Source organism: Citrus sinensis, chromosome 6, assembly GCF_022201045.2.
Source record: "Citrus sinensis cultivar Valencia sweet orange chromosome 6, DVS_A1.0, whole genome shotgun sequence".
NCBI classification, from domain to species: domain Eukaryota; kingdom Viridiplantae; phylum Streptophyta; class Magnoliopsida; order Sapindales; family Rutaceae; genus Citrus; species Citrus sinensis.
The window spans coordinates 11,783,887-11,915,048 of record NC_068561.1 but is presented as its reverse complement, the minus strand read 5'-3'; the positions used below and the strand labels follow the sequence as shown (position 1 = coordinate 11,915,048).

General features: G+C 34.4%; 8 protein-coding genes across 19 annotated transcripts; 5 read left to right on the top strand and 3 right to left on the bottom strand.

Moving 5' to 3' along the window:
• Positions 1-1,768: 1,768 nt before the first annotated feature.
• On the top strand, positions 1,769-3,196 carry LOC107177355 (uncharacterized). Its single transcript, XM_015531044.1, has 2 exons — positions 1,769-2,401; positions 2,729-3,196. Exons 1-2 carry the CDS (start codon positions 1,769-1,771, stop codon positions 3,194-3,196), a joined length of 1,101 nt encoding a protein of 366 aa, XP_015386530.1.
• A 16,977-nt stretch (positions 3,197-20,173) lies between these two features.
• LOC102623841 (probable LRR receptor-like serine/threonine-protein kinase At1g67720) lies at positions 20,174-28,300 on the top strand. Of its 3 annotated transcripts, XM_006480530.4 has the most exons (16): positions 20,177-20,707; positions 21,035-21,098; positions 22,030-22,561; positions 22,847-23,352; positions 23,645-23,777; positions 23,897-23,968; positions 24,067-24,135; positions 24,220-24,291; positions 24,523-24,591; positions 25,247-25,401; positions 25,491-25,732; positions 26,091-26,217; positions 26,285-26,353; positions 26,632-26,818; positions 27,234-27,369; positions 27,659-28,300. In XM_006480530.4, the coding sequence occupies exons 3-16, from the start codon at positions 22,164-22,166 to the stop codon at positions 27,986-27,988; spliced, it is 2,565 nt and encodes an 854-aa protein (XP_006480593.1). In that variant the 5' UTR covers positions 20,177-20,707; positions 21,035-21,098; positions 22,030-22,163; the 3' UTR covers positions 27,989-28,300. The 3 variants fall into 3 exon arrangements, with proteins under 3 accessions (XP_006480592.1, XP_006480593.1, XP_024955610.1); XM_006480529.4 differs by lacking the exon at positions 21,035-21,098 and having other exon boundaries at positions 20,174-20,707; XM_025099842.2 differs by lacking the exons at positions 20,177-20,707; positions 21,035-21,098 and having other exon boundaries at positions 22,220-22,234; positions 22,434-22,561.
• Positions 28,301-44,146: 15,846 nt separating this feature from the next.
• LOC102624322 (nuclear transcription factor Y subunit B-8) lies at positions 44,147-50,841 on the top strand. Of its 7 annotated transcripts, none has more exons than XM_052443631.1 (7): positions 44,147-44,356; positions 44,515-44,754; positions 44,854-44,983; positions 45,207-45,229; positions 45,344-45,418; positions 45,552-45,602; positions 48,619-50,483. In XM_052443631.1, the coding sequence occupies exons 2-7, from the start codon at positions 44,537-44,539 to the stop codon at positions 48,641-48,643; spliced, it is 522 nt and encodes a 173-aa protein (XP_052299591.1). In that variant the 5' UTR covers positions 44,147-44,356; positions 44,515-44,536; the 3' UTR covers positions 48,644-50,483. The 7 variants fall into 7 exon arrangements, with proteins under 7 accessions (XP_052299591.1, XP_052299596.1, XP_052299595.1 ...); XM_052443635.1 differs by lacking the exon at positions 48,619-50,483 and adding an exon at positions 50,500-50,841 and having other exon boundaries at positions 44,148-44,356; XM_052443630.1 differs by lacking the exon at positions 48,619-50,483 and adding an exon at positions 46,431-46,706 and having other exon boundaries at positions 44,148-44,356; positions 44,519-44,754.
• A 2,150-nt stretch (positions 50,842-52,991) lies between these two features.
• On the top strand, positions 52,992-64,977 carry LOC102625174 (E3 ubiquitin-protein ligase UPL4). Of its 4 annotated transcripts, XR_370939.4 has the most exons (19): positions 52,992-53,351; positions 53,847-54,538; positions 54,635-54,745; positions 54,861-54,977; positions 55,086-55,244; positions 55,346-55,507; positions 55,977-56,129; positions 56,208-56,329; positions 56,416-57,607; positions 57,929-59,086; positions 59,194-59,424; positions 59,522-59,626; positions 60,352-60,432; positions 60,515-60,583; positions 60,676-60,804; positions 60,908-60,991; positions 61,106-61,188; positions 62,414-62,668; positions 64,609-64,977. XR_370939.4 is itself a non-coding variant. In XM_006480536.4 (18 exons), exons 2-17 carry the CDS (start codon positions 53,906-53,908, stop codon positions 61,169-61,171), a joined length of 4,572 nt encoding a protein of 1,523 aa, XP_006480599.1. In that variant the 5' UTR covers positions 52,992-53,351; positions 53,847-53,905; the 3' UTR covers positions 61,172-61,188; positions 61,261-61,511. The 4 variants fall into 4 exon arrangements, 3 of the variants coding, with proteins under 3 accessions (XP_006480599.1, XP_006480598.1, XP_024956054.1); XM_006480536.4 differs by lacking the exons at positions 62,414-62,668; positions 64,609-64,977 and adding an exon at positions 61,261-61,511; XM_006480535.4 differs by lacking the exons at positions 62,414-62,668; positions 64,609-64,977 and having other exon boundaries at positions 61,106-61,511.
• Positions 64,978-65,382: 405 nt separating this feature from the next.
• Positions 65,383-67,925, top strand: LOC102625820 (pentatricopeptide repeat-containing protein At3g09650, chloroplastic). Its single transcript, XM_025099964.2, has one exon. The coding sequence runs from the start codon at positions 65,413-65,415 to the stop codon at positions 67,633-67,635; it is 2,223 nt and encodes a 740-aa protein (XP_024955732.1). The 5' UTR covers positions 65,383-65,412; the 3' UTR covers positions 67,636-67,925.
• Positions 67,926-84,642: 16,717 nt separating this feature from the next.
• LOC127903098 (uncharacterized) lies at positions 84,643-85,544 on the bottom strand. The gene is made up of 2 exons (XM_052443760.1): positions 84,764-85,544; positions 84,643-84,680 (listed from the first exon to the last, which is right to left on the bottom strand). Exons 1-2 carry the CDS (start codon positions 85,542-85,544, stop codon positions 84,643-84,645), a joined length of 819 nt encoding a protein of 272 aa, XP_052299720.1.
• A 20,724-nt stretch (positions 85,545-106,268) lies between these two features.
• LOC127903097 (uncharacterized) lies at positions 106,269-109,142 on the bottom strand. Its single transcript, XM_052443759.1, has 4 exons — positions 108,518-109,142; positions 107,537-108,243; positions 107,220-107,448; positions 106,269-107,056 (listed from the first exon to the last, which is right to left on the bottom strand). The coding sequence occupies exons 1-4, from the start codon at positions 109,140-109,142 to the stop codon at positions 106,269-106,271; spliced, it is 2,349 nt and encodes a 782-aa protein (XP_052299719.1).
• A 3,585-nt stretch (positions 109,143-112,727) lies between these two features.
• On the bottom strand, positions 112,728-120,236 carry LOC102628058 (probable DNA helicase MCM8). Its single transcript, XM_015531084.3, has 17 exons — positions 119,964-120,236; positions 119,740-119,880; positions 119,264-119,378; positions 118,960-119,182; positions 118,669-118,832; positions 117,829-118,092; positions 117,233-117,328; positions 116,915-117,067; positions 116,319-116,389; positions 116,111-116,229; positions 115,580-115,709; positions 115,177-115,228; positions 114,915-115,071; positions 114,645-114,819; positions 113,792-113,962; positions 113,588-113,701; positions 112,728-113,199 (listed from the first exon to the last, which is right to left on the bottom strand). The coding sequence occupies exons 1-17, from the start codon at positions 120,138-120,140 to the stop codon at positions 113,146-113,148; spliced, it is 2,376 nt and encodes a 791-aa protein (XP_015386570.1). The 5' UTR covers positions 120,141-120,236; the 3' UTR covers positions 112,728-113,145.
• Positions 120,237-131,162: the final 10,926 nt, after the last annotated feature.

Below are 131,162 nucleotides of genomic sequence, written 5' to 3'. Positions count from 1 at the left end.
GGGAGGGCATATGATCCGAGATTTTTATAGTCGTATAAAGGATTACAAGACCCGTATAAGAATCTTGCGAGGCCGTCGTGATAGTGAAGGACTTATGGAGTTCACTGAAGTTCGTAGATGATACAATGAGCTTCTACACAGTCACAAAAGCTTTTGGAAGCAGCGAGCTAAGACCGTTTGGTTGAAAGAAGGGGATCTGAATTCTCACTATTTTCATTCAATGTCATCTACGAGGAAGAAGAAGAATACCATTGTCAAATTACGTAATGCTCAGGGGGTGTGGTGTACTGACTCGGGCGAAATTGATACACTCATTGGAACTTATTTTACAGATCTTTTTTCTTCAAGTGGTAGCAATAGTGAGGCTGTAATTTCCTCTGTGATGGCTTCTATTACGGCTGAGCAAAACCAGATTCTGTTGGCTCCATTCACTGATGCTGATGTCAAAGAAGCTCTGTTCAGTATGCACCCTAACAAATCACCAGGACCTGATGGTATGAACCCTGCTTTCTATAAAAAAAATTGGCATATTGTGGGGAGAGATGTTTCAGCTACTTGTCTTTATTTTCTAGCAAACAAAGAATTCCCTTTGGATTTAAATAAAACGTTCATTGTTTTTATTCCTAAAAAAGCACAGCCTGAGGTTCTATCAGACATGCGGCCAATTGCTTTGTGTAATGTACTCTACAAAATTATTGCCAAAATGCTTGCTAACCGTTTGAAGCTTGTCCTTGATTCTGTTATTTCTAACTCTCAAAGTGATTTTGTTCCCGGAAGAGCCATAACAAACAACATTTTAATCTCAACCGAAATAATGCATTTTTTGAAAAGGAAACGAAAAGGAAAGAAGAGGGTTGCAGCACTGAAAATTGATATGGTTAAGGCCTATGACCGTGTTGAATGGGATTTTCTTAGAGCAATGATGTCGAAGTTGGGTTTTGCTGATGAATGGGTTCAGTTGATCATGCTCTGTGTTATTACAGTAAGTTATAGTCTGCTTAGGGATGGTAATGAAGTGGGCCCTATTATTTCGAGAAGGGGACTTCGTCAAGGAGACCCTTTATCACCATATCTTTTCTTATTATGTGCTGAGGGGCTTAGCTCTTTAATTGCTAAATATGAGAAAACATGATTGATTCATGGAGTTCAAGTTGCTAGGAAGGCTCTTGTAATATCTCATCTCCTTTTTGCAGATGACTATTTCTTATTTTTTTGTGCAAACCAAGTGGAAGTTAACTTAATTAAGCAGGTGTTGTGTGCATATGGAAATGCTTCTGGGCAGTGTGTTAACTATGTCAAATCTTCTATCTCATTTAGTATGAATATGAACGAAGATATTGCCCAACAGATTTGTACTACTCTTGGGGTTATGGCAATAAAAAACCATGGACCATATTTGGGGCTGCCCTAAAAAATTGGTAGGAAACGCAGCGATGTCTTTCTGTTTGTGAAGGAGAAGGTCTGGAAGAAGCTTCAAGGGTGGAATAAGAAGTTTTTATCTAGAGTGGGGAAAGAAATTCTGTTAAAAATGGTTGCTCAGGCTGTGCCAAATTTTGTGATGAATATCTACCTACTCCCTCTAGAGCTGTACAAGGAGTTAGAGATCATGATTAACTCCTTTTGGTGGGGTAATAGCCGTAATCATGGGGGAGGTATTAACTGGATGCGCTGGGATGCTCTTTGTAAACCCAAGTCAGCTGGGGGAATTGGTTTTAAAAAGCTTCATGCTTTTAATCTTGCTATGTTAGGGAAGAAAGGCTAGAGATTGATGACAAAGCCGAATTCTTTAGTTGCACAAATATTCAAAGCGAGGTATTATTCCCGAACTTCTTTTGCTGGAGATACTTTGGGGCATAATCCTAGCTACGCATGGCGATCCATTATGGCAGGCAAGCAGGTTGTTATTGAAGGTAGCCGAGTTCGAATAGGGGATGGTGAGCAAACATTTATCGGCAAGGATCCATGGCTTCCTGACAGTGAGTGTGGATTTGTCAATACTTTGTTGAGTGAGCAAGTCAAGTCGGCTCCAGTTAGCCCGTTAATGGTCCCTAACACTAGAATTTGGAATTATGATATTCTCAACGATATTTTTAATAACAGGGATAAGAATCTAATATGGCAGATCCCTCTGAGCAACAGAAGCAATGCGGATTCATGGTATTGGATGCATGAGGCCAAAGGGGTTTATACTGTTCGAAGTAGCTACAAGATGTTGCTTCCCTACCCAGATATCCCTTCTAGCAGCATTTGGAATCAGTTATGGAGATTAGAGGCGCCAAGTAAAGTGAAGCACTTCATGTGGCGAGCATTGACAAATGTCCTTGCTACAATCGAGAATCTCCTCAAAAAATATGTAAAGGTACCCCCTGCTTGTCCTATTTGCCATGCTAGTTCTGAAAGTGTTTGTCATATATTGCTTCATTGCCCCTTTGCGAGAACTTGCTGGATGACTTCTTTTATCGGATTCTTTGGGGGTGGGTAAAATCTTTTGCATTGGTTAGAAGTTTTGTATAGCCTTGATCAAACTCATCTTGCTGTCATGATCTGTTGGAGTCTTTGGCATAATTGAAATGCTATGGTTTGGTGTGGGAAGAGCTCTGGTGTGTAGCAGCTCCTCAATTCTGCTGGTCATTTTCTTTTTCAATGGCAGTCTGTCAGGAAGAATCAATTTCTGTCTTCTCAGCCTTCTAATGTAGGTCACAGTGCAATTTGTTGGGAACCTCCTTAGGCTGGTAGATTAAAGTGTAATGTGGATGCAGCCATGTTTGCTTCCAGGGGATATATTGGCTTGGGTAGTGTTATTCGAGACTCAAATGGTGCATTTGTGGCAACTAGGTGTTGCAGCATTCTTGGAAGATTTAATGCTCGTAATGATGAAGCCCTTAGTGTTCGAGAGACCCTTAGTTGGATTAAGCAATTACAGTTGTCCAATGTTACTATTGAGATGGATTGCCTAAATGTGTACAATGCTTTAGTTAATAATCTCTCGGGTCCTAGTAGTTCTAGTCTTATTATTGAAGACTGTTGTGCTTTGTCTAATTTTATACGAGATGTTTCTTTCTCTTTCGTTAGACGGTCTGCGAATTCCGCTGCCCACTCTGTAGCTCAGGCGGGGAATTCTTTGTCAGGGCACGGAGAGTGGAGGGTTGTTCCACCTCTGTTCTTAATTATTGATCTGTTTGGCTTTTCTTCTTAATGAATGTCCTGTTTCATAAAAAAAAAAGCCTAGTTAATTTTTATCCTTAACTAAATAAAATTTAATAATTAACATTATTACCAATGTCTATAATTTGTGATAATAGAGTGGTGGACTACCATTATATGTATCCTTTTATTTTCTTTAAATTAGCATTATTTATCTTTATAACTTTTTATGAATATTTTTTCATATAAAAACATCATAAAATATAATGAAATTAATTAACATTTACTAATTTAAAATATAAAGGAGTGTACTCAATCCATTTATGTTATGATAATATGTTATTTTATTTAAGTTATTTGACTTTTGAGATGCCTATTATTTGTTTAACATTTTTAAATTTAAGGGTACAAATGTAAAAATACTAACTTTTAGATTTTTTTAAGTTACAAAATAAATAACTTAATATTTATTTTTAGTAACTCGAATAAAAAAAATAAATATATCATTCAAATTTAGATATTTAGTTTTATATAAAATTTAGACTAATTTAAAACTATTTAAATTTTAGATAAAGAAACAAAATTTAGACTAATTCAAAACTATTTAAATTTCAGACAAAAAAACAAGCGACATCATCAAATGTGTCACTAAAACTTTACTAAATGACTGAAAAGTATGAAAAGTTTCAGTTGCTTTGGGGATTCAACAACATTATCTCAACAGCAGTGTATCCTTCCGTCCATTTACTGTTATGGTTAGAAAATCCATTAAAATTAATAAAATATGGTTATTTAACATGCTTAAATTGGAAGGTACAGTACTCTTAACTCTTAATGGATCTCATAGTTTCTAAAACGGGAGGAGCCATTGGTACCCACCTAAAACTCACATAAGACCTTTCTTTCTTGAATTTATAATTTTAATTCTAATTAAATAAATTTAATAAAACTCTTGAATTACCGCTGGTGTCGACTACCCTTAACTTGCATGGCTACAAAAAAGAGAATGGCTTCCTTTTTTCCACTGGTTTAACTTGCTTTATAATAATATATTGATATCTGTTCCCCTGTAATAAAAAATAAAATAAGGTGGTTTGTGATGTGAAGAAAGAGGAGGAGAGGAAATGAGAGAAATGAAAGGGAAGGGAAAGAAAGGAGAGGAAGGGAATAAGGAAATTAAATTTCAATGTTTAATTTAACATAAAATTCTATGGGAAAAGGAATTACAATTTTTATTTTTGGACAAATTTACCCTTTACTGTAAATACTACACTATTAATATTAGTAATTAGATATAATTTAATGTCAATACTAAACTTTAATCAACTTCTATATTTTTTTAATGTCATAATGTTTTAAAAAAAATTCATGATTTTATTACTATTATAATAATAATAATAATAATAATAATAATAATAATAAATTTTAATACTTCTAAATTTTGACAATAAATAAAATAAATCAAAATAGCTATATGCAGAAAATGAATATATAAAGACAATAATAAGCTAAAATGAGTTATAAATTCCATGAACAATAGTAGGCTTAAAATGAGCGCATCAAAAAAATAATAGATCTAACATAAGTCATCGAAATAGTAATAAGCATAAAAGGAAAAATGGCACTGTTCACATGTGCGGTACTATTCACATATATGGTACTGTCTACGTTACTGTTCACGACACTATTTACATAGACGGATCGATGACGTAGCATTGACTGATGATGTGATATTGATTGATGAGGTGTCACGATCATGTTGAACTAAAATTCTTATGCATTGTTGATTGGTGACGTGGTAGCATGTTAGTGGATCAAAAATTGCGCGTACGGTACATGCATATACACAGGATTATTTTCAACCAAACTGCATTACTGTTCAACCCGGGTCAAACGGTGTCACTGTTCAAACCGCGTACTGTTGACTGATGACGTGGCGCAATCCTGAGCATCCAAATTATTTTTAATCCGATAGCCATGATTTACTCAATGTATCTATAAAAAAGGGGCCTCTCCCCTAATTTGATATCTCTGAATCTATTTTTGGACTTCATTTTCTGTAATTCCTTCTCCATCTTGTATTTTCTACGCATTTTAATAAATTTTCATTTTGCCCCTAGTTCAATTATGAGTAGCTAATTTTCTTTTAAGCTTAGGTTGAAAGTGAAGTCTCAACCTGTGTCATGGTCTTTAATTGGTAAATTTACTTTCTCTTCCCCTCTAATTTTTATGGATGTTTTGACTTCTCGTCGATAAATAATAATAATCTTGTCTAGATACCGCCCTGGCTTCACCGGCTCCCTAGTATAAGATTATTATTATTTGGCACGATAAGCCCTTAGCACCATATTGATTAGAATGTGGTTCGTGAGTTGTGGATTCCCCTCTCATGATTTAATTGACACTAATAAGGAATATTTAGCTCATAGTGCATGTTAATACGGATCTAAATACCCAAGCGCTACAATTATTATAGTTCCACTTTAATTTAATTCTGTCATTTCAATTCAAAATTAGGATATTCCAAATCATCTTTACCATAAATCCAACCACTCATTTAGAAAAATTAATTCTACACACAATTAAAATCCACCTTCTCGTGGGATCGACACTCATCACTATTGATCTATTCTACAATAGATTCATGCACTTGCGAGTTCAATAAAATTTGCACAATAAGTTTTTGGCGCCGTTGCCGGGGAGGTAAGTTATTTTAATTCGTAAAATTAATTTTTGTGAATAATTTCTTTTATTTGTTTTCTTGTATTTTTTATTTTTGTAATGTAATTTTCAAGTTATTTTTCTTTGTAATTTTTGTTTAGCTCATTAATTTATTTTTAGTTAATTTATTTCACGTATTTATTTTAGTGTGTTTTTATATAAAGGTTGTAACAGCATGATAAAATTAGTACCGTAATTTCTCTTTCTTTTTTATTTTTATTTGTTTTGTTCACATTTATTTTGTGTTCTTTGCATGCATGGTCGAAGGTCATTATTACCTAATCTTGAGCCTATAGACCTTGAATTAGAAAAAACATTGCGCACACATAAACACATTAAAAATAAAATGGATTTGCAACAACAAGCACCACCACATGAGAGGCCATTTAAGGACTACTTTAGTCCCTTAGCTAATTTGAGCACATCATGCACAGGATAGCAAAATGTAGCTGCTAGAAGTTTTGAACTAAAACCTAGTGTGCTGAATTGTCTCCCAACATCTATGACCTAGAAAATGAGGACCCATATAATCATTTGAATGATTTTCATGCTGTTTGTCAAACATTTATATATGAGAATTTTTCAGATGATGATATTAAACTTAAATTATTCTCATTTTCTTTAAAAGATAGAGCTCGTTCATGACTTAATACATTACCTACCAATAGCATCATATCATGGGAACAAATGGTAACTAAATTTTTGAATAAATATTTCCCAGTGCATAAAACCAATGCTATTCGCAGGGAAATTTCAGAGTTTACCCAGAGAGAAGACGAGTAGTTTTTCGAAACATGGGAGCGATTCAATGGGCTACTATTGAAGTGTCCATATCATGGGTACGAGAAATGACACCAATGCCAATACTTTTTAGAGGGATTATTGCTGAATGTGCAAGAATGGCTAATGGCAACAAGTGGAGGAGAGCTAATGTCAAAAAGTGCATCAGAGATTTGAGAATACTTCCAGCGACAAGCGGATAATTCTCAACAACAGAGTTGATCACTTATGAACACTAAAAGAATTAAGGGAGTAAATGAGATTCACATTGGCGAGTCAAGTTCAGAAATTAAAGAAGTCAAAGCGATAATTGAAGGTCTTTATCGACAAATAGCATCGTTATCGACTGCTAAATCAACAGAGCCACATGACCATGACTCATACTCAGATCAAGTCAATGCCATAGGTGTAATGAGAAAACTATCGAATCACAACCCATACTCCAACATATATAACCCTGGATGGAGAGACCACCCTAATTTTTTATGGTCTCAAGGATTCCAACAGAATGGACCAGCAGCTCCAGCTCCACCAATGCAACCAATTCCTCAAGCCTCTCAGCCACCACTTAGACCCTACAATCAGAACCATAACTACTATCAACCCAGACCATGGGAGGATGCATTCCAGAATTTCAAGAATGTTTCTCACTATACGATTGAGCAACAGAACCGCATTATTGATGGACTACGAAATGAGATGAGAGCAGGCTTCAACTCACAAGCCCAATCAGTTTCAAGCCTCGAGAAGATGGTAGGACAACTTGCTTCTTCAGTTCAGACCTTGGCAATGACTATTGAGAAAGGCAAGTTTCCAAGTCAACTAGTGCCTAATCCTAGTTGCTTCTTCAGTTTCAAGCCTCGAGAAGATGGTAGGACAACTTGCTTATTCAGTTCAGACCTTGGCAATGACTGTTGAAAAAGGCAAGTTTCCAAGTCAACTAGTGCCTAATCAAGTTTCCAAGATGGTAGGACAACTTGCTTCTTCAGTTCAGACCTTGGCAATGACTGTTGAGAAAGGTAAATTTCTAAGTCAATTACTGCCTAATCCTAAAGGAGTACATGAAGCAAGTACCAGTTCACCACAGCAGCATGGAGAGGTCAAAGTAGTCATGACCTTGCGAAAAGGAAAAGAAGTCGACAACAAAGTGGAGATGCCGGTGACAAAAGAAAATTAAATTGTACCTGTAAATATTGAAGACTTACCATCATAAGAGAAAGAAGAAACCAACCCACGAGAATATGTTCCTAAAGCTCCATTTCCTCATAGGTTAGTTAAAGGAAAGAAGGGAAAATCCACATGTGAGATTCTTGAAATCTTCAAACATGTAAGTGTTAACATCCATTTACTTGATGATATAAAACAAGTTCCATCTTATGCCAAGTTTCTTAAAGACTTTTGTACTAAAAAGAGAAATATTCATGTTCAAAAGAATGCATTTTTAATAGAAAATGTTTGTTTTATACTCCAACACAAAATTCCTCTGAAATGTAAAGACCCAGGCTCCCCCACTATCTCATGTAGTATAGGGAACCACACAATTGAGAATGCTTTGTTGGATTTAGGAGTTAGTGTAAATTTATTGCCTTATTGAGTATTTGTGAAACTTGGACTGAGAGAATTACACCCAACTCCAGTGGTGTTACAACTTACAGACCGGTCCACGAAAATACCTCGTGGTATTATAGAGGACATGCTTATCTAGGTAGATAAGTTTTATTTTTCTGTTGAGTTCATTGTAATTGACACTCAACCAATACAATATTCAAGGAAGCACATCCCCATTAATCTAGGCCGACATTTCTTGGCAACTGCGGATGCTCACATTCAATACAGGACTGGAAATATGCAGTTGTCCTTTGGCAACATGACTATGGAGCTAAACATTTTTAACATTGCCAAACAACCTCACAATGCAGATGATAGAATTGTTGATGTGGATTTAATAGAAATAATAACTGATAATACTTTTCTTTCAAACCTTAGTGATGATCCTTTACAAACATGTTTAACTCACTTTAGTTTGGATTTTGATATTGACAGATCAGTCGATGAGGTCAACGCTCTACTTGACTCAACATCATCCATAGACTCTAATAAATAGAAGTCAAGAGTTGAACAACTAGCACCATCAGAGAAGAAACTCATCTTATCATCAGAATCACCACCGAAACTTGAGCTAAAACCATTACCCAATACTTTGGAATATGCGTTTTTTGGAGAAGAAAGCACTCTACCAGTAATCATCTCATCATCTCTAAATGATGAACAAAAAGGTAAGTTGTTGGGTGTTTTAAAAGAGCACAAAGGAGCATTAGGATTGACCATAGCAGACATAAAATGTATAAACCCAGTAGAGTGCATGCATTACATTCACCTCGATGAAAATGCTAAACCTACTAGGGAAATGCAATGTCGGTTAAATCCTAACATGAAAGAAGTTGTTAAAACTGAAGTCCTTAAGCTATTAGATGCAAGTATCATTTACCCCATTTCTGATAGTTCATGGGTCAGTCCTGTACAAGTTGTCCCCAAAAAGTCAGGAGTCACAGTAGTTACCAATGCCGATAATGAATTGATACCAACTAGAGTAACTAAAGGATGACGTGTATGCATTGATTATAGAAAGTTGAATTCTGTCACACGTAAAGACCATTTTCCTTTACCATTTATCGATCAAATGCTTGATAGATTAGCAGGCCATGAATTTTATTGCTTTCTAGATGGCTACTCAGGATACAATCAGATCCCCATAGCACCAAAAGATCAAGAGAAGATCATTTTCACTTGCCCTTTTGGGACTTTTGCATATATGAGGATGCCATTTGGATTATGTAATGCACTTGCTACATTTCAACAATGCATGTTGAGCATTTTTTTCTGATATAGTTGAACGATTCCTTAAAGTCTTTATGGATGACTTTTTTATCTTTGGTGATTCATTTGATCAATGTTTACATTATCTAACACTAGTTCTGCAGAGATATATCGAGAAAAAACTTAGTCTTAAATTGGGAGAAGTGTCATTTTATAGTAAAACAAGGTATTGTTCTTGATGATATCATTTCGAGCAAAGGTATTGAGGTTGACAAAGTCAAGGTGGATCTCATTTCTAATCTTCCTCCACCCAAAACAATTAAAGAAGTAAGATCTTTCCTTGGGCATGCTGGTTTCTATAAACATTTCATTAAAGATTTTAGCAAAGTTTCTAGACCCTTATGCAATTTACTTGCTAAGGATGTACTTTTTATCTTTGATGATTTATATCTTGTGACATTTGAAAAACTAAAGCAATTGTTGACATCATCACCCATCATTCAGCCCCCAAACTGGAGCTTACCATTTGAACTCATGTGTGATGCATCTGATTATGCAGTAAGAGCTGTGTTAGGACGAAGAGTTGATCGAATTCCCCATGTTGTTTAAAAAAAAAAACCATTTTGGATTTGAAATTTGTTTTCGCTTTATTTACTAGGGACTAGTAATAAACTGGTTGGAGGGTGTGTTGAGTGTTAGAAAATGTATATTTATAAAGGAGAAATTTGTCATTTTACACTTCAAGTCTTACTAACACCCTTATTTTTATGTATTTAAAATTCTTGTGATTTAATTACGTGTATTTTATTTTAATTAAGTATTTTATATATTTTAGGGACATTATGGTCATTTTACAATGAACGAGAGATCAGAAAGCAAAACAGACATCACTTTTGAACTCAGGACGGTCGAAAACCTTAGGAGGAGTATAAAAGAAAAAAATGACATTGTTCACATGTACAGTACTGTCTACGTTACTATTCACGACACTGTTTACATAGACGGATTAATGACGTGGCATTGACTGATGATGTGGTATTGATTGATGAGGTGTCACGATTCTGTTGGACTAAAATTCTTATGCACTGTTAAACTAATATAATAGGTATGCAAGGAAATTTGCAAGGTTAAAAAGGTGTAACAAGCCCTTTTGGATTTTCCAATCAATCGAATTTATAGTAGTTGCTTCAAGTTTAAGCAAATCTCATCTTTGTTTGGAGTAGGAACCAACAATTACCAGTTTTATATTGCTAATTTAGATATATAAAAATTTATATGAAACTAAAGCAAATCTAATTTTTTAGATGCACAGGTTGCAGATTTATTTGATAACAATAATAATACATTCTCCAATATTCATTAGAGTCAGCAAACTCAACCACAAGTTTTTTTTTAACTTGAAGTAAATCCAATTTTTTAGGGGGAAATGCTACATATTTATTTGATAACAATAATAATAAATTCACCAATATTCGTTAGAGTCAGCAGACATAACTATAAAAAAACTTGAAACCAAAGCAAATCCAATGTTTTTAAATAGTCTCAAAAGTTACCCAAATAAAACAAAATCCTCAAATTAAAAAACATGAATAGTACATCTACAATCCATTGATTAAAACAAATTGTTTCAAGGAGTCTTCATGTGGTCTGCCTACTTGCACTCCATTGATTATACAATGTGTCCTCCATGTATTCCACTCTTCTGAGGTTTCTATATTAGTTATTGCGCTACCTCAAAGTGATTCCACATCATTTACAGCATCAAATGCTTCCTCAAAAGGATCACATGGCATCTCACTCCTAATGAAATAATGTAGTAAGCAACAAGTCATGATAAACCTATTCTACGTCTTGATAAGATAGAATAAAGACTTCTTAAAATTGCCCACTGATTTTCAAGAACACCAAAACACCTCTCAATAACATTCCTAGCAGCTGAATGCTTCATGTCAAAAAAACTCTTGTAAATTAGTTGGTTGATAGTTTCCCTTCCAATCATTAAGTTGATACCATTGCCCATGATAAGGAGCAAAAAATCCCAGATAATTAGCATATCCAACATCTACTGAATAATAGTAACTATATCATAAATAAATATTCAGATTTCAATTAATAAAAGTTTATACTTTAGAATTTGTTTATTTCTTGTATACGACTTACCATTTGGGGCATCTAAACCATTTGTTTTACATATTGCGTCACGCAAAACCCTACCATTAGCTGCTGACCCTTCCACCCAGTTAAAACATAAATGAATTGCATGTCTTGGGAGCATACTCCCAAAACATTAGTGTCAATCTCTCCCTTTCGATTTCGATATCTAAGTTTATCAGTTGTAGGCACCCTCACCCCGACGTATGTACAATCTAGTGCTCTTAAATAGTTCTATCATCAATGCAAGAAAAAATAATAGTAATTAGTGACCACCAAATTTTTGATATAATAAAAACATATAATCATAATAAATATGGATAGGAGAAGTACCTTAAATCATTTCCATCTCTCATCAGTGGAGTTTTCAGGAGTTGGATTAAGTTGCTTCAATAACTCTCTATGAAGCCATAGAATCGAATACAAAACATCGTGAAAAGTACTTGCTAACGGACTGTCTCGAACTCATAAATTTAAATATAATCACTGTATTTTTTACATGATGTGCTGTTATGTGTAAAAACATACCTATTTTTTTATCTACTAAAAACTGTCTTGAAGGTTTTAACCCCTCAACTGTTTCAAGCCTTGTGCATAAATATGCAAAAGCACGCTTATCCACTCTAAGTTGGGCTATGCAAGTTGCATCACTCATAAACTAATTGATGAACAATTTTCTTATTTACTAAAAGGTCAAGCACATACATTTCACGTCTTAAGGATTTTTTCTCATTTTTTTCTTCATAAACTTCAAGAAATAAAAATATACTTGCATGGTATATAAACAACAGATAAAAAGCCCAATCAATTTCTTCTTTCTCATATTATCTGTTTCAGCTAAGCCTAAATCGTCCATGACTGCACAAAGAATTATCCATGTCTTCAGGGGCAGACGCTCTATAAGACTAAAGGGTGCCATGGCCCCCCCTGGGTTTTAAAATATTTTAAAATTTTTGAATAAATATGAATAATTTATACACTGATCCCTGTACAATTAAATTTGGCCCCCCCTTAAATTTATAAGTTTAAATTTAACCCCCCTTAAATTTCCTCTTGAGATCCGCCCCTGCATGTCTTAATTTAAAAAAAAGGTCATACATATGTACTCAATAAGATTAATAAGGTTAAAAGTTGCAGGATATGCATAATAATTGCAAAAGTTTACTTGAACAGGGGAAAAACAATTAAAAAAGCACAGGAACTAAGTAAAAAATTAATTTACTATTAAAGGTGCCACAAATGAAATGCCCACTAATTTCTAAAAGTAAATATGAGAAGTCACTAAATTTTTACAATATCTCCAAGTATTTGTGATCCCTTTCAATGATTGTATACGAACTTGAACTTTGTAAGGTACCTGAAAAGAAAAGAAGTTGAAGTAAGTTGATGTCAACCAAATCCCACTACCAGCTTACCAATTCAATGGCAATCCACAGCTTTCAATTCCATTGCACTATAATTCAATTATAATCATTTCCATTTTTAGTTACAAGCCACTTAATATCTAGAAACATAAAAAAGAGAAAACAACCAAAAACATACAGGAAAATAATTCTTAGAAAAACCAATTATGCAGAATTTGGCATTCATTTCTCTCATCATTTCTATGAACCATTCCAACAAAAACAATTGAACTGAGTTAAATATATATTCACTATGCAGGAAGAAAAAAATCGACTACGATGTAGACTTTATTTTGATTTTAAGAATGAAATAAGTAAACTGCTAAATGCAAGTAAAAAAAAAAAAGTAGCAATTTAATAAACTCTCCTAGTCCTATTAGCTTCTTCATGCGAGTTTCTTCTTTCTGGCTCTGCCTGGTGCCATTTCTTAATAATCTCAGCTGTAATTAATTAATCAAAACTAGTTCAATAAACAAACGAAGCAAAAATAACCAAGCCATAATGGCAACAACTGATTTGAATCAATGGCAACGACTGTGAAAATGGATGACTATTTGGTTATTTTTAAGTTAGGGAATTAGAATTCCTACCTTTTAAAGAAGAATCTGAATTCCTTATTACAGCTTATATTAAATTTATGTAGAAATTAATTTCTTATTAGCTTATTCCAACCAAACAAAAGAAATTATTAAAAATTTTAAATTCACCTCCTTTCCCACCTCCTCTCCAGTCAACCAAACATTGCCTTAATATTATGAATTCTATGTATAAGTCTATGTAACTTGCTTTGTACGGTCACTTGAAAGTCAAAAGAAGTTGAAGGAATTCTATATTGAAAATTGATTTCATGACCGAACAAGAGCTTGAGATTAAATTGGTGAAAAAGTTTTATAATAAAATAATTTTGTTTATTTATGGTTTATTGGGAAAAAAATAATACATAGGGTTACTTATGGAATTAAAGTAGGTGGTGTTAGAAGTAGAGTGATTTATATATAATTTTTTTGGGGTTCTTTTAGAAGAGGGGTGTTATGGAGGAGTTTGGAGGGGTGCTAATAGTTTCACTACTTCCAATATTTGTTAGAGGGTCCTTCTATCTTACATGCATGTAAGATACATTTCTCTCACATGAATAGTGTATGGGTCCCACACATATACTATTCATGTGAGAGGAATGTATCTTACATGCACGTAAGATAGGGATTGCCTTTGTTAGAAGGGATCTGGAGAAGGCCTAAATCTGCATGAAAGCTAGCTGTAAAAAGCACCGTCCTTTTCTTGCATCTCAAATTTCTTCGTAGAAAAAAAAAAAAAACAAACAAAGTTTAGTGCCCTCCTAAACTTACACATTAAGAAAAGCCCATTTATATAAATAATTAATTATAGACTTATCAAGCACGGTAGAAACCTATCCGTAGCGTTGGATTCGACTGTGCAAATTCAATCAAAAAAAAAAAAAAAAAAGAAAGAGAAAACAAGTGTCCTTTTTGAAAAGTCGAGACAAAGCTACCACTTTTGATAAAAATAAAATAAAGGTTAGGCCTTAAACACAATCCCATAAAGAATGAAAGATGTTGCTGCAAAGTTTGAAAAAGTGATCAAAACACTAAGAGCTGCGTGGGTTCTTCTTCTATGTGCCAACCGTGACACTAATTTCTTTACAAGGACAATATTGAATCACATAGTTCTTCCAACTTGTATTAGATCTATAAAGTTGAGAATCTTGAGATGGCATTATTAGTCAAAGTGAATTTTTCAGTGCCCACTTATGACTTACTATTGAGCCAAAGTTTGGTCAATTTAGGGAATTGAGTTGTGCGAGTTTTATAACACTTTTTTTTTTCTTCTTACTTTTAGCATCGTTATTTTTGGACTAAAAACCACTTGAAATGGCCTTTTCATAAACCTAACTCCACCATTTTTGGTCTTTCCCGAAGCAAGTGTGTGAACTAAAATGACAAACCACGACATTTTAAAAACAAAAACAGACAAAAAAAGATTTTATGTTTGAAGCTTTTAAGAGTTTTTAAATAATTGACTACATACGATTGTTAATAATAATGAATAGATTATTTATTTTTTAATCAATACTTCAAGTTTGTTCACATTTAATCCGAGGTACATAAAAATTAAAGTTGAAAAATTAAATCCTAATAATAGTATAAAATAATCTCTTCAACCTGTGTTTATATATAATGGAAATTGACATAATTTGTAAAAAATTAATTTTTTTTTCTGATTATTTGATTGACAACTTTTAGGTAGTTTTCCTTTGGCATATTACTTTTCGATATGAGTCAAAGTGTTACACGACAAAAATCAAAACCAAAATATTTTTTTTAACAAAAATTCGTAAATCGAATTCTCCACTAATTTTCATTACTAATTCCATAATGTTATACAATATATGATATTGCATATATAATTATTATAAAAATAATATAGTTTAGACTTATTAGTATTTAAAATTTTATATTATTAATTATATAAAAATAAAATAATTCAAATGCATTAATTCAATAAATAATTATAAATAAATTAAATAACTTTAGTTAACAAAAAAATGGTTTTAAAAAGAATTGAATGCATGTTCCTGCGTAAGTTCGCGGGGTGTGGTGTGGACTGTGGAGGGTGTCATTTATTTTGCTAAATACAAGTCACAAGTTCTCTTTAACCAATGTGGGGCCCACTAATAATGCTGTTTAATGCGTCATGCCAAACACGGTCTTAATACATTCCGCTGATAAGAAAGCTTCAAAGCCTCGTTGAGGCTTGAAAAGTGGGCCCACAATTGGGCAGAATTGACGGGTTTTCAATGCTCAACAGCTTTTGATCTCCAACAGCTCGGTCAATGCAACGCACGTGCGCGCCTTTTATAAAATATATATTTTTTAAATATTTTTTTTCTACAATTTTTTTTTTCTTTTAAATTCTAGTTTGTAATTCCAAACACCGCAGGGATTGTATCATATGAATTATGATGACTAAATTTTAAATTCGTTGGTAACTCCTTTTTAGAGGGAATTTTATGTCAATTTTTTATGAAATCTAAAAACAGTTGGATAATTTAAAGATATTTGAAATTTTGATAAAGGATCCAGAATCCTTAGCATACTATAACCCACAGCTTGACACTATTAGTTGGTTAAAAATTAGAGTAATGATAAACATTTTAATTTTTTTATTCTAAATAACTATCCTAAATAATGTGGTATTCATTAATTGGTTAATAATTTTTTATAAAATTTAAGTGAAGTAATTATATTATCTTATCAACTAATTGATGAATATTGTATTATTTGGGATAATTACTTGGGATAAAAAATTTGGGATGTATAGCGGTACTCTAAAAAATAATTAAAAAATTGATATATAATATGTGAGAAATAATACCTTTAATGTACCATAATCACAATTGTTGATAAAACCAGCTAATATATTTTTCTACATCAATATAACATTATGGGAAAGTGGAAATTATTTCAAAGAACTTCATGGGAAAATTATGAAGATTTTATTTCAATTTCAAAGTGCGTGACAGTCTAAAATGAATGGTTCCTAATAATTAAGTGGAGAAGTAGACAACTCAATTTTGCATGTACTATAACAAAATCTCTTTATAGTAATAATATTGGGACTAAAACTAATTTTAATACTATAAAGAGGTTATTATTTAATAGAGGTGTAACTATAAAGTTATTATTTTAACTTAATTATTCTTAGTGCAAGTGATATAGAGGTATATGCATTACATTAATAATTAATTAATGGAGCATGTTAAATCCAACACATAGATATTGATAAAAGAGACAGACATAGTTTTAAAAAAAAATTAATATATGTGTTTATGCAATGTTAGAAGTATTTCTTAATAATTTTTCTCTTAACATAAGTTCTATAAATACTGTAGATTGTATAGCACAAGCCATGTAATCATCAGCCAATGCAAGTGATACATTTTGATCTTCCTCTAGGAAATAAACTATGCCACCCAAAGTTAATAAACAAACTCAAATGACCAAAAATATTTGAGTCTGAGTTGTGCAAAATGAAAAAAAAAAAAATCAAGTATATTTGTAAAATAATAAAATTATTACTATATAGAAACAAGTTGATAAAATAAGATTTAAAAAATATAATTTATTACAAAATAGTTTTATTGTTATTCATAACTCACCTAAACTATGATAAAAATGTATTATAATTATATGAAAATTATTCCCATTCGGAGAGATTTTACTCTGTATACATGCCACATGAGATTCTCTCCTCATTACATTGAATTCTCATTTCGTCAGTCTATGTCAGATTCTGATTACGTTTGTTTGTTTGTTTGTTTTTTTTTTCCAATGAGAGATTCTATTTACTTAACCTGCCCTTAACGATAGAGAACTTTTGTCCTGCAACCCCTTCAATTTTGAAATATTGTACTAGTCATCATTATATTGTAATTTTTTTATTTTTAGTCAGGACATTAGAAGTGTACCATAATTTAAAATTCATGGATTTTTTTGGTCCGCTGGGTAGCTGTGCTCTCCATCCCCTATATTTGAAGAGAATAAGCATGCTTAGGATTATGATATTATAGCTTCTAAACTACAACTATCAATAGAATTAAATTACTAACAATCAATTATAAGTAGGTTGGTTATTAGTAAAAATTATTAGGGGCTAAACCAAGAAAAATAAGAAAGATATTTACCAAAAATTTTACTTGTTGTGCCATTAAAATTACGTAAAATTATAGACATATTAATCTAGTTTAGCCGCTTTGAATTAGTAGACTAAAAGATTATATTATTGAAATGAGTTAAATAAGTTGTTGGTTTTGTTATGAAATGAAATAGTTGTCTAATTTGGTTAACCAAAATAATTGAAAATATTATATTTCTATAAACAAAATTATCAACATCCAAGTACTATAGATTGGATTTTATTAAGTTTCTGACCATCAGATGGTGTCTAAGTTGTGAGGTACAGTACTCTAAGGGTATCACAATTGGATCGTAAAGTCAATATATGTTTCAAATTGAATATTGTGCGTTATCAATTAAAAAGATGAATACACAATAAAAATTTATTCATAATTATAATACTAAAAATAGCTTGTGAAAATCTGTAGATGAAACAATTTCAAACTTTTCTAGTAATATTATATTTAATGTTCCTTAAAAACCATTTAATCTTTGCTTAATTAAAAAAAATTATAGCATACAACAAAATTATTCCAAATTAAAACATGACTACAGACTTTTACCTAATACAAACAAAAAGAATAAAGGTTTCTCAAGTTTTAATCTTTCATCTTTTTGAGCAGTAAAAAGTAAAGTAATGATGAATTTTCAAATTTTTTATCACAAATTTTATCTTAAATGATGTGTTATTTATTGAGTTATTGATAATTCTTTATAAATTTAAGTGAATCAATTTGATTATCACATCTATTAATTGATGAGTTTTACATTATTTAGTATAATTTTTAAGATAAAAAATTTGATATGTATAAAAAAATTTCATTTCGTCAATTATTCAACAAAACAATAACAGAAATGCTTCTACTTTTATCTTCTCTTTTTTGCTTTTTGTCGGGTTTTGCTTTTATATTCGAGTGGCTGATAAGATATTCCATAGCAGATAATTTGGGATGCTACAATCATTTGAATTGTATCATTCAAGTTCAACAACAAAATAATATGTCAACAAATTGGAGTCTACGTGTAAAAGTGGGCAAATATTTACGACAGGGAGAATATCAGGTCTATAACAGTAAATATGAGAAAATACAAGGGCTTAATAGGGAAAATAATACTGACAACAGTAGAAAGAAGTGCTTCCACCACCTATACAAGCGCGTGTAACAACTTGAAAATGACAAGCTTCGTCTCCGTTTGAAAAGTAACTAATACAAGCATGTCCTTGAGGTTCGTTAAAGAAGACTCGATCAAATACCGAGATAATCGATATTTTACTTTTTTTTTTCAATTTTATTTAAATATTACCCTTTGATTTTAATAACAAATTATTAATAAGGATGTTTCTGTCCTTTTAGTATAAATATGTCAATTTACCAATTAAATGTGGTCAATTATATAAATTAATAAAATGGAGGGTTTGTAATGATTTTTTAATAAATGAAAATATATATAAATTTCGTGTCTTTGTTATCTGATTTTGATATGACTTTGTTCATATTCTTGACTGCGTTATTGGAATTAATATTAAGATCTTGAGGTGTTTGATTCTCAAGAAAATAAGGATTTAAGCTCAATAACTATGATAAAAAGGAGATTAATCTTGATTAAAAAAATAACAATTTAAAATTTAATGTAAATAATTCACCCCTAAATACAAAAAGTAGATTTAGCGAGTAATTTAATAGGATTAAATAGTTTCGGAAAGATATTTTCGTTTATTTAGAGACTTATGCAGCTCCTTTTAAGTACAGATATTCAAACTACATCATAATAAAACTATCTAAAGAAGTTTTAATAAATTTATGATTATAAATATTTAGTAAATATATAAAAGAAAAACCTCAATAACTTATCTCAAATACATCGTTACCATCCAAATTCTGTTAATACAAGAAAAAAAGGTCTATAAATATTAAAATAATATCATCAATTTTATTCAACATTTTATCATCTTTAAGATTTTCTTTCCTAATAAGACAAAGAGCTTACATAAAAAAAAAAAGACCCGTTTTCGTTGAAGTACAATTTAATTTTTAGGACGAATTATAATGTAATCGATATACTGAAAAATTATGTACTAAAAAAATTATAAATCATACAAGTCACACAATACACAGTTTTTTTTAACACTACTTCAGTGAGCGTGTGGCGTACTCGCTCCTCGTCGCGCGTGAACAACAACAGTATTCAGGTGAGAACATGAAGGTAATAATCAATGGGGAATGTGATGTATGTGTGTTATGGTCTGAGATTAATTAAAGATAGAAAGAATCGTCTCAAAAACGACAAACAAACAGCGCACAACGCAACAAAAGCGAATGAGAGAGAGAGAGAGAGAGAGAGATCAGATCAGGGCGTGATGTGAAATCGCAGAAGCTCAAACGCTCAAAAAGCTAAAGTGGTGGGATCCATTCCACACTTCCCACTACCAAAACTTATCCTCTGATTCATCATGGAGCCCCGAATTTCTGACTCCTCTCTGCCCTCTGATCAACTTTTGATCAACTCCGAGGTCCCAGCTTCGCCATCACAACTTTTTGTGGGCCCTCCTCTCCAGTAGTCACAGTCTCACTCCCCAACAAAAAAGTTGGTTTTAATACATAACACACACTCTATTAACTCTTTACTTAACGAAAACTCCATTAATTTATATGAAATGTACTCACTTTCATCTCTGCAAATCATCGACGTTGTAAAAGAATATTACGTATTATTATTAATAACATAGTTTGATCAGTGGCCAGTGGCTGGCTGGCTGGCTGGGTAGCGGCTACTTTATCTCTGTACAAAGAGTTGCTCCGTTTCTTTTTGCTTCTTTTTTTTTGGGGGAGGGGAGGGGGTGGTTTGGTTCTTTTTTTCAGTTTCAATTTTCTTTTTGGTTTCAATATTATCACTTCACAGAAGAAATGGAGAGAAGAAGAAGGCTTCTTCTGCCGTTTTCAGTAGCATCTGTTCTTATTCTTCTTCTCTTGGACTCCTCCTCTGCTCAGATGCCAGGTGGGTGTCTCCATATCTCTCTCTGTATTAAATGCTTACTTGTTCATATTCATGTTCGTGTTCAGTGTTCTCAAGTTTTTCAGTTGCTTTAAAAAAAAAAAAAATTCTTTTATGCTGTTATCATAAAGTCCTTTCCTTTTTTTCTTATTATGTGGGAAATTTGCCTCCTTTTGTTTTGGAAGGGATGACTGATTTTGTTTGTGTTTAATGATGCTGGCACCATGACCAGGACTAATCTTGTTGGTCCATTTTGTTTAATCTTTTTTTGACAAGAAACATGGAGGGTTTTTATAAGTTTTATTTGGTTTTTACTTTATCTTGCTCCAGCCATTCACTGCTATGTGCAATTAACATTGGAAAACGAATGAAAGAAGCCAAAACAAACCCAGAAGTATGATCCTCTTAAATTATTAAAGTTTGCTGCCGCTGCATGACTTGATTTAACCTTCTCTTAGACAAAGCTTATTTAAATTTTATCAGAAGCACGACCCTTTAAATTTTTGCTTAATCGTATTGTTACTCACATATGTTATTTTAGTTCATAATTACATGGTTTTAGGCTTTTTAATGATTCAGTAGAATGGCAAGCATTGCTGATGGAATTTTAATTCCAATCCCATTCCTTTCCAATTGTCTCTTGCTCGTGAAGATGTGATTTCATTAGGCTTAAGATGAAGGCAGGGCAAAATCTTGCAGCCACAAAATGCGTTTTGGAATTCGTATTTTCCTTCAAATTTAACTGATGTTAGGTGATCCTTATGACCCATCTAAGTTCTTTCCATGGAGCTTGATTGATGTTTCTTGGAGAGGCATTAAAACATGAAAGGTCAAGAAAATAATTCATATTTTCGAAAGTGGCTGAAATCTTTTAACTAATTTGTTTCAATCATTGACTAATAATTGAAGATGATCCCTTTCATATATTTACCAGGGTTAATGTATTTTAACTATTATATCCTTTTTTTTTTTGCCTACATTGATCATGGAGATGTAATCCGCTCTTTCTAACGTCAAATTAATAATAAGGAAGGTGTTCCGTAGGTTGTGTTGTTGTAGGAACGAGGTTTCTAAGGATGTAAATGGTCTCATTTGATTCTCACTTCTCGTAAACCATGATTCAATATTACACTGGTGTGGTCTCTTTTAGTTCTCACTTCTCGTAAAGTATTATTCAATTTTACACTGGTGGTGTGTGTAATTCAGGAATGTGGTTGGCAAAGTCTGCTTTTTTAATAGAATTTCATTGTGTTTAAAACTTAAAATTTGAAATGTATCCAGTTATTCTATACTAGTAGTGCTAACACATTGCATATGTGATGCAGGTTTTGTGAGTTTGAACTGTGGGGCTAACGAAAATTTCACTGATGAAATTGGACTTCAGTGGATTGCTGATGATCATCTTATTTATGGAGAAATAAGTAATATATCTGTTGCAAATGAGACTAGGAAGCAATATATGACACTCAGACATTTTCCTGCTGATTCTAGGAAGTACTGTTACAAGCTGGATGTCATAACAAGGACAAGGTATCTCATACGAGCAACATTCTTGTACGGTAATTTTGACAACAATAATGTTTATCCTAAATTTGACATTTCCCTTGGACCTACTCATTGGTCTACTATTGTCATTTCGGATGCTGCTACTATAGAGGTGCGAGAACTAATATTTTTGGCTTCAAGTCCTAAAATTGACGTGTGTTTATCAAATGCTACAACTGGGCAGCCATTCATTTCTACCCTTGAGCTCCGGCAATTCAATGGTTCAGTTTACCTCACACCATTTGAAGATCGCTATTACCTCAGTGTATCTGCAAGAATTAATTTTGGTGCAGATAGTGAAGCTCCAGTTAGGTATGCTAATTGGATCTGGTTAAGAATAATACACTGTCTGAATTCTGATCCTTTGAGCGTGCTTTTATCTGAATGCTTGATTAAATTATGGGCCATTAGATGTAGAAATCAACTAATAGAAAGAAAAAATAATGTTATTTAAGCTGCCCTTTATCCAACAACAACTTTCATGATTTAAAAAGTTTAACTAAGAAGGCTGTCATATTTTGTAAACTCCTGTCATAGCAAGCAAATTTTGTCCATGAAAAGGGAGAACATACAAAGTTATGTTTTGTGTAATTGCAGGTATCCTGATGACCCATTTGATAGAATATGGGAATCTGACTCTTTGAAGAAAGCAAATTATCTTGTTGATGTTGCTGCTGGCACAGAGAAAGTGTCAACCAAATTGCCAATTGACCTTAGAAGTGACGAATTGCCACCTCAAAAGGTGATGCAGACTGCTGTAGTTGGTACAAATGGATCATTAACTTACAGGTTAAATTTGGATGGTTTTCCCGGTTTTGGTTGGGCTGTCACCTATTTTGCAGAAATTGAAGATCTGGATCCAGATGAGTCGAGAAAATTTAGGCTAGTGCTCCCTGGTCAGCCTGATGTAAGCAAAGCTATTGTGAATATCCAAGAAAATGCTCAAGGAAAATATCGAGTCTATGAGCCGGGATATACAAACCTATCCCTACCCTTTGTATTATCGTTTAAATTTGGGAAAACTTATGATTCTTCCAGGGGTCCACTCTTGAATGCTATGGAGATAAACAAGTATCTGGAGCGTAATGATGGCTCCATAGATGGTAAGTGTAGTTTGTCTCCTTCGAGTGACAGTAGGTTGTTGGAATGTTCGCCTTATTCTGAAGTCGCGGTGTTTATAATTGTGTTTTTAGCTACAAGTGTTACTATTTTTTAATTAAAAAAAAAAAAAGAAAAGAAGAAGAAGAAGAAAATGCTATTGGAAGGCAAACACTTTCCCATGAATACTTTTCTTTTCCCCACATTCTTTTAATCTTGCCGTGAACTGTAATTTAATGGCGAACCTTAGAAGCTCCAATCACACTACCTCTCACCATAGGTTTGTTTGAGTTGTAGGAGTAGCTATTGTGAGTGTAATTTCACTTTACTCATCAGCTGATTGGGCTCAAGAAGGTGGCGACCCATGCCTGCCAGTTCCATGGTCGTGGTTGCAGTGTAACTCAGATCCACAACCAAGTATAACTGTGATGTAAATATTTCTTCCTTCTGATGTTTCATGTTATGCGTTTAACAGGCTTATGGTGTTATACTCTACTACCATATCTGAAAGAAATATTAAAATGTCACAATTTCTTTTGCGTTGCTCAGCCACTTATCTAGCAAGAATTTGACTGGGAATATCCCTTCAGACTTGACAAAATTGAGCAGCTTAGTTGAATTGTAAGTTTCAAAATTCAGATAAATTACATATTTGAATATTGTTTTATAAAAATTGGAGCCCCTTATGTTATCATAATTCATTGTCTAATGGTTCACAGGTGGTTTGATGGGAATTCACTGACTGGTCCGATACCTGATTTTAGTGGTTGCCCAGATTTGAGGATAATGTACAATCCTGATGACTTATTCTCTTAATAATGAAACTTATCAAATTATTAGCTAATTATTAACTAAGATCTTCCCTGATACAGTCATCTCGAAGACAATCAGTTGACGGGTCCGCTGCCTTCCTCTTTGATGAACCTACCAAATTTGAGGGAATTGTAAGTTATCAGAACTTGGATATTAGCCATTTACTATTTTAAGGACATTCTGCTGGAAGTTTTAATATCTTTTATTTTTTTATTAGAAGGTGATGGCACAATAATTTTCTTAAAATGATTTTTACCATTTGATCTTTTTCATTCCTTGCTTTTATTTATAAATAAAAGGATGTTTTCCATGTTGCATCCAAGGAAACAATTGCATGTACTTGATGCATTTGCTGGTTGCAGGTATGTGCAAAATAATATGTTATCGGGAACAGTCCCATCCAGTCTTCTCAGCAAAAACGTGGTTTTGAAGTGAGTATGGGTTTCAAATTGAGAAGCTAAAATTGATAAGATGATTGTTAAAATTTAGTATGAAATTGTTGGCATGCTTATTTTCCGCTTGGCAAACAATTATGAACACACCCAAGACGGATTGAACGCCAGTCCATCGTCAGCAACTCAGCATATCTGTAAACCTTAATCAAGGGAAACTACTAAATTGTTTTACTTTAGTTTTACTTTTATGCCTTTCGGTTTTTATGAATACTGTCTCAGCTCCTGTTGGAAACGCAATCGGAAGTTTTTGAATCGTTTAAAAAAGGTTATACATTCATTATCGATATTGCTAATGTTACGTGGTTTCAGCTACTGAAATATATGGATGGCGACAAGCCAACAAAAATAATTATGGAGGCTGTGATGAACTCACTGTTATCTTGAAATAGCTCAGTTTAATAGATATACTTTATTTTTCACATTTCGGCACATTTCAATAATTGGTTGCCATCTGTTTAAGTGCTTAACACCTACTGCGCTTTAGATTTGGTGTGATCCATCGTATTTACAATTATTCACCTTTTGGCCTGTCCAATACTGTCTTTTTTGAACTCTCTCATCATCCCTCAGTTTTTACAATGAAAATTCAGTGCTTCTAAGTCTGTTGCTTTTGCTTTTTGTTCCTCAACAGCTACGCTGGAAACATTAATCTTCATGAAGGGGGAAGAGGAGCTAAGCACCTTAATATTATTATTGGTTCATCAGTTGGAGCTGCTGTTCTGCTATTGGCTACTGTTGTATCTTGCCTATTCATGCACAAAGGGAAGAAAAACAATTATGATAAAGGTATCATTTGGATCAAGTTGGAAGTTCATGTCTGATCCATTGGATATCTCAGCTGGCTTAACATGTTTAATATTTTCTAATTTTCTTAGAACAACATCGGCATTCTCTGCCAGTACAAAGGCCAGTTTCTTCCTTGAATGATGCTCCAGCAGAGGCTGCACATTGCTTCACATTATCTGATATTGAAGATGCTACAAAAATGCTTGAGAAGAAAATTGGCTCTGGGGGATTTGGAGTCGTTTATTATGGGAAACTCAAAGATGGAAAGGAAATTGCAGTCAAAGTTCTGACCAGCAATTCCTATCAGGGAAAGCGAGAATTTACTAATGAGGTAACTTTTCACATTATTAACCCATCCTTTAGTCTGAATTTTGCTATTCATATTGATGCTCAGCTTTTTCTTTCTAATTAACGGCAATGATTATTGTAGTTGATTACCTGCATTTTTCTAATAAACTAAGACTAGAAGTTTGTCATGTTGTTAAAACATGACAAATTTAAATATGCTGCAAATTAATTGAAGGAAATAAATTGCCCTGATATAATTGCTACTGGTGGAAATATTTTTAACAAATTAGAAACATGACAAATTTGAAACTGAAAGAATAGTTGTATTAGATGATTTAATACCAAGCTAGTGATTAGAATCTGAAATCTTGTGAATTGACCAATCGTTCTATTGGATGTAGGTGACTCTTCTTTCAAGGATACATCACAGGAACTTAGTGCAGTTTCTTGGATATTGTCAAGAAGAAGGGAGAAGCGTGCTTGTTTATGAGTTCATGCATAACGGAACACTGAAGGAACATCTCTATGGTGAGTTCATGTATTTGCATTAAGATGATACAAGTTTTAAGAATTAACCGTGAATTAATTTTGGTAGGCACATTGACACATGAGCAAAGAATTAACTGGATCAAACGCCTTGAAATTGCTGAAGATGCTGCGAAAGGTTTGTGAAGGAAAAAAAAAAAGCTTTTATTTCTTTCTTATTTTTTACCCTGTTTAAACGTATGTATATACATCATTCTAACTACTAACAGTCAACTATTAATCACTCTAACCATTATCTACTGATACTCAACTACTAATTACATCTATTTAACGGTTGTTTTTCTACAATTTCCAACAATTTGTTGTGGGCCAAGCAATGAAATTCTTCTCTACTGAGAAATCTCTCACTTGTTACAGAATAATTGTATTGAATATTGTCTTTTTGTGCCGATTCAGGAATTGAGTACCTTCACATGGGCTGTGTTCCAGCCATTATCCATAGAGATTTAAAAAGCAGCAATATTCTTCTTGACAAACACATGAGAGCAAAGGTTTCGGATTTTGGTCTATCAAAATTTGCAGTGGATGGAGCCTCTCATGTGTCAAGCATAGTACGGGGCACTGTAGGATATCTAGATCCTGAGTAAGGCCCTTTTCCACTTACACTCTGCTTGAGATCCTGTTAAATGTCAATAATTATTGAGATTTCCACATATCTACTACTTGTGCTTTGTTATATAGTTAATGTAAGTACATTTCGTTTGGGGGTTATTAGCATTTTGACAAGATTCATACGTATGACCAGAGAAACAAACAAGTATTTGTGGATTGCTAGTGAATGTTTGGTTGGTTCTGAGGCCTCTGATTAAATGGAAACTTAAAAACATTTTAGCCCCAGCAATTTCTGTTTGTGGCCATTATCACACCCTGTCTGATTGATAATGATTCTTGAAAAACAAGGAGAGCCTTGGGTTCTGAATTGGTTGACGGTCATATACTGTACATATAACATGATTGGTCCCTTTATATTAATAATGTTTTCTTCTCATGATATGCAGGTACTACATCTCCCAGCAGTTAACGGACAAGAGTGACGTTTATAGTTTTGGTGTCATTCTTCTTGAGTTGATATCTGGTCAGGAAGCTATATCCAACGAAAAGTTTGGTGCCAATTGCCGTAACATAGTCCAATGGGTAAAGTCTAGTTAGTTGATTTTGAGAAGCCTTATTATAGAAATTTCATGACTACAAAGTTTTATCTCCTTGAAGTTTGAAGCTGAATAATTAGCTCTGGAAAAGCATATGAATGTTATTTTTGCTGATAGTCGTGTGGAAAGAGTATTGGGAAAAAGACCTTTTTGCTAGTCCTCTGATGTTGCTGTTGATAGTTCTCAACTCTTTTGCCTTTTGCTAAAAACTTTGTTGTTTTTCTTGTACAAGCTTTGCTATCGCACGTTAATTGTCTTCAATCATTGTATCGCAGGCAAAGCTACACATCGAGACTGGTGACATTCAAGGAATCATTGATCCATCTCTACTAGATGAATACGACATCCAGTCAATGTGGAAGATAGCGGAAAAAGCTTTGATGTGTGTTCTGCCTCACGGACATATGAGACCATCAATATCAGAAGTTCTCAAGGACATCCAAGATGCTATCGTGATTGAAAGGGAAGCTGCAGCAGCCAGAGATGGTAACTCAGATGATATGTCTAGGAATTCCCTTCATTCTTCTCTCAACATGGGTTCCTTTGGTGGTACTGAGAACTTCCTGTCATTAGACGAGTCCATTGTTCGACCAAGTGCTCGATAGTTCTAGTTCTTGTACAAGCAAAAAATTCCCTTTTCTTTTCCCATTCTCTGGTCTTATTCTTTGTTGTAGCTAGAATTACATAGCTAAAATCTATCTAAGTTGCCTCATGTAAGTTTAGATCCACCATGTCTGCATGTCATGAACTTGTAAATTTATTGGGCTTGCTAATTATTTGGTCATTTTTCGGTATCAATCCTTTGTATGTGTTAGCTTAGGTAGAACTTAATTCTAAAAGCGCGTTAAAATAGTTTGTAGAAAACTGCTTTTGTTCATAAGTGAACTTGCTTCACTGAAGTACTCAATTTCCTGTTATTCGTAACAATTTTTTCATTGTAATTTTTTATCACACGTTGAAAATATATCATCAACAATGAAAATTTTGTGGCGGCTGCACCACCGTATGACTGATGCACGCTAGCAAGATCCCAAAGAACACACCCAAAAACACTTGTTACGTGACCATTAACAACAGCTCTCAAAGCTCATTCGTTCCTGTAGTTTTAGCAAGAGGTTGACGGTGCATTTAGGGGTGACAAAACGAATAAATGAATCGAATTTGAATCGAATCATAAATAAATTGGGTTAAAATTTTGTGAATTCGGATTCGATTCGTTTATTAAACGAATATTCAGTTCGATTCGTTTAATATAATTGACAAACGAATCGAATCGAATCTGGATTCGTTTACAATTTGTTTAGAAAAATATAATTAATAAACAAAATTTAGCAAAATAAAATATAAAAAAAATCACAAGTTTAACATCCCACAACAAAATACAAATAACTCAAACCATATTATGCAGTCATCTAAATACTAAATTACAAATCCCTAATAATACAAATAACAATAATTCAAATTCAAATTATAAAGTAAGGTAATATCTTTAATTCTCTTCATTTGTCTTTTCCACCTTGAAAACAAAAATTCTACACCAAAAAGTAAATAAAATATTATTAACAATTTAACATATTGCAATATTGATAATAATCATTGTAAAATTTTAAAATATCAAATATATAGTAAATTTGTAATATTTTTAAGGAAATAATAATTAAACAAGATAAAACTTTACTTATAACACTCACACAAATCCAAGGATTTGGAGCAGTGGCAAAACGTAGTACTTAATGGATGCAAAAATTAAAAAAAAAAAAAAGATTTGGAGATGGAAATTAAGGGAAAGAGATGGCAAAATGTAGCAGTGGCGGCTGAATTGTTAGGAGATGAGGGAAAAGTGCGTGTAAAGTGTAAAATTAGGGTTGGTCTTTTGGCTTTATGTGTTATGTTTAAAATTACAATATTAATCTTCATATTTTAAAAAGTTTTTAAATAAATTTAAGGATAAAAAAGTAATTTAATTAAACGAATAATAAATAAATTTTAAATGAATTGACACGTATTCGATTCGTTTATTATCTGTTTATTAAACGAATCCTAAATGAATAAATGAATCAAAATCTTCAAATCCGCATTCGATTCGCTTAATTAGCGAATCAAATCGAATTTACTCATTTATTAAACGAATTAATTTTTTTAAACTCAAATTCATTTAATTCGCATCGAATCGAATAAATTAATCCCGACCTATATTGCCACCTCTAGCAATGAAGAGGGTAAGCCATCGTGATTAAATGACCTCGGTTCTTTATTTATTTTTTCCTCTCAATCAACGTCTGCCGTTTGATTTGGGCCTGTCATTGTGGCTCCCACTGACTATGTTTTGTCAAGATGAAAATAGGTCAAGTGTCAGGCATAATCAACATGTGATGGTTGACCAGACTGCAGAGTTGTGTCATTTCAGGACATCAACCATGTGGAGTTTACAAGCGAAGTTGGGCGCTTTACTACCATTTCTTATCGATATGTTTTATGAAGTTCATATGTAGGTGTTTTTTTCCCTTTGTTTTCTTCTTCTTCCTTCCCCCTTCCCCACCGTTATGAATATTATAATTAAAATATTGGGATATTATCATTTTTCCACTAAAGGTATTCTGACACATCATGTCAGTACCACGGTTTGGTAAAACTATCAATTTACCACCAAATATTTAAACTGTTAGTATTTTCCCACAATTCCGTTAAAACTCAGTTAATATGTAACGGAAAATTTCTAAAAGGTCAATTTTACCCCTGAAGCATAAAAGACCATGTAATTAACTTTTTATGAATTTTGTAATTAAATCATCATTTATTGTTCTTCCTTCTTAAAAGACAAAAATTACCCTTTATGAATTTTGTAAAATTGACCTTGTGGTATTAGGTAATTCATAAATTGATTTAATTTATTTAATTTTTAAATGGCAAATTTATTTATTTAATTTTTTGTGTAAAATTATTATCATCATATCAAAGATTAAATTGCTTCTTTTGCACATTCTTTTTTTTTTTTTTTTGCCCTTTCATAAATTGAGTTTTAGTAGTAGAATAAATTGTCTATAGCTCGTCAATTTAATAAATAAATTTGTCCTTTAAAAATTAAATAAATTAAATCAATTTATGAAGTACCTAGCACCACATGGTCAATTTTACAAAATTTATAAATGGTAATTTTTGTCCTTTAAGAAGGAAGAACAACAAATGATGATTTAATTAAAAAATTCATAAAAAGTTAATTACATAGTCTTTTACGCTCCAAGGGTAAAATTGATCTTTTATGAATTTTCTGTTACATATTAACTGAGTTTTAACGGAATGGTGGGAAAATGCTAACAGTTTAAACGTTTGATGGTAAATTGATAGTTTTACCAAACCATGGTACTGACATGATATGTCAGAATACCTTTGGTGGGAAAATGATAATATCCCTAAAATATTTAATAGGCAATCTAAAAATATAACACAAATTACAGCCGTACATATAAAGTAATAAATGATAAAAAAATACGATTATAATTTTTATTGTGTGGTTATGAAAGTGTACTTTCGGTTCCAGTATAACTAAACTCATTTAGTAATATTTATAATGGAAAATGTATTGAAATTATTTTACATCAAGCATTTATTATACTCAGATTATTAAAGTAGATTTTCCTGTCTAATTAAATTAGGAGAAAAAATAATGGGACTCAAAACCATATTTCTCATAAAGTTTTTAGAACATGGACGTTGCCAACACGCCATTTGCCCTATTTGCCCATTGGCATATATAATTGGTCTGCCGTATAACATTTTGAGAATTTAAGTTTTTTCTTTTTGGAAAATATAATTCTTGAAATCGTTTTAGAAAACTACAATTCAGTGTAGACGAAACAAGGAGATGAAACATTTTGTATTTGCAATTGAGAAATTAGAAATTGCACATGGTGATAAGACCTAAGACTCAATTCGACAGACGCCTCTGTGAATCGGAAATAAGTGCTGATTATTTTTTGGTCACATTTTCATAATTTTCTATGTTTATAATAATAATTTTATTTAATAACCACTAATCCTATCTTTTTGGTATATCAACATCAAAGTCAAGTCAAAACTGAATTTAAGTCGAAAATTAAGATCCCCTAACATCTTAGGTTTTGAGATCTAAATTCTAAACCTTAGACAACCAATATAGAGAACCTAAACCAATAGAAAAAAGGAAAAAGAAAAAGATGCTAAGCTTGAAATTAAGATTAGTATCAAATATTAGAATCTGGAGACCTGATGGAGAAGCCACATGACACAAGATTTGGGGGATCAAATATTAAGATAAGTTTATTACCAACAAAAAAAAAACTTTGCGTAATATCTATTGTAGCAAGAATGTGAAAAAAAAAAGTGTGCGGTGACTATAAGGTGAAGTAAGAAAGAATAACCAGAACTATGAATAAATCAAGAAACGATAACCAAAACTATAAACTAAGAACCAAAATCAGAACTAGGAACGAAAAACTAGAACTAAGAATTAAGAACTAGGAACCAGAACTAAAAACTAAGAGCTAGAAACCAAAACTAAAAATTGAGAACTACAAAGAAGAACTACGAACCAGAATCCATGAACCACAAGTCTATGAGACCACGGATAAGATATCAGACTATGGACTGTAAATTAAAAAAAAAGACCAAAAAGAAGAACAATTCATGAAAGAATTGATTATCTAGATTGTTAATTACATAATTTATATAGGTATTAGGAGAAGATTTCTAATATGCTAAAATTCTGTAAGCAACATCTAAATGAGATTTACGGGGATTAAAGACAAATTGACTCAGTTTTTGAACTGAATACACCAAATCTGATTTAGTAATAGTAAGATAAAGGAGGCGACTCATTAGTCTTCTGAATAAACTTGGATCTTCTAAGATAACACCATCATCTAAATCTAGTTTTAAATTTTGCACCGTTGGAAAATCGGTTGGATTAGCAGCAAAGAAGCCTGCATCATTCAAAATCTCTAAGGCATATTTTCGTTGAGATTTAAAAAACTCTTTAACTAGATCTAGCAACTTTAATTCCCAAAAAGTACTTCAAAATTTCAAGGTTTTTAATATGAAAATGTTATACAAGAAATCCTTAAGAGCTTTTGTGGCAAGGTCATTATTACCAGTGATTATAATACCATCAACATACACCAATAACATAGTAATGATGGCCTATTGTAGATGTAAATAATGAATAATCACAATGAAATTATTTAAATCCAACAAGACAAAAGGTGAAAGAAAGTTTTTCAAACCAATTATGAGAAGCTTGTTTGAGACCATATAAGGACTTTTGAAGTGAAAAACTAAATGTTTCCCTTGTTGAAAAAATCCTAGAGGAGATTTCATGTAGACCTCTTTATGAAGATCTCCATGAAGAAAAGTATTATGAACATAAAGTTGATATAAAGGCCAATTTTTTATAGCTGTAACAACATGAACACATCGATAGTTGTTAGCTTAGCTAGAAGGGAAAATGAATAATCATATTGAGATTGTTTGAATCTAGCAAGACAAAGGGTGGAAGAAAGTTTTTCAAACCAATTATGAGAAGCTTGTTTGAGACCATACAAGAAATTTTGAGGTCAACAAACTGAATACTTCCCTAGCTGACAAAATCTTAGAGGAGATTTCATGTAGACCTCTTTATGAAGATCTCTATGAAGAAAATGCCAATTTTATAAACATCAAGTTGATATAAAGGCCAATTTTTTATAGCTGCAACAACAAGAACACATCTATGGTTGTTAGTTTAGCTATAGGGAAAAATGTTTTATGATAGTCCAAACCTTCTTTTAGAGTAAACCCTTTAGCTACAAGGTGAGTCGTGTATCATTCAATAAACACGTCCATTGAAATACAATTTTATACACCTATTTATGGTCAATAGGTACCTTTTTAGGAGGAAGTTGTGTAATGGTCCAAGTCTTGCTTCTATTGTGAGCTTAAATTTCAACAACCATGCTTCTCGCCATTTTGGGTGCCTAATTGCTTGAATATAAGATATTAGCTCAACTTTTACAAAAATAACAACTGTAAAAGCAAAATGTTTAGAAGAAAATATATTGTAAGATATAAATTTATAAAAAGGATAAACGACAACTTTAGACTTAGAAATGGTTAGTAAAAGACAATGATGTAATAGATTAGAGTGAGTGACGGATGAACAATCATAATCTTAAAGGTATGAAGGTGGTCAATAAGTCTAAGGGGAATGATGAAGTGTATCAATGTTTAAGTTAGATGGTGGTGATTGTTTTTCTTGATCAAGGGTGGATAATTGCATATTTTCTTGATCATTTGATGGTGGCTGATTTTGATCATTTAGTGGTGATTGATTATTAGACTCAATTGGTGTCCCATTGATGACTTTATTCATCGGTATGGGCAAAACAATTGAGAGTTGATTCTACTTAAGTTGTTTTTCTTTAAAAGGGAATATTATTTCTTGAAAAGTGACATCACAACTAGTGAATATGATATATATTTTTCAAGATTATATATGCGATTGCGCTGTTGAGCAAAAGGGTACCGAATAAAGATATTTTTAATTGCTCGAGGGGCAAATTTATGTTTCTTGGGATATAAATTTTGACCAAAACATAAGCATCTAAAGACACACAAATGGTCATAAGATGGCTTAGAATTAAGAAGAAGTTGATGAGGAGTTTTACTTGAAATTAAAGGTGTAGGTGTACAATTTATAAGATATGTTGTTGTTAGAACACATTATTGTACAAATTTTATTGTACTCGCAAGCGCACAAATCTATCGTAGTATATACTTATAATGACGAGTGTCGATCCCACAATTAAGTAGATTTAATTATGTATAGGGTTAATTTTTCTAAGTGTGTATGTGAATTGGATGAAGACGATTTTCGAGCAATATTAAGGTTTAAAAAAATGGTGGGAATAAATTAATGATGAAAATAATTCAATAAAAAACTTGAGTCACTGGATTCCCACTCAACATTTCACCATGGGCTTAATATTATTTTTTAGTCCCAAATTAATTTATGAGAGGGCATTTTTACTCCTCATAAGTCTCACTTTAATAAATATGGTATCAAGCGCTTAGTGTGCCAGAGGAGGCCCATCCGTGCCATGGGCCGTGCCCGAAAAAAAAAATTGAGGCCCGGCACGGCCCATGGGCAAGGCATGCATAGGCTGTGGGTCTTGTCGACTTCTCTTGCCTCACAGGCCATGCATAGGCTGGCTCGTGGGCCCAATAATTATTTTTTATTTGTACTTAATTATAATTTTTTTAATGACATTAATTTTTAGTTAAAAATATAAAAGCTCTAACTTGTTAAAAAAATTCCATTTTGATTGTAATTTGCATATTAATTATATTTAAATTTACTAAGTTCGATTACAATTAAGATATAATAATAAGAATAAATACTGATATATGATAAATGATAGAATAATAACATCTTAGAAATTAAAAACACTTAACAACTTAAATTCAAAATATAAATAATACATGATAACAAAATAATTTTAATGAGGTGCGTTAGCATCACCTCTCATCCTTCGACTAAACTCATTAATACCTTCAAATATGGGTTGACAATGATTAATATAACACTTTAAAAGGATCCCATGCTATTACAGACTCTATAGAGAAACATGTTTTGCAATAGTTGCACTGAAGCTTTCGCACCTCGTTCCCGAATCAATTAATGTAAAATTATCACAAACTTTTGGGCGAGGACGAGGACTTCGGAATTCATTGCCTTGAGGATGATGGTGCTCATTGCTTTCAGGCTCAAGATGAGGATACTCATTTTGATTGTTATTATCTTCCATTGAAAATTAAAAGTGAATGAGTGATAGGAGGAGTTTAGAACTTTAGGTGAATGAATGAGTAATAAGAGGAGTTGAGGCAAACATATTTATAGTGAATTTAAAAAAGTGAGTGTTTGTGTATTTAAAACGTGTGGATTGTGGTGTGTGTATTTTAATAATATGGGTTATATTTAGTAATTTAAATATAGTCTATTTTTAATAATTTAAAAACTTATGTTTTGAAAATGTGTGTTATAGTTATAACTTATATGTATAATGTATTAGTATCTTAATTCCAAATGTTAAAAAAAGTGAAAGATGACAAAAAAGTGACTTATTTTAACATGTCATTGTCATTTTATCACATGACTAATAGTAATTGGCCGTGTGACAATGACAATTCAAATTCAACTTTTTTTAAAGTAAGTTTGAATAAAGGCCAGTGCTACGTTACGTTAACCGTAACGTATGTCACACACAGCAACAGTAGTGGGTCCCACCATAGGTACTGTTACTGTGTGTGGATGTACGTTACGATTAACGTAATGTAGCGGGATCCTTGAATAAATGGTCGCTAAGTAAATTTTGCAAAAAAAAAAATATTTTACTAACATTACACAATTATACATGCTCTTTTTCCTTTTTTTAAAAAAAAAATGAAATTATCATATTTTTTTTCTTTCATGTTTCATCAAATCATCATTTCGTCTCCCTCTCTCTCTCTTTTGTGTCTTTTGCAGCTTGTAGCTGTTTCTAGCCGTTGCAACAAATTATAGTCATCGCCAAATTTTAGTATATTAAAATTTGATTGAATCGATTTTCCTACACACATTTTCAACTCATTCTCTTTTATTATTGAATTCATTTTTTGCTATTACAAAACAAATGGCTCATTCTAGAAATTATAAACTTGATCCAAATTTTAATTTTGTTCAAGTATGGCAAAATGTAGAAATGATGGGAGATCAATATAATCAGTGTTTAAATGAATCTCAAGTCAAAAGTTCCCAAAGTGCATGTGCATATATTTCTACGATTGTCGGTACTTCTTCAAAGTCTAACAAAAGAGCAAAAACTTCAAATGTTTTGAAATATTTTACAATTAAGGAAGGAGTAAATTCCAAGGGCAAAAATGAAGAAATGTCGTTTTGTGCATTTTGTCATAGTTCTTTGTCTTGCAAGTCTAATGGTGGCACCGAACATCTCAAGCATCATTCTGATAAGTGTCGTGCAAAAGACCCACGACAAAGCGAGCTTTCACAACATGGATCTAAGGGGGAGATGACACCATTTTTATATAATCACAAGGAGAAACAAATTGGTTTTGACACTATACATGGCGGCTGCTGAACAACCATTGCTATTTTCAGAGGACATGCACTTTGAACATTATATGACAAGGTATGCTCAACTTCAATTAAGAATTCCTAAAAATACAATTAAACGTGATATGAAGAATGTTTATGCAAAAAAGAAAATGAATTTGGTTTCAAATTTTTCTGATTTTAAATGTATTATTTCTGATTGCTGGACCAGTAGTATTAATATGTGTTATATTTGTGTGAAAATTAGAATTAGGAGAAAAAATTGCTTGCATTTCGTGAATTATAATGTTATTGGCAAAAAAATTGAGCATAATACTCGATAATGCTTCTGCAAATGATATTTCTGTGGACTAAGTTTTGCGCAATATAACACCCACACATGGTTCACAATTTTTTTCATATTAGATATGTTTGTCATATTATTAACTTGTTGTTCAAGATGGTTTGGAATTTATAAGTGGTAGTCTCTCTAAAATTAGTGAAGTAATACACTAGTTGAGATCACCTTCTAATATCAAGAATTTTGTAAGAACACATTACCTCTTTGTGGATTGAAAAAGAGAAAATTCAAACTTGATATTAAAACTCGTTGGAACTCCACATATTTGATGTTAGCTTCTGATGCAGATTGCAGTAATGCCCTTATTACTTACATTAATTATAAGTTAGGTGAGGTAGTATTACTGCTTATAATTGGAATATTGCATTTAAATTTTTGAATTTTTTGAAAGTGTTTTATGATGCCACTCTTGCATGTTCAATAGTTTATGAACCATATTTATGTAAAGTGTTGAGTCATTTACATAATATCAATGAATAATATCAATGCATGTGAAAAAATGAAAGAGAAAATTTTGAAATATTAGAAAAATATGCCACATTTGTTTGTTTATGCATCTCTTATGGATCCTGAGTTTAGTCTACATGGAAAGCAAGCTTTAGTTGAAGAGATAGCTGAAAACTTGGACACAACATTTACCATTAATAAAAGATTTTTTTTCATGGTTATGAACTAAAATATGGATCGAGCTCGAATAGATCACAATTAACACCATCTAAAGCAGCTCCTATTCAATTTGAAAATGCAGCAATGCGTTTGATCTAAAAAGGCAAGGCCCCAATTGGTAGTGTGGTACAAGTGATAGCTACACTATTGAAAATGAACTACAAAAATGGTTTAAGTTTCAAGATATATTAAATTCATGATTTGCAAATATAGATGTTTTGGTATTTTAGAAAGAAAATGTCACTATATTTCCTGTGTTATCCATAATGACCTGTGATTTACTAACCCCTTCAGTCTCAATTGTAGTTTCGGAGTCTACTTTTAGTACAAGTGGTAGAGTGTTAGATGAACGTCGGTCAACTTTGGTTGGAAAGACATTAAATCATTTGATGTGTCTTCAAGATTGAGAGGCTGCAAATCATCGTACACAACAACGTTGGTATAATGAATTAGTTAAGGAGATATCATCTTTAAATATGAAACCAGTTACAACTGATTGTGATACAAATGCTGATGATGATGATGATGACAATGCTCGTGTTGAAGTTGATGACAATGAAGATGAAGATTAAAATTTATGAATAATTTTAATGTTTGAAATGGTTGTAAAATGCAAATGATAGATAGTTCAATAAATGCCAACTTAGTTGGGATGTGCTGTAAACTATAGTAATGCCAATTACACCATATTTTATTTTACTTGTAATTTGAAACTTTTATTTCATAAAAATAAATTTTATTTATCTCTCAATAATATTATTTTTTATTTAATTGAGTAATATTTCTATTTGTGCTTTAAAGTTTAAATTATTAATAATGATTAAATCATTCATCATTTAAAATGTAAATTCATTCAATTAAATTTAGATGAACTCATTTAATACATTTATCAATGTGAGAATGAATTAATTTTAAAGAAATAAATGTGAAATTAGAAATTTATATTTTAGAATACAAAATAAAATTTGAAATTTGTATATTATTTTTTATCTTTTGTATAACCAAAATAAATTAATAAGCAAAAAATTGAATTTTGGCGTGTCTAGTGGGCCGGTACGATGGGTCTGTGCTCGTGCCATGCCCACTACCATGCCGTGCCCAAACAAAAGGCATTGCCACGTGCCCGTACGTACGCAGGTCGTGTCGTGCCCAAGGCTCGATGGGCCGGCAAAGCCCATTGGCAACCTCTAGACAAGATACATTATTTGTCGATAATGAGTCAAAATAACCACATAAATCAGATAGGAAAAGAAAAAAATTACCAAATTCAGTTCATGGATCATGTTGAGCCTTCACCTTCAAATCAAGTTAAAAATTAAATTAGCCACTTATATTTTAAACTAGGATTATTAAAATACATAGAAAATACAAGATAAAGAGAGAATTACATAAAATGAAACTCAAATTTGGATTCAAAGCTGTCAAATTAGGGGTGGAGCCTTTTATTTATAGATATAATGAGTAAATCACGATCATCGAACGAAAACAATTTGAATGATTAGAACTACGCCATGTGGCAAAATCTAATTAGTTAGAACACATCATCAGGTCCAATAATAAGCTGCCACATCATCGGTCAATGTCACATTAGTATTTTTTGATCCATTAGGATGTGGCAACATCAGCTGGTCAATGTCCCGTCAGTTGGGCCCAATCAAAATCTTAAAATTACTACTTTACCCTTTATGCTCTTCGTAAGGTTTTTAGTTGTATTGAGCTAAAAAATGCTATCCGTTTTACCATTTGACTTCTTGCTAAATATAAAATGATCAAAATACCCTTGAAATGCATAAAATATTCAAATTATAACAAAACACGCACAATCAAAGTTTAAAGGACTTAAGTACATAAAAGTAGAAATATTAGTGAGGTTTGAAGTGTCAAATGATAATTTCACCCTTTATAAATATGTATTCTCTAGCACTCAGCACATATTCATCCCAAAATTTGAGAGGTAAGTAAGTTTGAAAGTGAAGAGCACGGGCAGCTTCGAAGATGTGACGATGCTTGCGTTCAGCAACACCATTTTGCTATAGTGTAGCTACATAAATATGTTAATGCATCATGCCGTGTTACTAAAAAAATGAGACATAGATATAAATTTAAGTTCATTATAACTACGCACTTTCTCAGTGGAACATTGAAATTGAGTTTTAATCATGGCATAAAAGTTCTTTAAATGAATTGGAGTTTTTGATTTATGTCTCATCAAATAAAGCCAAGTGCAATGTGAATAATTATCAATAATAGTAAAGAAATAATGAGCACTAGATAAAGAAGAAACTGAATAGTCACCTTAAATGTTAACATGAATTAAAATGTTCATTACACTGATATTTTTATTTGAAAAACCTAATTGTGACACCTATGGAATCAAATGTGAATCTTGAACAAGCCAAGCCTGAGTAAGTTAGTAGAAGAGATTAGTACCAACGTCTTGTAGAGAGATTGGTCTATTTTTCATATGCTGTCCCCGATATAGCCTTTGTAATCAACATTGTAAGTCAGTCTTTGCATGCTCCTGGTCCAAAAATTTTTGATGCAACTTATAAGATCCTAAGGTATTTTAAGGGAACTCCAAGAAAATGCCTATTAGTTGAAAGACATGGACATCTTCAAGTTAAAGTTTACATCGATATAGATTGAGCTAGAAGTATCACTAATAGAAGATCAACTTCCGACTATTGTACATTTGTAAGGGCCAATTTGATTACTTGGCGTAGCAAGAAGCAACCAGTGGTGGCTAGAAGCAGTGTTGAGGTTGAATTTCGAGTCCTTGATCATGGGATTTTGAAGTTATTTGGATAAAGAGGTTATTGGAAGAATTATGAATCTCTCATTATTTACTTATAAAAGTATATTGCGATAACAAAGCTGCATCTCCATTGCACACAATATAATTCTACATGATAAAATAAAACATGTGGAGATTCATAATCACTTTATAAAGGAAAAATTGGATAATGGTATGATTTGTTTGCCCTACATTCCATCTACTTATTAGGTTGCAGATATACCCATGAAAGGATTATCATCAAGACAATTTGAGCACTTGATTGGCAAGCTGGCTATGAAAGATATTTTCAAACTAGCTTAAGGGAGAATGTTGGAAAACGCTGAAATTAGAACAAATCAGCCAAGATATTGGCATGATTCTAGGAATATTCTAGCTGTACAAATCTATATATTTTTATAAATTGACTTTATTGTATTAATAATGAATAAGAAACATACAACTTTGTTTCCTTTTAATGTGCTTTAGATTTTGGTCACACATAACTAGTTAAATAAGATTTAGTAGTTGGATTAGATGAGCTTAATAGCTGGGCTACAAAAGTCCAACCGCTTAGCTTAACCTAGCACCTGGGATGGAAGAATCAAATTACAATCTCATCCAAATGGATAACTAAGAAGAGTTAAAATACAAATTCATATTAAAATATAGATTCATATTATCTAAAGGACTATAAATAGAATGCCTTTCTTAGTATAGGAGACGAGCACTGATAACAACAAAAAGTTTAATAGTATTTTAATAGTAAATTTATTAAATCTTTGTCCCATTACTATCATATTGGGCCCGCATACTTAATTTTCTGATTTATCAAACTTTTGTGTCAAGAAAATCTATTTAATTTTTTTAGTATAGAAATTAATTTTTAATGACCGAACAAAAATTATGTTGTTTCAATTAAAAAAATAATTAAGAAAGGGGTTCTATTACAATTCTCAAGAGTATAGAATCTCAAAATTTGGGCAACTCAAGTGATAAAAAAAGTCAACTAAATCTATCTTTATAGAGAGTTTTCCTACTTTCAGATAGATTATTTGTTTGCAAATTGTTACCATGAATTTTATTCATCAAGTTATTTTCTAACTTCATTATGAGAACAATCATTTTTTTTAAAAACTATTGCTCAATTTAAAAATAAAGAAAATATACTATTTTAAATTATATTTGAATTACATTTAGGCCAAATTAGTATCGAGATTAGGCAATTGTAGATTAAAAATTATAGTACTAAAGTGTTTGATAAATATTAGTTGTTGTGGCTTAAAAGTTATTTAATCCCAAACTTTATAATGAAATATATTTGGAGTTAAATTTGGAATGATATTTTTTGACCAACAAATGAATGACGCGTGGAATTACAAAAGGAAAATAGGCAAAATATTTAGAATATATGAAGATGTCATTTGGAAGAATTTACTGTATTGGATGGGTTTGAAAATCAATTGTTAAGGTTGAATACTTCAAGATAAATATAAAAAAGAATAAACTTAATACAAAAAGAATATTCTTGTTCCTTTTCCTTAAATATGATACTTAGAACTAAAATCATTTTCTCTTTTTAACCTTAGGCTGATATCTAACCTAACTTTTATACAATTTCTTTATCATTAGCCTCTACTATATAAATTATTCAACCTATATGAAAAGGGCTCTCCTCTCCTCTCTCTCTCTCTTTCTCTCTCTCCCTCTCTCCCCATATCTTTTAGATCATAATCTATTTCTTCATTTTTAGGGGCTCTCTACTCCTCTATACTCTCTCTCTCTCTCCATCTTTTAGGTCACCCACTTCTCTATTTTTGGGAAATCATTTATATTCTCCCCTTTCATCATCTTCTCGACCATATTATCATTCTCTATATTTTTATTCTCCATCTTCATCTTTATCATCACAAACATTTCTATATACCTATTTAGCTTGTATTTATCATCTTGGATAATATAAAATGTCATGTAACCTCTCATTTATTTAGTGGATTGGCAATAACTTGTTCTCGTGGACATAGACAGAGGCTGAAGGATGTAAACATCATATGTTTTTTATCCTTATGTTCGTTTTACTATATTTTCAATTTAAGATCGAGAGTTTGTTTCACGTATGAGCTTATTTGGAGCTATCTTAGTTACACATGAGCCACCTGAGCTGCCCCTTGAATACACCTAAGCCACTCCTAAAGACATTTTAGCCCTCATATCAACTCTTACGGGCTCTACGAAGTTCTCTATATCATTTCTCGTATGACCACCTCTAATCATTATGTATATTATTTTAACTCACTGCCTAATATACCTCAGCTAAACCACTAACCCTAAACATAAAAAAACACAACCAAATTCAAACTCAACACAAGCTTCCTTCATATATAAATTCATTTGTTTGAATGAGATTTGAACTGCATCCAATCAGAACTATCTAATTAGTTCGAATTGAATTTTGGTGAAACAAAATCTTATAATATTCCTATTATTTTTGTCAAAATTATCATTCAAAAATTATATTTTCTTAATACTATCAACTGCTACTTTATAATTATATATTTTTTTTCATAGTTAGCTACAATATGTCAATACCAAATATGACTTTAAAATGACAATACTATTAATGAAAATAACAATACTATTAATTGTTAAGTCCATTTTTTTTTATAGAATTGGCATTTTATGGCAAGTCTAGTTAAATTGGAAGTTTATTTATTGCATATCTTGTAATAGGGATTAATTTATTAATTTCCTAATTTAGTGAGATTCTAATTTATTAGGAATATTTGTTTCCTAATTTAATTAGATGACTATTTTAGCAAGTCAATTAATGGTGAGATTTTATAATTGGCGCATGAGATCTATTTTAGAGCAAGAAGTTGGTTCAAACATGAAGTTATTAAATGTTCTAGATATTTCTTAGGAGATAAGTAAGGCAAGAAAATCATATTTAATCCTATTCAGATTCATGTGAATTATAAGAGGAAAGAAACTTTTATTTGGAAAGAATTTAAATTTTTTAAGACTTGTTATTTTGGTGAAACTCTAGTGCCTATATAAAGAGAGGTATTTCACAATTGAAGTTTGATCGCAAAACACAAAATATAAAGTAGAGAAGCAAAATTCAATCTCATCTCTAGAGAATCCGGATTTGGCGCATAATATTGTGTTGATTTGTTTTTTTGTTTTTAATTTTCTTTTCATCTCTGTGAAGAGTTTATGTGGATCTTGGATCACTAGACATTGAAAAATTGAAAATTGCTATTGATCACTTTGCGAAGTGCCTTGAGGATCGTGGATCAAGAGGGGTACCAATTATTCAAGAGAAGCAATTCATTCTAAGGTTAAGTAAACTGTATGGTGATAAACTTTAAGTGAGAGTCTTAAGTTTGGTAAATCCATAAGTTATAACATCTCAACTTAGTAAATTATTTTTTATCTGAGCGTGGTCTCGTGGATGTAGGATTGATTAATCCGAACCACATAAAAATGTTCATGTCATTTATTTTCTGTATTTTATTTTGTTTTTGGAAAATTAATATTTTTTATGCGGATAAACAGTAAACGTGAACAGTAATAATGAACAATATTTTCAAAAAAAATTAACTAAGTAATTAATTTTTAATTTTTAATTATCTACATCTATTTTTGATAGATCTAAATTTCTTTCATTAATGATGATGTTATGTCTATAATTATGATATAAATGCACATGATGAAAATAAATTTTATACGAAGTGTTGTCCCAACCGTTTTCAAAATGCAAATTGAAAACGACACCGTGGCAGGCGGAACACGTGGTCAAATCCGATTGCCCTGGCTCCGAATCTAGAAACAAGAAAGGCATAAAACCCGGAAAATTAAGAAAGAATAAAAAACAAAACAAAACAAAAGAGAAAAAAATAAACCAACGGTGTTGATAAACTCCATTGTTACATCTGAGTCGTCTCCTTTCTGGTGTCTTCTCCAGCGTCCGATCCCCCATCTTTCTTCTCCAATCCTCTCCATCTAAAGCCTCTCCCTCTCTCGCGCCCTTTTACAAATCCCCCCTCTTCCTACTCTCAACACCTCATCAGGTCCGTTAACTAACTCTCTCTCTCTTAACTAACTACCTATGCCCCCTCCGTCTCTCCTCTCTTTCTTCACACATCTCTCGCGTTTTCTCTCTTAGGCTTTCGATTATCGGTTTTGGTTTCAGTTATGATAATGATGATTGTTTATTTACTTTGTCAAGCTAGGGTTTTCTTTCATTTGAGATGGCGGCCGAGGCACCGGCGAGTCCAGGAGGCGGCAGCCACGAGAGCGGCGAGCAGAGTCCGAGATCCAACGTCCGCGAACAAGACAGGTACCTTCCGATCGCTAATATTAGCCGGATCATGAAGAAGGCGCTCCCTGCTAACGGAAAAATCGCTAAGGACGCTAAAGAGACTGTCCAGGAGTGCGTTTCTGAGTTCATCAGCTTTATCACCAGCGAGTATGACGTCGTCGTTTTGTTTCTCTTTATTTTCGTTTGTTTTTTTTTTTCCTTCTTTCTTTTGTGGTTGATTTATTTTTGTGGTCGTTCGTTTTGTAGGGCGAGTGATAAGTGTCAGAGAGAGAAGAGAAAGACGATTAACGGTGATGATTTGCTTTGGGCTATGGCAACGTTAGGCTTTGAGGATTATATTGATCCGCTGAAAATTTACCTAACCAGATACAGAGAGGTGATTTGCGTTACTTTTTGATTCTCGTTTGTTTTGTTTTTATTAGTCCGTTTGTTTACTTGCTATGAAAATGGAGAGCATTTAGAAGACTGATGACTATTAAATTTATAAGGTTCTAAATTTTGTATGGATTTTTGTTTTTGATGTTTATTTCTTGATTTATTTTAACTAATGTAGTTTTTTTTCCTCCCCATTTTTTTTTGTCTTTTTTGTTGATACTGAGATTGCAATGTTGTGCAGATGGAGGTAACTTTATTTTTCCTCACTAAATCATCTCTCTTTTTTACTAAAATTTCCTGTTTTAAACTTTTGATTTGTTTTTTATTTATATTAGATTATGCTAATTACGGCAATTTTTAGGGTGACACCAAGGGTAATGCAAAAGGTGGAGATGCATCTGCTAAGAAAGATGGTCAACCAAACCCAAACACTCAGGTAGAATCTGTTTTTCTTTAGTATTTTTAATTTCTGATAAACATGCGTGCATCGATTTTTTTATTCTTTAGAATTAAAATTAACAAGCTTTTTCGGATTTTCTTAATTTCTTTCTTTTGTACAATTTTGACAGCTTGCTCATCAAGGCTCCTTCCCGCAAGGTGTTAACTATGGGAATTCTCAAGTAATCTCTCTCTCTCTCTCTCTCTCTCTCATCCCTATAAAAATTCATGCACTGAATGAACACTTTGAAATGAATAGCCTGTGCATGCAAATTTTTCTGTATCACTTGTTATCAAGATTTGTAGTTAAGTGGAATATTGTGAGTGATGATACTACACCAAAAAATAAACTAGAATATTTACAATAGAGTTGAAGCTGCTGCAAATGCAGTAATGCCAGCTGGGATCCAAAAGTAAAAAGTCACCTAGTGTTTATACATGATCTGGCTAGGCACAATGTAGACTAAGCTGATAATACCTGTTGGGTTGTGTCAATATTTGCCTCTAGGACACTAGTTAAGGAGTCAAATATAGTAATAGTGAATGTGATCTTTATTATTAAGAAAACTTATTATAACTAAATGTGATTGAGAATCCTATAAAAGGTAATAACAAACTTATTGATTGCAATTTCTAACTTGGTGCTTGTTAATGGGGTCTGTCTTTGTTTACCGTATTCCTCTCTTGCTCCAGCCTGTATGTATAATTAACATGTGTACTTACATATGATTTTGACATATCTTCTGGATTGCAATTTGGGAAATTTGTAGTTTAGCCAATATTCGTGTTTATTAGTAAATGGGTTCAATTTATTTTTTATTTGTATTATTCAGATTAGAATGGTTAAATAATATGATGCCTTGTTTCTGAATTGCTTCTAGGGTCAACGTATATTAGGTGATACTTTGAATTTTTGTGACATTTCACACTGTGCTTGCATTACTTATGATTTAGTAAGGTTGAAATATGCTTTGAGATGTTTTTACCCTGCTTTGTTTTCTTAAATCCAGGGAAGCATATACAATTACCAACTAGGGGATTTCAGTAGCATATGATACAGATACTTCTTGACATGTTATGAAGAACTACTGACCAGTCATGATCAATACTGTTCAGTTTGCTGTTACAGAAAAGCATCAGTCCTGTTTGTCTGGGATTTGATGAAAAAAATTGTTTATTTCCGACTTTATGTTAGTTTGTTAATGTTATTTGTTTTTGCATTAAAGTAACATTGTATAGCGGATATTCAGCTATTGCTAGTTATAAAGATGCTCTTCAACTATTAATCTATCCATTCTTTTTATCATCTTTTTTTATTCGAGGTATCATTGAACAGTACTTTCTTCTTTCTTGGTTTTTGGTTCCTGGCCAGAGGAGCAAAGGTCTTCTTAATTTTTTTTTTTTAAATATGAGCTATTTCACTTTGTTTCGTTTTCCACTTGTTTGACTCGGATTTTTGTCCCATGGGCTGTTACAAAATTCGCAATTCTGTAATGAAGTAACTGAAGAACCCCTTAGGAAGAGCTCTTGCATATTTCCTTGAAGCATTCGGCTCAGGGTTTGAACTTTGTGATTCCTTTGAGTAAAATTTGGAAAGAGGATGAAAAAGGAAGGAAAAAAGAGAGAAGTTTTCTGTGGGTGCTGGGGTTGAGGGATGTAAGTTTCTGATTTGTCTTCATCCAGGTTCTTAATTCCTTATTTACGTCATCAGTGACATACTAAAGCTCGATGTTGATCCATTAAACAAGGGTATGTTGGTGGGATTGGGAATCATGGCCCTAGTTAAAGATTTTGAGGACATGCTGTTTGTTGATTATTTGGATTTTAGACTCTTATCAACTTGTAAAGGTCTGGAACTTTAAAAAGAAATAATGAGATATACAAGTTTTAGTTATCCGTTACTTCTACGAGACTTTTAGGCACTTCAGTAATTTGGGGGAGATTTATCATAGGTGTTTGTTTTTTGATAAGAAACTGAAAAATGTATTACTGAAGAAGATTTATAATCGGTTTTTCTTCTGTGTCAAATATTTTCCTTTACAAAATTTTTTATATTTATTTTAATTCCTTTAAGATGTCTGTTGTTATTGCGGCCTTCATATCTTTCTTGATGTGTTCACCCTTCTTTTGGGAAGACATCATATTCTTATAGAGTTTATGCTGGAAGTTCTTATCAACTGGGATCATTTCCCCCTATGTAGTTTGGTAATTTGAGATCCTCTAATACCGTTGAGCCACTCGCAGATGTTATTTTATAATTTTTTGTTTTCATTTCAAAGAATCTTCCTCTTCCTTGATGCTTCTGCTGAGATACAAGAATACTGAAATCTTGAAGTTGCATTGAAACCTTAGCTCTGTGACGTAAGAGGGACATGCTTAGTCTTATTTTTTATTCTATTTTTATTTTTTATTTTTCATTTTAATTATAACGCATGCACCCATTGAAGTTCAAACACAGGATCTGAACCTTAGGATGACCACTCCTGACCACTGGAGCTCAGTCTTAGTTTAATTGTCCTATATTAATAAATAACTAAAGAAGTGAAATGGAATGGAAACTTTAGTCTTTGACCAAGAAATCCTCCTCAGCTTCCAAAATTACCAGTTATTCAACTCTTCCCAATTTTTCTTCCTTCTATTCAATCATATCCAGATTGATGGAGCTTCTCTAACGATGATCGAAAAGTGTAAAACGAAAATATACATATCTGAGCAGCAATGCTTGACAAGGGATAGGTAGATAGGTCAATTTTTAGCATATTTGTATCCGTTGAAACTGATTTGCACCATATGATATCAAACCTAGTCATTTGGTTTCGCAGAATATCTTGTGACTGATTCCAGAATTCAGTAGATTGTAACTGACGTAGTGCAAGATCTGAACAATAAGTCTGTGCTCTGGTTCATTGAATGTTTTTTGAAAAACAAAAATTGGAAAACATAAAACCTTTGGAAGTCATATACAATTTGTTACTTTGAATATTTTTGCATTTCGCTATGTAACAATTTTTTTGTCTGTGAGAATCCAAAGCCTCATGAAAGCTTGTTTATTGCTATAAAGGAAAATCTGTTTGGATTAGTTGTGTTGCTAAATTTAGAGCAGTTAACCATATTTTACAAAATGCACGTAACTTCATGTATATTACATTACTATCTTTTGACTATTTGTGAGTGTTTGTTTTAATGATGTGTCTGCAGTGCATCAATGGATCATCAATATTAACACAATGAACTGCTTCAGCGGCACAATCAATGGAGAACTACATTGCATTCTATACTAAATGGAAACTCTCTTAAGATGACTGGCGCATCTAGAAGTTATTGCTAGCATTTTGACCTTGATTCTATATTTACTTTTTGTTACAGGCACCTTTCTATCACAACTCACAAGTTACATCTTTTGCTTTAGTACATACGATATAATTGTTTGATAAGTTGTTTTATTGTGAAATACATGTTGGATGGTGAATGTATCATTTTGTGGTGTGGAGTTGTTTCATGCATTGTCTCTGTTGGGTGCTTTAGTACTTGGGCCATAGGTCACTTTGCTTCAATGGTGCACAACATAGTTAAATGCTGCATTTATTATGTTATTAGTCCATTAGAGAGCTTTTATCCTATCTTTATTTGGACCGAAAATTCACATCCTTATCTCTGCCAGTTTGAGCTGTGCAGATATTAATTTACAATTTTACTCAGAGCCTTCTTCCATTTTCTAGGAAATGACTCAGGATAGAATATGAATTTCCATATTATATGTAGAGCACCCAGATTTTAGGCCAATATATAGTTCATTGAATAACCATGACCTGAGCATGAAAGAGGACTGTTAGACCATCGTGGCATTGTTAACCTTTGGTTTTGTGATGTAACAACTTCCTTTCTTGCACGAAACCATGCCAATTTAACAGTTGCTTCACACAACCCCCCCACAATTTTGTTATTTCCTGTTGCTGTAGTTGTCACTTTAGGACCAACATTATCTTGTAATTATGAGCTCTCCATGTAGTGGTTGCTGTTTCCATTATCTCACTACCAGCACTATGAACTTTTCCACCATAATCACCGGTGCCATCTTGCCTTCTCCAGCACATTTACTGTGCCTTTAGTACAGTTAAGAACCTATTTGGTATTGTTGTCTAGCAGTTGTGAGGCCAAAGTGTTTGGTAAACACTTGCAATTCGGAAATTAAGGTGATTTTACTCCCCGGTTGTTTGAGGAAAAACAGGACTTTTATTTTTCCTATTATTTTTTCAAGATCATTAATGTTAGAAGTCGTATTTATTAACACCATCAACTTATATTTTACAGCAAGAACTTACATTTCCCGGAAGCTATGGCTTTTAAGGCCTTAAAATTGCCATACCAAGTGAAGCCTAGTTTTACAAGTCCTCGCTATTCTAACCTCATCCATGTGTGATACTTACTGAACATCCCCAATTACCATCGTATTTCCAGTCCAAGACTTGAATGTAGAGTTTCTCCAGTCATGTGTAAGGAAAGACCAAGTGGTTGTCAGTGTTGACATGGTGGAAGAAGAATGCTGGTGGTCCTGGAAGGCAAACATGTTTATTTTTTTCTTGGTTTTGTTGGGAAAGGGGATGGGGTGAGTGTGGATTTGTTTATTGCTTCATCAACAATACCTCAATAATGAAGTATGAGATGAATCTGGACTGGACACCTTTAACGTTACAGTCTTGATACGTCTGTTTACCTTAGCCAAAACTGAGAAGTATTTTAAGAAATTGTCTAATTGGAGTGTCCATGTGAAATGATTTTGAGAAAGCAATCTCAATTTTCTGTACCATAGTTAAAAAATTTTTCGAAAATTTTAGAGTATGTCTGTGTGTGGATGTGGGGTGATTTTTTGTGTTGTCGGTTCATGTTTCGGCTACTCCTGATGAGTGTGACCTTTCATGATTTGGGGTTTATTTTTATTTGTTGTCTGGGTAATTAAGTTCAATTTGTTTTGATAAATTCAGTCGATGCAACATTGCTTGCTATTTCATCTTCAGCTACACGAATCCATGCTTTGTTGGTTCTGATGATCTTTATATTGGTGATTTTAATTGCTTGCAGTCAGAGGCACAACATATGATGGTTCCTATGCAAGGCACAGAGTAAGCTTCTCCTCTGCGAAAATGAATCACAGATATCCCAATGAAATTGAAGATCTTGTTTGGTGCACAAAGCACGAATTGTACCCAACCATTTACCTAATGCGAGCCATTGTCATTACTGCTAGTTCAGTCAATTTGTTGCGTCTTCATTTATTTATCTTGCTAGTGCTGTACATTTTCTTTCTAAATAGAATGATTGTTTGAAGATTTATTATTATTATTATTTTTGGTGTAAATCTTGGGACTATTTATTTCTGTAATAGAGAGGCAGACAATGGAAAGGAATTAATTTTTATTATCAGCTGATTAGGAAGCTTTTTATAATATTAGTCTGATTTTGGGGAGTTCTTTAGTGAAATATTGGTTTTATTTGTCTTATTTTCTCAAGGCTTGGGCAGTGTTTAGAGGCGGGAGGGTCGGTCGGTCAATTCGGATGATGGAGAAATTTGAAAGAATGATTGAACATTTAGGATATACCGTCTTGTTAACGATGGGTAATTTTCTTGAGGAGAACTGGTTGGTGGGTGTTTCACTTTTCAACAAAACATTGGTTATGAATTTGGATTTTTCTCGTGTCAATTTTCCAAGTCAAAAAGTTATTTTTAGCTTTTCTGCTGCATCCGCTGTGAGAGGCTCCCTTCACGTGTAAGTTATGGAAGATTGATTTAAAGCCTTCAGACCGGTTACTACTTTGTTCAATTTCGTTAATCAATAAACAGCCGATGAAAACAAGAATCAGAGATATGATATATAAACATTACCATTTTCATGAATCTCTTGTCGTTTGGGTTACACGACGCCACGTATTTGGTCATCTATCTGTCTGTTTGTCAAATTTGATTCCCTCTTCTACAAAAGCAACCGATCAAGGTTGCAACATTAGAACTCTTAGGCCTTTTTTCATTAGCTCAAGCTACCATTTATTTAATCATTTATACCATTTTTTGTCATTTATTCCAATCTCAATTGCTTTATTGCTAGTCTATTTTTATTATTTATTATTTGTTACAATTAACTTATAGCTTCTTGATTCACACACTGAAGTTATTCTTTGCCTCTTTTCATGTGATATCATTTTGATTTTGATATTATCATGTTAATCTCATTAAAATCAATTTAAATAAATAAAGGGTTTTGGTTTGTAACTATTGGAAAATAGTAACCGGTGACTAAGGGCTAAGTGGTGTGGTGGCTTCATCTAGTCACTGTGGTGGTGTAAGGTGGGTAGGTTTCTGGAATTGTATTCCTTTTTTATTATTTTTCAAGGATAATTGTGAAATAAGTGAGATTAATTAAAAAATAAGGGTTATTGAGAAAAATTGAGGGGTCAATCTCTCAACGTCAGCCAAATTGAATTAGGGTCAATTTGGTAATATATAGTTTTTAAAATAATTATTGTTAATTGTGTTATAAAAATAACCAACTATGAAGAGAATCAATTAAGAGTGATGATACAGCTATAAACTCTTGTACAAATTTATTTTGTACAAACTGACGTAGTATTAATTCATTGGTTGAATGAAAAATATAAAATAATAAAAAAAAATCATGTGGGGCAAGTGATATTTAATTTAACCAATCTTATCATACCACAACAGTTTGTACAAAATAAGTTTGTACAAGAGTTTGTAACTATATCATTACTCATCAATTAAATATCTAATAAAATTTATTTTTAACATCCTATAGATTTTAAAATCAATTGTATATATTTGATTAATTTTATTTTTAAATTTTTGTAAAAATACAAATAACTGAAATGGACATAAAGTTGAATAAAATTTATTTACACATTCATACACATAAATTTTTTTTATTATGTACATATTTATCTAATAATTGGTAACTAAATTTAATATCTTTATTTTATTAATTTAATATTTTTATTTGTTATCTCAAGATAATTAGTAATAATAGAGTTAGTTCCAATAAGACATCTGTAAAATAAATTTATATAAAAATATATAACTCATCATTTTTTTTATTTACTCACGTATTTATTAAAGCTTGGATACATGATTTGAACACTAATAAAACCCAATTAGCTACCACATAAGTTAAACCTTTGCTTCAAGTTCTAAAATATTTACCATCATTACGAAATAAAAAAAAAAAAAAAAGAAAACTTCGTCAATTGGACGGTTCAAAACTCCAAATGACAATCGCACTTGTTCTAAACAAAAACGTTTCCCTTCTCGAGGTCAACTTCATCATCTAAAAGAAAAATAATAATTAAATTTTAGAAAACAGAAAAGTCATTTTCCATTGGGCCCACATCTCGACCGAGATAAACACGGAATCATGACTGATCATCATGACATAGTGGCAAACGCCATATCATCAGATCAGAAGCTGTATCATCATTCCTCAATACACCCGCGAAGCAGAGAAGCCCTACCGCCATTAGTAGAAGCATAAAATAAAATCATCTAAATCCGCTACAGAAACAAACAGCCTCCCATGTATGTATCCCTCCCGTATAAACAGTACCCACCCTGTTCTCATCATCATCATCATTAATCACAATCACAATCACAATCACATACGCCAACTTAAATTTAATCAAATCAAATCAAATCGGTGAGGATCCTCTCACGGAATAGAAAGCACAGAGAAGCGAAAGATAGATGAGATAGATTTGTAGAGAGATCATTGTCAAAAGTAAAAGAAAGTGTAGCAACAACACTTCTATAGGGGAAAAAAAAAGGAAAGAAAAAAATAAAATCAAAACTAAGAGCCCTAGTTTTATCACCATTGAATTTCAGGTTTTCGGTTCTCTCGAAGGCCGATAAACTCAACAGCAACAACTAGGTACATTAAGAAAAGCTTCCTAATATTTCAATGTGATCGTCGGTTCTCGCGATTAATTTATTTGATTTTTAAAATTTTTTTTTTTGGCTTGGATTATCGTTTGCTTCACTTTAGTTTTTTAGTTACAAAATTCACTGTCGTTTATTTGGAGAGTGATTGTGTTGTGTTTGTTTCTTGATTAAATGATATTAAGTGTTTTCTTTTTCAATTAATCTGTTTGTTTATGCTTTTTTTTTTTCTCCTTCCTTTGTTGTTCTCGTAAAAAGGACCCGAACTTGCAACAGATGTAAAGTATTTAAAAAATATTTATATAGAAAAACTTTAAGGTCTTTGGTTTTGATGATTATGTAGGTTTTGGTGTTTTGAGTAACTGAGTTACTCTGTTTTTACCGTATTATGTTGTTTGTGAACTAAGTGCTAGTGGTTCTTGTTGGCTTGAGTCTATAAATTCCTGAAAATGGCTGCTCTTTTACATGGAAGATGTTGACTTTACAGGGGTGAATGTTTCATGGGAATTGGGTGGTGATTAACCAAAGAGATTGATTTGGTGACAAATGGGAAATCGTGGACAAAAGCGCATGGAAATGGCTGTTGATTTGCCGGATGATAAAAGAGCTTGTAGTTCATTGGACTTTCGGCCTAGCACATCTAACTCATCAGTCCAAACTCACTTGAATTCCACAAACTCCACTCCTGAAACCCATCATAATGATATGGATACTTCTTCTTCTGCTTCTGCTTCAAGCCGATCAGAAGAAGAACCTGAAAAAGATGCAGGGTATGGTTCGTGTGATTCTGATGATGCAGAACCAAGACACAGAGGTCTCAGGGAGTTACAGAGGAGAAGATCCTCTAGTGATCATGGGAAATTGAGGAGTATTTTGGCGTGTTTGAGTGAAGATACTGATCCTTCTAGGCAAATAACTTCACTGACTGAGCTTTGTGAAGTGTTGTCATTTGCTATGGAGGATTCACTTTCTAGCATGATGGCAGACTCGTTGTCCCCAGTTCTTGTAAAGCTGGCAAGGCATGAGACTAATCCAGATATAATGTTATTGGCTGTTAGAGCTATAACATATTTATGTGATATATTTCCTCGATCATCGGGTCTGCTTGTTCGACACGATGCAGTTCCTGCTCTTTGTCAAAGATTAAAGGCGATTGAGTACTTGGATGTAGCTGAGCAGGTATTCTTTGTTTCGTAGTTAATTTGTCTGCTTTTGATTCATCTTATTTATTAATATAAGTCAATTTATTGAGGCTGTAACTTTCTTTTTATGTAGTGTTTGCAAGCATTGGAGAAAATTTCCCGGGATCAACCACATGCTTGCTTAGAGGGTGGGGCTATTATGGCTGCTTTAACTTATATTGATTTCTTCTCGACTAGTATACAGGTAAATGAAAATCCAATTATTTGAGAATGAATAGATGTTAATTTTAGCTAGCATTGCCTTATGGTTTCAATTTCTTTGAGATAAGGCTTTTAACTTTTCCTTTAATCTGCAATAGAGAGTTGCACTTTCCACTGTAGCCAACATATGTAAGAAACTTCCTTCAGAATGTCCGTCACATTTAATGGAGGCTGTTCCCATATTGAGCAATCTTCTTCAGTACGAGGATCGACAGGTAGGTATTGATTGGTATTTTGCTCTCTGAGATTATTGCTTCCGTAGATTTATCTATTCCGATATTTATTGACCTACTAACACAAATCTCTGTTTGAATTTTTTTCAGCTGGTTGAGAGTGTAGCCATTTGTTTGATAAAAATAGCAGAGCAATTAAGTCAATCTTCTCAGATGCTGGATGAACTTTGTAGCCATGGGCTGATTAATCAGACCACGCATCTCTTAAACTTGAATAGCCGAACTACTCTATCCCAGCCAATTTACTATGTATGTGAAATTTTCTTAGTTGTTTTGTAAGATAAAACTTTCTTGTTCTCTTTAGATTTCCTGCCCTAGAATTATTGACACTTTACAGTTCTGGTTGGCAGGGTTTGATTGGGTTACTTGTCAAAATTTCTTCTGGTTCAATTGTAGCTTTCAAAATGTTATACGAGCTTAATATTGGCAGGATATTGAAGGATATTTTATCAACTTATGACCTCTCACATGGAATGTCTTCTCCTCATATGGTTGATGGTCATTGCAATCAGGTTACACCTTAGACCTTTCAATATGCTTGCTCTAGTGGCATGTTTATCTGGTTGATTGCTTTTTCCTTTTTTTTTTTTTTTTTTTTTTTTGGGTCTATGTGCTTGATTTGCATTTTAACCAACATGGGTTATTGTAATATGGTCGCTCCTATCACTTGGGATTACCAATTTTTTGAAATTCAGTAGCAAAAGAAGAAACAAATAATTGAGAAAAGGATAGAGTAGGTCTAATGATGTACTAGGCAATTTCAATATTCGCATTCAATTTGCAGTGCATGTGTCTGGAGACTACAATGTGTTAGGGGGGTTTTAAGTTCATCCTTAGTTTAGCATTCATAAAACAGGGTTTGCTACTTAGTAATTTTTTCCATCTAAGTTTCTATGAATTTAGATTGATTATGCTAGTAAATTGAATTATTTTAATACCCTCAAAAACGATCAGAGTTGATGTTGATCTGTTTCTTCCCAGGTACATGAAGTTTTGAAGTTGCTAAATGAGCTTCTTCCTACTTCAGTTGGAGATCAGTGTGCGCAACAAGTGTTGGATAAGCAATCATTTTTAGTTGATCGTCCTGATCTTCTTCAAAACTTTGGAATGGATATACTTCCCATGTTGATCCAGGTTGGTTTTATGGTATTTACAGCTCAGCGCTTGTTGCTTTTCTTTTCCAGTATAATATATCCTTTGCCCCTTTCGCAGGTGGTTAATTCTGGTGCAAATATCTTTGTTTGCTACGGATGCCTCTCTGTAATCAACAAGTTAGTTTATTTGAGCAAATCTGACATGCTTATTGAATTGCTTAAGAGTGCCAACATTCCGAGGTGAACTTGGCTTTCTCATCATTTCTGTAGGAAATTTTGAGCATGTTTCAACTATTGCTAATGAAGTTCTTTGGTTATCTTGGCAGCTTTTTGGCTGGAGTGTTTACTCGAAAGGACCATCATGTGGTCATATTAGCTCTAGAGATTGCTGAAATGATCCTGCAAAAGCTTTCTGATACTTTCTTAAACTCTTTTGTAAAAGAGGGTGTCTTTTTTGCCATTGATGCACTATTAACGCCAGAAAAATGTTCGCAGCTGTTTCCAGCATTTAGTGGCATCCAGCTTTGCCCTAGCTCAAGTCAGAAGTGTGCTGGAAGGGAGGTTCTGAGATGCTTATGTAATGCTTTTGATACTGGTCTGTCTTCTTCAGCTTCAGAAAAACAATCTTGCAAGCTTGATAAAGATTCTGTTCATAATCTTGCAAAGAGCATTATAACCAAATACTTCTCACCAGAATTATTTGGCTCTGATAAAGGACTGACTGATATTCTTCAAGACCTTAGAAGTTTTTCTGCTGCTTTGACCGATTTGATGAATGTGTGCACTAATAATGAAGCTCATGCACGGGATGAAGAGAAATTTTATTGTATTTTACATCAGATTATGGAAAAGCTTAATGGAAGAGAACCGGTTTCCACTTTTGAGTTCATCGAGAGTGGAATTGTCAAATCGTTGGTTACATACCTGACAAATGGATTGTATCTGAGAGACAACGCGGAGCTTCATATTCCACATAATGATTTATTTGTAGTAGAAAAACGATTTGAGGTGCTTGCAAGACTACTTTTGCCTTATTCAGACAATCTCTCTGAGGACTCACTGGTGTCAGCTCTGATACAGAAATTACAAAGTGCATTGTCGTCTTTAGAAAATTTCCCTGTTATTTTGAGTCATTCATTCAAGCTGAGAAGTTCATATGCTACTGTTCCATATGGACGCTGCATATCACATCCATGTCTCAGGGTTCGTTTTGTGAGGGGAGATGGGGAGACATGCTTATCTGATTTCTCAGAAGATCTTTTGACTGTTGATCCTTTTTCTTCTTTGGAAGCTATTGAAGGATATCTGTGGCCTAAAGTTACTATCAAAGAATCCAAAGATGTAGAATCAGATTGCCTGATGGATCAAATGAACGGCCAACCTCTTCATTTGTCATCAAATTCCAAATCTATCCTAGGGGAAAGTTCAGAATCTATGGAACATGAGAGCACTTCTGCTGTATTAACTCCTGTGAAGCATGATAGCATATCCTCTACCTCTGGTGTTCCGAAGATGCAGGTAGTTCATAGTACTTGGTTAACTAACTTAAAGATTTGTTATTTGCTACTTTCTGCATTGTTTTATTTTTTTGGGTGCAACACTTGTTATTTATGAACTATATTTTTACTGGAGTACAAACTTAGCATATAATATTAAGTTGTGTTTCAGTTGCAGCCTTGCTAAGCTGCCATTTGTATGTTTTGTACAAGCTGTTTATCTACATTGTTGTTTTAGATATTCATATTGTTCTCTTCTCCTTCACAAATTGAGTGCTATTCTTTTTTTAATCAGATTGAAATCCTTACATGCCTTACATTGCCATTATGTTTTATTTTTCAGGATTGTAAGATCAAACTTACGTTTGACCTAGACGGGCAAAAGCTGGAGCGGACATTAACATTGTATCAGGCAATTCTTCAAAAGCAAATAAAAACAGATGGTGAAGTTATTGCCGGGGCAAAATTGTGGAGCCAAGTATACACAATAATTTATAGAAGAGCCATGGAATCTAAATGCAATGATCCTAAAAAATGTGTCCATTTGCATCCAATGTCCTCTGTATCAGATGGAGATGAGGCACGTTTGCATTGTGCTTCATTTTTCTCCAGCTTGTTTGCTTGTCAACTGGCCTTTGAGTTGGATAATTCAAGTCCTATTTATGATATATTGTTCCTACTTAAGAGTTTGGAAGGCATGAACAGGTTAACATGTCATTTGATATCTCATGAGAGAATACGTGCATATGCTGAAGGCAGATTTGATAACTTGGATGACCTGAAGGTAGCAGTTCACTCATTGCGACAGAATGATTTTGTGAATAGTAAGTTGACAGAAAAACTAGAACAACAGATGCGCGACAGTGCGGCTGTTTCAACTGGTGGTGTGCCGTCATGGTGTAATCAGTTAATGGCTTCATGCCCATTCTTGTTTAGTTTTGAAGCAAGGTGCAAGTATTTTCAGTTAGCAGCATTTGCTCCACGACAGGTTCAGCCTCATCCATTATATCGCAGTAACTCAGGTGCCCCTACTGACAGGCGATCAGCTGCTGTTGGCTTGCCGCGGAAGAAGTTTTTAGTTTGCCGGAACCGGATTCTGGAGTCTGCCACACAAATGATGGATCAGCATGCTCGTAATAGAACACTTGTCGAAGTGGAATATGATGAAGAAGTTGGTTCTGGTCTTGGTCCTACATTAGAGTTTTATACTCTTGTCAGTCATGAGTTTCAGAAGTCTGGTATGGGCATGTGGAGAGATGATCACAGTTCAGTAACTGTCAGGAAAAGCTTGGAAATTGGGAATTCTGATATTGTAATGTCTCCTTTTGGTCTGTTTCCCCGTCCCTGGTCATCTGCCGTAGATACATCATATGGGATACAGTTCTCAGATGTATTAAAAAAGTTTGTTCTTTTGGGTCAAGTTGTGGCAAAGGCTCTTCAAGATGGAAGGGTCTTGGATCTGCCTTTCTCCAAAGCCTTTTATAAGCTCATTCTTGGAAAGGTACTTTTTCTGTCTCAGATTTAGAGTAATACTTATGTCGACTTGTGGCGAAAGTTTGATTTTTTATGCTAGTTGAATTGCTACTTAAGCAAACTCGTTTGCTACAGGAACTTAGTTTGTATGACATCCAATCATTTGACCCTGAGCTTGGTAGGACTCTGCTGGAGTTTCAGGCCATTGCTAATAGAAAAAAACATTTGGAATCAACTTCTGAAGAAAGGTCAATGTTTGGCCTTGAATCATGTTTTCGGAATACCCGAGTTGAGGATCTCTGTCTCGATTTTACACTACCTGGGTACCCTGATTATGTTCTCACTTTTGGGCCTGATCATAAAATGGTAAGGAATCGTATACTGTAATTACATCTGTTTTTCCTCAGCTCTATTAGTTAATATATTGAAACTCAAATGAATTTATTGATTGTCAACTTTGCAGGTGAATATGAACAACTTGGAGGATTACGCAGAACTTGTTGTGGATGCTACGATACATACTGGAATATTCAGACAAATGGAAGCTTTCAAGTCTGGATTTTGTCAAGTATGTGATATTTCACACTTCATCAACGTTGATTATCCTGGTTACATTCTACTACTTTCTTCAATGTGTTGTTACCCTAAGAGAAAGAGTGGAACATGTTTAGCAATTTCCTGGGAAAATGTTTGGGTTTCACAAGTTAAAAAGAAACCTGATGGTAGTTGATGGTATGTGTGTGTAGATGTTGTATGGTGCTTATAAATTATAATTTGCATATTGTTCTTTTCTTCAACTTTGTGATCATGAAAAGATGGTTAGATAGCTTGTGAGAGTGACATAGACCAAAGAAAAGCCACCTATCTTTTATGACAACTCTCCTGTTCATAAGTTGGTTTGATTTGGATAATGTATTTGTTTTTCAGCCTTCACAAACTGTAGATATCGCTTAACGACTGTTTATTTGGGTGGAATGCTGTTGAAGAAAATATGTGAGAATATCATTGAGTGAGTGAGCTTAGTTGAGGGTTCTGTTCTTTCTGCAAAAGCAGAAGGATATTATTCCTTTCAAGGTTTTCCTTTGATGGATTTATTATCTAGAATAGGATTTGATTTTGATATGTGAATATATTACTTCAAAGATAGTCATAAGTTTTCTTTGATTGAAATGGCATATCCCTATTATCATCGTGTTACTTTTAGTGGAAATTTATATCCATAACAATTTCTCGATGAATGTTCTGTTTTGTGATTGATATTGTATTAATTTTATTTTTAACTTGATTCTTCAGGTTTTCCCTATTGAACATCTTAAGATTTTCACTGAAGAGGAGCTCGAGCGTTTATTCTGTGGAGAACGTGACTTTTTGGCTGTATGTATTTCTATAATTTTGTTGGTCCTTCCATGTGGAAGCATACAGACTTCTGGTACTAAGTTGTATTGTTTTCTAGCAGTTTAATGACCTTTTGGATCATATCAAGTTTGATCATGGATACACAGCTAGCAGTCCTCCCATTTTGAACGTTAGTGATGCTTATTTTCTCCTTTTTGGTGTTTTTGTTTTAACTTTTCATCCCATGATATTTCAGTCTTCTCTTACTCTTCTGAATGTCAGTTATTAGAAATAATACGGGAGTTTGACTACGATCAGAGACGGGCTTTTCTGCAGTTTGTGACGGGTGCACCTAGGCTTCCTCCTGGAGGTTTGGCATCACTAAATCCAAAATTGACAATAGTCCGAAAGGTTTGAGGGCCCGCAAATGCCTCTTTTTCCTCTGCATGTTTTGAACTTACTTTTAGCTACCACTGTTTCTCATTTTTTCTTTTTCTTTTCTTAACTTCTGCAGCATTGTAGCAACTGTGCCCATGCAGATTTACCCAGTGTGATGACATGTGCCAATTATCTTAAGCTGCCACCTTATTCATCGAAAGTAACCTTTCTTTCCTTTGTGCATGGATTTGACTTGTCTAAGGTTTTCCTCTACATGGGATTTCTCCAGTGGGTAAAAACTATGCCAATTCTGATGATTTTTTTTTTCCCCCAGGAGATGATGAAAGAGAAACTCCTGTATGCTATAACTGAGGGACAGGGCTCATTTCACCTCTCATAGCCATTCACATTTCACAGGTACACAAAATGTGAATTTGTAATTAATAGAAATAGGTGCTGGTGTAGATAACAAGGTAATGATAATAGCAGTGGTTTTTATTGATGGTTGCTGAGGGAGCTGATTGTCGCTAAGCAAAAGGAAGCTCTTAACTAATTCATTTGTGTGGGATTCTGTATATAAGTGAAAGTTCAGGAAGTTGTTTTGGTGGTTAAGTCGAGATATGCTTTAGAGGAAGAAACAGTGGGATATCAGATAGATGGGGATGCAGTTCTTTCTTACATTTCTTGTACAAATCTCTGTACAGACATCTTTCACATATAATTTAGTGTTCTCTTTTTTAGTTCCCTGCCCTGCAGCTACTCTTTTGTTTAATGGTTGTTTAAATAGTTAATAGACTTCTCGTTTTCATTATTTCCTTCGTGTGCCCCAGCTCGTTCAAGTCTGAAAGGGCTTTTGGAGAAGTTGGGCCTGTTACCAATTACATGGGTAAGCCCGGCCCAATTTGCCATAAGTAAGGTTGGCGAAAAAGCTCTGGCCAGCTTGGGCCTGGGTATGGGCTCGAAAATTATAAAATCCGCATAGGTTGAGCCTAGATAAAGGCTCAGTGAAAAAGTCCGGATTTAGTTTAGTCTTTTTAATTTATAAATAAAAAATAAAGTTAATTTAAATTTAAAAAAAAACGCCAAAATACAATTCTTGGGCCGGGCTCGGGTAGGGATTAGACTTTTTTATTAATTATAAAATGGTTTTTTAATTTAAGTAAAAACTATTTAATATAAAAATAATTATGTAATATGTAATAGACTAAGAGTTTAATACATAAAATGTTAGAAATACAATATAATAAATAACAAATTTTAGTACTTGGTAATATTGAAAACTACAGTTCAAGTGGGAACTTTATTTATTTAGCTGAATTTTGTAACAGAACAGGCAAGGCAAGAGGACAGTATCCAGTCCACGTAGTGCATTCCCCCACCTCCAACCGAATTGATAAAAGTTATAAACAAAAAAAAAGGGTAATTTTTAGGGACCTCCCCTGAGGTTTGGCGTATTTACACATAGATAGAATGTATTGATGTAATTACAGACACCACCCCTGCCGTTAGTATAAAAATATGTATAATGCAGCATAGAAGGGTAAATACGTAAAATCATATTTAAATTTTAAAATAATTCAAAATTTAAGCTGAAAATTTGTTGATGTCCGGGAAATATTGACTGTTACAATCTCTTGTCCAGTGCTTTGCGATACTTGATGGACAAAAGAAAGCAAAAATCTTCCCTTTATCTTTCACATAAGCAAAATCCAACATCAATTTCTGCTTTCTAAAGCTATCAAGAAGCAGCTCCTTTTGCCCAAAACTTTATCAAATTGAAGGAGAGTTCAGCTTCTGTTATGAACGAGATGAGTTCGAGTGGTGGCCCAAGACTTCCACGAAGTGAGTACTGGCAGTGAATGGCTTCAGCCGCGACTGGAATTGGAGCGAGAAAGAGGTTAGTCCTCATTTGTGACAGTTCAAAGATGCAAATAAGATGCAGTTGATTATTTTGTTGATTATTTTTTTTTAAGAATGGGTTGATTCTGAATTACTTACAAATGAAAATGGGCTTTCGAATTTTGATTTTTTTTTATGCATGTAGATCTCGACAAGTGTGGTCTCTGATTTCTTTTTCTGTTAGTCAATTATAGTAAGTTGTTGTTTTGATTGTTGTTCATCTTTTTTTATTTTTCTTTTATTTTTTTAATTTTAAATATTCACTGTGTTTTTCGTCTTTAGAATTGAAGAGCAGTTATTATGTGTTTATGTGTTTGTATTTTTTTGGCAAAAATCTGTGCTGAATTTATATGTTTAAATCTAGATGGCGATTTTACAGAAGCTGTTTTGGATGAAAGTACTTTCTATGAAAGCATCCATATAAGAGTCATTGCAATAATTTATTGAAAAACTGTTAAATTTTTCCAAAAGAAAACATACAGGGTTGAAATTCTCTCATATGCAAACCTTTTATGTAGCATATTATCTATGATTGGCTTTCTCCTGATATCTGCAAATTAAGTAAGGGTTTTGTTAACTAATTGCTTTGATACTTGGTAATATTCTACTAATGGAATAAAAGAAAGCATATACACAATTACACACACACATGCAGTAGAGGAGATAGATAGATATAACAACAATACCTTATGAGGCATGAGAGCTTTGGGAATCACTCTATGCAACAAACAAAACATTAACAGAGACATCTTGTAATTCTTTCGTGTATTTTATATGTAAAATAAAATATTAATATCAAAAGAAAGAAAAAGAAAAAAGAAACACTCAAGAAACAAATCATTTAATTCTACAGTTCCTTAGCCAAATCAATCTTACGCAGCTTTCCAATTTAAATTTATTTTGTTTTCCATTGATGGAAAAGCTATTTCATAGCCATAACAAGGTTCTTCAAATCTTTATTATGTCGATTTAATGCTTAATCATTTTATTATTATAAGCTGTCATGTTGGTAGCACATAGGTTGCAAATGAGGAACTAATTTATGGAAATGCAAGCAGAAAGTATTATTACAATCTGATGTTCTCATTCAAAAAAAAAAAAGATTATAATCACTGTGATACTTTCATCCTATCTTGATCTATTTGGAGTTGGAAGTATATCAAATTTGCTTTTAGAATATATCTTTTAAAACACAGCTTTAATTTGTTGTTCTATTAATTTTGTCTGGTTAAACAAGTTGGTGTTGGAGAAGAGAAAAACTAGCCAAACGATATCCATTGCTCACCTAGATCTGCATTTCCATCTCTTCCTTTTTATTTTCTTCTTTTAATTCCATTAATTCTTTTTCTTCCATGATGAGACATCTCCATCTCTTTCAAATGTTTTTGTTCATCCGGATAGTAACATAGCTGATGGATCTTAGACCTCATAGAATTAGAATTAGCGATGTTGATTTTTTTTTTCTAATCCTTGAACTTTAAATTGGGTTTGGGAGTTTCAATGGTTGTGCCAGCTTGTAATTTTCAATACTTAGGCAGCATGGTGCCATGGCTTTGAAAAGGCTGGTAATATCAATTCTCTTCCTTTGTGGCATGTATCGTTAAAAATTTTGAGCTCATAAGAGCATGTAATGTTAGGAAGCTTTCGTCACCAATAGTATTTTCATTCTCATATATTAAGACAATTATTTGCTTTTACACATAGAAAGAGTTGTACATATCAATTCCAAATTTGTCAACTACACACAGAGTTTGAAGTGTTTTGGCCTCTAAAACTTAAACTCAAACCAGCTTAGTCCATATCGTAATCTTGTTTGATGTTCTCATCTTGAAATGATTATTATTGATGGTATAATTTTCTTTAAACTTTCATGTAGCATATTTTAATTTATTAATGGTTTTTTGTTACTTACGATATGCTATTGTTTATAACTTGCAGCCATGTTTACATGGAGATCGGGCTGTGGTAGCTGGAGATGAGATTGATGTAGCAACAATAATTCCAGAGTAATACACCAGCTTAAAGAAGATGTGGCAGGATGTCAATGTCAAGAATGTTTGCTTTGACAAGCCTATAAGACATGCTAAGGAAGTGAGAGTTTATGTCATTTTGCCATGGCTCATTTGTTGTATGTTTGATTAACTGGATGTGTTTGAGCTTAGAAAATCCATATGGTTGAGACACTGTTTGATCTTGATTATGTTGCATGCTTCTATTGATGATTTGAATGGATGATATTATTGAAACAAATACAAAGATTTCTTAAGTAGAAGATGAAGAATAAATTGTGTTTTGATGATTTATTTACCTACAAAAGCCTCCATTTATAGCTGTTGTCGCTGTTCAAATTATTAACATTTATTTACAACGATAATAATGGTAGCTTCATTTGATTTTGAAGAGTTTTTTTATAATAAGCAATGTCAACTACTTTACATTGATTGGTATTTTGGTCTTTTTCTGATGTCGTGTGATTTCAGCCAAACTTATTACCCGTCAGTTGTCAAAGCTTTATTTATCAATTTATTATTTTGGTGGGAAGGATATTATAGTAATTTTAAGAGTCTCCTAACGGTCAATCTAACTTATAATTAACGGCAGGGTTGGTGTCTGTAATTACATCCATACATTCTATATATGTGTAAATACACCAAACCTCAGGGGAGGTCCCTGAAAATTACCCTGTTTTTTAGAAAACAATAAGCTTACTCTCACTCTTAGGCCGTCACAAATGGCTCAGCCATGAACACAATTCTTCCATCAAATCTTTTCCCCTCGAGCCTAACCCACCACGCTCTCTCACCACACTGTGTCTCACCACCACCACCAACACCACCTTATCCTCCCACGCGCCCATTTCGCGTGCAAGCCACTACTGACCTTTCTCTCACCACCACTAACCCATCATCAAATTCAAATAACAACACAAATGATGACCAAAAAATATTACTGACACTTCTTCGCCAACGGAAAACCGAAGAAGCTTGGATTAAATACACCCAATCCACTTACCTTCCGAACCCCACTTGCCTTAGCCGCTTAGTTTCTCAACTCTCTTACCAAAACACTACCTTAAGCCTCTCACGCGCCCAGTCCATCGTCACGCGCCTTCGCCATGACCGCCAGCTCCACCGTCTCGACTGCAACTCCCTCGGCCTCCTCGCCGTATCCGCCGCCAAGTCCGGTCACACCCTCTACGCCACTTCCGTTATCAAGTCCATGCTCCGCTCTGGGTACCTCCCCCATGTCAAGGCCTGGAGCACCGTCGTCAGCCGCCTCGCCGCCTCCGGGGATGACGGTCCCGTCGAGTCCGTTAAGCTCTTTGAGGTCGTCGTAAAACGGGTCCGCAAATTCTCGGATCCGGATATTGTTTCTGACTCGAAACCCGACACGGCAGCTTACAATGCTGTGTTAAATGCTTGTGCTAATTTGGGTAAGCCTAAGAAGTTTTTGCAACTATTTGATCAAATGCATGAGTTTGGTGCTAAGCCTGATGTGTTGACTTATAATGTCATGATTAAGCTCTGTGCTAGAGCCCGTAGGAAACATTTGCTTGTGTTTTTATTGGAGAGGATTCTTGAAATGGGAATCCCTTTGTGTATGACTACGTTCCAGTCTCTTGTTGCGGCTTATGTTGGGTTTGGTGATTTAGAAATAGCTGAGAGTATTGTCCAAGCGATGAGGGAAGGGAGGAGAGATTTATGCAAGATTATTCGGGAACTGGATTTGGAAGATTATTCGAGTGAAAATGAGGGAGATGATGATGATGAAGTGTTTGAGAAGTTGCTTCCAAACTCGATTAATCCCAGTAGTGAGCCTCCGTTGTTACCAAAAACTTTTGCTCCTAATTCGAGGATCTACACGACTCTAATGAAGGGTTACATGAATGAAGGTCGTGTGAGTGATACGGTTAGAATGTTGGGGGCGATGAGACGACAGGAGGATGATGCTAGTCACCCCGATCATGTTACATACACAACTGTTGTTTCTGCTCTTGTGAAGGCGGGATCAATGGATAGGGCTCGTCAAGTGCTAGCTGAAATGACTAGAATTGGTGTACCTGCAAATCGTATTACTTACAATATTCTGCTCAAGGGTTATTGCCAGCAGTTGCAGATTGACAAAGCAAAAGAGTTGCTTCGAGAAATGGCTGATGATGCAAAGATTGAGCCTGATGTGGTTTCATATAATATTTTGATTGATGGATTTATACTGATTGATGATAGTGCTGGAGCTCTTACATTCTTCAATGAAATGCGTGCTAGGGGAATTGCTCCCACCAAGATCAGTTATACTACTTTGATGAAAGCTTTTGCATTGTCAAGTCAACCGAAGTTGGCTAATAAGGTGTTTGATGAGATGCTTAGAGATCCGAGAGTGAAAGTTGACATAGTTGCTTGGAATATGTTGGTCGAAGGATATTGTAGAATGGGATTGGTTGAAGAAGCAAAGAGAATAATTGAGAGAATGAAAGAGAATGGCTTTTACCCTAATGTGGCTACATACGGAAGCCTTGCAAACGGGATTTCATTGGCTAGAAAACCAGGAGAAGCACTCTTACTCTGGAAAGAAATAAAGGAAAGGTGTGAGGTGAAAAAGGAAGGTGTTAATGCAGATTCTGATTTGCCTCCACCACTGAAACCAGATGAAGAACTATTGGATGCTCTGGCTGATATATGTGTGAGGGCTGCCTTCTTTAGGAAAGCTTTAGAAATTGTGGCGTGCATGGAAGAGCACGGGATACCGCCAAATAAAACAAAGTATAAAAAGATATATGTGGAAATGCATTCCCGGATGTTTACAAGCAAGCATGCCTCACAAGCCAGGCAAGACAGAAGGAGAGAGAGGAAGAGAGCAGCTGAGGCTTTCAAGTTTTGGTTGGGTCTGCCCAATTCTTACTATGGAAGTGAATGGCGACTGGACCCGATGGATGGAGATGAATACATTACAGGTGATTATCGGTAAAGTGTAAACAAGCATATTTCTGTGAACTGAATTACTTGGATTGGATTTCCTGTTGTGGAAATCAAGTTTATATATGTTGTAAACTCTGAGGTGAATGTGCATAGAACTTGTCACTTTGAAATGGGACTCAGAAGCCAGTATGTTTGTAATCTTGTAGGTATTTGCAGGAGAGCAGAAATGACTGTCTTGGGACAATAGGAGTAACTTTTCATTGACTTGAAAATTATGTACTCATTTTTTTGTCTGAGATCAATAATATAAAATTTACAGGAACATATTTTGGCGCTTGAGTATTTTGCTTCATCCAATCTTGCTATGTGCACACTCCACAGAACACTGCTTACAAATATTTACAGTTGAAAAATGCACGGGCGCACAGAAATAGTCAGCACATCCATGTTTTCTGGAAGAGGATTAGCTTTCTGGGAAATTTCCAAACAAACAATTTCAACGAAATCCTTCAATTTTCTTTTTTTTTCCATTATGTTTAACTCTATGTTTTCTTTTACCTTTGGAGTACATTGAATGTACAGAAATAACTAAAACAAAGTTTCTATTATTGGTATTAACAGCTACTCTAAAGGAACGTTTTTATACAGTGTTAACAATTCAATAACTATCATTTTAGCCGAAGTATTATAGTGAAACTTCAGAAGACATCCAAAGATTTTTTTTTTTTTTTTTAAAAAAGGGTAACCTGCCCTCTGATGCCGCTCAACTTTAGCATCTTGAATTCTTGATCTGGAAGATGGTTGATTACGTTAATAAGATGATAACAGCACCTGCAAGAGAAAGCACGATCTACGTTGAATATAATATAGGATATTTACCCATCCAGTGTGCATTAACAATGAACGAACTTAATAATTAGCAGTTTGAAAGTAATATAGACGATACATCGTTGAGCAATACATACATGAACATTAAGGCTCAACCAATACGGGAAAAAATGATTTCCTCTTAACTTGCAAAGATTTTGCCCCCACCCTTGGAGGATGACGGTTCCACAAAAAAGACCAAATTCCACTCAGAAGGAGACGATGGTGACAACCCACAGCAAATGTCCATCAAAGATAAATTAATGGAGGACCATTTGTTCGTGGAAGAGGATTTCGTTGGTAAGGACGACGATTTGGATTTTGACAGTGGTGATGTTGTCATGGAAATGGATGGAACTTTGCCATCTATCTCATTCTCCCACGAGGTTCTTGCACGGCTTATTAAACCTTGGTAATCTACTGTTGTTGTTAATCTCCTAGGGAGGCAGATTGGTTACAAAGTTTTATGCAACTGCCTAGACTCTCTTTGGGCAAGACTCCTTTACGGTCATAGATCTGGAAAATGATTATTTCTAGTCAAGTTTAGAACAGTTGACGTGATAGGTCCCAGTCAGAACTACACTTATACAATGCGTATGATTCTCTTTGGGCGAGAATAAACCACAAGATAGTATTTAGATAATTTGCTGACTGATTTATTATTGAACTCGAGAGCGCATTTATACATTTAATCACAGCCCACTACTTTGATGTACAGCCGAAAATAGAGGCTTATAGTACGTCCACTAAGCAAATAACATAATACAAAACAAATGCAACTACCTAGCTATTAACCCGTTCAACAAAACAAGTAGTACAAGATAATTTAAATACAGCAACTAAACAAGCTATTAATCCTCCAACGTCTACTTTAAGTCGATAACTATGAATATTGCTCCGGTTGTTACTCCCTTGCATGCATGACTTTCATGTCCTGCATGCCCATATCACACGTCTAGACCTCATCCTTGATACTTGGAATTTGGTTTTGTTACCCTTGTTATCTTACATGGCTCTCCAGCCTCATCAATACCCTCCCCTCGAAGTGGACTCTTGTCCTCAAGGTCTATATTTTAAAATAGATTCATTGGTTTCTCTATGATTCGATAAGGAATGGAATGAATTTTTTGGTTTGGCACGGTCTGTTGGGGTAACATCCGCAACAATTTCAGTTTCTTCATACATAATATCTCTCGCTTCAGTACTTCCTTCAAGCAACAATATTTGAGGGCCAATACATTTGTGACCTACACTAAACTTCTCAGGGCAGTTAAAACAAAGCCCTTGGGCATGACGTCTTTGCATCTCATCCCACGTCAAGTGTTTGACATTAGAGGTTGATGGAGACTGTGCATGGACATGCAATGCTGTTGGTGTTCCACTAACTAGGAGTGGTTGAGAAAACTTGCGTTGGACTTGGTCTTCTTGCATACGTGCCAAACTGATTGCTTCTTTCAAAGTCTTTGGCTTGAACATCCTAATGTCATCAGATATCTCGGGATTAAGACCTCCCATGAAAGTTCCAACTAAAGCTTTTTGTGTCCAACCATGAACTCGATTGCCTAATCTCTCAAACTCCGGTTGATAATCACGTAAGGTGCCTACCTATCTCACCCTGGACAGAGCTTCATCAAAATCTTCACAATTAGTAGGTCCGAAATGTGCCCACAATTCTTCTTCAAAATCTCTCCATGTCACCGTTCTTCCCTCCTCTTTATAGGCTTTGTGCAGCTATTACCACCATTGGTTGGCTTCACCTTCAAGGTGAAAAAGATGCCAATGCAACCTTTTGTGCCTCCTTTGTTCCCTGGTATTCAAAAAATTGGGAAACTTTGTTAAACCACTTCGTAGGATCATCTCCAGTGTACCTTGGAAATTCAAGCTTAGCCATTTTTTATGAGAAAATCATACGGCTTCCACCAGCTTCCTCCTTAGTATTCTCCTTGTAAGAATGGCTAGGGTGATTATTGACGTTATGGCTGGACCTTTCTTTGTTTGAAAAGAAAGCCTCAGACATACGATTGATGGTCTCCTCGAGCTAATGTAGTTTGTCATTAATGCCAATCTCCATTTGTTGCATTTGATCTTGAAGTTCGCTAAGCCTCGCTTCTAAATTTTCAATCCTTTCTTTGTTAGTTGTCATGAGAACAACAAAGTTTTTGAACAAGATAACACAACTCTGATACCAATTGATAGGTCCCAGTCAGAACTACACTTATACAATGCGTATGATTCTCTTTGGATGAGAATAAACCACAAGATAATATTTAGATAATTTGCTGACCGACTTATTATTGAACTCGAGAGCATATTTATACATTTAATCACAACCCACTACTCTGATATACAACCGAAAATAGAGGCTCATAGTACGTCCACTAAGCAAATAACATAATACAAAACAAATGCAACTACCTAGCTATTAACTCGTTCAACAAAACAAGTAGCACAAGATAATTTAAATACAGCAACTAAACAAGCTATGAATCCTCCAACGTCTACTTTAAGTCGATAACTATGAATATTGCTTCAGTTCTTACTCCCTTGCATGCATGACTTTCACATCCTGCATGCCCATGTCACATGTCTAGACCTCATCCTTGATACTTGGAATTTGGTTTTGTCACCCTTGTTATCTTACATGGCTCTCCAGCCTCATCATAACGACGCGCAATTTGCTTTAACTCAAGGGCCCTGGAAGATTTTGTACCGTTCAAGTTTGGTCACCTCAATTCGATAGCTCGAATGGAAAAATCGACTATATTGTTGCTTGTCTTCTGACTTCTGGGAATGCTTCTCCATTACTATCATAAGAGAATTCTCAGATTCCTTGGTCAAGTCATAAGAAATGTGCTCAAAATAAATTATAATACTGAATTAGCTTCAAAAGGGAAGTTTGTGAGAATTGCCTTGGAGATCAACTTAAACAAACTCATTGTATTGGTATTAGAATCTATGGGCCAAAGTGGTCATGAATGTTGATAAGGAGGGAAAGGGTGATGATGGGGATACAACGGTGATGAAAGGTCCAACTGGAGATGACTATAAAAGCTCCACAATTTAGTCCTTGGATGGTGGTGGCTAGGGAAGAAAAGAACCAGAGTAGTAGGGAAAGCACTAAAGTTAAAGGATGGTAACTCCAATGTCGGGAGTCTTGTCGTGTCCCTTTATTAGAAACGATCAGGATGTTGTTTCCTCGCATAACGTGGAGAATATTGATTCTAAATAACTTTGCCCCAAACATGGAAACTGGTGACGCTACTTTTTGGTCAACCGAAGAGTTGAACAAAAGGAAGAAAAATTATCCATCATCCACCATTTTTATTCATTTTTTAAAAATATATAATTTTTTTTTGCAGCACTCCACTTGAAATTAATAATTTTTTTCATTAAAATCCTGATGGCTCAACCTGATCAAGGCCAAACCTCTCATACAGAACCATATGTTGATATTCCCTCCGAAGTTGAAGACGAAATGCCTGAATCTTCTGCCACAAACCAACCTTCTCCAGCCCAGCCCAATCCACCTAGTCAAAAATCGTCAAATGGTCCATGGTTCACATTTGATGATCTTCCATCTCATAAATGGCGTGACCGACTCAATGAAATGTCTGCCTGGATTGACCTGCAGATGCTAAGAACAGGAGCAACCACTCAATCAGTCCTTAGAGAATTTGCTACTCGTTTTACGGGTGCTCTAAGAGATTGGTTTGATTCGTTAGGACAATATCGCCAGTTACAGTTTGTTGACCTTCCAGAAGTTTCAAGTGCTCTTGCTGTACTTCATGATCAATTCCTTGGCGACCCTTCTGCAGTCTTTGAAGCTGCCAGACGAGACTACCTCAACATGAAATGCTGCTCCCTCAATGCTAAGGATCTTGACTTCCATTATAAGCGAATGTCCCTGCTGTTCTATAAGCTTAATGGATTCAATGAGCCGACATTAAAGCATGTCTTTCTGGCTTCCCTCCCCGAAGAACTCCAACCTGACATCCAGAGACAACTTACAGCATCCAATCTTTCCCTAGACAACATCTCCCTTGGCAAAATCTTCCAGCTTGCCAAAACCTGCCTTGACAAACTTTGCGAGCAAAAACAGTTTTTCAAAGAACTGTTGAAAGACAAAGAACCTTTCCGCAGTGCTTGCAAAAAGCCTTATTTACAGATCAAATGCCACAAGAAAAAGGATTGCGATTGCAGTTCAAAGAAAAAACGGCATTTTCGGAAATTCAAAACTCCAGAATTTTCATCCAAACCTCGCAGATCCCGAAAGCCCTACCGGTTCTTCAGAAAGAAATCTTCCTCCTCCAGAGAATTCAAACGAAAGCAATCAAGCAGATGTTTCATCTGCAAGAGAAAAGGCCACTATGCCAAAGATTGTCCCAACAAAAGAGAAAAGGCCATCCGGTTGGTTGAACATCTTCAAGCAACCACAGACTACTCTCCTGCCAAAGATGAATTGGAATTCTATTTCTCTGAACAAGATGAACCCAACGATGAAACAGTGTTCGCACTACAAAATTCCTCTGACTCAGATAGTGACCAGTCTCAAGTGATTTTCCACCAACAGTTACTCTCCCTTGATACTACAGTTCCTATCCCATCCATCAAACTCCAGATCTTGCCCTCAAAATTCCAAAGGCCCATTCCAGCAATTGGTCTTATAGATACTGGTGCCCAACGAAGCATGTTGAACCCCCATATTCTTCCACCAGAATATTGGACCCAGTCTGAAGAACATTTCAAAGCTGTCAATGGCAAACTCTTCACCACCTCTTTGATTACCAAAAAATCCATTGGTATTCAAATCTTCCCAAATTGTGTCATTTGGACCAAGGTTATTGGTTCCACTCTTCCTAATAAGGATATCTTATTAGGATTTGACATCCTTCACCAAATCAAACACCTCCAAATCATTCCCACTGGAATCCGAGTCAAGTCCATGTTCAAACCATTCACAAACATTCTGAAACTCTACAATTTGTCTGAAACTCCCCAGTCTTACCAGGATATTTCAACCAAACTTTTGAGTTTCTGTCCAGAGTCCCATTCTGAGTTCACCCATCCAAATCCATTGTGGAAAAATAAGTCTTTCTTCATTAAGTTACCCTTCAAACTCAATGAAGACATTAACCCAACTAAAGCTACCCATCCAGGAATGAGTCCTTCTGACTTACTCCTAGCCCAACAAGAATGTTCACAATTGTTAGCCCAAGGTTTAATTGAGCCCACAAGTTCCCAATGGGCTTGCCAAGCCTTTTATGTTGAAAAACATTCTGAAATTGTCCGAGGAAAGAAACGCCTAGTCATTGATTATCAGCCCCTAAACATGTTTTTACAAGATGACAAGTTTCCATTACCCCGCAGACAAAGCATGTTTACTTTTCTCAAAAATGCCCAGATCTTTTCCAAATTTGATTTAAAATCTGGTTTTTGGCAACTCGGCATTGAACCCTCCGAACGTTACAAAACCGCTTTTTGTATTCCCAATGCCCATTTCCAATGGACCGTCCTACCCTTTGGTCTCAAAACTGCCCCCTCCATTTTCCAAAAATCCATGGTCCAAATCTTCCAGCCCATTTTGCATCATGCATTGATTTACATTGATGATATCTTACTTTTTTCAGGATCGCATGAAGAACATCGCAACCTATTGTCCCAATTCTATGATATTATCCAAAGTCATGGAATCATGTTATCGGCCAAGAAAAGCACCATTGCTACAGATAATATTGAATTCCTTGGTATGATCATTAAAGATGGACACTACCAGCCAGGAAAGCACATTGCCCAAGAATTGCTTCACTTTCCAGATCAGCAACTTTCCAAAAGGCAAATCCAACAGTTTCTCGGCATTATCAATTACATCCGTGATTTCCTCCCACATGTGGACCATCACACTCATCATCTCTCAGCTTTATTGAAAAAGCAGCCCCCAGAGTGGAATGCTGACCACACACGTGCTGTCACTACTCTCAAGCAGATTGCGCAAAATCCGCCTCCTTTAAAGTTGATTACTGATGGCAAGCGCATATTACAGACAGACGCAAGTGATGAATCATGGGGTGCCATCCTCCTCGAAGAACTCAATGACAAGGAACACTTTATCGCTTACGCTAGTGGACATTTTTCTGAAACACAGAAGCACTACCATAGCGTGTTTAAAGAAATCTTAGCGGTAAAGAATGGCATCAAAAAGTTTGAGTATCATCTGATTGGACACCATTTTCTCATCCGAATGGACAGCTCAGCCTTCCCCAATATCTTTCATTTCAAAGGTAAAACTGTTCCCGAAAAAATGTTACTCAGATTAAAAGATTGGTTTTCCAAATATGACTTTTCAGTCAAGCATATAAAGGGATCCCAGAACCTCATCCCTGATATGCTCTCCAGACTCTCCAAACCACAAGACCCTCTCACCCTGTTTTCCACCACCTACCATTTTCCAATTATCTCCATGGCTACCTCACTACCCTCAGAAGCTCTTACCAAGAAAACTTTTCCCTTCAACAAAACCTTCTCTTCTGTTTTTGATATCCAAGAATTTGCAAGAAAAGCTCTCTTTCGCTTTTTCATGAAAGCCTACCTTGTCACCGACCCTTTTCCTTTTTCCACTTTCCACCCAGAAAATCTGTTCCTTACAGGTTTAACCCTTGATCCGACCAAAGACACCACTGAAGACGTATTATGGTACACCTGGTGCCTAACAGTCCTTTACGCAACCAAGTTAGTCCTCCCCATTTCTCCCACTCTGGACCACCTCCTTAATCCAGATAACGCCACCTCCCTTACCTGGACCCTACTTGAATGGTTCTCCCCCATCCCATGGTGGAGAAAGAAACTGCAACAACTGTCCGAAATTTACAACCTTGACCGTATGCCTGCCCCTGAAGCACAAATGTTCACATCAGTTTTTATTATTCACAGGCCATACTTCCAACATCCAGACACCCATCTCTTTTGGACTCAAGATCAGGTATATGAATGGTTCACTGCACCACATATAGCTGTGATTGAAAATGACATACAAGACGTCCTGCACAATTACCTTTGCCAATTAAACCACCAACCTCCGCCACTTAAAGATATCTCTCACACCTCCTTAGGTCCACAACATGACCTTCTCATGATACCCACTCCATCTGCCATATCTAAACCTAAGTCCACTGGCATCATCATCAAAGAAGAACGACCAGACTACACTGACTTCCTTTATCAAGACTCACAAGATCCATGGGAAGATTTTCTTCCTCTGAGCCAACACCTCCACCAGTTTCCCCAACCAACAATGGATGAACCTGGCCCCTCCGTACCAGGACCCTCAACCCAATCTTCCAAACGACCAGCTCAACCATCCCAAGTTGACAAAGCCACCCAAACTTCCCCTAAGTATACTCCGAAGTGTACTCCCAGAGACTATAATTGCCCTTATCCACCATGCCGTGGTCCCTCCTGTAAGCATCCAAAGCTCTCCAAAACTTTCTTCCAAAAGCATCCTCACTCTGGTGATACGGACCCCGATGAGACCGAAAGCTCATCCGAAGACGAGTACATGAATCTCCGCTCTCCATAAAGTAGTTTGTCTTGTTGTCATAATGATGTTTCGCTTTATGTTTGCATAATTATTAAAGTTTGTTTTTACTTTAATACTTTTGTCCAAGTCATGCTTTAATTATTAAAGCACTTTTGTCTTTTGTAATAATTAAAGTTGTGCAATTATGTAAAAGATAGGGGTCCTGTCCTATCTTCTCAAGAATCCTCCCCTATATAAAGGATTCTCCCCTTGCTTGTAAGATATAGAAGTTTGAAAGAAATAAACTCGTGTTTTTCTCTTACACCATGAATCCCTAAAACTCTTCTCTCTCTCTGCAAATGAAGTCCTAAGAAAGAAAAAGAATAAAGAATTAAATTTGTTCATTTTGAAAACCTAAGGAAGTATGCTCTGCACTTGCCTTTTCTAAGGATCCTGTGCATCAGAAAACTTTTGATCATTTCTTATCTGGTTTGGTACCCTGTTTTAGACTAAAGGAAAGTCTGTTTTGGGTTGTATAACCCGAGAAAAATGTTTTAAAAGTTTTGCGAAAGTATATCGGCTGGAAACCCGAGCTTGCGGACTACTGGTCCTAAGAACAGTCTTAACTGTTGTAGTTCTGGTATAACAACGCCACGTACTTCACCATAACTGGTATCAGAGCCATACCCATCCTTGAAAATTTCATGTTTTCTAAATTCACGATTTCTTGCCCAAAATGGTATAATTTAAGGCTTTTTCTATTTTGATCTCTAGAACTTCAGGCGCAGAGAGAACTTCTCCTTCATGGCATCCACTTCCTCTTCCCCTCCTGTTACTCTTTCTTCCACTCTTTCTTTACCGAAATCTTGCACTTCTCATACTACTAATAAAATTGAAAATCTTGTAGAATACTCCTACATCCCTGAATCCGCCCAAATCAGTGAATCTTCTTACCCTCTCCTCAGCCCTTATCAGTTGTATAAACGACCCAGCTCCTTTACCCGCAGTATCCGCACCCTTATCTCTACCAGACGCCCTCACCCTAAAGAATACATCCAGTCTTCCCGCCTGGATCAGTGTGCTCTTCAAGCCACCTCTGCTGAGCAATATGTCACTCTGGAGATTCCCTCCGAGTTGCTCTCCAACTGGAAACGAGAAGGTTATACTCATCTCCATCTTGGCGGCATCAGATTAATCCTTACCCTTCATGGGAGAAAAGGATTACCGGTTACCGCTCGACTTGCTATGCTTGATACCCGGTTTAAACAGTACCAAGATGCTGTTATCGGTACTGTCCTCACAACCCTTCATGCAGGAAGTGTTTTACTCACTTTCTATCCCAATTTTAATCTTTCTCTCCAAGATCCAAATTTGCCCACAACCTTGAAAGTCCAAGTTCAAATTCAAGGTGCTGAACAAATTTCTTCTGCAAAAATTGCCACTTTACATCACCAACTGGTCTACAGGCTTCAAAATCATGCCTTAGATCTACCCGCTCCAGAACACCACTCTGACACCCTCATGGTGTTAGCAGAATCTGACCAGATCCCGACAATCATCCAGATTCCCCGACAAATTCCCCGTCATGAGCTCATCAAGCTTATGCCTCTTGAATGGATCTCCAACTATGAACAGTTCCATAACAATACAGCTCCAATTCAGACCTCTGAAAGCATGTTTGAAAGACGACAAGATGGAACAGTCAGAATGACTTTTAAACCACCTCCCAGTGCTCCACAAGAGCCTCCTAGGCTCTCCTTTACCTATTCTTCAATGATCACAGCTGTTCAGACAGCGCAAGAAGATCTGCCCATTACAGGGTTTAATTCTCAAGGCTACCCTGTTTATCCAGCCAAACACAATGGCCATTTCCTATGGGATGCCCCTGATTCCGGCATGTGTGACCCAAATTGTCCCTGCTGGGATGATTGGGAAGAAGACGATGATTACGCAACCACAAGGAAAAAGAAACCCAAAAAGAAAAAACCTCCTGTCCCATGTCACCACTATGACCCTAAACCACCATCAGATCCTCCACCTCCACCGGCTCCATTACCCATCTACCGAAAAGAACTCACATGGATTGCAAAGCATTGCAAATCTGAGATTCCATCACCAATCTCAAATCCCACACCACCACTGGCTTGTATGATGTTCTCATCTACTTCATCCGACTATTCTTCCTCTTTTCCTTCTTTAGACACCCACACAGATTCTCAACGAAATGTTGTGTCCAAACCCTTTGTCCCTTCACCAATTACCTCATCTGGCCACCTAGAACCTCCCAAACCTTTTGAATCAGTCCTCAACTGGCAAACCCAAAATGCTAGAGCACAGAATGATACTTTGGTCAATATCAATTCCAAAGTTGAGAAAATCAGTTTACGAACTGAACAGCTTGAGACAAAGGTTGACTCCATCTCTGCACAGATGCAGCAGATCCACCAAAATCTCCAGTCCAGAATTGGCCAACTCGATTCAGAGTTACGAGCCATGCTAGCCCACAGATACAATGGTCCCGAATTTGACCAAAAGGAAAGGGAAATCAGGCGATTAAAAGCTGAACTTGCTCAGATTGAATCTGAAAAACAGAGACCTACCCTTTTCACCAGTTCACCTCCTATTCCTTCTATCGGTCCAACTTACCATCCTTTTGCCTCTATGCTCTCTCCTATTAAACAATATGACCCTTCCAAGTTATTTGGCATGACTCATACTCTTTTCAGAGACCATCCTTTGCCACCGCCACCTAAACCTAAACCCAAACCTAGACCGCAGCCTCGACCTCCCCCTCTTCATCCTTCCTCTCTGACCATCCCTGGCCAACCATCTCCTACTTTTACACCGACCTCACCACCAGCTCCTTTATCAGTCCCTGCCCAATCAAAAGATAAAGAACCCATGAACCAATTTACTGCTCACGCAGTCATCCATTCATCTACTGACGATCCAACTTCTGATTCAAATCTAGCTGTTTCAGATAGCCATACCGAAACCGACTCAGAATCTTCAGCATCCACCAGTGACTCTGAAAAGTCCTATGCTGATATTACCAACCTAGGCTCTTGTGGAGCACTGGGAGGTGGTTTAAAAGTCATTCTGACTGTTCCATCTTGTCGTCTTTCAAACATGCTTTCAGAGGTCTGAATTGGAGCTGTATTGTTGTGGAACTGTTCATAGTTGGAGATCCATTCAAGAGGCATAAGCTTGATGAGCTCATGACGGGGAATTTGTCGGGGAATCTGGATGATTGTCGGGATCTGGTCAGATTCTGCTAACACCATGAGGGTGTCAGAGTGGTGTTCTGGAGCGGGTAGATCTAAGGCATGATTTTGAAGCCTGTAGACCAGTTGGTGATGTAAAGTGGCAATTTTTGCAGAAGAAATTTGTTCAGCACCTTGAATTTGAACTTGGACTTTCAAGGTTGTGGGCAAATTTGGATCTTGGAGAGAAAGATTAAAATTGGGATAGAAAGTGAGTAAAACACTTCCTGCATGAAGGGTTGTGAGGACAGTACCGATAACAGCATCTTGGTACTGTTTAAACCGGGTATCAAGCATAGCAAGTCGAGCGGTAACCGGTAATCCTTTTCTCCCATGAAGGGTAAGGATTAATCTGATGCCGCCAAGATGGAGATGAGTATAACCTTCTCGTTTCCAGTTGGAGAGCAACTCGGAGGGAATCTCCAGAGTGACATATTGCTCAGCAGAGGTGGCTTGAAGAGCACACTGATCCAGGCGGGAAGACTGGATGTATTCTTTAGGGTGAGGGCGTCTGGTAGAGATAAGGGTGCGGATACTGCGGGTAAAGGAGCTGGGTCGTTTATACAACTGATAAGGGCTGAGGAGAGGGTAAGAAGATTCACTGATTTGGGCGGATTCAGGGATGTAGGAGTATTCTACAAGATTTTTAATTTTATTAGTAGTATGAGAAGTGCAAGATTTCGGTAAAGAAAGAGTGGAAGAAAGAGTAACAGGAGGGGAAGAGGAAGTGGATGCCATGAAGGAGAAGTTCTCTCTGCGCCTGAAGTTCTAGAGATCAAAAGAGAAAAAGCCTTAAATTATACCATTTTGGGCAAGAAATCGTGAATTTAGAAAACATGAAATTTTGAAGGATGGGTATGGCTCTGATACCAGTTATGGTGAAGTACGTGGCGTTGTTATACCAGAACTACAACAGTTAAGACTGTTCTTAGGACCAGTAGTCCGCAAGCTCGGGTTTCCAGCCGATATACTTTCGCAAAACTTTTAAAACATTTTTCTCGGGTTATACAACCCAAAACAGACTTTCCTTTAGTCTAAAACAGGGTACCAAACCAGATAAGAAATGATCAAAAGTTTTCTGATGCACAGGATCCTTAGAAAAGGCAAGTGCAGAGCATACTTCCTTAGGTTTTCAAAATGAACAAATTTAATTCTTTATTCTTTTTCTTTCTTAGGACTTCATTTGCAGAGAGAGAGAAGAGTTTTAGGGATTCATGGTGTAAGAGAAAAACACGAGTTTATTTCTTTCAAACTTCTATATCTTACAAGCAAGGGGAGAATCCTTTATATAGGGGAGGATTCTTGAGAAGATAGGACAGGACCCCTATCTTTTACATAATTGCACAACTTTAATTATTACAAAAGACAAAAGTGCTTTAATAATTAAAGCATGACTTGGACAAAAGTATTAAAGTAAAAACAAACTTTAATAATTATGCAAACATAAAGCGAAACATCATTATGACAACAAGACAAACTACTTTATTGAAAGCAACAAGACAAACAACTTTATGGAGAGCGGAGATTCATGTACTCGTCTTCGGATGAGCTTTCGGTCTCATCGGGGTCCGTATCACCAGAGTGAGGATGCTTTTGGAAGAAAGTTTTGGAGAGCTTTGGATGCTTACAGGAGGGACCACGGCATGGTGGATAAGGGCAATTATAGTCTCTGGGAGTACACTTCGGAGTATACTTAGGGGAAGTTTGGGTGGCTTTGTCAACTTGGGATGGTTGAGCTGGTCGTTTGGAAGATTGGGTTGAGGGTCCTGGTACGGAGGGGCCAGGTTCATCCATTGTTGGTTGGGGAAACTGGTGGAGGTGTTGGCTCAGAGGAAGAAAATCTTCCCATGGATCTTGTGAGTCTTGATAAAGGAAGTCAGTGTAGTCTGGTCGTTCTTCTTTGATGATGATGCCAGTGGACTTAGGTTTAGATATGGCAGATGGAGTGGGTATCATGAGAAGGTCATGTTGTGGACCTAAGGAGGTGTGAGAGATATCTTTAAGTGGCGGAGGTTGGTGGTTTAATTGGCAAAGGTAATTGTGCAGGACGTCTTGTATGTCATTTTCAATCACAGCTATATGTGGTGCAGTGAACCATTCATATACCTGATCTTGAGTCCAAAAGAGATGGGTGTCTGGATGTTGGAAGTATGGCCTGTGAATAATAAAAACTGATGTGAACATTTGTGCTTCAGGGGCAGGCATACGGTCAAGGTTGTAAATTTCGGACAGTTGTTGCAGTTTCTTTCTCCACCATGGGATGGGGGAGAACCATTCAAGTAGGGTCCAGGTAAGAGAGGTGGCGTTATCTGGATTAAGGAGGTGGTCCAGAGTGGGAGAAATGGGGAGGATTAACTTGGTGGCATAAAGGACTGTTAGGCACCAGGTGTACCATAATACGTCTTCAGTGGTGTCTTTGGTCGGATCAAGGGTTAAACCTGTAAGGAACAGATTTTCTGGGTGGAAAGTGGAAAAAGGAAAAGGGTCGGTGACAAGGTAGGCTTTCATGAAAAAGCGAAAGAGAGCTTTCTTAGCAAATTCTTGGATGGCGAAAACAGAAGAGAAGGTTTTGTTGAAGGGAAAAGTTTTCTTGGTAAGAGCTTCTGAGGGTAGTGAGGTAGCCATGGAGATAATTGGAAAATGGTAGGTGGTGGAAAACAGGGTGAGAGGGTCTTGTGGTTTGGAGAGTCTGGAGAGCATATCAGGGATGAGGTTCTGGGATCCCTTTATATGCTTGACTGAAAAGTCATATTTGGAAAACCAATCTTTTAATCTGAGTAACATTTTTTCGGGAACAGTTTTACCTTTGAAATGAAAGATATTGGGGAAGGCTGAGCTGTCCATTCGGATGAGAAAATGGTGTCCAATCAGATGATACTCAAACTTTTTGATGCCATTCTTTACCGCTAAGATTTCTTTAAACACGCTATGGTAGTGCTTCTGTGTTTCAGAAAAATGTCCACTAGCGTAAGCGATAAAGTGTTCCTTGTCATTGAGTTCTTCGAGGAGGATGGCACCCCATGATTCATCACTTGCGTCTGTCTGTAATATGCGCTTGCCATCAGTAATCAACTTTAAAGGAGGCGGATTTTGCGCAATCTGCTTGAGAGTAGTGACAGCACGTGTGTGGTCAGCATTCCACTCTGGGGGCTGCTTTTTCAATAAAGCTGAGAGATGATGAGTGTGATGGTCCACATGTGGGAGGAAATCACGGATGTAATTGATAATGCCGAGAAACTGTTGGATTTGCCTTTTGGAAAGTTGCTGATCTGGAAAGTGAAGCAATTCTTGGGCAATGTGCTTTCCTGGCTGGTAGTGTCCATCTTTAATGATCATACCAAGGAATTCAATATTATCTGTAGCAATGGTGCTTTTCTTGGCCGATAACATGATTCCATGACTTTGGATAATATCATAGAATTGGGACAATAGGTTGCGATGTTCTTCATGCGATCCTGAAAAAAGTAAGATATCATCAATGTAAATCAATGCATGATGCAAAATGGGCTGGAAGATTTGGACCATGGATTTTTGGAAAATGGAGGGGGCAGTTTTGAGACCAAAGGGTAGGACGGTCCATTGGAAATGGGCATTGGGAATACAAAAAGCGGTTTTGTAACGTTCGGAGGGTTCAATGCCGAGTTGCCAAAAACCAGATTTTAAATCAAATTTGGAAAAGATCTGGGCATTTTTGAGAAAAGTAAACATGCTTTGTCTGCGGGGTAATGGAAACTTGTCATCTTGTAAAAACATGTTTAGGGGCTGATAATCAATGACTAGGCGTTTCTTTCCTCGGACAATTTCAGAATGTTTTTCAACATAAAAGGCTTGGCAAGCCCATTGGGAACTTGTGGGCTCAATTAAACCTTGGGCTAACAATTGTGAACATTCTTGTTGGGCTAGGAGTAAGTCAGAAGGACTCATTCCTGGATGGGTAGCTTTAGTTGGGTTAATGTCTTCATTGAGTTTGAAGGGTAACTTAATGAAGAAAGACTTATTTTTCCACAATGGATTTGGATGGGTGAACTCAGAATGGGACTCTGGACAGAAACTCAAAAGTTTGGTTGAAATATCCTGGTAAGACTGGGGAGTTTCAGACAAATTGTAGAGTTTCAGAATGTTTGTGAATGGTTTGAACATGGACTTGACTCGGATTCCAGTGGGAATGATTTGGAGGTGTTTGATTTGGTGAAGGATGTCAAATCCTAACAAGATATCCTTATTAGGAAGAGTGGAACCAATAACCTTGGTCCAAATGACACAGTTTGGGAAGATTTGAATACCAATGGATTTTTTGGTAATCAAAGAGGTGGTGAAGAGTTTGCCATTGACAGCTTTGAAATGTTCTTCAGACTGGGTCCAATATTCTGGTGGAAGAATATGGGGGTTCAACATGCTTCGTTGGGCACCAGTATCTATAAGACCAATTGCTGGAATGGGCCTTTGGAATTTTGAGGGCAAGATCTGGAGTTTGATGGATGGGATAGGAACTGTAGTATCAAGGGAGAGTAACTGTTGGTGGAAAATCACTTGAGACTGGTCACTATCGGAGTCAGAGGAATTTTGTAGTGCGAACACTGTTTCATCGTTGGGTTCATCTTGTTCAGAGAAATAGAATTCCAATTCATCTTTGGCAGGAGAGTAGTCTGTGGTTGCTTGAAGATGTTCAACCAACCGGATGGCCTTTTCTCTTTTGTTGGGACAATCTTTGGCATAATGGCCTTTTCTCTTGCAGATGAAACATCTGCTTGATTGCTTTCGTTTGAATTCTCTGGAGGAGGAAGATTTCTTTCTGAAGAACCGGTAGGGCTTTCGGGATCTGCGAGGTTTGGATGAAAAGTCTGGAGTTTTGAATTTCCGAAAATGCCGTTTTTTCTTTGAACTGCAATCGCAATCCTTTTTCTTGTGGCATTTGATCTGTAAATAAGGCTTTTTGCAAGCACTGCGGAAAGGTTCTTTGTCTTTCAACAGTTCTTTGAAAAACTGTTTTTGCTCGCAAAGTTTGTCAAGGCAGGTTTTGGCAAGCTGGAAGATTTTGCCAAGGGAGATGTTGTCTAGGGAAAGATTGGATGCTGTAAGTTGTCTCTGGATGTCAGGTTGGAGTTCTTCGGGGAGGGAAGCCAGAAAGACATGCTTTAATGTCGGCTCATTGAATCCATTAAGCTTATAGAACAGCAGGGACATTCGCTTATAATGGAAGTCAAGATCCTTAGCATTGAGGGAGCAGCATTTCATGTTGAGGTAGTCTCGTCTGGCAGCTTCAAAGACTGCAGAAGGGTCGCCAAGGAATTGATCATGAAGTACAGCAAGAGCACTTGAAACTTCTGGAAGGTCAACAAACTGTAACTGGCGATATTGTCCTAACGAATCAAACCAATCTCTTAGAGCACCCGTAAAACGAGTAGCAAATTCTCTAAGGACTGATTGAGTTGTTGCTCCTGTTCTTAGCATCTGTAGATCAATCCAGGCAGACATTTCATTGAGTCGGTCACGCCATTTATGAGATGGAAGATCATCAAATGTGAACCATGGACCATTTGACGATTTTTGACTAGGTGGATTGGGCTGGGCTGGAGAAGGTTGGTTTGTGGCAGAAGATTCAGGCATTTCGTCTTCAACTTCGGAGGGAATATCAACATATGGTTCTGTATGAGAGGTTTGGCCTTGATCAGGTTGAGCCATCAGGATTTTGGTAATATCAGCATAGGACTTTTCAGAGTCACTGGTGGATGCTGAAGATTCTGAGTCGGTTTCGGTATGGCTATCTGAAACAGCTAGATTTGAATCAGAAGTTGGATCGTCAGTAGATGAATGGATGACTGCGTGAGCAGTAAATTGGTTCATGGGTTCTTTATCTTTTGATTGGGCAGGGACTGATAAAGGAGCTGGTGGTGAGGTCGGTGTAAAAGTAGGAGATGGTTGGCCAGGGATGGTCAGAGAGGAAGGATGAAGAGGGGGAGGTCGAGGCTGCGGTCTAGGTTTGGGTTTAGGTTTAGGTGGCGGTGGCAAAGGATGGTCTCTGAAAAGAGTATGAGTCATGCCAAATAACTTGGAAGGGTCATATTGTTTAATAGGAGAGAGCATAGAGGCAAAAGGATGGTAAGTTGGACCGATAGAAGGAATAGGAGGTGAACTGGTGAAAAGGGTAGGTCTCTGTTTTTCAGATTCAATCTGAGCAAGTTCAGCTTTTAATCGCCTGATTTCCCTTTCCTTTTGGTCAAATTCGGGACCATTGTATCTGTGGGCTAGCATGGCTCGTAACTCTGAATCGAGTTGGCCAATTCTGGACTGGAGATTTTGGTGGATCTGCTGCATCTGTGCAGAGATGGAGTCAACCTTTGTCTCAAGCTGTTCAGTTCGTAAACTGATTTTCTCAACTTTGGAATTGATATTGACCAAAGTATCATTCTGTGCTCTAGCATTTTGGGTTTGCCAGTTGAGGACTGATTCAAAAGGTTTGGGAGGTTCTAGGTGGCCAGATGAGGTAATTGGTGAAGGGACAAAGGGTTTGGACACAACATTTCGTTGAGAATCTGTGTGGGTGTCTAAAGAAGGAAAAGAGGAAGAATAGTCGGATGAAGTAGATGAGAACATCATACAAGCCAGTGGTGGTGTGGGATTTGAGATTGGTGATGGAATCTCAGATTTGCAATGCTTTGCAATCCATGTGAGTTCTTTTCGGTAGATGGGTAATGGAGCCGGTGGAGGTGGAGGATCTGATGGTGGTTTAGGGTCATAGTGGTGACATGGGACAGGAGGTTTTTTCTTTTTGGGTTTCTTTTTCCTTGTGGGTGCATAATCATCGTCTTCTTCCCAATCATCCCAGCAGGGACAATTTGGGTCACACATGCCGGAACCAGGGGCATCCCATAGGAAATGGCCATTGTGTTTGGCTGGATAAACAGGGTAGCCTTGAGAATTAAACCCTGTAATGGGCAGATCTTCCTGCGCTGTCTGAACAGCTGTGATCATTGAAGAATAGGTAAAGGAGAGCCTAGGAGGCTCTTGTGGAGCACTGGGAGGTGGTTTAAAAGTCATTCTGACTGTTCCATCTTGTCGTCTTTCAAACATGCTTTCAGAGGTCTGAATTGGAGCTGTATTGTTATGGAACTGTTCATAGTTGGAGATCCATTCAAGAGGCATAAGCTTGATGAGCTCATGACGGGGAATTTGTCGGGGAATCTGGATGATTGTCGGGATCTGGTCAGATTCTGCTAACACCATGAGGGTGTCAGAGTGGTGTTCTGGAGCGGGTAGATCTAAGGCATGATTTTGAAGCCTGTAGACCAGTTGGTGATGTAAAGTGGCAATTTTTGCAGAAGAAATTTGTTCAGCACCTTGAATTTGAACTTGGACTTTCAAGGTTGTGGGCAAATTTGGATCTTGGAGAGAAAGATTAAAATTGGGATAGAAAGTGAGTAAAACACTTCCTGCATGAAGGGTTGTGAGGACAGTACCGATAACAGCATCTTGGTACTGTTTAAACCGGGTATCAAGCATAGCAAGTCGAGCGGTAACCGGTAATCCTTTTCTCCCATGAAGGGTAAGGATTAATCTGATGCCGCCAAGATGGAGATGAGTATAACCTTCTCGTTTCCAGTTGGAGAGCAACTCGGAGGGAATCTCCAGAGTGACATATTGCTCAGCAGAGGTGGCTTGAAGAGCACACTGATCCAGGCGGGAAGACTGGATGTATTCTTTAGGGTGAGGGCGTCTGGTAGAGATAAGGGTGCGGATACTGCGGGTAAAGGAGCTGGGTCGTTTATACAACTGATAAGGGCTGAGGAGAGGGTAAGAAGATTCACTGATTTGGGCGGATTCAGGGATGTAGGAGTATTCTACAAGATTTTCAATTTTATTAGTAGTATGAGAAGTGCAAGATTTCGGTAAAGAAAGAGTGGAAGAAAGAGTAACAGGAGGGGAAGAGGAAGTGGATGCCATGAAGGAGAAGTTCTCTCTGCGCCTGAAGTTCTAGAGATCAAAATAGAAAAAGCCTTAAATTATACCATTTTGGGCAAGAAATCGTGAATTTAGAAAACATGAAATTTTCAAGGATGGGTATGGCTCTGATAGAAGTTTGAAAGAAATAAACTCGTGTTTTTCTCTTACACCATGAATCCCTAAAACTCTTCTCTCTCTCTGCAAATGAAGTCCTAAGAAAGACAAAGAATAAAGAATTAAATTTGTTCATTTTGAAAACCTAAGGAAGTATGCTCTGCACTTGCCTTTTCTAAGGATCCTGTGCATCAGAAAACTTTTGATCATTTCTTATCTGGTTTGGTACCCTGTTTTAGACTAAAGGAAAGTCTGTTTTGGGTTGTATAACCTGAGAAAAATGTTTTAAAGGTTTTTGATTACAGAGGTATATCGGCTGGAAACCCGAGCTTGCGGACTACTGGTCCAAAGAACAGTTTTAACTACATGTAGGAGTATTCTACCGTTAGAACTTTGTTGACATCATAAGGGTAAAATTATCATTTCACAACGACACAGTAGTGGAAAGGTGCAAAACAATATAACTTCAAGTGAATTTCAACAAAAAAAAAATTAAGAATTGTATATTTTTAAAAAAATACGAAAAAAAAGTGGTCGGTGGATAATTTATCTTTTACATTTGAGGGTAAAAAAGTCATTTACATAATATTCCGTTAGTTTTCTTGGTCTCCAAACAGAAGTGGAAAAGCGAAAAGAAATGTAACTTCAGGTCAATTCCAGCAAAAAAAAATTGTGCATTTTTGAAAAAAATTGAAAAAAAAACAGGTGGACAGTGGATAATTTTCCTAAAGGGAATGATATAAAGAGTAAAAATACAAAAAGATTTACGTGGTTCAGCGTTTGACCTACGTCCACGGGAGTCAAGAGAGCAAATTCACTATAAAATAATGATTACAGCGGAGTTTTTATTTCTTGCTAATTTTTTTTCCTTGCCCATTCATCTTTGGAGCTCTCTATTTATAATACAAATTTTCAATATCCTAAGTCTTTACTATTCGTAATTTTTATCGACTTTCCCTACTTAGTTAGAATTTTATTTTAAATCTATTTTTGTCTCCTTCTCAAAGTAGGTTTCGAGACTTCTAGATTAATTAGAGTTTTGCTTCCTTGTGTGCTGCAGGCCGTTTTTTTTTATTTGTTGGTCTCCTGGTTCACTTTTGACTTTTCTTAGTTCCTGGTTCCTGATTCTTGGTTCTTAGACTTTTGTCTTTTTTTTTTTACTTTTCTTAGTTCCTGGTTCTTGACTTTTGTCTCTTTCTTTGCTCGTGCCCCAACTTCATGGATTTCATGCTTCATTTTCTCTTCAGCATCAGCTGCCCCCTAGCTCTTTTAGGGCTTTATTATTCAAGCTCAAAAGAGCTACTGCCTTGCTTTTTTATACTTGGTTGTCACCTCTCATACCCATCAATTGGTCTTTTCTCTTTCGTTCAAGAACCAACTTTTTTTTAAAGTCTCGTCCACTCTCTTTTGCTGAGTATTTGCCATTGTTTTTCCTTTTCTCTCTCTCTTTTTTTTTTTATCAACAATGTCATCCAATTCACAAGACTTTTCTGAATCTGAATTTTGTGAATATCCTCTAGAGGAAGATGATTATCAGCCTATAATCAGTCAACTATTCACTGTAAACTTTACCCCTGCTTCATTTTTTCCCTCTTCTATCTCTATTGGTCTCTATTCTGCCTTTACAAAGTGGAGCATAAATGAAGATGTTAACCACATGGGTAAAATGTCACTCGAATCTCTTCGTGTCTTTTACGGCATACCTAGCTCCGTTTCCTTAGAAAGGGTTGGGGAAAATGATAAACCTAGCCATCCTCCTCTCGGCATTGTCACCATACACCCTAATTTTGTTACCCATGGTGTGAGACTCCCTTTTCATCCTTTTCTTAGGTACATGGTTACCAACTTCAAGTGTGTCTCTGCTCAATTAAGTCTAATTGTATGACGTACTATGATAGGCATGTACATCCTTTGAAAATAGAAAAACCTCCCTAGCCCTACTTTCCAACAATTTCAATTTTTTTACCAATTGATGGCCATCCCCAATCCTAATCGGGGCCCTCCTATTAAGGGTTGGTATTACATGCGCACCTGATCTAAGCTTCCTCCTTTAATTATCCAAAAGAAATCTTCTGGAGGGTCTTAGAAAGACTCATGGTTTTTGTTGGTGTAGACTGGGAGTTTAGGGAATTTAGTGATATAAACCTTGAATGCTGGGTTCAAACCCATTTTTGTACCCCAGGTAACTGTTTGGGTACTATTTTGATATACTATCGCGGCGTCACTAACCTCTTTTTTTTTTAACTACTTGGAATACACCTTTTCATATTTCTGGTAATAAGAGAGAGTTGCTGCTGACTGTTCTCAATATTCCATCAGAACAAAAATCTTGGACATATCTTTCCCAACCGAGTTTTTTGTCAATTTTTGGTTTTATCTCCCTTGCAAATCTTGTAGATACTCCTAGAGGTGAGGTTTTGCTCTTTTTCCTTATTTTTTATCACACGAAAACATGTAATTTTTTTTTAGCCATATCTTCGGGGAATGACGGAGCTCGTAAAAATAAGAAGCTTGAAAAGTTTCCTCCTTCTAAGATTAGTAGAAAGTTTTGAGACAGGCTTATCTTTCATGTTGAAGGATCATCTTCCTAGGTTGTTATTCCCAATCATCCTCACTAAGAGACCTTGCCTACTGTTAACATGGCTATGTATCCACCATCTGTCAGCTCTTCTACTACTGCCAACATATCTGCTTCTGCTCCTTTCCTATCAGACTCTAGCCAAGGGACCTTGCCTGCAGTGGAGAGTTTACCTAGCTCTACTTGAGAGGACTCTACCCAGACTTATCTTAATTATTTCAACTAACTTTGGCCCTAGTACGTTTCTTCCAGTGACATGAGGCATATTGAAAATTGTCACCCAACTAACATCATGTTAAATAATATCTGTCAGGTACCTTATGCTTCCTTACTCTTGGTTTTTCAACAAAGTGTCCATCTATTAAAATTTTTATTTATTTCACTACAGCTTTCCTGTGCCATCCAAGTATCCAGAAAAAGAATTAAAAATTTGATGTTAGAAAGGATCACACTAATGGAAACTGGGCGAGCTTCTGAGAGGCGAATTGCTGAGCTAGAGGGAAACTTGGCTGAAGAAAAAGTTTGTGTGGCGCAGCTAAAGGCAAATTATAATAGCCTGAAAAATGAGTATGACAACCTGAGGGCTCAGTCCCAATTTGAGATTCAAGATTTGTCCAATTCCATCAATCAACTTAATTTTCAAATGTCTACGGCCAAAGCTTCGGCTGTGGAGGAATACAAGACTTCTGCTGAGTTTGCCAACATTATTGATGAGGAATTTTGGGGTGCTACCAAGGTGAAAGCATTGATGGAAAATCATTATCCTTACCTTGACTATAGCTTCCTAGAAAATGATGAAGACGAGGATTAATCATGGCATGATGCCCCTTTTTTTTTTATCAAGTTGGTGGGATTATATGATGTTTTATTTCCCACTTCTCTTGTAATGGATTTATGAAGTTATTTTTTTGTCACTTTAATTTTCATGCACTCAGCCTCTCCTGAACTAGTAATTTGCTCAACATGCTTAATTTTTGGGAAGTCCCTTAGAATCGTGAAATTCACTTGACTTTTCTGCACTAGACTTTGAAATTTGCTTTAATTTTCCTTATTTTATTTTTTCTTTTTTGACTTTTTTTGCTTTAACGTTTCTTTTACTTGTTTCATGCACCAAGAAATGTGCTTTATATGATGCTTTTATTTCCCACTTCTCTTGTAATGGATTTATGAAGTTATTTTTTTTGTCACTTCAATTTTCGTGCGCTCAGCCTCTCTTGAACTAGTAATTTGCTCAACATGCTTAACTTTTGGGAAGTCCCTTAGAATCGTGAAATTCACTTGACTTTTTTGCACTAGACTTTGAAATTTGCTTTAATTTTCCTCATTTTAGTTTTTCTTTTTTGACTTTTTTTGCTTTAACGTTTCTTTTACTTGTTTCATGCACCAAGAAATGTGCTTTAACAATTACTTTGGGTGTTTTCAGCATGCTTCAACTTTTCCTGCATGCTTTAACTTTTCTTTTTTGACTTTTCTTGGTTTAACTTTTCTTTTGCTTGTTTCCTGTACTAGGAAACGTACTTTAACAATTACTTTAATTCTTTTCGGCATACTTCAATTTTTCCTGCATGCATTAACTTTTCTTTTTTAACCTTTCTTGTTTAATTTTTCTTTTGCTTGTTTCTTGCATCAGGAAATATGCTTTAATAATTACTTTAACTCTTTTTGGCATGCTTTAACTTTTCTTTTTTGACGTTTCCTGGTTTAACTTTTCTTTTGCTTGTTTCATGCACCAGGAAACATGCTTTAATATTATCTTTAACTCTTTTCGGCATGCTTGAGGAAATTACTTTAACTTTGCCAGGATATTTAATTTAAATTTTCGTGCATGCTTTTAACTTTTCCGAGAAATTGCTTGAAATTTTCTCTTAGCTTTTCTTGTTTTTTTTTGTTAGAACAAGAAACTAAAAAGAAAAACAACGTAGACAGTGAAAGAAAAAATGCCTTTATTAATAAATAACTATAAGTTTGACTGTGAACGGTCATTTGGTAACAACTAAATTTTATAATGGCTTAAAGAGGGCTTTACTATTACTACTGAAAAATTATTAAAGTTTTTTCTAATAGTATATTCTTAAATGCTCTGCATTCCAAGGACGTAGGAGCATGACTCCACTCATATCTTTTATCCTATAAGTTTCAAGACGAACGATTTTTGTTATTTTGTAGAGACCTTCCTATTTAGACCCTAACACTCCAACATTATGCTCTCTGGTGTTCTGAAATATTTTTCTAAGAACTAAGTTCCCAACTCGGAAGCTTATTGAATTTACTTTTGAATTAAAATATCAAGATGCCTTTTGCTTATGCGCTGCAGCTCTAAATCAGACATGTTCTCTTTTTTCTTCTAGTAAGTCAAGATTAAATTTTAGTTGTTCCTCATTTTGCTCTGGCTGAAAGTGTTGCACTCTATATGATGACATCCCTATTTCAACTAGAACCACTGCCTCCGTTTAAATGCTAAGGAATATGGTGTTTCTCCAATTGTTATAGTATGTGTTGTCCTATACGACCACAATACAAATGGGAGCTGATCTGCCCAAGCTCCGTTGTGCTTTTCTAACTTGGTCTTTAGGTGGTGCTTGATTATTTTATTAATAGCCTCTACTTGCCCGTTAGCTTGAAAGTAGGCTAGTGAAGAAAAGAAATTCTTGATTCCAAGACTCTGACATAACCTTTAAAGCAAGAATTGTCAAATTGCTTTCCATTATCTGTAACGATAGCTTGAGGGATTCCAAACCTACATATAATAGATTTCCATACAAAAGTTGTTGTCTTTTGTTCTGTAATTTGTGCCAAAGGTTTTGCTTCCGCCCATTTAGTAAAATAGTCCACTACCACCACGACAAATTTGGTTTGCCCTTTGCCTGTTGGCATTGGACCAATGATGTCTATGCCTCACTGTGCAAACAACCAGGGGCTGGTGACTAGAGTGAGTTGTTCTGGAGGCTGGCGAGGGATATTAGAAAATCTTTGACATTTGTCACACTGCTGGACAAACTTGTATGCATATTCTTTCATTGTAGGCCAAAAGTATCTTTAACGAACTGCTTTTAGAGCTAAAGACCTAGCTCCAGAATGGTTATCACATATTTCCTCATGGATTTCTCTCATCACATAACTTGCTTCTTCATGAGCCAGGCATTGAAGGGAGGGCACCGAGTATCCCCTTTTGTATAACACATCCTTTAGAATCACGTATCATGCTGACCTCAGTCTTATCCTTCTTGCTTCTTGTTTATTGTCTGTAACCTTTTATTTTTTAGATAATTGATGATGGGGTCCATCCAACTCCTACTTATGGCAATGAGACTGACTTTACCACTCTCATTTTCATTAATACTTGGACTCGATAAAAATTCCATAGAAATAAGTCTGGTCAGGCTTGTGTCAGTAGCTAAAGCTAACCTGGCAAGAGCATCTGCTTTACTATTTTCTTCCCTTGAAATTTGTGTTATAATGTATTCCACAAAACTTTCGAGCAGATCCTTAACTTTCCCAAGATATTCCATCATTTTATCTTTTTTCACCTAGTATTATGATTTAACTTGGTTCACAATCAATTGTAAATCACTATATATTTCCAGCGTTTCTGCCCTTATTTCTTTTGCCCATCTAAGTCCAGCGAGTAGTGCTTCATATTCAGCTTCATTGTTGAAGGCTTGGAATCCAAATTGGAAGGTAAAACTTAATTTAGTATTTTATGGAGTCACTAAAATTAGTCTTGTCCCACTTCCTTGTTGATTTGATGAACCATCCACATACAACTTCCAGATCGACAAAGCTCCAGAGTTAATTCTTTCATTTTTTAGTCGATTACTGGTAAATTCTGCCACAAAATCTGCAACAACTTGTCCCTTGATTGTTGTTCTAAGCTGATACTGAATATCATGCTCTCTCAATTATATTGCCCATTGGACTAATTTTTCAGATGCTTCTGGTTTTCGCATGACCTGTTTAAGGGGTTGATTTGTCAGCACCACTGTTGTGTAGGCTTGAAAATAGGGCCTTAATTTCCTAGCAGAGGTCACCAATACCAGGGCCATTTTTTCTATCATCAGATATCTCGTCTCAGCATCTAACAGTGCATGGCTCATGTAATAAATAGGTTTTTGCACTCTATCTTCCTCTCTTATTAATATTAAACTCACTACTAAGTCCGACACAGCTAGGTAAATGTACAAGTTTTCCCCTGGCACCGGTTTTGAAAGAATTGGTGGGCTACCTATGTACTTTTTCAATTCCTATAATGTTTTCTCACATTCATTTGTCCATACTAGATTCTTTCCTCCACGGAGAGTTTTAAAGAATGGCAAGCATTTATTTATTGCTCGCGAAATAAAGCAACTCATGGTAGCAACCTTCCATGTTAATCTTTGGAACTCCTTTATCGTCTTTGGTAACTCCATATCCAAGAGAGCTTGAATTGTTTCTAGATTAGCTTCGATTCCTCGTTGACTGACCATAAAACCTAGGAATTTTCTGAAAGAGACTCCAAAAGCACATTTACTTGGATTAAGTTTCATATTAACATGTTTCAAAATTTTGAAAGCTTCCTCTAGGTCTGCAATGTGATTTTCCATTTTCTTACTTTTAACAAGCATGTCATCTACATAAACCTCAATTTCCTTCCAATCTGTCCAACAAATATCTTGTTGACTAACCGTTGATAAGTTGCTCCAACATTTTTCAACCCAAAAGGCATTACATTATAACAATATAAGCTTTTATTTGTGATAAATGTTGTTTTCTCTCTATCTGAATAATGCATTTGAATTTGGTTGTAACCCGAGTACGCATCCATAAACGTGAGTAATTCATGCCCAACAGTTGCATCAACTAGCTGGTCGATCTGGGCTAAGAAAAGCTGTCATTGGGGCACGCTTTGTTCAAGTCAATAAAGTCTATGCAAATTCTCCACTTTCCATTTGGTTTTTTAACCATTACTACATTAGCTAGCCAGGTGGGGTAATGCACTTCTCTAATAAATCCCGGTTTTAGCAGTTTATCAACTTCCTCAGTAATTGCTTCATACCTTTCTAGATTAAAGGACCTTTTTTTTGTCTTACTGGTTTGAAATCAGGATTAACATTCAATCGATGAGTTGTTACTTCAGGATTTATTTCAAACATGTCTTCATGGGACCATGCGAATAGGCTAGAATATGCTCTAAGGAAATTTTTAATTTGTGCACGTAGCTCTGAAGTCAACGACTGGCCAACTCGGGTACACTTACTTTCATCTCCCTGTTGCAGCTGAACTGTGTCTAATTCTTCTACTGGAGAACCCCTTTGCCCACTTTTTTCCTCGCTTGGGTCAAGTATAATCTATAGGTTTTCATGTCTGTCCATCCTGCCTCTCAAAGCTGTAGCGTAGCATCTTTTGGACTCCTCTTGATCAGCTCTTAAGACTCCACCTCCTCCTTCTGTTGGAAATTTTATCATCAAATGGTAAGTTGAAGTTACCGCTTGGAACATGTTTAAAACGAGTCTCCCCAAAATGACATTGTAAACCGACAGATGTTTCACTACTAAGAAATTTATCATTTTAGTAACTTGGTGGGGTGGTTCCCCTATTGTCACTGGTAACTCTATGCTACCCAAAGGGATCAAAGATTCTCCTCCAAAACCAATTAAATGTGTGTGTATTGGTTTTAATTTCTCTTTTCCAATCTCCATTTTATCAAATGCTGCTACATACAGAATATTTGCCGAACTTTCATTGTCTCAAAACTCTATAGACTTTCCTATTCGCTAAGATTATGGAGATGACCAGGGCATCATCATGGGGCTGATGTATTTCTCTTGCTTCTTCATCTGTAATGTGATGGTATTATATCTTATTTTGGCTTCTTTTTTAGGTCTGTTGGCTAAATCTACAAGGAAAACTCCTGGTGTGTTTCTGGCCTCTCTAATGTGAGCTTTTCGAGCCCTATTAGAATCTCATCCACCTGTTGGTCAGCTAAATATAGTCCTTATAGGTGTGCCACCCGCAATGTCTTGGCCTTTTGTTTGCACAGCTGCAGATAATGCTATTTTCTGTGGAACATGAGACAGCTCCTCCATTTTTCCACCATCTTTCCTCACAAATTCTTTAAGATATCCTCTTTGGATCAAGGATTCTATTTCTTCCTTTAGATCAAAACAATCTTCTATGTTGTGGCCATGATCTCGGTGGTATCAGTAATATTTACTTCTATCCCTTCGATTGGGTGTTGTCTTGATATCTTTGGGCTTTCGCAGTAAATCTAAGTTTCTAATTTGCATCATTACTTGCTCTTTGGGTGCGGAATTCTTGGACCTTTGTTTTTTGGCCTACTCACTTTTTCTTTATTCTCAATTTGTTCCTCTTTTCTCCCACTCTTTGTGAATCTAAATTAGTCCCCTTTTTCGTATTAGTTAATTAATCTGCATTTGAATACTTTTGGGCTCTTAATAATAGCTTTGTGAAAGTTCTTGGTGGATTTTTTGCGAGCGAGTAATGAAATTTTCCCGGTTGCAATCCTGCCATAATGGCAGTCAAGGCCACTGCATCACTATATTTTTCTACCCTTATAGTTTCTTTGTTGAATCGAGTAATGTAATCTTTTAGCGACTTATCCTTCCCTTATTTAACCGAACAAAGATGAGTTGGTGGAAGTTGATGGCATCTGGCCCCAACAAATTGGCTAATAAATATTTGACTTAGCTGGGCAAATGAGAAAATTAATCGTAGTCTTAGCTTTCTATACTACCTTCGCGCTGCTTCTGTAAGTGTCAGTGAGAAAGCCCTATATATGGCTGAGATAAAATCAAGAGCAAGCTGAGATCCAAATGATTAGCCATTTAGAAATTTGTTTGGGACCTTTTAGATTTAATAAATGGCTACATTGGAGTTCACCTCCTGATGGAGTTTTCAAATTAGATATCGATGGCTTTAGAAAAAGCTCAAGCATTGCTGAGACATGGGTCTTAATTCAAAACAACAATGGTGAGTGGGTGACAGGTTTCAACATTAATCTTGGTGTGTGCTTAGTGACATTGGCTAAATTACGGGGAATTTATCAAGGGCTTTTTGTCACGGGATGAGTGTTTTTGCACAACGAACCCGTGCGGCACTTAGACAACTCTTGGCAAAAGTTGATAAGTAAGCCTTTGAGCTTCTCGACTAGTTAATTCTAGAGGTTTTCAAAATAGCTAGAGAGAAGAGAGCAATTAAGCCGAAAACAAAAAATTGTATTACTCACAAAGTGTTTACAAGAGTGCTTAAGTTTCTTGTTCTTAGCTTGATACTCAAATGTCAAATGTCATGCCCTATTTATGGGGAAGCTTGCCAAGCTCTAGAATTCTAGAGAATTCTATCAACTTACCTAAATATCTAAGATATTTACAAGTGCTACAAAAGTGTGAAAAATTCTAGATATGTATAAGCTTGAATTGTGCTAGAGTTTGCTAGAAAATTCTAGAATCGGGCCAAGCTAGCACTCTTGCTCAATGTTTGGGCTCTTAGCCTAAATTCCTAGGCACTTGGGCTAGAACTTTGGGCGGTCCGCAACATTTTGCTAGCTTGGGAGGTTGGCATTCATGATATTTATAAATTGATAGTGCTTGCGCAATTCAAATGATGGCCAAGGGATGTAATTCTGTTAATGCTTGTTATCCTTTTATTCGTAGTACAAAGGAACTTATGGATCGAGAATGGCGGGTGGCTTTGAATCATATTTAGAAGGAGTCGAACTTTGCTGCGGATTTTATGCCTTGTCATGCTCTCAAGCTTCCTTTCGGAATCCACAGTTTTGCTTCTCTCCTTATTAGGGTGGCTTTATATGATGGCTTAAGGGTCTTGATCTCTCGCCATGTGATTGCTTAGCTTGTTTAGGCTCTTTAATGTACCAAAAAATATGGGATAATAGGTCAATGGTCAAAGGTGTTTGAAATCGGAACGATAGATTCTCATCTTTAGTTGGCTATAATAATTCCTGGTCATTCTACTGGTTGTAAATTTTATCTATTTTTATTTAATTAATTTTGTACTTGAAAAAGTATTAAAAAAATATGACAGAGAAAAATGTACAAATAATTATCATAAAGATAGTGGAATGCTGCAAAATATTTGAAAAAAATTAAATTCAAAGAAAACATTAAAAAAACTATTTCATAACTAAATTCCAAATAATTTGGTTAATTACCAACATGGAGTAGGGTAATTGTTCCAAGTTCATTTATTATGTTTTTTATTTTGGTTATAATTTTTCATTTATAGCAAATATTTGACTTTTTTTTTCTTTTTTATAATTTCTACTACTATCGTTACAATAATTTGACTTAGATTCCAAGTCACGATCTATAATTTCTGTTATCGTTCAATGAATTTCTAATTTTAGTAAAACTTTCTCTATTACTAGTTATAATGTTTCAACTAATTTTTTAACTAGTTTTTTTGTTACATGTTCCAATTAACAATGTAACATTCCAATGAAATGGGTTAGATTCCAAGTTTATATTATAGACTTTTATATTTGATCAGAATTGTTCCTACATTTCGTTAAATTTTATTATTTTATGGCTCTATTGTTTCACCTAATAGTTCCACTAGCTTTATGTTGAGTATTCTAACTAAATGGGTAATATTACAGTATTATGGTTTGGTCAACAAATATGCTTTTAGATTCTTTTTTCGGTTTTTGTAATTTATTCCTACATTTCATTATCCTTTTTCATCTTGTGGTTCTAATATTTCTACTAGTTTTGTACTAAGTATTCCGACTAACTAGATAACATTTAAATACTCTAAGTTAGCTACCAAATATGGTTTATATATATTTTTACCTTTGATTTATTCCTATAATTCATTAAAAATTCTCAATTTATGGGTCTAATGTTCCACCTAATAATTCCACTAGCTTTATGTTAAATATTCTGACTAATTAGGCAATATTCCAACCACATATTATTTTTAATTTTTTTGGTTAGGTTTGAGTTCTATATTCATTACGCTTTCGTGTTTTGTAGTTCTAATGTTTCATCTAATAGTCTCAATAGTTTTGTGTTGAGTATTCTGACTAATTAGGTAATATTTCAATATTATGAGTTAGATATTACTATAATTCATTGAACTTTCTAAATTAATGATTTTGATGTTTTACCTAATAGTTCCACTAGATTTGTGTCAAGTATTCTGACTATGATATCCAATTTTATAGGCTAAATAACACATATACTCTACAATTTTTTTTTTTGTTTTGGTTTGGTTTGTTCCTACGTTTCATTAACTTTCTCGTTTTATGATTCTAATAGTTTTATGTTAATTATTTCGATTAAGTAGATAACATTTTAATATTATGAGTTAGATACCAAATATGCTTTATAGAAAATATTTTTTTAATTAGATTTTTTGTATAGTTCATTAAAATTTCTCAATTTATGATTTTGTTGTTTCATCTATTAGTTTTGCTAGTTTGTCTTAAAGATTTCTACTAACTAGGTAATATTCCAATATTATAGGTTATATAGCACATGCTTTACAGTTTTTTTTTAATTAAACATTCTCGTTTTATGGTCCTAACACTTCACTTAATAGTTTTATTAGTTTTGTATTGAGTATTCTGATAAAAGTGGCATTTGCTTTTTTGTCTGAAATTTGAATAGATCTAAATTAGTTTGAATTTTGAATAAAACTAAATATTTGAGTTTGAATGATTTTTTTTTTGTCTAAATTGCTACAAATAAATATTAAGTTGTTTTTTTTAACTTAAAATTTGAAAACTAATATTTTCATGTTTAGGCCCTTACAAATTATAAATGTAAAATAAATAATAAGTATTTCAAAGAATATAAATAAGAAAATATATTATTATAACATAAATTATGTTCAATTCAATACATCCTTTATTATTCTAAATTAGTACACGTTAATCAATTTTATTGTAATTTATGATATTTATATATTAAAAATATTCATAAAAAGTTATGAAAATAAATAATGCTCAATCCCACAGATAAACATACTAGTAATTCATTCATTTTTATACTTGAGAGACTCAAGAGCGAAAGTTGATATGACCCTTATTTTGTGTTAAACAAATGTAATTTTACAAAATAAAAATTAATAGAATATATAGTAAATATGACTTTCAAATAATAATTTTAACAAAAATAATAAAGATATCATAGAATTTCATTATAAAAATAATAGATCAAATCAACTTAATTTTTAAAGCACAATAATTAACGTTTATTGAACACTTTAAAAATATAACTTTTAAATTATAATTATCCAATAATAATATCAAATGGCGCCACTTTTGCTCGAAATATATGGTGGAAAGATATCGTAGAAATGGAATTGGTTTAACTTTGAAGAAGCAAATAAAATAATGAAAGAAAATGGCTTTTACCCTAATGTGTCCAATGTCCACATACGGAAGCCTTGCAAACGGGATTCCATTGGCTAGAAAACCAGGAGAAGCACTTTTACTTTGGAAAGAAATCGAGGAAAGGTGTAACGCCACAAATTCCCATACATATTAAATTATGGAAATTGGGCTTTCATTGAGAATTATGGGTGGCCTATAACCCTTATTAAGAAAGGGGTACTAATTAAATAGATGTTATTTATGAGATAATTTTGGAAAAGAGTTATTTTTCCTTATTAAATAGGGTTTTTTAAGATTCCCTATAAATGCATAATTTTTCCCCTTCCATAACCCTAAGTTCACAACGTTTATTCTTCTTCTTTGCTGCTCTTTACGCTCCTACCCAAATCTTAGGATTCAAACCTTTGTTTAGGAGAGAATCAAAGCGACGGGTAAGTTATTCTCCATGTTCTCAACATATTTCTAATCACTCTATCTAGCTAGGGTTTATATTGGCACGATTCTAGAAGGTTATAGATCTTAATGCATGATTTAGAATATATTTAGGCTTTGCTTAAGGTTTTGATTTATTATGAGTTTAGTTAATCAATCCTTGACGTATTAAGCACAGGATAATTCTGGACAGCATGAGTATCTCGAATTTAAAGCTATATTTTCTGAACGAATTTTCTTATAAAATTTATATTTCTTGATTAAATTTTATTTCATTAAATTCGACTTCGTTTTCAATTTTATACGTATTTTGGAAGTAGAAACTACTGCACTGGAAAACTGCGATTCCAGTATTGTCATCAGATTCACAAGACTATTTGTACCACCAAATGAACTCGGAAAATTCTGAAAGTTTATATGTATGTTAATATATGTGTCTAGGATTCCCAATTTTAATTTCATAATTGTCTGATTAGTATTTTATTTTATAAAAATCACGGAACCAATTCTGTTTAGTTTAGATTATGTGAAAACAGTTTCAAATTTGCTGGGAAGTAAATAGTTTTTAAAATGTTTTTGATATCGGATCCTTTTGTAAATTTTACATGGGGTACTCATGGATGTCCAGAATAGTTCCATAGAATATTATATCATTATGAGTTTTAGATTAAGAGTTACAATTCTGAGAATCAGACCTGTACGGGTATGAATTAGAAAATCAAATTCTTAGCATAAGTTATTGATTGTCATATCTTGTATTTGTTTAAGGTATTGAAGGTGATTGAGGCTCTTAGAAGCTTAGAGGCGTGTTTATTCATTCATTTCTCGAGGTAAGTAACTTCATTCCTAATGTACTGGATATATATAAGTATTTTGATATTATTATTATAAATATAAATGTTTTGATACTACATAAAGGATTAATTGATTTTGATAACAAAATTAGTTTTATGTAAATGTTTTCAAACCTAAATTGTTTTTAACAAAGTATTTTATAAATTCTTTTTAATATGTAAATGATTTTATGACATGACAACCTTTTATGATATTATCTTTAAAATGTTATGCAAGCCTAAATTATTGATATGAACTTTTATGAAACTGATACGAATGTTTTGAACCTATGTTTGATTTCAATTATTGATGACTGTATGAGATTCTTAATGTTTTGGCTCATTGTCCATAGTTATTCTGATTCTGATCGTAATATACGATACATCTATCTGGACCAGTACTAGGTTTCTGTTTGAGTGTGCACACGATATTCTGATTTTGGCCGGGTCACCGGGACTATAGGTGACACTAAGTGACAAGAGCTAACCTTTTGTTTTCTGTATACGTATTATATGATTTGCTTCGTAAGTAAATATGCTTTTGAATATTCTGAATTATTAAGAATTTATGTTATATTATCGTGATATATCGTTTTATGAAATTTATGGATTATGATATATGTTTTAAACAAAAGAAGGCTTGCAATATTTTTGTATCGATAGGCCTAGTACGTTAGAAATGGCTTTACTTACCGAGTTGACGGCTCACCCCTCGTCATTACTTTTTGCAGATTAAGTTTCTTTGAGAGGGGCGCTTAGTTTTGGAGTTAGTAATTTTCTGTTTCCGTTGCTATTCGAATAAGAGGAGGAATAGACTCGTGTTTCTATTTAGTTATTTCTATTATGAACGTGTAATTTGGAGTTTGAGACTTTTGTTATTATTTTTATGTCCTTGAGAGAGATTAATTAGTATTAGACGTTTGAATTTGTGGATTTATTTGAATAACAATTGGAGGTATTTCAGTTTGAAACTTATGAATAAAGATTATGATTTGTGAGTAACCTCCTTCTTCACGTGCTCCGCATGTGTTAGATTTGGGGTGTTACAATTGTAGTATCAGAGCAACTAGGTTAGGATTCTGTAGACTTTCTTTTACGGTTTAATTAGATTGTCTAATTAAATCGATTACATTTATTTTGTGGACATGAAGAAGGACAATATGGGTATGAAAAGTGTCAAGAATAAGAGATGAACAGAAATTGACAGGACCGAACAATTTATCTTAGTAGGAGTTCTTGTCAAAGATCTTAGTTATACTACTTTTTCCTGAAAGGGTTACGTCCTAACATTAAAGGGCGATTGATCATCCTTAAGATTAACAATTATGCCGATTTGGTGGATCGATCAATTCTTGAAACTCAAGTTACAAGAGATCAGAGAAATAAGAAGAATCGACAAGGTGGACCGCAAAATGAAAGTTCTTATAGGCAGGGCCCTCAATTGTAACACCCCAAATCTAACACATGCGGAGCACGTGAAGAAGGAGGTTACTCACAAATCATAATCTTTATTCATAAATTTCAGACTGAAATACCTCCAATTCTTATTCAAATAAATCCACAAATTCAAAACGTCTAATACTAAATAATCTCTCCCGATGACATAAAAATAATAACAAAAGTCTCAAACTCCAAATTACACGTTCATAATAGAAATAACTAAATAGAAACACGAGTCTATTCCTCCTCTTATTCGAATAGCAACGGAAACAGAAAATTACTAACTCCAAAGCTAAGCGCCCCTCTCAAAGAAACTTAATCTGCAAAAAGTAATGACGAGGGGTGAGCCGTCAACTCGGTAAGTAAAGCCATTTCTAACATACTTGGCCTATCGATACAAAAAAATATTGCAAGCCTTCTTTTGTTTAAAACATATATCATAATCTATAAATTTCATAAAACGATATATCACGATAACATAACATAAATTCTTAATAATTCAGAGTATTCAAAAACATATTTACTTTCGAAGCAAATCATATAATACGTATACAGAAAACAAAAGGTTAGCTCTTGTCACATAGTGTCACTTGTAGTCCCAGTGACCCAGCCAGAAACAGAATCAGAATATCGTGTGCACACTCAAACAGAAACCCAGTACTGGTCCAGACAGATATATCGTATATTACGATCAGAATCAGAATAACTATGGACAATGAGCCAAAACATTAAGAATCTCATACAATCATCAATAATTGAAATCAAACATAAGTACAAAACATTCGTATCAGTTTCATAAAAGTTCATATCAATAATTTAGGCTTGCATAACATTTTAAAGATAACATCATAAAAGGTTGTCATGTCATAAAATCATTTACATATTAAAAAGCATTTATAAAATACTTTGTTAAAAACAATTTAGGTTTGAAAACATTTACATAAAACTAATTTTGTTATCAAAATCAATTAATCCTTTAAGTAGTATCAAAACATTTATACTTATAATAATAATATCAAAATACTTATACATATCCAGTACATTAGGAATGAAGTTACTTACCTCGACAAATGAATTTGAATTAACACACCTCTAAACTTCTAAGAGTCTCAATCACCTTCAATACCTTAAACAAATACAAGATATGACAATTAATAACTTATTCTAAGAATCTGATTTTCTAATTCATACCCGTACAGGTCTGATTCTCAGAATTTTAACTCTTAATCTAAAACTCAGAATAATATAATATTCTATGGAACTATTCTGGACATCCATGAGTACCCCATGTAAAATTTACAAGAGGATCCGATATCAAAAACATTTTAAAAACTATTTACTTCTCAGCAAATTCGAAACTGTTTTCACATAATCTAAACTAAACAGAACGGGTTCCGTGATTTTTATAAAATAAAATACTAATCAGAAAATTATGACATTAAAACTAGGAATCCTAGACACATATATTAACATACATATAAACTTTCAGAATTTTCCGAGTTCATTTGGTGGTACAAATAGTCTTGTGAATCCGATCACAATGCTGGAATCGTAGTTTTCCAGTGCAGTGGTTTCTATTTCGAAAATACATATAAAATTGAAAACGAAGTCGAATTTAATGAAATAAAATTTAATCAAGAAGCCTTACATGTCTAGTTTCCAGAAATATAAATTTTATATGAAAATTCGTTCAGAAAATATAGGTTTAAATTCGAGATACTCATGCTGTCCAGAATTATCTTATGCTTAATACGTCAATGATTGATTAACTAAACTCATAATAAATCAAAACCCTAAACAACGCCTAAATACATTTTAAATCTTGCATTATGATCTACAACCATCTAGAATCGTGCCAATATAAATCCTAGCTAGATAGAGTGATTAGAAATCTGTTGAGAACAGAGAGAATAACTTACCGGTCGCTTTGATTCTCTTCTAAACAAAGGTTTGAATCCTAAGATTTGGGTAGGAGCGTAAAGAGCAGCAGAAAAGAAGAATAAACGTTGTGAACTTAGGGTTATGGAAGGGGAAAAAATATGCATTTATAGGGAATCTAAGAAACCCTATTTAATTAGTACCCCTTTCTTAATAAGGGTTATAGGCCACCCATAATTCTCAATGAAAGCCCAATTTCCATAATTTAATATGTATGAGAATTTGTGGCGTTACAATTTATCCCCTCCTAACAAAAATTTCGTCCTCGAAATTAAAAGGTTACTTTATGCATGGAAGAGTTGAGGATACTTCTTCAACATTTATGCTTCTCGCTCCCATATGGCTTCCTCAATAGAATGATTCATCCATCGTACCTTCACTAGGGGAATAACTCTATTCCTTAATACTTGTTCGTTTCGATCAACAATCTCAATAGGCTGTTCCTCATACGACATGTCTTCATTTATCTGAATCGATTGATAGTCTAGCACATGTAAAGGGTCCGCAATGTACTTTCTTAACACAGACACATGAAATACGTTGTGAAGCCTAGACAGACTTGGTGGTAAAGCTATGCGATAGGCCACCAGACTAATTCTCCCTAAAATCTCAAATGGTCCAATAAATCTAGGGCTAAGCTTCCCTTTCTTCCCGAACCGAAACACCCCTTTCCATGGCGATACTTTCAAGAAAACAAAATCTCCTTTTTCAAATTCCAACTCACGTCTACGACGATCTGCATAACTCTTCTGTCTACTCTGAGCTATTTGAAGATGTCCTCTAATCAACTTGATTTTATCAACAGTAATCTATATTAATTCTGAACCCAAAAGTTTTCTTTCACCAACTTCATCCCAGCAGATTGGGGACCTACACTTTCTTCCATATAATGCCTCAAATGGTGCCATGCCAATACTCGAATGGAAGCTATTGTTATAAGCAAATTCGATCAACATTAGGTGCTGTTCCCAACCACCACTCAAGTCTAGTACGCAAGCTCGAAGCATATCCTCAAGGGTTTGAATAGTCCTTTCGGATTGTCCATCTGTCTGTGGATGGAAAGCAGTGCTAAATCTCAATTTCGTCCCCAACTCTTTATGTAAGCTAGCCCAAAATCTTGAAGTGAATAATAGATCTCTATCAGACATTATTGACATTGGAACTCCATGAAGCCTTACTATCTCCTTAATGAACAACTTAGCTAGTTGCCCTACATTGTCTGTACTCTTCCTTGCCAAGAAATGAGCTGATTTCGTCAATCGATTAACAATTACCCAAATGCAATCACATCCCCTTCTAGAACGAGGTAATCCAGAGACGAAATCCATTGTTATGTGTTCCCATTTCCACTGAGGAATAGGAAGCGTTTGTAAAGTTCCTGCTGGTCTTTGATGTTCAATCTTTACTTGTTGTCAGACTAAACACCGAGACACAAAAGCAGCAATATCTCTCTTCATATTTCTCCACCAAAAACTTTGCTTTAAATCACGATACATCTTAGTACTACCAGGATGCATACTGTAAGATGATTCATGCGCTTCTCTTAAGATCTCTACCTTCAACTCTTCCTCTGCTGGCACGCATAGTCTTTGCCCCCACCATAATGCATCTCCATTATCAAGTCTAAATCTGGGCTTATGTCTTTTGCTCACATCTTCACGGATTTTATTGAGTTCTATGTCGTTCTTCTGAGCTACCTTAACTTTATCAATTAGAGTGGGTTGGACTATTAAATTGGCTAACAAGTCTGCTTGCCCATGAGCAACTACCTCAATCCCACATCTCCTCAAGTCCTTTACCAAAGGTGATTGCATGGTGATAAGATGAGCCATGCAACCAGATGATTTCCTACTCAAGGCATCTGCTACCACGTTTGCCTTACCTGGATGGTAATTAATAGAACAATCAAAATCATTTACCAACTCCAACCATCTTCTCTGCCTCAAATCCAATTCCCTTTGAGTAAACAAGTACTTCAAACTCTTATGATCGGTGAAGATCTCAAGAGTCTCCCCATACAAATAGTGTCTCCAAATTTTTAGAGCAAACACTATAACAGCCAATTCCAAATCGTGAGTTAGATAGTTTTGTTCATGATTCTTTAGCTGTCTAAAAGCATATGCTATAACCTTACCATGCTGCATTAAAACGCAACCCAAACCTTTTCTAGAAGCATCACTGTAAATCACAAAACCTCCACCTTCAGACAGAAGAGTTAAAATGAGGGCAGTTGCCAAATGACTCTTGAGCTCTTGAAAGCTCTTTTCAATGCCTCATCCCAATTGAACTTCACATTCTTCTTAGTCAAATTAGCAATGGTGCTGCTATGCTAGAAAATCCTTTGACAAAACACCTATAATAACCTGCCAATCCTAAGAAACTCCTTACTTCAGTCACACTAGAAGGCCTTTCCCAATTCACAATTACCTCCACTTTGGCTGGATCTGCTGAAATATCATCCTTCGTCACTATATGTCCCAAAAATATCACACGATCAAGCCAAAACTCACATTTCTTAAATTTTCCATACAACTTCTTCTCCCACAATGTTTCTAATACAATCCTCAGGTGCGTCTCACGCTCCTCCTTACTCTTAGAGTAAATCAATATGTCATCAATAAAAACGATGACAAACTGGTCAAGATAAAATTGGAAGATCTTATTTATCAAATCCATGAACGTTAGGAGCATTAGTTAATCCAAAAGGCATAACTAAGAACTCATAGTGTCCATAACGATTACGAATAGCTGTCTTCGATACATCCTCACTTCTTATTTTCAATTGATGGTAGCCAGATTGTAAATCAATTTTAGAGAATACCGCTGCACCTCGTAATTGATCAAAGAGGTCATCAATTCGAGGAAGAGGATATTTATTCTTGACAGTAACCATATTTAACTGCCGGTAATCAATACACAACCTCATTGAACCATCTTTCTTCTTTACGAACAAAACGGGAGCACCCCAAGGCGACACACTAGGACAGATGAAACCCTTATCTAGCAACTCTTGTAGTTGGACATTTAGTTCTTTTAACTCAATGGGTGCCATCCGATATGGCGCCCTGGATGTAGGTGTAGTACCGGGGACTAATTCTATAGTAAACTCAACCTCTCGATCTGGGGGTAGTCTAGGAAGATCTCCAGGAAATACATCAATAAACTCCCTTACAATAGGTATGTCTTCAAGACACACCCCATCGGGATGATCAGCAACTATATACACTAAAAATCTTTCACACTCATTCTTTAGCATTTTCTTTGCCTTAACCATAGAAATCAAAACTTTATGACTCTTATGATTCCCTTGAAAATGAAATTCTTCCTCGCCAGGTAGGCGAAAAATAATTTCCTTAGCAAAACAATCCATTGAAACATGGTAAGGTCCTAACCAATCCATCCCCAAAATCAAATCAAAATCGTGCATCTCTAAAGGTATGAGATCCACAAGAAATTCTCTATCACACAATCTGATCACACATGACTTATAGACATGATCTATTAATTGGCAATCTCCCATAGGAGTACTAATTATCACGTGAACATCCAGTGGTGTGATAGGCACATTAGCATAACGGGCAAACACACAAGATACAAATGAATGTGTAGCACCAGGATAAAAAAAGAACTTTGGCTTCTTTAGAGAATAAGGACAATGTACCTGATACTACATCATTGGACACCTCAGTATCTTTTTCTGTTAATGCAAAAACATGCCCTTGCACCCTCGGTTTCTTCCTCTGCCCTTCGTTAGTCGGAGTATTTGTAGTCTCACTACGTCTCTTTGGGCAATCCATAATCCTATGCTCAGATTCTCCACAAGCAAAACAAGCTCTAGTTTTCCAATTGCATTCACCAGGGTGCCTCCTTTCACAATGTCGACAAATGGGGTAGTTCCTCCGAGCGGTGTCATCAAGAACACCCTTGTTATCCCATTTGTTACCTCCACCATTATACTTCTGGGAGTGAGGACCCTGCCTATAAGAACTTCCATTTTGCAGTCCACCTTGTCGATTCTTCTTATTTCTCTGATCTCTTGTAACTTGAGCTTTAAGAATATCCTTCTCCGCAAGAATTGCTCGATCCACCAAATCGGCATAATTATTAATCTTAAGGATGGTCAATCGCCCTTTAATGTTAGGACGTAACCCTTCCAGGAACTTTCTACACTTACTACCCTCATTAGCAACCAAGGTAGGAGCAAAACGAGAGAGGGCAATAAATTGTTCCTCATACTCCGCAACAAACTTAGTTCCTTGAGTCAACCTTAGGAAATCAACCTCCATCTAATGTCGAACTCGTTCAGGAAAATATTTTTCATGACAAGCCTTTAGAAATAACTCCCAAGTAATGGGTGCATCTTGCAAGCCAGCCCTTAAAAGACGAGATTTGGCATCCCACCAGTGGTCTGCCTCACCCTGAAGGACAAATGAGGCCAATATTACCCTTTGATCATCATTACAACCCATAGCCACAAATATCTTCTCCATTTGTTTTAGCCATGCCTCTGCAACCATGGGATCGACAGTCCCCTGAAAGGTAGGTGGTCCCAATTTCTTAAATCGTTCTAAGTTCACCATAGCTCCATGATCTCTTACGCCACCTTGCCTTTCAATTGGCACATTCTCTTGTGCCCCAACTCTACCTCTAGCCATATCTTGAATTAACTTACTTTGTTGTTCCATCAATCTAACCATTGCGCGCATTATAGGATTTCCTTCGTTAGCCATCTCGCGCAAGGTTGGGTCAGTGTCGTCAGCGATACCTAAAACATCTCTCGAGCTAGAGGCATGCCTAATACCTCCCCTACGTGACATCTTTTGACTATAACACGGAGAATAAATAAATAAATAAAAAGGGTAAATAATTCATAGCTAAAAGTCGTGCAAGCGCACAGAGTACTGAATAAGTAGTATAACTAAAAAAATTTGTTATTGTAAACAAGAGCAAAAAGTAGTATAACTAAGATCTTTGACAAGAACTCCTCCTAAGATAAATTGTTCGGTCCTGTCAATTTCTGTCCATCCCTTATTCTTAACACTTTTTATACCCATATTGTCCTTCTTCATGTCTACAAAACAAATGTAATCGATTTAATTAGACAATCTAATTAAACCGTAAAAGAAAGTCTACAGAATCCTAACCTAGTTGCTCTGATACCACAATTGTAACACCCCAAATCTAGCACATGCGGAGCACGTGAAGAAGGAGGTTACTCACAAATCATAATCTTTATTCATAAGTTTCAGACTGAAATACCTCCAATTCTTATTCAAATAAATCCACAAATTCAAAACGTCTAATACTAAATAATCTCTCCCGATGACATAAAAATAATAACAAAAGTCTCAAACTCCAAATTACACGTTCATAATAGAAATAACTAAATAGAAACACGAGTCTATTCCTCCTCTTATTCGAATAGCAACGGAAACAGAAAATTACTAACTCCAAAGCTAAGCGCCCCTCTCAAAGAAACTTAATCTGCAAAAAGTAATGACGAGGGGTGAGCCGTCAACTCGGTAAGTAAAGCCATTTCTAACATACTTGGCCTATCGATACAAAAAAATATTGCAAGCCTTCTTTTGTTTAAAACATATATCATAATCTATAAATTTCATAAAACGATATATCACGATAACATAACATAAATTCTTAATAATTCAGAGTATTCAAAAACATATTTACTTTCGAAGCAAATCATATAATACATATACAGAAAACAAAATGTTAGCTCTTGTCACATAGTGTCACTTGTAGTCCCAGTGACCCAGCCAGAAACAGAATCAGAATATCGTGTGCACACTCAAACAGAAACCCAGTACTGGTCCAGACAAATATATCGTATATTACGATCAGAATCAGAATAACTATGGACAATGAGCCAAAACATTAAGAATCTCATACAATCATCAATAATTGAAATCAAACATAAGTACAAAACATTCGTATCAGTTTCATAAAAGTTCATATCAATAATTTAGGCTTGCATAACATTTTAAAGATAACATCATAAAAGGTTGTCATGTCATAAAATCATTTACATATTAAAAAGCATTTATAAAATACTTTGTTAAAAACAATTTAGGTTTGAAAACATTTACATAAAACTAATTTTGTTATCAAAATCAATTAATCCTTTAAATAGTATCAAAACATTTATACTTATAATAATAATATCAAAATACTTATACATATCCAGTACATTAGGAATGAAGTTACTTACCTCGACAAATGAATTTGAATTAACACACCTCTAAACTTCTAAGAGTCTCAATCACCTTCAATACCTTAAACAAATACAAGATATGACAATTAATAACTTATTCTAAGAATCTGATTTTCTAATTCATACCTGTACAGGTCTGATTCTCAGAATTTTAACTCTTAATCTAAAACTCAGAATAATATAATATTCTATGGAACTATTCTGGACATCCATGAGTACCCCATGTAAAATTTACAAGAGGATCCGATATCAAAAACATTTTAAAAACTATTTACTTCTCAGCAAATTCGAAACTGTTTTCACATAATCTAAACTAAATAGAACGGGTTCCGTGATTTTTATAAAGTAAAATACTAATCAGAAAATTATGACATTAAAACTGGGAATCCTAGACACATATATTAACATACATATAAACTTTCAGAATTTTCCGAGTTCATTTGGTGGTACAAATAGTCTTGTGAATCCGATCACAATGCTGGAATCGTAGTTTTCCAGTGCAGTGGTTTCTATTTCGAAAATACATATAAAATTGAAAACGAAGTTGAATTTAATGAAATAAAATTTAATCAAGAAGCCTTACATGTCTAGTTTCCAGAAATATAAATTTTATAAGAAAATTCATTCAAAAAATATAAGTTTAAATTCGAGATAGTCATGCTATCCAGAATTATCTTGTGCTTAATACGTCAATGATTGATTAACTAAACTCATAATAAATCAAAACCCTAAACAACGCCTAAATACATTCTAAATCTTGCATTATGATCTACAACCATCTAGAATCGTGCCAATATAAACCCTAGCTAGATAGAGTGATTAGAAATCTGTTGAGAACAGGGAGAATAACTTACCTGTCGCTTTGATTCTCTCCTAAACAAAAGTTTGAATCCTAAGATTTAGGTAGGAGCGTAAAGAGCAACAGAGAAGAAGAATAAACGTTGTGAACTTAAGATTATGGAAGGGGAAAAAGTATGCATTTATAAGGAATCTAAGAAACCCTATTTAATTAGTACCCCTTTCTTAATAAGGGTTATTGGCCACCCATAATTCTCAATGAAAGTCCAATTTCCATAATTTAATATGTATGGGAATTTGTAGCGCCCATACACCCCAAAACGCGTCTTGCCAATTAAGGTGTGGATCACCCCTTATAAACCCAGCATCTTTCACGTGCTTTGCCGATGTGGGATTCGCCTAGGATGTTACATACACCCCACCTTGGGGACTCAGCGTCTTCGCTGAGGTTTGCCCCACCATCGCTCAAGAGGACACGCGGAGCTGCTCTGATACCATAATGTCATGACCCAACCCATACCTGGCAAGATATTGTCCGCTTTGGGCCTTAACAAGGCCCGCACGGATTTGTTCTTGGGGCGCCCATGCACCCCAAAACGCGTCTTGCCAATTAAGGTGTGGATCACCCCTTATAAACCCAGCATCTCTCCCGTGCTTTGCCGATGTGGGATTCGCCTAGGGTGTTACAAAAGGTGTGATGTATTAACACAGAATTTGATTCGCCCCACCGCTGAAACCAAATTAAGGGCCATTGGATACTGGCTTACATATGGGTAAGGGCTGCCTTCTTTGGGAAAGCTTTAGAAATTGTAGCTGGCATGGAAGAGCATGAAATACTGCCAAATAAAACGAAGTATAAAAAGATCTATATGGAAATGCATTCACAGATGTTTACAAGAAAGCATGCCTCACAGGCCAAGCACGACAGAAGGAAAGAGAGAAAGAAAGCAGCTGAGGCTTCCAAGTTTTGCTTGGGTCTGCCCAACTAACCATTAAAAATATAAAATTCCAGAGGAATAGCTATTACCACCCAAGTGTTTTGCTTCGTTCAATTCTGACTCCTTTTATATGCACATGACATAGATCGTCTCTTGCAAATATTTACAGTTGAAAAATACATGAGGGCTCAAAATAAGTCAGCAAATCCATGTTTTGGCAGAAGGTAAACTACACTAATCATACGTCGAAAGCATGTATTGAAACTTCTGAAGACAGCTAGAAAGATAAACAAAAAGTTAACCTGCCTTTTATGCCGCTCAACTTCAGCATCTTGATCTAGAAGATGGTTGACTCCGTGAGTAAGATGATGACAGCACCTGCAATAGAAAGCATCATCTATGGTGAATATTAAAAATTAGTAAGTTAGAAGTTAAGATAAAAGATCCATTGTCGAGCAATATATACATGAACGTTAAGTAATCTGGGATATAACTAAGCTAAAAGATCAGCTGGCCAAAGGTGCCAGAACGGTGGATTCCCATATTCAGTTGGCTATAATATTTCCATATAAAATGAACCAAAAAAAAAAGGTAAAAGGAAAAAAGATACCGTTGGGGAAAACGCTACCATTGAGGAAATTCTTTCTCCTATTGGCTTAAATTCAATATATTTCCTTTATTTATTGATATTTGTAATCATTTTTCATTCTCTGATGGAATGTCTAGTTATTTGTTAGGAGCTGCGGAGACGACAATATTACAATACCTGATATGTCTTTGGCCCTTTCTTTAGTAGAAAACCAGCAGTGTTTAAGTTATCCACAAATATATCGATATCAGGAACTCTTAGGCCAATCCTATCAGCCAAACTGTATATTTCCTGCAGTAAAGCAAGTACCTACATGGATGACTTCATATTGATGGGGCAAAACTTATTTCTAGAAATGCCAGAAAAAGAATGGGTGCATACAGAAATAGAAAAGCTGTCTTTCTGCAGCAACTCTGATTGCTTATTGAGGGCACTTAAAAACCGTTTTGCTTCTTTCTGTTGACTCATTCCCCCACTTCGACCAAAATCCACAGAACCATGCTCGTCAACGTACTTATCATACAAGGATTCTCTCATTATTTCGACCACCTCCTGCGAATAGATGCTCAAATAAAATAATAGAAGAGTCAAAAGCTTTACTTTTTTTCACTTAATGAAATTCTAGGTATGGTGAATTGTTTAGCTGAAGACTTCAAATAAGTACTTGTTATCTGCAGATTTCAAGTAAGATTGTAGTTGTCAAATTCAAACATGTTCTAGGATTGCGTCACACCTAAAAGTGCAGAACAAAAGCAGTTAACTTGATCTGAAGAATGATCTACTGGATGATGGAGCTCACCTTATGATAAGCGACATTACCACATGACATTGTCTGTTAATCCATAACCTAAACACTATTTACAGAGAGTCACAAAATTCTGCCTTGTCTACAGGTGCTCATCCTATGGTGAGCGCTTATGCTCACTAGATCATCTTCTAATTTAATCTTACCATTTTTATCCTCAATTTCACCTAAATTTCGCTGTATATCTAATTTGTTTTAAGAAGCTTTGGTTTTAAATTTGATACAGAAGATTCTATGATCATTTCTCAAATGATTATTGGAGATCCTAGTATTTTATAGTTCACAAAGTACTTAAGCGTCCCCTGTAAGTTTGCTAAAAAGCTAATTTAGATTTCAATCCACAGATTTAAATTTTTATGAGAAGTACATTCAAATGACCATTCAGCTAGAACAGACGTTGCTAGACCATTTTCTAGTCAGATAACTCACCAAAGCATTTTCAGCTGTTATTTCTTCTCTCAAATCTAGCCTTGCCCGGGCTTCTGCCAGTCTGACCAAACTCTCAAGCTGCCTTGCTGTTATTGGTGTACCGTCAGCTGACGTATTATGGTCTCTCAGTTTTAAGTAAAATTTCTGTAATATTTCAGCTGCCGGTTTGGTCATCCTGACACATGTAGATAAATTAAACTATTACTTGTGAAGATATTTCTATACATTTCAGGGTAGAGAATGCATGTAGAGATTTCATTAACAAGTCACCTCGGGAATACAAAAGTCCTTGCATAAGCAATATATTTGCGAAGAAGTGGAGCAGGTAATGGATGAAAATCACCATCCTTCTTTGGGTCAAGTCTCAACTTTGAAACGAGAGAACCACTTTTTACACTTAAATCTAACCCTCCAGTATTGTGATAGGCTGCATTTCACAAAGAAATAAGGCATATTTTGTAAACGCAACAATTCCAAATCAATTTGGAGTAATTCAATATCTAGAATATTTAGAAAGTTGAAAACACAGTACCTGTCCTTGGTTTTTTGACAGCTGACGAATGTTCTTGATATCCAGAATGAAGCTGCAAGAGAGACACCCAATCAATATTACACTGTGAATGTCAAAGATTACAAAAAGTTTGTGTGTGTTGTACCTGAAACACCCATATACATATAGAGTAATTTTTCAATAAGGGATCCGGATAAGTTAAAAGACAAAAAAAAACACACAATCCAATGCAGCGTATTTTGTCTTATAGTATATTAAAATCTGTATTTTTTTTATCTTTTATATTAAAGTAATGGAATGCTTACTAAAAGCGGACTCATATATTCATATGTGTGTGTAATGGCAAAATATCTAAACTTTAGACAGACTTCCTCGCCGATCAGTAGTATGTGCCAGTATAAAGTTTCCAGATTGAAGCACTTACTGACATGATGTGCTCTGAAACTCTCTTATCCAGTAGTTCATCAGGCTTATCAAGTAAAATGAAAACCAAATCGAATCGCGAGAGAAGAGCTGCACTCATTTTCAAATTTTCGTTCACTGTTTTTGCACGGCTGCAATTAGGAAATTCATATTGCGAATTATAACCTTTATATAAAATACCATGTAATTTAAAGGAAACCCCTATGACCATTCTTCTGCTATGTAACATGAGTTTCAATATGGGTCATGGATAGAGAATATTCAGAATAGAGCTCTTTCATTAAAGTCATTACAGACAAACGTTACTGGACATAGTGAACTGGAGAATTTGAATAATACAGTAGAAACATCAGAATAACAAAAAATAAGAATGGTTATATTTTCTCAGTTTCAAGTAACCCAGGAAAGGAATAATAATTTGCAGTGATATTAAAATGTATTATCATAGTTTTAGGCAAAACACTAAATACTTCCATTTTCACATAAAATATTCATCCATGAAAAATACTGAATAATAGTACTAAAAGATTACTTATAATGACCACCAACAGGGTTTGCTGCTGCCAAGACTGAAGTTCGTGCTGATAAACTTGCTACAAGTCCAGCCTTTGCTACAGAGACACACTGTTGTTCCATGGCTTCCAATAGGGCCTGAAGTAATTGCATTAAGGCAACAAAAGTAAATTCTAGCCTCAATACTTGGCGATATAAATAAAAAATGAAAAGCTGTCAGGACAAACCTGGTGTTCAGCAGACATTTTATCAAACTCATCAATACAGCATAATCCACTATCAGCAAGTACCATGGCACCTATTCAAAACTTAATTGTCACAAACATGGGTAAACTTTCAAATGGAATATTTTTATGATATTAGATACAAAGACATTATCATTTCCTCTGCAACACCATGTTTTAGTGACAGAGTTCATCCATTAAGAAGTTCAAAACCATCACATGAGCCTCCTGAGCCAAGTCAATTAGTGTTCTCACCAGTTCATTACAACCTTTGGCCACAAAACATCCAAAATCACAATACTTATATGAATTTTTCCAGTCCTTTACAAAGCCATCTAAAAACCAATGATATCAAAAGACTTCTAACAACAAAGGAATTCAGGTATCTAATTTTTATCCTATATCATATATCTAATTCTAGGAGTAATAAACTAGAAAATTTTGAAAGATGGGAAAGGGACTACTTTCATAATAGTCTTGTACTCCATTTTTCTTACAACTGTTGAATCCACTATGTTATTTTGCCAGATAGATTTAAGGTGACAAATAAAATAGCCAAAACATCACACAAGTTAAAAAACAAGCAAGTAAATGTCTACCAGCCTCAAACGCATAATCATTTGTCACTGAATCCTTCACTACAGCAACAGTGAGACCAGCCTTGGTCGTGGCATTACCACACACATATATGCCACGAGGAGAAACTGCAGCTGCTGCTTGTAGTAATTGGCTCTTACCTAGACCAGGATCACCTACCAAAAATGAAGACCAACAATGAACAAGTTTGTCCACCATATCAGAAACATGCTTATGCGGACTTTTGATGTTAAATTTTTATTATAACCATTTATAAGTGAGGCAAAACAGAAATCCAATTTTAACTTTTTAACAAAAGCAGCAGAAAAAATGAAGCATACCAACAACAATGACATGGATGTCTCCTCTGACAGGAACCTTGTTCTGATACATTGAATGTTTCCGTACACCACCAAAAAGTGCTAATGTTATTCCGGCTGTAAGTATTCAATAAAGTTACATAAACATACCATTCTAATAGTCAAATCTTGATATCTTGCTAGCAAAGGGTTTTTCAAAGTGCAAGCAGCAAAAGTAGGTAGTATACCATTGAACATATGGCTCACATCATGCTACTTGGCATCACAACCATTCCAAGAAAAATGGCAGATGTCGCCAGGCCATGCAATGACGAGAACAAGTAAATGAGAACAACTAAATTTCATATCTAAACTCGAATAATTCTCCAAAATGTTGATATTTTTGCTCATTTTAGCAATAATGCCCCTTCCTCAAAAGCTTGGACAAGGAGTTTTGGTTGGAGAATTTCACACTAGAAAGCAACACATTATATGTTTCCCAAAGGGGTAGAACATCATATTCATAGTCAAAAGATAATGTGCAAGTTATAAAATAGAAGAAATGATAGGTAGATAAATAAAACCAGTACCAGAAAAAGAGAGAACTAATGAGGAAAGACTGAACATATAACGTCTACCTTTAACAAGTTCATGCCCATATATAGATGGACATATAGATTGAACTATTTGCCGGAAGATATCAGAACCAGATTCCTCTGAGAATTTTACAATAAATTCCAAATCCCTAGGAGAAAACGAGAATAAATTAGCCTGTTCTGAAGCTCTAGCATTGCAATTAGAACCTTGCAAATCCTCAGTATCAGACTGTGACTTGGAATTTTTAACAGAAACAGCTTCCAGAAACAAGTAGTAGAATCCTTGACTTTTGCTTTTTGATTTACCTGAAAAATGATCAAATTTCGCTCACTATGATAGTTATGGGAAATAACTATAAGATATGCTATCTGTATATATGAACTATTTTAGCTTGAAGTACATATTGTTTAATATATTTCTGCATTTGGTAGAGTATGTACTTTGCCAGTAAGTATCCTAAGAAATCTCGACATTGAGAACCCCAACTGAAATCACATTAATCATGTAGTGAGACGATCATTGCATGACTTATTATTCTTTGTTACAAAATGAAATATTCATAACATTGCGGAAGCATCATTCTAACATGGCATAACACAGGCCTGTAGCATATCAGTTTTATGAATTTGCAGCATGATTCTACATGACATCCCTTCTAGGTGAACCATGCTGACTAAGATTATCACATATAGTACTTTATCAATGACCTTATCTAGCTGCCAAGGAAGTTAAAATGCACATAAAAGAGACACATAAATAGAGGTCGTGAAGATTTATGAAAATATGAGTATTGCATGCGGATATTGGCTATAACAAATTTTCAGGGTAGGATGAAGATGTAAACAATGTTTACAACTGTCAGAAAACCCTCTTCACTATACCTCCACCAATATCCATGTAATTGTTAATTACTCTTATGATTCCAGTAACAGTTACAACATCTCCAGGGATACACGCATCAACAAGATCTTCAGACAGTTCACATTCGACTGTACGTGGCACTCGGCCTTCTTCATGGTCCTGAGATTTTAGCAACTCCTGCAACCTGGGGAGGTAACATAAACAAAACAAGTTAAAACAATTAAACCCAAGAAGTTATGATGGAGAATGGCTTTGCACTTTAAATAAACTCACGAAACAACTGAATTTAAAGTTTGAATTAAGGTGCTTACCTTATTTTCTGAAAATCTATTTTCCTAGCAGAAGCACGAATTGGAGTAAATGTTTTGCTCTTGCACCCATGTAATGTGCAAACTAATGGCGGTGAAAATTTTCCCTCGGGAAAAATACGCAGAATTTCAGATTTACACTTTGAGCATTCAAAATCCATCCGTACAACCAAAGGCCTGACTGTGCCAGCTTTTACAACTGTACCGCGCACGGATACTAGCTTGTCTGTAATTTCACCAAATAATATGTGACCTACGACCTTCTCTTAACATAACAAAAGTCCGCAGAATTCAAATTTAAATTTACCAATATATGCTGCTTTCAAATTCTTCAAAGCAATCATAGATTCAGGATAATTGTATGGACGGATGTTTATCTTCATGCCATCCTCCAACTTGTTCTTGCATTGTATTAACAGAACCTGCTTCAACATGCAAGTAACTAATAGTTGTTTGGAAGTGATTTTGGCACCCAAAAAGAACTTTCAAATAAATAAATATACGATTTTTGTGATTTTCTAATTGTGTTTCATTGAGATAATAAACATAAGTAACTTTCAGAATTTACGTATAAAGCTCTTAAGATTTATTTTGAATAATTATTTGATAGTTACAGATTATAAAATAAATGTACAATGCACTTGAAGTACTTTTAAGAGAAGCACTTGAAAAGTACTTTTAAAAAAGCGCTCCAAAACCAAATGCGTTCTAAATATTCTAGCTCCACTAAAACTCAATCTAAAAAAAAAAAAAATAGAACCGTTCTGCTAAAAAAGCTTGTACCTTGTGAACTGCAGCACTCATACATGAGAGAGTCATTCGAGGTTTCTCTTCTAAAGTTTCAAAAAACAACTCAACATCACAAATTTTTCGAAATTTCTGAAAATCAAGCGACAAAATTAACACGCCTCCATCATCCTTCACCTGATCCGTATCAATTAACACAGCTAATTAATCAACAACAAAATTGACAATTAAAGAAAATTAGCTATTGATGATTTGTTGACCTGCAAAGCGAGATCTAGGCCTGGAGAAACGGAGAAGAAGCGAATGAGATCAAGGGTGAGGATCAACTTATCCTCGTCTATCGAGAGCTCGTTGTCGGCGAAGTATATGGCCAAGATGTTTTCGATTTCGCTTGTATCGGCCGTGCATTTCAAGCTATCTCCGTTAGTTACGTACATCTCGATCGAATGTTGACTCACCGAGTTGCCGGTTGCAGGGTGTTTGTGAAATTGCTCAAATTTTGCTTTTCGTTGTTTTGGCGGGAAAAATAAATTGCAAACAAGAGGCGTGTTCTGGAAGGTGGAGGGAGTGGTTTTCTAGTCATACACTTACGCGACCGGACCGGGCTTCGACCGGATCCGGTTTGGTCGGATTTTTAACTCTGGAAACAGAGTTTAACCTTGAGTTTGCCATGAATATTGTTGCTAGTCTTTCAGTCGTGGCTTTAAATATGGGATGGGATAATCACAAATTTTTATATAAATTAATGTGGCGTTAATTTATTGGTTGAATTAAATATCTCTTGCTACTAATTTTTTAGTCGTGGTTTTAAATATGGATCTAAGTACCCATATCTTAGAAGAGTAATAATATAATCACAAATTTTTGTATAAATTGATTTTGTACAAATTGATGTGCCGTTAATTTATTGGTTGAATTAAATATCTCTTGACCCACATGATTTATTTATATTATTTTATATTTGCATTCAGCTAATAAATTAATGTCACATCAGTTTGTACAAAAGTTTATGACTATATCATCACTCATTTTAGAAATGCCTTTCTTTTTTAGTATTTTCTTAATAATTCTCTAATTAATAAGTTTTCTTTTTTAAATTATGTATTGTAGGAAAGCATATCTATATTTGTGAACATTAGAGTTAAAGAAATGTAATTAATAATTTTGTTTAACCATTAATTTATTCATTATTAGTCTTTCCAAAAAAAAAGTAAAATATGTTATCTTTTCAGTTTTCTAAGAAAGTCTAATTATTTAACGTTTGAATCTTTGACTTTTAGTATTCTTTTTAATTTTTATTAAAAACCTTATAATCTCAAAAATTAATAAATAAAACAACTTCTTGATGTCTTATTTACAAAGAAAATTACTACATTCGCTAGTTCATTTAAAAAGAAAAAAAATAGTTTCTTGAAATATAAAGTCCATATCCATGATTTGATTATCAATTTGTCTTCTCAACTTTTTATATGCTAAAATTCTAAATATTCTATTTGAAAATAGTATATTTCTACATATTTGATTGTTTATTTTTGTAATGGTTCTAATGGAAGTAAAAAAAAAAAACTTCTTCACTAGTTTTTTGGTTTTGTTTTTAAAAATTTTAAAGATCTTTTTAATTATTGTTGAAATTCAAATATGGAACGAATTTTGAGATATTTTATATTTCTTTGAGTACTGAAGTTATAGAATAAAAAGAAACCTCTTAAAAATAATTGGCCTAAGGCCCCAAAAACTCTAAAGCCGGCTCTGTAGTCCCTCTATATTATTAATTGATTAGTATTAAAAATTGTTTGATTATCAAGCGATAAAAATGTTATTTTGTGCTTATATTATAATTTATATTTGTATATATGTAATATATTAGGAATTATTAATTATGTTTTACCTATATTTATTTTATGTATTTTTGTCGGTTTATAAGGTAAAATATTAATTTCATGTAATTGGAGGCTCTAAATAAATAAATAGATGTCAAATTTGAATTTTAGAAGTCTGAAAACCTTAAGACGAGTCAAGATGTAACACCTGTTATTTTTATTATACTATTATTATTATATATATATATTTTATAGAATATAATATTTTGGGTTAATGTATTCAAGGGTATTTTATTGTATTTTATTTTATTTCATTAAATCTCAAATCATTTATTTATTTATATATTTATTAAATACCTTATTTAAAAAGGAAATAAATTCTTTAATGGGTAAGGGTTTTTAAAAAGGCTTGGCCTATAAAACCCTCCTCTACATTATTTTGTTTTTCAAAAAACTTAGAGGCTAATAAAGAAAAGAATACAGCAGCCAACATAAGAGTAAATTCATGTTTTTGAATAACAAAAGGGGAAGATTTTGATTGTGCTCTTGTTTTCCATTAAAGGAGGTTTTAAGCTTGGATTTTGTCTCGAAGGTAAGAAAGAATTTATAAGACTTTGAACCTCTGATTTTGATTGTGATTTGATGTGATTGATTGAATGATTTGTATGTGTTGTATTTATAAAATTGTGAAAAGTATGTTAATGTATTGATTTATGTGTGATTGAGTGGAAGTAGTGTTGTTATTGTTGGAGAAAAATCAGTTTTTAAATTTTTATAAAAACTTTTAGGATTGATCTCATACAATATATAAGAATTCGTAATCTAGAAATCGTACCTTGAAAATCTGAGAAGATGAAGATTCTTTACTTTTTCCGCTGAAGTGATTTAGACTCCCAGATTACGATCTATCATCACCACTCCTGTTAGATCACGATCCGTCACAAAATAATCTTCCCGGCTATGACTCAAGTTTGATTTGCCTTTATCACCACTAAAGCAACTAGTACGAGAAAATTTTTCTCTCAAAATTAGAGAGAAAATTTTTTTTCTTTGATGTGTATATTGCGGCTCTCCTCTATTTTCTTCAGAAAAAATAAGTATTTTTATATCTCATTTTAGTGAAAACCCTAGGCTTCAAATAAATAAAAATCAAAAGTCACGTTACTTGTTTTTTCTATAGGGGGCCTACCTTGTAAAATAACATAAGGCCCCTTACACACAAGCATATTAAATGGATCCTCCCACTAAATGTTATATTTAGACTTTTGACCAAAATACGTAGTTATCTTACTTATTAATCTAGTAGTGGTGCAGTCAATTAAATGAGTTAACTCAGGGATCATTTGGGAACATACAATAGTGGTTACAATAATTACGCCTGTAATTAAATTAGCTCAATTATTTAATTCCAAATCTACTCCACCAAAAGATTAGAACTGACCTCCATAATTGTATGCTCGAATAATAATTCATCTCAAGCCACATTGATTTCTTTACTGCATAATCCTTTGTACCACATCATTAATTAAATCGATATCTCAACTGTCTAATCGATTTAATTACATCTTATTCCTTGACACTTACTGGTTTTCTTTAATGATCATTTTCAACATACTAAATATGTTGCCATACTCTGAGCAGAGAATTCTATGATCAAGTGCCGAAAACTCATCAAGAGATGTGTTGTACAAATTCTATATTGTTAATCTATAATTCCAATATTCATAATTGCTCCTACTAAGATATCGGGTAATCTTGACTACAAGTGTGTGTCGTGCTCATTGGTAACTCAAATGGAATAACAATTACAATCATAAAATTATAACTAACTCAAGATTAAGATTACAGTAAAATCAATGCCTATGAGATTTAATAAGTCTGATATTTATTTCAAGGTTAATTAAATCTCATATGTGATTCAGCTCAACGTAGTCAAACTACATCAGTAAATTCATACTTGATTAAATAAATTCATACATGATTAAGAAATATTATTCAATGAATTTACTACAGTCTAAACATAAATAGAGCGCCCAACTCGATTTATCAACTACGAACTTAATTTATTTAATCATAAGATAACTTGTATTTATGTCTTCTGTGAATCCATATAATGATCACATAAATACATATAATCTGATTAAACGAACCTTATTCAATATATTTATGCAATTGAAAAATATCTCAAATATTTTATTAATCAGAAAATAAATGAATATACTTTAAAAGAGCACATAATCCCAACAGTTATGTTGTCCTAGAAACTGTGAACAGTATAGATTGAACTTCATACAACTGTTGATTTCATTGTGTTTCATGCATAAAAAATTATATATTATTAAACAAGACATCTTTATCTTTCTATACATATGTTTATTGGTTAAAAAACTCATTTTATATAAATTATTTTGAGTTTTCGAAGTTGGAACACTGATGCTGGAACATTTTGATTTTCAATAGTAATTCTCACTTCTATGATTTCTTTCAAACCCCAAACGACTTCTAAAAATTTTGGAAATTTTTATTACTGCACATACATATGTCTATTTTCTATATTTTTAATTTCGTAATTTTTGGCATTATATAAAATCATAGAGTTTAGGGTTATTATTCATCACTAAAAATCATAGAGTTGGGCTGCCGCAATCCTGGAAACTGTTTTCCAGAATTGCAAAGGATGATATTAAAGTGAGTTTGGGTTATTATTCATCACTAAATGCCTTATAAATTTTTAATTATGATTCCTTGTTGTCTTCTCTGATCGTCAAAGTTTGAATCACTATTTTTGAATATGTATAAATAGAGTTATGAATTTTTGAATTAGCAGTCCTCTATTTGTATCGTCACTGGATAATTTTGATGATTTTGTGGAAAATCAATTTTCAGAGATGATTATGAACTCTAATTAATATTGTTAAATTTTATATTGAATGCCAACATGTTTACAATAGCTTTTTGTGATATTTATGATTTTCTGACATATTAATAGCTTGATTGAAATCAGCTCCTGTATAATAGTATAATATAGTTAGTGAATTGATGTGTTTAAGCAAGAGTACATGGTTTAAGGATTTCTGGATTTTCCTATCTATGTCAGAATTGAATAAGATATTGATAAGAATTTTTTCTTGATAATTATAGGCCAATAATGAACTCGTGTGATTGGGGTCATTGTTGATTCTATTGGATTGAGGTAAGTGAATTCATGCATAATGTTTATTATAAGTATAGATGTAAATATTTATAAATAGAATAAATTTGTTCAAATGGATTGGCAACTTATAGTTTTGAAGCTATTTTAAAACGTTTTTCTTAAATTTGTTTTAAAATAACGTTAAAATGAAATGTTAATTATGCAACCCAAGAGGGGGGTGAATTACGATTTAAAAACTTAAGTTAAACAAACCACACAACAATTCAATCTATTGCCTTTATGAAATAAAATAAATAAATTTAATAAAGTAAAATAATAAAAGAGTAAGGGAAGAGAGAGAGTAAACACAATGATTTTTACAAGGTTCGACAATCCTCGCCTACGTCAACACCTCTAAGCTCACCGGGCTTGAGGATTTCACTAAGCGAGCCTCCAAGACTTCAACAACTTTTACAATTGACTTCCAAGGTGTCAATAGACCTTTACAACAAGAGATTATTCTCAATCTCTTTACCCAAGTGTATCCCAACACTTACAATCACTCAAAAACCAAGATTACAAATAAATTTTCTCTCACGCAATGTAAATGATTACAAATAAATGTTCAAAGTGTGAATAAATAAAACAAGAACAAGTTAAGGCTCAATGAAGGTTATATTCTCAATAGCAAGCTCAATAATCACTCTTGGATCACTGTTTAATTTGAATTTGATTGAGTCATTTTATAGTTGGAGCTGAAAACTAGCGTCGTTAACTTTATGAGAGAAATCGGATCGTTGTTAACTACTATCCATTAACCATTTTGACTAGTCCAAATGACCGTTGGGCTGAATTTCAAAATAATTGATTAATCGTTTGAAATTATCGGTTTGCTGTTAATTTCCAAAATCTTGCAAAACAAATTTGGCTTGACCGTTTTTGCTAAACGGTTCAAGGTTAGATGTAATTCTATTATGGAAATTATCAGTTAACCGTTTGACAACAACGGTTCGCCGTTTATTTATAGAAACCTGCAAAATAAATTATACTTATCCGTTCTTGCTAAACAATTTAAGATTAAAAGTTAATACCTCTGTGGAAGTTATCAGTTAACCGTTTGCAGTAAACGGTTCACCATTATTTTCCAGAATCAGCATATTTACAGATTTTTGCATATAATAATTTTTCGATTAAAGTTAACAATTATCCAAATTTCATGAACATATCTAAAAAAAAATTATATGGCTTTTAAGAATTTGTTTATTAATGAAAGCTCTAACATTTTTAATAAAAAACATATAAAGTTTGTTAGCATCAAAATCAATATTATAGACATATACATGTTAACATAAAATACTTTTTTTAATAAAATATTTTTCTGAAAAAATATTTGTAAAGTTTTACCAATTCATTGTCTTATAAGCATTTTATTAAAATATTACTGAATGATTGATATTGAAAGATTAGAAACTATTTTTAAGGTTTTGGTTCATTATCCGTAATTATTGTTATTGATATTGAACAACTAGTTGTATTGTGCGCATCTATTGACGGATTATTGCAGGGTAAAGTACCTTGATTGAACTATTGGCCGGGTCACCAAGAGTACAAGTGACATATTGAACTATTGACCAGGTCACCGGGGATACAGGTGACACTATGTGGCATGAGTAAATTGAATGAAAAAAAGGTTTTATTGAGAAAAGATTTCTCACGCAATTATTTATTGAAAAGGATTTTTACGTTATGACTTAACTGATTATGAGTTATATATGATTATAAAATGATTATTGTTTTCTTGACTTATAGTACTTCATAATAATGATTATATATATATATTTTGTATTAGTAACCTTATGCATGAGTTTGCTTACCGAGTTGATGGCTCACCCCTTGTCTCCAACATTTTGCAGATTGATTTTAGATATGTGGGCTTTTGGTCTAGCGGAGAGGATTTGTTAGAAGAAACTTTGACATTTTCTAGATGAATTAATTGTAGCTACTTTGATTATTACTTGGAGCTAGTTTTTATTTTGGAGGATTATTGAGTTCTTTATTATTTTGGAAAATATATTTTGCCTACGGACAACATTGGCTTTATTTGGGATTAGTTATAAGATTAATGTTATAAGACTTCATTCCAAATTTCTCTTGAGTTTTTCTTAGGTGAATTTGGGGTGTTTCACAAGATCAACTTAAAATTAAGCTTGTACACAAATTTGACTTTTTGATTGATCGAGCACTGATTGAATGATAAAATGAGCTTACAATAGATATGAATGCATTGGATAATTGTCAATTTTGACTAAATCTCAATCATTCATAATTCACTGGCTATGATCATGCCACGTGGCAATGATTGGTGAAGCAAGTTGAATGATCCGAACCTTTGTATTTGGGTTGACTCGATCCATCCATTAACATGCCAAATCTCAACTGTTCTTTGATCGAATCGGAAGCTTCATATGATGGCATGTGTAATGTTAACTTTTGAAGTTTGATCAACCGTTGGATATTGATCTAATGATTGTGTGGAGCACATGCATAAAGTTTATGATGGATCGCAAAACATTGGATTATGAATGTATTTTTCTATAAATAGAGCCTCATTTTTATATTTGATCATCTCTCTTCTTCTCAATTTCTCTCTTAAAATTCTCTATAATCTTATATTAATAAATTTCAGTTGTGTTTTAATATTTTACATAATTATTTTTATAAATAAATTTAGCTTTATTTTCAATTTTAGTTGTTTTTATTCCTTTTGATTATGTGTAATTCAATTTTAATAATTATTTTTATTTCAATTATTCTTAACAAAATAATAATAGTCAGGGTAAGGTAAAATTCTTAGGAAATAAATATGATTTAATCAAATTCTATTTTTAATTATATAAGTTAAAGTATTTTCTTTTTAATTTTATATATATTTTATATTTTGAAATTTTTATTTATTGTAGACAAATAAGGGAGTTTGGCACAATAAATTCTTAATATCTTAATATAAGGTATGGAAAAATAGTTTTTTGACTTATTGTAGGCAATTTAAATTTTAGTACAATAAATACTTAATCCATAATAAAATTAATGGAAGAATAATAATAATGTATACAATTAATTTTTTGGGCAATAAATCTAAATAAATAAAAATAAAAAGAATTTACTAAATTATATTTACTGCTAAGAGTGGATCCATAACCCCAACTAATTTAATTTCATAGTTTCGCTTTATATTTAAACATTATTTTCAATTTTTTAGATTTACTAAAATAAACAAATTAAATCTTTTCTCTGTGGATCGACCTCGGACTCACCGAGGTATATTATAACTAGACACTCTTATACTTGAAAGTAAATTAAATACGTTTAAGTCGTGTCAAGTTTTTGGTGTTGTATAAAATGAAATTCATATGTTACAATTTATATTTGTGTTTATGCAATACAATAGGAATTATATGTTTTAACTATATTTAATTTTGTATATTTTTATAAGTTTATTAGGTAAAATATTAATTTTACATAATTGAAGACTCCAAACAGATAAACATATGTCAATTTTGGATTGCGGAGGTCTGAAAATCTTAAGATAAGTAAAGACCAGCTTAAAATTGGGTTTGTACGAAATGTTGATTTTTTTATTGACCGAGCACTAATTGGATGATAAAATTGGCTTACAATAAATAGGAATGCATTGGATAGCTATCAGTTTTGACTAAATCTCAACGAATTCATAATTCAATTGCCATAATCGTAATACAAAGGTTCGGATCCTCCAACTTGCTTCATCAACCATTGCCACGTGGCACGATCGTGGCTATTGAATTATGAATGGTTGAGATTTAGTCAAAATTGACAGATATCCAATGCATTCATATCTATTGTAAGCTCATTTTATTATTCAATCAATGATCCGTAAGTAGAAAAAGTCAACTTTATTTACAAGCTCAATTTTAAGTTGGTCTTGACTTATCTTAAAGTTTTTTTAACCTCCAAATCCAAATTTGACAATCATTTATCTATTTAGAAACTCGAATTACGTGAAATTAATATTTTACCTAATAAACACACAAGAACACACAAAATTACATATAGTTAAAACATAATTAATAATTCATAATATATTGCATAAACACAAATATGAATTGTAATATAAGCATAAAATAATGTTTTTATCCCTCGATAATCAACAATTTTTAATACTAATCATACCCTCAACCAGCTTGTTGCTAACCCCTAGTAATTAAAGTGCCATATTAAATTATGACTTACAAAATTCACATGTAAGTTAATAGTTGTTCATCTATCCTTTAAACTGCCAAATAAATAAACTCTCCCAAATTTCTTTAACTCTTTGTCGTTCAATCATTATTGACACAACTTAAAAGTAAATTTTAACTCCCAAGTATAAGAGTGTCTTGTTGTATTATAACTCGGTGAGTCCGAGGTCGATCCACAGAGAAAAGATTTAATTAGTTTATTTTATTTTATCTAAAAATTGAAATTAAAACTTGAATATAAACAACTTAATTTAAATGAAACTATGGAATTGAACTAGTTAGGGTTATGGATCCACTCTTAGAAATAAATAAAACTTAATAAATTCTTTTTGCCAATTTTTTTTAGATTTATTACCCAAAAGATTAATTATACAAATTATTATTATTTTCCCTTTAAATTTATGATGGATTAAGTATTTATTGTGCCAAAATTTAATTTGTCTACAATAAGTCAAAATACCATTTCACCATGCCTTATATTAAGATCTTAAGAATTTATTGTGCCAAATTCATTTGTTTGTCTACAATAAATCAAATTTTCAAAATATAAAACATGTATAAAATTAAATAGAAAATAATTTAATTTATAAAATTAAACATAGAATTTGATTAAATCATATTTATTTCTTAAGAGTTTCACCTTCCCCTAACTAATATTATTTAGTTAAGCATAATTAAAATAAAAAGAAGTAGTAAAATTGAATTACTTATAATTAAAAGAAATAAAAACAACTAAAATTGGAAATAAAACTAATTTTATTAATGAAAATAATTATACAAAATATTAAAAACACACCTGAAAATCAAAATTACAAGGAGATGGAGAGAATTTGAGAAGAAGAGAGTTGTAGAGAGATGATTAAAACATAAAAATGAGGCTCTATTTATAGAAAAATAAATTCATAATCCAGTGCTTTGCGGTCCATCATAGGCTTCATGCATGTGGTCCTCACAACCCTTAGATCAAGATCCAATGGCTGGTCAAACTTCAAAAGTCAATATCACACATGGCATCATTTGACTCGTCCGATTTGCCCAAAGAACGGTTGAGATTTGGCGGGTTAATGGGTGGATCGGGTCGACCCGAATACAAAGATTCGGATCCTCCAACTTGCTTCACCAACCATTGCCACGTGGCACAATCATGGCCATTGAATCATGAACGGTTGAGATTTAGTCAAGATTGCCAGTTATCTCATGCACTCATATCTATTGTAAGCTCATTTCATCATCCAATCAGTGCTCGGTCAACAGGAAAAGTCAATTTTTTTTACACAAGCCCAATTTTAAGCCGATCTTGACTGATCTTAAGGTTTTCGGACCTCCGAAATCCAAATTTGACCTCCGTTTATTTGTTTGGAGCCTCGAAGTACGTGAAATTAATAATTTTCCTAATAAACACATAAAAATACACAAAATTAAATATATTTAAAACATAATTAATAATTCATAATATATTACATAAACACAAATATAAATTATAACATAAGCATAAAATAACATATTTTCGCTTGATAATTAAACAATTTTTAATACTAATCAATTATCCAAAATATCATTAAATATTTTTTTATGCTTAAGTAATTAACACAATACTTATGGGGCTTCATTAAAAGAAAACATCATTTTCATTCTAAAATTCATTAGAAATTTTATCTTAAGACAGTAGATTATTTACACAATTTTTAAAACATTACATTTTTAACTTATGTAGCGAGTTTTAGGCCAGTGACTTCTAAGCCAATTGGCCTTAGGGCATTAAATGTTGAGACACCCCTATGAACTTGATAACTCAAGTTTCTAATAAATAAGCAAACAATATATTTATAACTCATGTAGTAAGTTTTAGGCCAGTGACTTCCAGACTAGTTGGCCTTAGGGCATTAGACGTTGAGACACTCCTACGGACTTAATAATTTAATGGCCCATTTTTATTTACTAAGAAAAATATTATTTTATACTTATATTATAATTTATATATTGTGTTTATGCAATATATTAAGAATCATTAATTATGTTTTAACTATATTTAATTTTGTGTATTTTGTGGGTTTATAAGGTAAAATATTAATTTCATGTAATTATAAGCTTAAAACAGATAAACCGATATCAAATTTAGATTTCGAAGGTCCAAAAACCTTAAGCTAAGTTAGGACTAACTTAAAATTGAGATTGTACAAAAAGTTGACTTTCTTGTTGATCGAAAACTGATTGGATGATAAAGTGAGC

Excerpts from the sequence above, each read along its gene's own strand:
- LOC102625174 (XM_006480536.4), top strand. The coding sequence starts at position 53,906 with ATGGGAAATCGTGGACAAAAGCGCATGGAAATGGCTGTTGATTTGCCG. Across the intron at positions 57,608-57,928 it reads CTGGTGTTCCGAAGATGCAG|GATTGTAAGATCAAACTTAC; the intron begins GTAGTTCATAGT and ends TTTATTTTTCAG. Across the intron at positions 60,992-61,105 it reads TGCCACCTTATTCATCGAAA|GAGATGATGAAAGAGAAACT; the intron begins GTAACCTTTCTT and ends TTTTTCCCCCAG.
- LOC107177355 (XM_015531044.1), top strand. The coding sequence starts at position 1,769 with ATGACAAAGCCGAATTCTTTAGTTGCACAAATATTCAAAGCGAGGTAT. Across the intron at positions 2,402-2,728 it reads GCCATGCTAGTTCTGAAAGT|GCTGGTAGATTAAAGTGTAA; the intron begins GTTTGTCATATA and ends GAACCTCCTTAG.
- LOC102628058 (XM_015531084.3), bottom strand. The coding sequence starts at position 120,140 with ATGTACGTAACTAACGGAGATAGCTTGAAATGCACGGCCGATACAAGC. Across the intron at positions 118,093-118,668 it reads TTACATGGATATTGGTGGAG|GTAAATCAAAAAGCAAAAGT; the intron begins GTATAGTGAAGA and ends ATCATTTTTCAG. Across the intron at positions 115,710-116,110 it reads CCTGTTGGTGGTCATTATAA|CCGTGCAAAAACAGTGAACG; the intron begins GTAATCTTTTAG and ends TCCTAATTGCAG.
- LOC102624322 (XM_052443631.1), top strand. The coding sequence starts at position 44,537 with ATGGCGGCCGAGGCACCGGCGAGTCCAGGAGGCGGCAGCCACGAGAGC. Across the intron at positions 44,755-44,853 it reads ATCAGCTTTATCACCAGCGA|GGCGAGTGATAAGTGTCAGA; the intron begins GTATGACGTCGT and ends TTCGTTTTGTAG. Across the intron at positions 45,230-45,343 it reads GCAATGTTGTGCAGATGGAG|GGTGACACCAAGGGTAATGC; the intron begins GTAACTTTATTT and ends GGCAATTTTTAG.
- LOC127903098 (XM_052443760.1), bottom strand. The coding sequence starts at position 85,544 with ATGCAGCAGATCCACCAAAATCTCCAGTCCAGAATTGGCCAACTCGAT. Across the intron at positions 84,681-84,763 it reads TAGTCAAAAATCGTCAAATG|ATGCTAAGAACAGGAGCAAC; the intron begins GTCCATGGTTCA and ends ATTGATCTACAG.
- LOC102623841 (XM_006480529.4), top strand. The coding sequence starts at position 20,617 with ATGGAGAGAAGAAGAAGGCTTCTTCTGCCGTTTTCAGTAGCATCTGTT. Across the intron at positions 25,402-25,490 it reads GAAAAACAATTATGATAAAG|AACAACATCGGCATTCTCTG; the intron begins GTATCATTTGGA and ends TAATTTTCTTAG. Across the intron at positions 26,218-26,284 it reads ACTGAAGGAACATCTCTATG|GCACATTGACACATGAGCAA; the intron begins GTGAGTTCATGT and ends TAATTTTGGTAG.
- LOC127903097 (XM_052443759.1), bottom strand. The coding sequence starts at position 109,142 with ATGGAGGTTGATTTCCTAAGGTTGACTCAAGGAACTAAGTTTGTTGCG. Across the intron at positions 108,244-108,517 it reads GTCCAATGATGTAGTATCAG|GACCTTACCATGTTTCAATG; the intron begins GTACATTGTCCT and ends TGGATTGGTTAG. Across the intron at positions 107,057-107,219 it reads GAGTTTCTTAGGATTGGCAG|GTGGAGGTTTTGTGATTTAC; the intron begins GTTATTATAGGT and ends TTCTGTCTGAAG.
- LOC102625820 (XM_025099964.2), top strand. The coding sequence starts at position 65,413 with ATGAACACAATTCTTCCATCAAATCTTTTCCCCTCGAGCCTAACCCAC.